This window comes from Cololabis saira, chromosome 14 (genome assembly GCF_033807715.1).
Source record: "Cololabis saira isolate AMF1-May2022 chromosome 14, fColSai1.1, whole genome shotgun sequence".
Classification (NCBI taxonomy): domain Eukaryota; kingdom Metazoa; phylum Chordata; class Actinopteri; order Beloniformes; family Belonidae; genus Cololabis; species Cololabis saira.
In genome coordinates, this window is record NC_084600.1 from 45,922,980 (window position 1) to 46,067,158 (window position 144,179).

A 144,179-nucleotide genomic window follows, 5' to 3' on the forward strand; every position below is an offset into this window, starting at 1 on the left:
TTTTTTCTCTTTTTTCCTTTTTTTGTTCCTTTTCCCTTTTTTTTCTCTTTTTTCCTTTTTTGTTCCTTTTTCCCTTTTTTATCTTTTTCTCTTCTTTTTCTTCCCTTTTTTTTCTTTTTATTTCCTTTTTTCTTTTTTTTCTTTTTAAAGTCAACTTAATTTTGATAAATAAAGATCTTAACACAATTAAGTTGACTGTACTTGCAAACTGTATTATTTACATACATAAAATTAAGTAGTTTATACAAAGACTAGTCTTTCTTGATCTACATAATAATCTCATGCAAAAAGTTGACTTATTTTTTTTAAGTAGATCAAGCACAATATTTGTATCAGTGTAGATTTTCAAATTCACAGGAATGAAGTATCAAAAAATGCCAAATATTGAGATGCTTAAACTGGTTCTCTGTTATTCCTGTTTGTGGATGTGAATAAGGTTTTAACTGCACTTGACATGACGACACTCGTCTGAACTTTTTAATGATGTCAGGATCTCGGTGATCGCTAGACCTTTGTTTCCAAACAAGAGAAAAGAAAGTTTATGATGAGCTGATGCATATGTTAGGAAATATCTTAGGAAATATCTAAATCACAGCTTTTCACCACTCAGATAAAACATTCAGGCTGGAACCCATGAGGATTAACTCATTCTTTGAGCAGACGTTGGTGGATTTAACTCTGAGATTTAGACTTGAATTCAGAAACGTTGTTGATCATGAACCTTTAACTGAACAGAATTTAGCCTAATAATTGTTTTTCTTGCTTAATTTAAAATGTAGCAAGCTTAAGTGTAAATTATACTGTATAAAAAATGTTAAGCATCCCTAAAGTTGGTGTTTTCAAATGTATTATGACATTCTTATTTAGTATTTTTCTTTGATATTTTTGTTTTTGATTATTTTTGATATTTTATTTTTTCTTTGATATTTTTCTTTGATTTCTTTGACTATTTCTTTGAAACAGAAAAAATCTGCAAGTGACCCTGAAACCTCAACACTAATAAATCCTAATTAATATTGTATGGAGACTAAATACTGATGTTTGCTTGTAAAGGTCCTTTTGTTCTAAAATGTGTCTGCTTTTATTCACATTATCTTAAAGGTATTGTGACATCATTTTTAACATGCTTTTAACACTATTAAAAGTCTTGGCCAACATCCCTCAAATGTGTCTAAAAGAGTGTAACAAGAAAAACTTCACTCTAGTACTCCATTCCTGGCTTTTTATGACAGTGTTTTTTTGCACTGTGAAAAACGCTTCCTTTTTCCCCTTTCCTGTCAATCATTGCTCAGCTCCTCCTCCAAACCTCCTCCAACCAACCGCTACACACTTCTGCCGTCTTCACACACACGCGCGCACACCAAACCACAAACACCGACACACAGCCCAGACAGGGCGACTACAGCCCGGGGATGAAGTCCCACCGGGACCAGAGGACCGGGACCGCAGCTCCCCGCGAGCAATACGCTCACAACGGCGTCGGAGAGTTAAGCCGGGAGCGACAGGCGAAGCATGCACGGAAAAGCAGCACGGCGAAGCAGTCCACCGCAAACAATCATAAAAATAAAGGCGTGCAAGCAGCAGTGTCCCCTTATCTTAAGTCCAGTCAGTGGCCGCGGGTCTTCTTAGCAGTTTTCCTCCGGTGATTAGAACAGAAGAGGCGTGTTAAGCCTCATTTATGGTTCCGCGTTAAATCGGCGCAGAGCCTACGCCGTAGGGTTCAGCGTACGTAGCGCGTCGCCGCGTAACCCTACGCCGTAGGGTCTGCGTCGGTGTAACGCGGAACCATAAATCAGCCTTTATGGTGCGTTGGAGAGGAGAGGAGGCAGGGATCTGGGTGGAGGGGGCGGTGATTTAGCGGGTCTATACGTAACGGCCCGCCACCAAACCACATGCGCCGTTTTTGCATAATTGTGTGGAAAATCCCAGAAAGCACACAATACACTGAATGTTAAAAGTTCGTTGTTTTTTGGGTGTAATTGATGTCAAGACACCCAACAAAACACAAAAAATCAAGAAAAATGTGTTTTTCATGTCACAATACCTTTAAGGTTAACTGATGTCAATTATAAAATAAATGCTTATAATCACCCGGACTGATTATTCAGTTACCTGATTAATTGGGTTAGCTTGAATTTCATCACTGTTTTTCTATTTGTATCATTATAAAAGGGCCAAAAAATAAATATACATTGATAAAACTATGAGAGATCCCTTAGACGTGTTCTACAGTACTCTGTAGTTAGTATAAATATACTATAGTCACCGTCTGTCAGGGTTTGACACTTCCCCCCCAGTTTGAGTTTCAGTTCTGTCCCTCCTGTGTCTCATCTGCCCTGATTGTGTCTGCACCTGTGTCTCGTCGTGTCTCGTTATCCCCTCAGTATATCTGGTCTTGTCATTCCTTTGTTCCCTGTCGGTCCGTACTGGTTCTTCCTCCATGTCTCCTCGTAGTTTTTCCTGATCCTGGTTTTTGTTGATCCTGCTCTGCAGCGCTTTTAGTTCTTGGTTTTCTAAATAAATCCTTGGTTTTTGCAACTCCTGGCTCCTGCTCTCCTGCATTTGGGTCCTCAGCAAACTGAACCACAACACCGTCCAATGAGAAGTCGTGCTTCAAACTGAGGTCCAGTGTGTTGCACAAGGACCAAACTTTCAGCAATGAGTCAAATATATTTGCAGCACTGAAAACCTTGCAAAAACAAATACACAAACAACCCAACCAAGTATCCAAACATTTGTACTGATCTGTTTTCAATATCTACATACAAATATAAAGTGACATATTTTTAAACAGTCAAAAGAGAGTAAAACTGTTTGTTTTCTCTAAAAGTAACACATATAATAAAAAGGAAGAAGGCTGAAAGAAAGCAATGATCAGCACATTAATCAATGGAATCACTTTTCATTTGCAGCTTTATTATTAAGGACATAAATCTGTCATGTGAACGTAAGCCTTTATTCCATCTATTTACTGGAAGGGGGACAGTAGCACAATAATAATAATAATAATAATAATAATAATAATATATATATATATATATATATATATATATATATATATATATATATATATATATATATATATATATAAATAAAATAATGGTAGAAGAGACTTTCAGCGTAGCAGCCATCTATTTAAGCTAGGTACAATGTACAGGACAATTAATACGACATTTAAAGAAATTCACTCTTTAACAGAATCCCAGTTGTACTAAAATGGAACCCCGTCTTTACAATCCAAACCATCAAAGATTGATAGCTAAAGCCAGCAGCAATCACAGACTCTAATTGTGAAATATTTAGCCCTGTTTTCCCCTCTCTTTCAAGTCTTTGCTCTTCTCTCCTCCGGTGCTGCCCAGACCTGATTTATGGGAACGGGTTCCAGGGCAGCAACTCTAAATTACACGGCCCTTAAAGCCGAGAGAGACAGAGAGGGAATCGCCGCTCCAGAGACGCTAATTGCCAGGATGAATCTAAGCAACAAGACACAAGACTGTCCTCTCTTCCCAGGCTGGACAAAAGGGACAAGATGGATAAGAGTCAAAGATGAGCATCATGGTTTATTAGCTGGAGTTAATATTCCTTCATGACCCATTATTTTAAAAAGAAAGAGTTATAAGTAACACAGAGCAAAGAAAAAGTAATGCTTGAGATAATTTACTCTAAATATATTAGTACATATATAATATACATTTGCAAATACAAAATTTATGGGATTTGAAGAGATTTAGTTTGGTAAACAGCTCAGTCCTTTCTGTCTTGAGTTGTAACAACATTGGCATTTTTGAAGGTTATAAAAGTGTTCAAGATGGAAAACCAGCTCAATAAAACCTTTTAAGAAAATATGAGTTGATTTGCATTTTGAAACACGTGTGTCTAATGTATCACATGTACAAGATATATGTATATATATGTATATATACAAGACATCTTTCCTGTGAGATTTTCTGAAGGATGTGAAGATAAGTCGGAGCTGGAGGAGGAGGTGACAGTAACATTTACCTGCATTTAACATTTACCTGCATTTAACATTTACCTGCATTTACCTGCAGGAGGTGACAGTAACATTTACCTGCAGGGCACCCATAAACCTGGAGAGAGAGAGAGAGAGAGGGAGGGAGGGAGAGAGAGAGAGGGAGACAGAGAGGGAGAGAGAGAGGGAGAGAGATTCCTTACAGGTGACTGTATCATGTGACCTCTAGATCTATAAAAGCAGGGCGACCTGTCTTCCAGAGGTTTAGTACCGACGGGCCAGAGGAGTCAGACGGAGAGAATAACTGGGCTGCTCAGCAGCAAATACCAACACTGAACAAGCTGAGAAGCTGTTCCGGAGGGTTTTGAGGAGTGCCAGCAGACTGTGCAGACCACATTTTACCAATAACATCTTCTCACTGCACTGCAACGACTGGAATTGCAGGAAGACTTTGCTCTGACTTGTCTGGTGTCCACTTTATTGACACGATGAGCTGCAGCAGCGTTGCAGGGTCAGAGTTTTCGGAGGAAGAGCTGGAGTTTGCTATCCTGGCAGAAGGTGAAGGCAAGGGAAGCTCTAACCCAAACTTCCAGGACAGCGAGAGTTCAACCAGCAGCCCCGGTGACCCCGAAGAAGGCAACGCCAAGAAGCGCAATCGACCCGTCCGCTCAAAAGCTCGAAGAATGGCTGCTAATGTCCGGGAGAGAAAGCGGATAATGGACTACAACCAAGCCTTCAACGCTCTCCGCGTCGCCCTGAATCACGACCTTAGCGGCAAACGACTTTCAAAGATCGCCACTCTTCAGAGGGCCATCAACCACATCTCTGCTCTCTCTGTGTTCCTGGGCTCTAACCCTCCAAGCAAGCCCTGCAGCCACCGGGAATGCTACCGGTCGTCCGTGGGACCGGCAGCGATGGCAGCATCCCGGCTGGAACAGACCAGGGTCGCTCTTCCTCGCCTGGACCATCAGAGCTACGTCCCCTGGCATTCCTCCGAGTCTCAACAGATGCAGCCACAGCCAGGCCCTCCGGTGCACAGGTTGTCTTCAGATCCACACGTGTACCTGGATAACTCTGCATCGTCATGCCCCCCGTCCCCGCACTATCCTTGTTATCACCCCGACGGACAGTTTTACACCTCCAACGGACACTGCAGCAGCCCCCACAATCACACGCCCAGTCCGGCGCGGCGCCTTCAGCTGGGCGAGGGTTTGGGCTATCAGCCGGGGATTTGGGGCTCCTGCACTCAGGGATACATGGACACGTTTGTGGAGCCGGCGAACGCTCTGGGGCTTCCGTGGCAGATGAGCTGCCTGCAGGAGCCCGAGCACAACGTCCCTCTGTAACCGGTCAAATCCGTCACTGTGAACCCCGAACTCTCAGGACACTGCAGAACACTCTCAGACAAGAAGTTGGTGTGAGATCTTTGTGTTTTTACCATAACTCAGTATTGCAGTAATTCTGTAACTGTAGAGTAATAGCCATATAAACAAAAATAAATTAAAGTGCACTGGTGCTCTAGACTGCGTATTGCTGCATGCAGTTTATTGGTAAAAATATAATCTTCTAATTCAAAATGTTTGGTCTAAAGAATATTTCATCTTCTAGTCCTGAGATTGCCAACTGCTTGAGACCTTAAAATGTGAGACCTTAAAAATGAAGAGACCTCGTTCACAATGAGGTCCTTTCACATGTTTTAATATGTTTTAAAATGTTCTAATGTCTTGTGCCAAAGTGCATTATTTGTTAATGTATTTATTCTGTCTGTTGCATTAAAAATACAAGCATACAAGCTGTTTATGCAACTTATAAGGAATTTGTGCATAATTTTTTCTCTTTACAAACATTGAAATTAAATGTTACAACTATTTGACTATTTGACTTGATTCGACTCATAACGCCTTGAAAAACAATTGTATACTTTGTGAGTTTTCAGAACACAAATACTTGCGTAAGTGCATGCATGTCCATGTGAGCATTCGTCCCCACAAGTGTAGGTGTGTGTGTGTATGTGTGTGTGTGTATGTGTGTGTGCATGTGTGTGTGTATGTGTGTGTGTTTGATTATAGCCCGAGGCCAGGAGTCTCTGCCATTCAGACTGTTAGATGACAGAGGTCCTTCACTCTGCTGAGAAATGTCCTTACAAGTCCATTCTTGTCATATTTTTGTGAGGAAAAGTCAAGGTGTTTTTAAGTGTATGCATGAGTAGAGAACCAAAACTCTGGCCGTGTTTCAGCCGAAAATCATTCTGCGACACATGGCTGTGTAAAATGTATCAGTGCATTTTGCGCAAAATATACATTTATAAATATATTTGAGTTAAAACAACTGTGCATCAGCAGTAGAGAGATTCCCAACACCATGAGGTCAGTGGGTCTTTTTATGACAATAAAGAGTGAATTGTAAGCACGCCTCGTCCTCCAGGCCAAAACACATCATGTTAGTCAACAATAGCTCTGCCTTCCCTGCAGAGCAGCATGTCATGGAAAACAGATTTAATATTAGAGCACAGGACAGAACCCACCGACAGATTTATGTGGGTTCAGGAAGGAAGAGTGTGCCCATCATCAGCTCGGTGAAATCCCCTTCTGGGTTGCACTGGCCCCGCAGGTGCAATTGGGAGTGTTACGACTTTTTGAACATCCTGGAGGTCTAACAGTGTCTGCCCATGTAAAACTTCTGCAGGCTCAGGGGAGAAATAACCGGTATGGTACAACAGCAATTAGCCAGCAGGAAGGAGAGGGGAGACGGACAAAGAGATGAATGGAGAGGAGGAGGGAGATAATAGGAAGAGGAGGATTTAGGTGGTGAGAAAAAGAAGAGTGACAGCACTTTGAGTCTGTTGTTCAGCCTGTGCACAGACTTGAATCACTGGGAAACTTTGACTCACTCTGGAGAGACAACTCTGGCTGACAGCGTGCATGACGGCATGTCTATTCCTCCACCCTTTTTGGCACAAAACTTCACTTGCGACCAGTGCCAATTTTTCTACCTGTATCTAGCTAAGGAGACTTGAGTGTGAAGGTGCATTTATGGTGTTATGTAATTCTTCTAAGACAGTATATAATTCTTGAATCTGTCAGTGTTTTATCTTAAATGGAGACATTCTATGCAGGTATAGCAGAAGCACAATTTATCATCAATGAATCCTGAGAGAATCATACTGAAGTTCCACAATGTGATCAATCTGTGAAAACTGCCAGTATTTTTAAAGCGTAATTTGTGTATTTGTGAAGTGCAAATGTTGGTCCAGGTTTGAATAAGTGACAAACATGTACGGTGCAATTTCTTACTCTGTCCTTTTCTTCAGAGCTGAAAACTCTAAAACAAATGTGACAATCTGTGCTTTTCCCCACATCATAATCTTGTCTTTAGGAGAAATGTGAACTAGAATCGGACTCTCGAATGTTATTCAATCCAAAAAGATTAACGTTTGATCAGCAGGCCGGTTTGGGATTGACTGTCTTTTGTTAACTTTTGGTTATTGTCGTTGTTCTAAGCAGCGATTTTTCTCTTTGTACAAATAGTCACACACTTGAAAAAAAATATCAGTCAATGTGGGGTTCACTGTTTTTCCCAGGAAAACCAGGATCTCCAGGAAAAACCAGGATCTCCAGGAAAACCAGGATCTCCAGGAAAAACCAGGATCTCCAGGAAAAACCAGGATCTCCAGGAACACCAGGATTCAAAAAAGTGACTTTCCGACTGCTTCACGTTGACACCAGGGGCTTCCCAGGGACCAATGTGAAGGTTCAAAGCTTTACACATTGATACTGTAGAGCTTTTCACTTTATTAAAACAATAAAGTTGTTCACAAATTATTCTTACTATTCCTGGAATGAAAACTCACAGTAGCATATCCCAAATTGATAGAATTGTTTTTTTCTCTAACACTTACCCCTCCTGTGTCTGGAAGACGATCTTAAACAGCTGGAACGTAAAAACAACTGGGTTATTAAAACACAGATGAAACTCTGCAGCACTGGTGCCCCATTCTTCTGGGTTTTTGTTTTTATTTTTAGATATCAAAAGTTTTTTTTTAAATACAATATTGGCCAAACATTTTGAACAAGTTTGTTATTTGTGATTGGCAGTGAAAAGCAATATAACTTAATTCTACTTTGATATGATGCTGTCATGTAATAGCACCCTGCCAAGTGTTTTCCATACCCTTTATTAATGGTTCATGAATTGGACTGACTGATTTTTTTCACCATCTTTTTTCAATTTGCTGACATTTTACACACAAAATGATTTAAAAAATAAGCATAAAATTGAACAGTGAACAACATAACACTAACCCTATCCTGTAGCTATTAATTACCCATTTGGACTCTTTGGTTGTGTCTCCTGTAGGGAATTCCCTTAAGACACTTAAGACACTCAAGGCAGAATCCTTGTGAGGTTTTTTTTGGGGGGGTTAGTTTGAACGTTTTTTTTTGTTTTATTTGGGGGGGGGGGTTAGTAGTCACTTTTGGTGTATGAAGGGCTTGGAGCTCCACACGGGTTAACACTCAGGCAGAGAGTTCCTGGCCAGCAGCTCCGTATGTCCAGGTTAATATCCAGGTTTATGTTCAGGTTTATGTCCAGGTTGTGATGAGGCTTGAGGAGTAGGGTTAGGGTTAGGGTTGGGGTTGGGGTTAGGGTTAGGTTTTTGTGGTTTGGGATACGGTGCACGAGCCTACTGTACTGAGGAAACGGGATAGAGCAGTGGGAGCACGGTCGTCTTCCACACATGTGTGGAAGACGACCGTGGTTCCAAGCAAAAATTGTATCTTTTTATTGAAAAATAATTTTTGTTGAGGGAAGAGAGGAGAAAAAGAGAAAGGAAAAGAAAAAGAGAAAGAAGAAGAAAAGGAAAAAAAAGAAAAAATAGGGAGTTGTATCTTGGATGGGCGTGCGTTTGCTCCTATTAGGACCGAGGGAATGGTACCAAGAGGGGAAAAGAAACCCAGGATTAGTACAATATATTAAAAATAAGGGAATAGAAATAAATGCTAAAAAAGGTAAGTGCTGAGGCTTGAGGAGTAGGGTTAGGGTTAGGTGTGAAGAGAATCAGCAGGAATCAGCCCTCTGGTCCTCGGCGCCCTCTGGTGGTTTCCTGCCAGGACCGCCACAGAGAAACACAACACCCCAACAGTTCCATCATCTCCCGTCTCTTATTGATCACTTATTTCTTTCTGTGGACCTGGATGTTTTTCTGGAACAGCAACGGCTTTTCTGTGTGTGAGACTTCAGTCTGTGTTCATAAATGACCATGTCGTTTACTGGCCAGTACTTGGACTCAATTCAGTTCAATTCAATTCAATTCAATTCAATTCAATTCAATTCAATTCAATTCAATTCAATTCAATTCAATTCAATTTTATTTGTATAGCGTCTATTCTAACATAGTTGTCTCCAGGATATTTCCAGAACCAGAACATGAACATAAACCCCCGAGCAATTATTACATAAACAATGGAGGTAAAAACTCCCATAGTGGGAGAAAAACCTTACGACAAACAGTGGCAAGGAAAAACTCCCCTTTAGGAGGAAGAAACCTGGACCAGGACCAGGACCAGGACCAGGAGCTGGACCTGGACCAGGACCTGGACCTGGACCTGGACCTGGACCTGGACCAGGACCTGCGGCCTCATGTACTAAGAGTGCGTGGATTTCAACTTGAATCCGTGCGTGGAATTAACAAGAACGCAAAAATTCATATGTACAAAACTGTGCGTACGCCCAAATCCACGCAGGTTTCTCTGTACATCCCAATCAGCGTGGATTTGAGCGCGCATGCGCGGGAGCACAACACTCCGCCCCGTCTCCTCCCTCAAATATAGGGAGAATATGATAATGAAGATAATTATCCATTAAAAACCGCTCATCCTAACAAGAAATGTGCAAAAACAGGTAAAACATATATAAAAAAAAATCGAGCTGGAATAAATAATTCATTTTCGAGCATTTCTTCCGATTTCAGCTGGTGTCGCACTCCAGTCCTCGAGGGCCGGTTTCCCTGCAGGTTTTAGATGTTTCCCTGCTTCATTGCACCATGATACAAGTGACTGTGTCATCAACAGAACTATCCAGACTTTGATGACAAGTTGGTGACGATGATTAATTAGAATCAGGTGTGTTAAAGCAGTGAAACATCTAAAACATGCAGGACACCGGCCCTATGGGATTCAGTTTGACACCTAGGCTACATTATGGTGTTTTTTGCTTTGCGTTGCATTGCGTTGCGTTCGGTGAAGAGTTGTGGTTTTATTACGATCGTACGGGTTTGTGAATGTTTATGGGCAGCGTTAGTGAATCATTACACTCTGCTTTTCTTGTTTGTAATTTAAGAACCGACACCAGAATTTTTGGTGGATGAAAAACGGCTCCTCGTTCCGCTTTATTGTCATGCTGACGCATTAAGACCAATGTACACGTTTATTTAGTCTTACACATTGTGGATGTCCGCGATCACCACTCTCATAAGTATAACAACGTGAACAACATGGATTTATATTTAAAACATGAAGCATCACGATCTGATTCCTCCGCTGCAGAAATAAAGACAATTTGTGCCGACGGGATTATCGAGGTGCAAACGTGAGAAATAAAGAGCAAAATTGCTTTAACTCGGAGTGTTGCATCCGCAGGAGGAGAGACTGGTCTAGATCCCGGTGTCGTGCCAAAAAGTGATTTCCTGCCAGAAACTGATTTCTCCCCTGAAAATGGGTCTTTTTACCTGCCAAATATTGATTGAAGGCCAAATACATTTAATGAAAAGTTGTTTCTGCCTAAATATGACTTGATCTCATTCTTGAGTTTCATAATCTGAAAATCTGACGTTTTAGCGCTTTCGCTCAACGGGTTGCTGTGCGCGCTCCCGCGGCCACACATCAGAAGAAATCAGATTCTGGCAGGCAATCACTTTTTGGCACAACGGTCCATCACCGGAGAAACACTTTCTGGATCCTGCAGAACCTGCAGCCGACACCATATCAGACTCTGAAAGTTGCCTAAACATTCAATAAAAACTTATTTCATCATTGCTGAATCACATCAGTTCACACATGCACATCATCACCTTTCCGTGACACCTTTTTTTTTTAAGACAACTTTAAAGAACCGGTTTTTGCTGCAAAATTAATTTTAATGTAATACGGTCGTCATGGTGACAGAGATGTCCGACCTGTCAGCAGATCCAGCTGAAGCATCATGTTGGTCTGAACCGGAGCAGCTGGTCCAGTTCAGGGCAGAGATCCAGGAGGATCCTCTTGGTACCTGAACCAGCTGATGGTTCAGTCTTAGTCCTGGACCAGCAGATCGGTGTGTGGCCTGAGGACTCGCTCCTGATCCTCCATCAGCAGGTTCCTCTAACGGAGCCAAAGCTCCATCAGGATTTGCAGGTTCCATCGTTGAGCTCCTTTAGTTGTTTGTTCAGATCATGTGGTTGATTGTGAGATTGTTGCAGCTCCACTCTTGTGTAATTTATCTGGTGATGTGGGGACTGTCATGTCCTTCACGTGGTCGTGAACTTGTTGACGTTACGTTTCCTCATATTCTGCACTTCACTGCATCACCAGTGAGTGTCGCCAACGGACCAAACCTCAGAAAAGTGCGTACACCAGCCTTAATGTGTGAGTGACGGACCGCAGCTTTCTACGTTCACGTCATTCTTTGTACATCCGACCGTGAGCGTTGAAAGTGGCGTACGCACGTTTTTTGTGCGCCGCACTCTTAGTACATAAGGCCCCTGGTCTCTAGTCCTGGTTCAGTCTCAGGGACCTGGGTTCCTAAATATATATATATATATATATTTTTTTTTTTTAATAGATTCTTTATATATATATATATATATATATATTGTATATATTCTGAACAATGTTTGTATAGTAACAGCACCATCTGCTGGTGTTCACGGGTCAGTTCAGGTCTCTGCTTTCATGACCGTTAACTGGACGTTAGTAGCAGTTTCCAACATACTGTTAACAGTAAGCCCCGATCTTTTGGTTCTCCCCAAAAAGTTTATTAACGGCATTAAAACAAATTATTTAATTCTTGTAACATACACAGTCATGTAACGGAAGTTGCTATTTCAGTGTGTTTTTCGTTTTGTTCCTGCCGTCACTTATGTTAGTTTTACTGTACTTTGTATTGAAGTCGATGCTATTTTCCCTCGTAGATCTGGAGAGCCAGTGGAGGTGCTAACCAGACATGCATAGATGTATATACATGTACATATGTCTATACATGTATACATATACATATATACATGTATGTATATGTATAGTCCTACATACACATATACATGTATGTATATGATGCTAACCAGACATACATATATGTATATACATGTACATGTACATATATACATGTACATGTACATATATACATGTACATGAATAGTCCTACATACACATATGTACAGTATGTATATGGTGCTAACTAGTCATATATACATGTATATACATGTATAGTCCTACATACACATATACATATACATATACATGTATGTACATGTATATACATGTACATGTATATACATATACATATACATGTATGTATATGGTGCTAACCAGACAAATATACATGTATATACCCATGTATAGGCCTATGCTGCAGGGGGGCACCGACATGATCCACTGGGCGGTGCCTCTCACCCTTCTTCTCCTCTCCTCTTCCCTTCCTCTCTTCTCCATTACCATTTTTATTTATTATAAATATCTCATAGCTATCATTTTTGTCCATCGCTCCTGAAGTTTCTTGTGCCGGCCCCCCTTTTTTCTCTTTTGTGCATGTTTGCAGGCCGGAGCCCCGGGAGCTGCGTTCTGGCCTGTGTTGCCGCCCCCCCCCCACCTCTTGTGTGCTGCTGACGCCCCCCCCCCCCCCCCCCCCCCCCCACCTCTGGTCATCCCGTTGCTGCTTCCACCTGCCTGCTGTGCTGCTGACGTCCCTGACTCCCCCAGTCTGGCCTTCGGCAGGAGGGTCCCCCCTTATGAGCCTGGTCCTGCTCAAGGTTTCTTCCCTCCTAAAGGGGAGTTTTTTCTTGCCACTTTTTGGCTTAAGGTTTTTCTCCCACTATGGGAGTTTTTACCTGCCATTGTTTATATAATAATTGCTCGGGGGTTTATGTTTATGTTTATGTTTATGATCTCTGGAAAGCGTCTAGAGACAACATCTGTTGTATTAGACGCTATATAAATAAAATTGAATTGAATTGAATTGAAGGTACATATAAATATACATATACATGTATGTATATGGTGCTATCTAGTCATATATACATGTATATACATGTACATGTACATATACATATGTATATGGTGCTAACTATTCATATATACATGTATATACATGTACATGTACATATATATAGGTACATGTATGTATATGCTGCTAACCACAGTGTGTGTTTTGTCGCTCATTGCAGGTAAATTGTTCTGCTGAGGACTATATTATATTTATTATTAAAATAAATATATATATATGCCTGGTTTTTACCAACTTGGTATTAACCATGAATAAAGCTGAACTCCCCACTCTGAAACACGGAGCGAGCAGGGGGTGGGGCCTGATGACATCACTGCTGGTGGACTCCACCCACCTGGAGGCGGGACCAGCTGAGGACACGCCCACCTGGAGGGGGGGTCAGCTGAGGAACCGGGTTAAGAACCGGGTTAGGAACCAGGTTAAGAACCAGAACCAGGTTAGGAACCGGGTTAAGAACCAGAACCGGGTTAGGAACCGGGTTAAGAACCGGGTTAAGAACCAGAACCGGGTTAGGAACCGGGTTAAGAACCGGGTTAAGAACCGGGTTAGGAACCAGAACCGGTTTAAGAACCGGTTTAAGAACCAGAACCGGGTTAAGAACCGGGTTAAGAACCGGGTTAGGAACCAGAACCGGGTTAAGAACCAGGTTAGGAACCAGAACCGGGTTAGGAACCGGGTTAGGAACGCGTGCGTGCGTTGTGCGTGCGTTTTTGCGTGCGTGCGTTTTGCGTGCGAGCGTGCGTTTTTTTGTGTGTTTTCGACATTTCGACTTTTTTCTCAAAATTTCAACTTTTTCATCAAAATTTCGTCTTTTTTCTCAAAATTTTGGAACCGGGTTAGGAACCGGGTTAAGAACTGGGTTAAGAACCGGGTTAGGAACCGGGTTAAGAACCGGGTTAAGAACCGGGTTAAGAACCAGAACCGGGTTAGGAACCGGGTTAAGAACCGGGTTAGGAACCGGGTTAAGAACCGGGTTAAGAACCGGGTTAAGAACCAGAACCGGGTTAGGAACCGGGTTAAGAACCAGAACCGGGTTAAGAACCAGAACCGGGTTAAGAACCGGGTTAAGAACCGGGTTAGGAACCGGGTTAAAAACCGGGTTAAAAACCGGGTTAGGAACCGGGTTAAGAACCGGGTTAAGAACCGGGTTAGATTGTTATTTTCTGATATGATTTGATGATAAGTTGAGTTTTATGTGAACAGCAAAGGCACTTTTTATAGTGTTATTGACCCAGGAATGTGGGGGAGCTTTAATTTATTTTGTTTTTTATTTTATATGTATGTTGTTCCTTTATACTTGTTTATATTTTTAATATATTCTTAAATTATTTTTGGTGTATATTGTTACTTTCGTTCCGTACCAAGAACATTTCCCACTTTGATATTGATAAAAAACCACAACAATTTCCAGATTCGATTTGTAAACTACTAGGTCGTCCTCAGACGAGCCGTCCATCGTTGTCTCCAGTCATCCCGATTCTCCATACAACTTTCCAGTTCGCTGGTACTCTGGGCCCCGGCATCCTTCTTGAGTATGTCCACATATGTTGGTGTAGGACGTCCTCTTGACCGGCGCCCGCGTGTTGGCTCCCACAGCACCAGCTTGCTGGCTGACAGTTCTTTGTGTCTTTGGCAGTGCCCTGCAAGTCTCATTCTCCTTACAGCAACCTTTTCGCTTACCCTTGGCATTCCTTCATATAGGACTTGGTTGGTTACATGTGCACTCTTGCTGATGTTTAGCACTGCACGCAACATCCTGGTGTAACACCCGTCCAGGGATTTCACTAGGGTTGGTTTGAGGGTCCAGCATATAAACGCAATGATTTTATATCTCCACTAGAGGGAGACAAGACAAATATTAAAGTAGTAATTTATGTATCCACTAGAGGGAGACATTTATTGAAACTTTTAATTATTTGTCCAACTTATTTTCTGACCCTAGATCAGTGTTTCCCAACCCTGGTCCTCGAGGCAACACTGTCCTCCATGTTTTAGATGTTTCCCAACCCTGGTCCTCCAACACTGTCCTGCATGTTTTAGATCAGTGGTTCTCAACTCCGGTCCTCGGGACCCCCTGCCCTGCATGTCTTAGATGTTTCCCTGCATCAACACACCTGATTCTAATTAACAGTCGTCACCAGCTTGTCATCAAAGTCTGGACAGTTCTGTTGATGACACAGCTCCTTGTATCACGGTGTGCTGAAGCAGGGAAACATCTAAGTCATGCAGGGCAGGGGGTCACGAGGACCGGAGTTGAGAACCACTGTTTTAGATGTTTCCTGGTTCAACACACCGTGATACAAGTGGCTGTGTCATCAACAGAACTATCCAGACCTTGATGACAAGCTAATAAGGACCATTAATTAGAATCAGGTGTGATGATGAAGGGAAACATCTAAAACGTGCAGGACAGTGGGCCTTGAGGACTGAGGTTGGGAAACACTGCTCTAAATGGACACAGACTACTTTTAATATTTACTCCTTTTTTCTCAAAGGTATTTAAAACATTTAACACACATTGCAGATTATTCTGTTTTTATACTTACTTTTTTATTTTTCAACAAGCACTTAGACCAGGGGTCAACAACCCTGGTCCTCGAGGGCCGGTGTCCTGCATGTTTTAGATGTTTCCCTGCATCAACACACCTGATTCTAATTAATCATCGTCACCAGCTTGTCATCAAAGTCATGATACTTCTGTTGATGACACAGTCACTTGTATCATGGTGCAATGAACCTGGGAAACATCTAAAACCTGCAGGGACACCGGCCCTCGAGGACCAGGGTTGGTGACCCCTGACTTAGACAGTCCTCAACTTACTTTCTTTCAGACTTTATTAATGTCTCAGATCATTTAAAACATCCCTTTCTCTTTAGCGGTACAGGTTGAAAACACACATTCAGTTCTGAGTTCTCTGGACAGAAATGGTTTGGTTTGGTTTGGTGCTGGTTTGGTTTGATGCTGGTTTGATGCTGGTTTGGTTTGATCCTGGTTTGGTGCTGGTTTGGTTTGATGCTGGTTTGATGCTGGTTTGGTTTGATCCTGGTTTGATGCTGGGCTGGTTTGATGCTGGTTTGGTGCTGGTTTGGTGCTGGTTTGGTGCTGGTTTAATGCTGGTTTGATGCTGGTTTGATGCTGGTTTGGTGCTGGTTTGGTTTGATGCTGGTTTGATGCTGGTTTGGTGCTGGTTTGGTTTGGTGCTGGTTTGGTCTCTGGACAGAAATGCTCACACATTAAATATTAGCATTTACAGGCTGGTTTGATGCTGGTTTGATGCTGGTTTGGTTTGGTGCTGGTTTGATGCTGGTTTGGTGCTGGTTTGGTTTGGTGCTGGTTTGATGCTGGTTTGGTGCTGGTTTGATGCTGGTTTGGTTTGGTGCTGGTTTGGTTTGATGCTGGTTTGATGCTGGTTTGGTTTGATGCTGGGCTGGTTTGATGCTGGTTTGGTTTGGTGCTGGTTTGGTGCTGGTTTGATGCTGGTTTGATGCTGGTTTGGTGCTAGTTTGGTGCTGGTTTGGTGCTGGTTTGGTTTGATGCTGGTTTGATGCTGGGCTGGTTTGATGCTGGTTTGGTGCTGGTTTGATGCTGGTTTGATGCTGGTTTGGTGTTGGTTTGATGCTGGTTTGATGCTGGTTTGGTGCTGGTTTGATGCTGGTTTGATGCTGGTTTGGTGTTGGTTTGGTGCTGGTTTGGTGCTGGTTTGATGCTGGTTTGGTGTTGGTTTGATGCTGGTTTGATGCTGGTTTGGTGTTGGTTTGATGCTGGTTTGATGCTGGTTTGGTTTGATGCTGGTTTGGTGCTGGTTTGGTTTGATGCTGGTTTGATGCTGGTTTGGTGCTGGTTTGGTTTGATGTTGGTTTGATGCTGGTTTGGTGCTGGTTTGGTTTGATGTTGGTTTGATGCTGGTTTGGTTTGATGCTGGTTTGATGCTGGTTTGGTGCTGGTTTGGTTTGATGTTGGTTTGGTGCTGGTTTGGTGCTGGTTTGGTTTGATGTTGGTTTGATGCTGGTTTGGTTTGATGCTGGTTTGATGCTGGTTTGGTGCTGGTTTGGTTTGATGTTGGTTTGATGCTGGTTTGGTGCTGGTTTGGTTTGATGTTGGTTTGATGCTGGTTTGGTTTGGTGCTGGTTTGGTGCTGGTTTGGTTTGATGCTGGCTTGGTTTAATGCTGGTTTGGTGCTGGTTTGGTGCTGGTTTGATGCTGGTTTGGTGTTGGTTTGATGCTGGTTTGGTTTGATGCTGGTTTGGTGCTGGTTTGGTGCTGGTTTCGTGCTGGTTTGGTGCTGGTTTGGTTTGATGTTGGTTTGATGCTGGTTTGGTTTGATGCTGGTTTGGTTTGGTGCTGGTTTGGTGCTGGTTTGCTGCTGGTTTGGTTTGATGTTGGTTTGGTGCTGGTTTGGTTTGGTGCTGGTTTGATGCTGGTTTGGTTTGATGCTGGTTTGGTGCTGGTTTGATGCTGGTTTGATGCTGGTTTGGTGCTGGTTTGATGCTGGTTTGATGCTGGTTTGGTTTGGTGCTTGTTTGATGCTGGTTTGGTGATGGTTTGGTGCTGGTTTGATGCTGGTTTGATGCTGGTTCTGGTTTGGTGCTGGTTTGGTGCTGGTTTGGTTTGATGCTGGTTCTAGTTTGGTGCTGGTTTGGTGCTGGTTTGGTGCTGGTTTGATGCTGGTTTGATGCTGGTTTGGTGCTGGTTTGGTGCTGGTTTGGTGCTCGTTTGGTGCTGGTTTGATGCTGGTTTGATGCTGGCTCTGGTTTGGTGCTGGTTTGATGCTGGTTTGGTGCTGGTTTGATGCTGGTTTGGTGCTGGTTTGATGCTGGTTTGATGCTGGTTTGATGCTGGTTTGGTGCTGGTTTGGTGCTGGTTTGATGCTGGTTTGGTGCTGGTTTGATGCTGGTTTGATGCTGGTTTGGTGCTGGTTTGGTGCTGGTTTGATGCTGGTTTGATGCTGGTTTGATGCTGGTTTGGTGCTGGTTTGATGCTGGTTTGATGCTGGCTCTGGTTTGGTGCTGGTTTGATGCTGGTTTGATGCTGGTTTGATGCTGGTTTGGTGCTGGTTTGATGCTGGTTTGATGCTGGTTTGGTGCTGGTTTGGTGCTGGTTTGGTGCTGGTTTTTTTATGCTGGTTTGGTGATGGTTTGATGCTGGTTTGGTGCTGGTTTGATGCTGGTTTGGTGCTGGTTTGATGCTGGTTTGGTGCTGGTTTGGTGCTGGTTTGATGCTGGTTTGATGCTGGTTTGGTGCTGGTTTGGTGCTGGTTTGGTTTGGTGCTGGTTTGATGCTGGTTTGGTTTGGTGCTGGTTTGGTTTGATGCTGGTTTGGTTTGGTGCTGGTTTGGTGCTGGTTTGGTTTGATGCTGGTTTGGTTTGATGCTGGTTTGATGCTGGTTTATTGCTGGTTTGATGCTGGTTTGATGCTGGTTTGATGCTGGTTTGGTGCTGGTTTGGTGCTGGTTTGGTGCTGGTTTGGTTTGGTGCTGGTTTGATGCTGGTTTGATGCTGGTTTGGTTTGATGCTGGTTTGATGCTGGTTTGGTGCTGGTTTGATGCTGGTTTGGTGCTGGTTTGGTGCTGGTTTGGTTTGATGCTGGTTTGGTGCTGGTTTGATGCTGGTTTGGTGCTGGTTTGGTGCTGGTTTGGTTTGATGCTGGTTCTGGTTTGGTGCTGGTTTGGTGCTGGTTTGGTTTGATGCTGGATCTGGTTTGGTGCTGGTTTGGTTTGATGCTGGTTCTGGTTTGGTGCTGGTTTGATGCTGGTTTGGTGCTGGTTTGGTGCAGGTTTGGTGCTGGTTTGATGCTGGTTTGATGCTGGTTTGGTGCTGGTTTGGTGCTGGTTTGGTGCTGGTTTGATGCTGGTTTGGTTTGGTGCTGGTTTGATGCTGGTTTGATGCTGGTTTGGTGCTGGTTTGATGCTGGTTTGATGCTGGTTTGGTGCTGGTTTGGTGCTGGTTTGGTGCTGGTTTGATGCTGGTTTGGTTTGGTGCTGGTTTGGTTTGATGCTGGTTTGATGCTGGTTTGGTGCTGGATTGATGCTGGTTTGATGCTGGTTTGGTGCTGGTTTGGTGCTGGTTTGGTGCTGGTTTGATGCTGGTTTGGTGCTGGTTTTTTTTATGCTGGTTTGGTGCTGGTTTGGTTTGGTGCTGGTTTGGTGCTGGTTTGATGCTGGTGGGATGCTGGTTTGATGCTGGTTTGATGCTGGTTTGGTGCTGGTTTGATGCTGGTTTGGTGCTGGTTTGGTGCTGGTTTGGTTTGATGCTGGTTTGATGCTGGTTTGGTGCTGGTTTGGTGCTGGTTTGATGCTGGTTTGGTGCTGGTTTGGTGCTGGTTTTTTTTATGCTGGTTTGGTGCTGGTTTGGTTTGGTGCTGGTTTGGTGCTGGTTTGATGCTGGTGGGATGCTGGTTTGATGCTGGTTTGATGCTGGTTTGGTGCTGGTTTGATGCTGGTTTGATGCTGGTTTGATGCTGGTTTGGTGCTGGTTTGGTTTGATGCTGGTTTGGTGCTGGTTTGATGCTGGTTTGGTGCTGGTTTGATGCTGGTTTGGTGCTGGTTTGATGCTGGTTTGGTGCTGGTTTGGTGCTGGTTTGGTTTTGGTGCTGGTTTGATGCTGGTTTGGTTTGGTGCTGGTTTGGTGCTGGTTTGGTTTGATGCTGGTTTGGTTTGGTGCTGGTTTGGTGCTGGTTTGGTTTGATGCTGGTTTGGTTTGATGCTGGTTTATTGCTGGTTTGATGCTGGTTTGATGCTGGTTTGGTGCTGGTTTGGTGCTGGTTTGGTGCTGGTTTGGTTTGGTGCTGGTTTGGTGCTGGTTTGGTTTGATGCTGGTTTGATGCTGGTTTGATGCTGGTTTGGTGCTGGTTTGATGCAGGTTTGTTGCTGGTTTGGTGCTGGTTTGGTTTGATGCTGGTTTGGTGCTGGTTTGATGCTGGTTTGGTGTTGGTTTGATGCTGGTTTGGTTTGATGCTGGTTTGGTTTGATGCTGGTTTGGTGCTGGTTTGATGCTGGTTTGGTGTTGGTTTGATGCTGGTTTGGTTTGATGCTGGTTTGGTTTGATGCTGGCTTGGTTTGATGCTGGCTTGGTTTGATGCTGGTTTGGTGCTGGTTTGGTGCTGGTTTGATGCTGGTTTGGTGTTGGTTTGATGCTGGTTTGGTTTGATGTTGGTTTGATGCTGGTTTGGTTTGATGCTGGTTTGGTGCTGGTTTGGTGCTGGTTTGGTGCTGGTTTGGTTTGATGTTGGTTTGATGCTGGTTTGGTTTGATGCTGGTTTGGTGCTGGTTTGGTTTGGTGCTGGTTTGATGCTGGTTTGGTTTGATGCTGGTTTGGTGCTGGTTTGGTTTGATGCTGGTTTGGTGCTGGTTTGGTGCTGGTTTGGTGCTGGTTTGATGCTGGTTTGATGCTGGTTTGATGCTGGTTTGGTTTGGTGCTTGTTTGATGCTGGTTTGATGCTGGTTTGGTTTGGTGCTGGTTTGGTTTGATGCTGGTTTGATGCTGGTTTGGTGCTGGTTTGGTGCTGGTTTGATGCTGGTTTGGTGCTGGTTTGGTTTGATGCTGGTTCTGGTTTGGTGCTGGTTTGGTTTGGTGCTGGTTTGGTTTGATGCTGGTTTGGTGCTGGTTTGATGCTGGTTTGGTGCTGGTTTGGTGCTGGTTTGGTGCTGGCTTGATGCTGGTTTGATGCTGGTTTGGTTTGGTGCTTGTTTGATGCTGGTTTGGTGCTGGTTTGGTGCTGGTTTGGTTTGATGCTGGTTCTGGTTTGGTGCTGGTTTGGTGCTGGTTTGGTTTGATGCTGGTTCTGGTTTGGTGCTGGTTTGATGCTGGTTTGATCCTGGCTCTGGTTTGGTGCTGGTTTGATGCTGGTTTGGTGCTGGTTTGATGCTGGTTTGGTGCTGGTTTGATGCTGGTTTGGTGCTGGTTTGGTGCTGGTTTTTTTTATGCTGGTTTGGTGCTGGTTTGATGCTGGTTTGGTGCTGGTTTGGTGCTGGTTTGGTTTGGTGCTGGTTTGGTTTGATGCTGGTTTGGTGCTGGTTTGGTTTGATGCTGGTTTGGTGCTGGTTTGGTTTGATGCTGGTTTGGTGCTGGTTTGATGCTGGTTTGATGCTGGTTTGGTGCTGGTTTGGTGCTGGTTTGGTGCTGGTTTGGTTTGGTGCTGGTTTGATGCTGGTTTGATGCTGGTTTGGTTTGATGCTGGTTTGATGCTGGTTTGGTGCTGGTTTGGTGCTGGTTTGGTGCTGGTTTGGTTTGATGCTGGTTTGATGCTGGTTTGATGCTGGTTTGATGCTGGTTTGGTGCTGGTTTGATGCTGGTTTGATGCTGGTTTGGTGCTGGTTTGGTTTGATGCTGGTTCTGGTTTGGTGCTGGTTTGGTTTGGTGCTGGTTTGATGCTGGTTTGGTGCTGGTTTGGTGCTGGTTTGGTGCTGGTTTGGTGCTGGTTTGATGCTGGTTTGATGCTGGTTTGGTGCTGGTTTGATGCTGGTTTGATGCTGGTTTGGTTTGGTGCTGGTTTGATGCTGGTTTGGTGCTGGTTTGGTTTGATGCTGGTTTGGTGCTTGTTTGATGCTGGTTTGGTTTGGTGCTGGTTTGATGCTGGTTTGGTGCTGGTTTGGTTTGATGCTGGTTTGATGCTGGTTTGGTTTGATGCTGGTTTGGTGCTGGTTTGGTTTGATGCTGGTTTGGTGCTGGTTTGGTTTGATGCTGGTTTGGTGCTGGTTTGGTTTGATGCTGGTTTGATGCTGGTTTGGTTTGATGCTGGTTTGGTGCTGGTTTGGTGCTGGTTTGATGCTGGTTTGGTGCTGGTTTGATGCTGGTTTGGTTTGGTGCTGGTTTGATGCTGGTTTGGTGCTGGTTTGGTTTGATGCTGGTTTGGTGCTTGTTTGATGCTGGTTTGGTGCTGGTTTGGTGCTGGTTTGATGCTGGTTTGGTGCTGGTTTGATGCTGGTTTGGTTTGGTGCTGGTTTGATGCTGGTTTGGTGCTGGTTTGGTTTGATGCTGGTTTGATGCTGGTTTGGTTTGATGCTGGTTTGGTGCTGGTTTGGTTTGATGCTGGTTTGGTGCTGGTTTGGTTTGATGCTGGTTTGGTGCTGGTTTGGTTTGATGTTGGTTTGGTGCTGGTTTGATGCTGGTTTGATGCTGGTTTGATGCTGGTTTGGTTTGATGCTGGTTGGATGCTGGTTTGGTGCTGGTTTGGTTTGATGCTGGTTTGGTGCTGGTTTGGTTTGATGCTGGTTTGGTGCTGGTTTGGTTTGATGCTGGTTTGGTGCTGGTTTGGTTTGATGTTGGTTTGGTGCTGGTTTGGTGCTGGTTTGGTTTGATGCTGGTTTGGTGCTGGTTTGATGCTGGTTTGGTGCTGGTTTGGTTTGATGTTGGTTTGGTATGATGCCAGTTTGGTTTGATGCTGGTTTGGTGCTGGTTTGGTTTGGTGCTGGTTTGGTTTGGTGCTGGTTTGGTTTGATGCTGGTTTGGTTTGATGCTGGTTTGGTCCTGGTTTGGTGCTGGTTTGGTGCTGGTTTGGTGCTGGTTTGTTTTGTTGCTGGTTTTGTGCTGGTTTGATGCTGGTTTGGTTTGATGCTGGTTTGGTCCTGGTTTGATGCTGGTTTCGATCTGGTTTGGCGCTGGTTTGGTGCTGGTTTGGTTTGGTGTTGGTTTGGTTTGGTGTTGGTTTGGTTTGATGCCGGTTTGGTTTGATGCTGGTTTGGTTTGGTGCTGGTTTGGTTTGATGCCGGTTTGGTTTGGTGCTGGTTTGGTTTGGTGCTGGTTTGGTGCTGGTTTGGTGCTGGTTTGGTTTGATGCTGGTTTGGTTTGGTGCTGGTTTGATGCTGGTTTGGTGTTGGTTTGGTTTGGTGCTGGTTTGGTTTGATGCTGGTTTGGTTTGATGCTGGTTTGGTTTGGTGCTGGTTTGATGCTGGTTTGGTGCTGGTTTGATGCTGGTTTGGTTTGATGCTGGTTTGGTCCTGGTTTGATGCTGGTTTGGTTTGATGCTGGTTTGGTCCTGGTTTGATGCTGGTTTGATGCTGGTTTGGTGTTGGTTTGGTGCTGGTTTGATGCTGGTTTGGTGCTGGTTTGATGCTGGTTTGGTTTGATGCTGGTTTTGTCCTGGTTTGATGCTGGTTTGGATCTGGTTTGGCGCTGGTTTGGTGCTGGTTTGGTGCTGGTTTGGTTTGGTGCTGGTTTGGTGCTGGTTTGGTTTGGTGCTGGTTTGGTTTGATGCTGGTTTGGTATGATGCCAGTTTGTTTTGATGCTGGTTTGGTGCTGGTTTGGTTTGGTGCTGGTTTGGTTTGGTGCTGGTTTGGTTTGATGCCGGTTTGGTTTGATGCTGGTTTGGTTTGGTGCTGGTTTGGTTTGATGCCGGTTTGGTTTGGTGCTGGTTTGGTTTGATGCTGGTTTGGTGCTGGTTTGATGCTGGTTTGATGCTGGTTTGGTGCTGGTTTGGTGTTGGTTTGGTGCCGGTTTGGTGCTGGTTTGATCCAGAGAGGCCAGGATGAAACAGACGCAGCGTTATTCCTGGCAGGTCAGAGCAGGACCAAAGGACGGAGAGACGGTGGCTGGAATCCAGTCGTGTCATTTCAGTTGGTCTTTTTAACTTCATGGAGCAGCACGGGTTGTTAGACTCTCTTCACGGCTGGTATCCTTCGGCTCCGCAGAGGGAACCAGACAACGCTGACAGGCGTTTTGGGGAGGACAGATTCAACCGGTTTACCTCCTCCCCGCAACCTCACACCACTCCCCCATACCCTGCTGGCTGCATGGCCTCCCCCTAGGGTCATTAAAACACATCCAAACACACCTGTATTAGGTCATTCAAAGGTCATAACCCCCCCAGAACTCAGTAAACGGCTCCTCCACCGTCTGGTACGCATCCATCATCCTCATTGAGAATCCGATTAACAGACCCCCCCCCCATTCCTACAGCAACAAGAACACTGAAAAACATGGAAATCCTCACATTTTAAACGCTACAATAAGAGATCAGAATCCATTTCAACTACCGATGAACAAGTGTTGAACATTTGTGTTGATGTGTTTTAATTCAATTCAGTTCATCTATGTTGGCTTAAACCTTTTGGGTTCTTTCTTCATATCTGATGCGTATTCAAGTGTTTTGCGCAATTTGTGGTAAAATGAGAGTGTAATCTATGTCAGTATTATAATAAATAAAATAACGAGAGCTGATGGTGAACAAGAGAATAAAAAGTGCCTTGTGATGGTCGGTGCTGCTCCTGGTACTGAGACTAATCACAGACAAACACTTATTAACCACAGTAAACTGCACAAGAGAAAAGATCCAAGTTTTACTGAAGAATTTTGACTTTCTTTGAAGTCTTAAAAATCATCATAATATCCAGATAACATTAACAATATTTATAATAATAATAATAATAATAATAAATTGTATTTATAGAGCGCATTTTCACCTGAAGAACAAGTCTCAAAGCGCAAAATATTTACTAGAACAAACTTTGAGGAACATTCATTGACCAAGTCAAGTTCATTTGTGTTTCATGAACAAACGCTGCTATTTCCACGGATCTCTTCACTCTCCATCAGTGACACGTAGAGAAACAACAAAAGAAAAACTTGGAATGAAACGGAAACATGTAATTAAAAAGAAAACACCGGGGGAGTCATGTGACTCGGTGGAGGAGACGGCTGCTTTGCTGAGCAGCTCCGCCGCGGCAGCACAGACTTTTATCTATCACTACATTCGTAGTACACTTCGGGCTGCATTAACTGCCAAAAGAATGGCATAAATTGTGCCAAAATTACACGATTAATTCAAAATGGCCGACTTCCTGTTGGGTTTCGGCAATGGCACCAACTTTTCTTTAAGTTGCGACATGATACAGGTGTGTACCGATTTTCATTCATGTACGTCAAACCGTATTGTGGGGCTTGAGGCACAACATTTTCTAGGGGGCGCTGTTGAGCCGTTAGGCCACGCCCATTAATGCAAACCATTAAATATCACATTTTTCACAAGGCCTGGCTTGGTGAAAAATTTGGTGACTTTGGGGCACGTTTAGGGGAAAAAAGACCCTCATTTAGTCGGAAAAATAAATAAAGAAAACGAAAAAAAATCCTACAGATACAATAGGGCCTTCACACTGTAAGTGCTTGGGCACTACAGTCTACATTTTGATTAACTGTTTTTTTTAACAATAATACAATAAGAATAATGACTTTTTGACTTAACATGAAATAAATGAATATATGAGGAGTTTGTAAAACTGTAATTCTGAAACTATGTACATCTTCATCTTCATCATCATCACGGTCCAGTCAGAGTTTGTCCACACAAACTGGTGCTGCTTCAGCTCTGAGGACGATCAGGACACGACTCATCCGTCCTGGACACTCTCACCATCCCCACCTGTAGAGGAAGAAGAAAGAAGAGAGCTGTCATGGTCACAGTTCATGGTTGTTTTTGCTGTGTTACTGACTCTCCTGTCATCTAGATCCTGCCACCCTCATCAGCCTCATTCCCTTCACCTGTGCTTCCCCGGCCCAGCTCCACACCTGGTTTCCCCTCATCAGTTTCCCCTTCATAAACCGGCCCATTTCCTCATACCAGTTGCCAGATTGTCATGTGTTTTTGCCTCGCCTTCCAGCCTTCATGTCCTGTTTCTGCCTGCCTGCCTGTGACCCTGCCTGATTCCTGGTTTATGGATTTTTGCCTGCCCGTTTTGGTTTTGTTTGCCTGATCTGCCTGACTACCCGGTTTGACCCCTGCCTGCCTTTGACAAGGATTAAAGCCTCTTGGACTCTGATCCTGCCTGGTGTTGTGCATTTGGGTTCTCTGTCCTGTCTGAGCCATGACAGTACAATGTGGCCAAAGGAATGAACCCAGCCAACATGGACCTACCACGTAAGGATGTGGATTTATGGGAGTTTTTTTATGGGGACCAAGTGGTGTTCTACCACCGTATGGTGAAGAGGACAGGGACATGCCGCCAGTCCCAGCCTGTTGCTGTTCCCGAGGTGGTCCCGGAACCACCCCAGTCTCTTCCCCCTTTCTGGGGAACACGCCTGGCTCTGGGTGGGCCCAGGAGCCTGCAGGCTCAGGGGAGGCAACGACGATGGCGTCAGCGCCAGCCCCAGCCCGAGCTTGCCATGCCCCTGTTCTGGCTCCCCGCATCCTGTCTGCCCCTGTTCCGGCTCCCCGCATCCTGTCTGCCCCTGTTCCGGCTCCCCGCATCCTGTCTGCCCCTGTTCCCGGCTCCCCGTATCCTGTCTGCCCCTGTTCCGGCTCCCCGCATCCTGTCTTCCCCTGTTCCGGCTCCCCGCATCCTGTCTGCCCCTGTTCCGGCTCCCCGCATCCTGTCGGCTCCGGCTCCCCGCATCCTGTCTGCCCCTGTTCCGGCTCCCCGCATCCTGTCTGCCCCTGTTCCGGCTCCCCGCATCCTGTCTGCCCCGGCTCCGGCTCCCCGCATCCTGTCTGCCCCGGCTCCGGCTCCCCGCATCCTGTCTGCCCCTATTCCGGCTCCCCGCATCCTGTCAGCCCCGACTCCGGTTCCTGAGGCGGCCTTGCCGCCAGTTTCTGTTCCTGTGGCGGCCCCGCCGCCAGTCTCTGTTCCTGAGGCGGCCCCGCCGGTCTCTGTTCCCCTTCCTGAGGCGATCCTGGATGGATCTGCCGCAGTCCCAGACCGACCCCCTGACCAGCCTGCCGCAGTCCCAGACCGACCCCCTGACCAGCCTGCAGCAGTCCCAGACCGACCCCCTGACCAGCCTGCAGCATGCCCAGACCGACCCTCTGACCAGCCTGCCAAGCCCCCAGATCGAACCCCGGATCCGCCTGCCAAGCCCCCAGACCGCCCCCCGGAACTGCCTCGCTGGTCTGCCCGGCACCGAGGACGGCCCCCGGAGCTTTGGCCATGTGTTGGCCGGGGCCCTCCTCCGGACGCCCTCCGCTCACCCTGGGTGGGGGGGTTTTGGGACATCTGGAATCTGTCCCTTGAGGAGGGGGTTCTGTCATGGTCACAGTTCATGGTTGTTTTTGCTGTGTTACTGACTCTCCTGTCGTCTGGATCCTGCCACCCTCATCAGCCTCATTCCCTTCACCTGTGCTTCCCCGGCCCAGCTCCACACCTGGTTTCCCCTCATCAGTTTCCCCTTCATAAACCGGCCCATTTCCTCATACCAGTTGCCAGATTGTCATGTGTTTTCGCCTCGCCTTCCAGCCTTCATGTCCTGTTTCTGCCTGCCTGCCTGTGACCCTGCCTGATTCCTGGTTTATGGATTTTTGCCTGCCCGTTTTGGTTTTGTTTGCCTGATCTGCCTGACTACCCAATTTGACCCCTGCCTGCCTTTGACAAGGATTAAAGCCTCTTGGACTCTGATTCTGCCTGGTGTTGTGCATTTGGGTTCTCTGTCCTGTCTGAGCCGTGACAAGAGCTGGTAAAGGAGTGTTTGCAGAGATCCCTCCATCAGCTGTAGAGGGAATAAGAAAGAAGAGAGCAGATAAAGGAGTGTTAGCAGAGATCCCTCCATCAGCTATAGAGGAAGAAGAAAGAAGAGAGCAGATAAAGGAGTGTTTGCAGAGATCCCTCCATCAGTTGTAGAGGAAGAAGAAAGAAAAGAGCAGATAAAGGAGTGTTTGCAGAGATCCCTCCATCAGTTGTAGAGGAAGAAGAAAGAAGAGAGCAGATAAAGGAGTGTTTTCAGAGATCCATCCATCAGCTGTAGAGGAAGAAGAAAGAAGAGAGCAGATAAAGGAGTGTTAGCAGAGATCCCTCCATCAGCACATCCAGGATTCAGAGTTCAGAGCTGCAGTGGAGCAGCTGTGTGTCTGAACATCCTGGAAGGCCGTCAGCTGGAATACTCCTTTATTTCTGGACACGTGAACACCAGCACAACACTGGTCTACAACAAACATCTGGACCCTCTGATTGGCCGACTGCTGTCTCTGTGTTTCTGTCCAATCCTGCAGCCTGTCATCAATCTCCTCTCACAGATTCATGAGGAAAGCAGCTGCTGAGAAGCTGCAGCTTCACTGGAAACACTGATCTTTGATACCAACTGGTTTTAGTAGAAAACTGCTGGAAGCAGCAGAACCGAGTCCAACCTCCACTGACCTGAGATCCTGCAGCTTGTAGTCTGGACTCTCCACCAGATCAGAAAGCTGCTTCACATCTGCAGCCTTCAGGTCGTTCTTGGTCAGGTCCAGATGTTTCAGATGGGAGGGGTTGGACTTCAGAGCTGAGACCAGAGAAGAACAGCTGATCTTTGACAACCTGCAGTACTGCAATCTGAATAAAGAATAAAAGATACATTACAATTCAGCATCATCTTCATCATCCTAAATGCTCCATACAGTTGAGAATTAGAAAGGTGATGGACTTTATGAAGGCTGATGTTCATATTGATGTCACACATGTGATCAATAATCTGCGTAGAGTTTGTGTTGAACCAAATACTCGTCAAAATAAGGAAACTAATTGATGCTCCAGGGTTTAATGGGTTTAACTTTGGTAGACTTTGAATTCAAATATCATTTGAAATATTTTGAAACTGAGTTTTGATGTTAAAATTTGAAATTGATAAAATGCAAAAACATTTCCATGTTTTTAAGGAGACATTTCTTCATCAATCAGTACATATTTGTCTGTTTAGGAGTTTTTTCAAACATTTTCTCTGAAAAAGTTGATTGAGTGACGACATAGTTCCAACACAAAGTTTCTGATGTTCTTGTTGGATGTTTTGTTGCTGATGAAGGAAACTCATCGTCTAGACAGCAGCTTTATTTCAGTTTACTTACTTCAACATACATGGATTTATATTTAGTTTTACACACTGAGAACCATAAAAATACATTAATTGTTGCACCTTATGTCTTGATGTCACCTGGATGAAATGATCTTAACAGATATATTAAAGAATAATATTAAAAACACAGAAAATTATGTTTTTCAATGTTTAGAGTTTCATATTTGGTAAATTTGTAATTTGTTAATATGAAATGTAATGTTATTCAAAGGAAGCCAACGTTGGTTTGACTGATTTCATCCACAGTAAGAAGTTATTTAGTAAATGAGCTCTATAACTCATATATTGGACGACTACACATTCAGTCTGTCCACTATTGTCTGTCAGACTCTCTCAGTTTATTAACATCTGGATGACATTTCTGAACGTATTAGCTGTGAAGTTAATTCATGTTGGTGAAGAGGTTTTATTCCAGGTTCAGACACATCTCTGGTTCTTCATTTGTTCCTGTCTGACACATTCACATGTTTAGTTTTATGTAATGAATCAGAAGAGGAAGTTTAAGATGAAACTAAAGCAGAGCAGAAGAACTCAGAGCAGTCAGATGGTCAGTGTGGATCAGTAGAAGATCAGCCTGATGTCTGCAGGTTAGTGTCAACACAACTTTCACATCAGATTCATCTGAACACACAACTAAAACATGTCTGACCTCAGAGTCTCCAGTCTGCAGTCTGGACTCTCCAGAAATCCACACAGATGTTTCACTCCTGAATCCTGCAGGTCGTTGTCACCCAGGACCAGAAGTTTCAGATGGGAGGGGTTGGACTTCAGAGCTGAGCCCAGAGAAGAACAGCTGATCTCTGAGAGACCGCAGCTCCACAACCTGAACAGAAAGTAAAACATGTTCCAGTCTCATCAGAGAAGAGTTTCTTCAAATATCAACTTTGTCCTCAGGTCCATGTGGGTCACCACCGTATCTGGACTTTATAAAACAGGTTTTACAGTTTTGTTACATCCATGATGTGGGTTCCTGGTTGTTCCTCTGACATGTTCACCTTTACTGAACATCCTGAGCTTTTCTGGTCCAAGTCTGACACTAGATTAAGATGAAAACACCAACATACACACCAATCCTTTTGATTAGTGTTGATGTTCAAATATTGTTCAAAGCAGCAGTTTAGAGATCAGAAGCTGATCTAGCAACAATTATTAACACCAGAATGGATCTGTGGAGAACTGCTGGACTTTATATCATGTGTCCAGTTTTATATCATTTATGCAGGATTCCTGAGGTTTTTATCATAATGATCCTTGTATGTTATAAAGAGTTAAAATGATGTTTTCTGAGAGCAGGAGATATTAAAATACTTTACTTTTAGTAATGTCTCATTTATAATTTGACTTAACTTGCAAACACCTAATAATTCTGTTACAACTGAGTTTATCATTTAATATCTTACTTTTAGTTAAAGATAAGAATGATTGAATTCTGTATATTTATCAGACTAATTCAACACATTCTGAAGTCTGTGTGAAACTAAACATCAGGTTCTGTATCGCTTGCACTTGAAAAGTCTTTGCTTGAACAACTAATGATCTGCTTGATTAAAGGACATTTCTGAATTAAACCCACACGGGAGGATCTAAGACACTTCCTGTCAGGACGATCACTTTGACGCTCCACCTGTAGCCGTCAGTCCAACCTGTCCAGGTCTGAGGCCTCGTTTACACGCAGCAACAACGCTGCTGTTTTCATGAGTTTTAGCCGTTCGTTTACACCAAAACGAAGCTCAAAGTCTCCAAAAACCATCATTCCTGAAAACTCCGGCCAAAGTGGAGATTTGCTTGTAAAGGGAGAGAAAGGGACATTTAGGCTTCAGAACGTCTCATTATGGACAGAAACGTCACCAGCGTCATGTGTAGCAGCTGTGGTTACGGTTTGTTTGGCCGCTGTGATCATGATGGAAGCTGTTAAGTGATAACTGACTTCACTACTGTCTTAATGTGGCTGTTCAGGTCTGAGTCAGAACCACTCCCTGATTTCTGGGTCGGATATTTGGTTTTTAGCTTCACTACTTGAAGCTGAATGCCCACGTTTAATCTGATTTACTTGGTTCCAATTACTTCTGTTTTGATCTTCAATTAACTGAATTAAATTGTGGCACCTCCACTTTTTAATGTGATCAATGCATTTGAATGCATTAAAAATTTGAATTTGTTCAAATGTTTTCTTCCATAAACGATGAATAAATGAACAATATTCATCATTTCCATGTTTTTAAGGAGACATTTCTTCATCAATCAGGACATATTTGTCTGTTTAGGAGTTTTTTCAAACATTTTCTCTGAAAAAGTTGATTGAGTGACGACATAGTTTCAACACAAAGTTTCTGATGTTCTTGTTGGATGTTTTGTTGCTGATGAAGGAAACTCATCGTCTAGACAGCAGCTTTATTTCACTTTACTAACTTCAACACACATGGATTTATATTTAGTTTTACACTGAAAACCATAAAAAGACATTATTTGTTGCACCTTATGTCTTGATGTCACCTGGATGAAATGATCTTAACAGATATATTAAAGAATAATATTAAAAACACAGAAAATTATGTTTTTCAATGTTTAGAGTTTCATATTTAGTAAACTTATATTTGTTAAAATTAAATGTAATGTTAGTCAAAGGAAGCCAACGTTGGTTTGACTGATTTCATCCACAGTAAGAAGTTATTTAGTAAATGAGCTCTATAACTCATATATTGGACGACTACACATTCAGTCTGTCCACTATTGTCTGTCAGACTCTCTCAGTTTATTAACATCTGGATGACATTTCTGAACGTATTAGCTGTAAAGTTAATTCATGTTGGTGAAGATGTTTTATTCCAGGTTCAGGCACATCTCTGGTTCTTCATTTGTTCCTGTCTGACACATTCACATGTTTAGTTTTATGTAATGAATCAGAAGAGGAAGTTTAAGATGAAACTAAAGCAGAGAAGAAGAACTCAGAGCAGTCAGATGGTCAGTGTGGATCAGTAGAAGATCAGCCTGATGTCTGCAGGTTAGTGTCAACACAACTTTCACATCAGATTCATCTGAACACACAACTAAAACATGTCTGACCCCAGAGTCTCCAGTCTGCAGTCTGGACTCCCCAGAAATCCACTCAGATGTTTCACTCCTGAATCCTGCAGGTTCCTGTTCCCACTCAGGTCCAGAAGTTTCAGATGGGAGGGGTTGGACTTCAGAGCTGAGACCAGAGAAGAACAGCTGATCTCTGACAGACCGCACCTCTCCAACCTGAACAGAAAGTAAAACATGTTCCAGTCTCATCAGAGAAGTGTTTCTTCAAATATCAACTTTGTCATCAGGTCCACGTGGGTCACCACCGTATCTGGACTTTATAAAACAGCTTTTACACTTTTGTTACATCCATGATGTGGGTTCCTGGTTGTTCCTCTGACATGTTCACCTTTACTGAACATCCTGAGCTTTTCTGGTCCAAGTCTGACACTAGATTAAGATGAAAACACCAACATACACACCAATCCTTTTGATTAGTGTTGATGTTCAAATATTGTTCAAAGCAGCAGTTTAGAGATCAGAAGCTGATCTAGCAACAATTATTAACACCAGAATGGATCTGTGGAGAACTGCTGGACTTTATATCATGTGTCCAGTTTTATATCATTTATGCAGGATTCCTGAGCTTTTTATCATAATGATCCTTGTATGTTATAAAGAGTTAAAAATGATGTTTTCTGAGAGCAGAACATATTAAAATAATTTACTTTTAGTAATGTGTCATTTATAATTTGACTTAACTTGCAAACGCCTAATAATTCTGTTACAACTGAGTTTATCAGTTAATATCTTACTTTCAGTTAAAGATAAGAATGATTGAATTCTGTATATTTATCAGACTAATTCAACAGATTCTGAAGTCTGTGTGAAACTAAACATCAGGTTCTGTATCGCTTGCACTTGAAAAGTCTTAGCTTGAACAACTAATGATCTGCTTGATTAAAGGACATTTCTGAATTAAACCCACACGGGAGGATCTAAGACACTTCCTGTCAGGACGATCACTTTGACGCTCCACCTGTAGCCGTCAGTCCAACCTGTCCAGGTCTGAGGCCTCGTTTACACGCAGCAACAACGCTGCTGTTTTCATGAGTTTTAGCCGTTCGTTTACACCAAAACGAAGCTCAAAGTCTCCAAAAACCATCATTCCTGAAAACTCCGGCCAAAGTGGAGATTTGCTTGTAAAGGGAGAGAAAGGGACATTTAGGCTTCAGAACGTCTCATTATGGACAGAAACGTCACCAGCGTCATGTGTAGCAGCTGTGGTTACGGTTTGTTTGGCCGCTGTGATCATGATGGAAGCTGTTAAGTGATAACGAAAGTTACGCCTGTAACTACGGTTCTATGAGTCCCGGATGACCGCCAGGCGGTGCTGTAAGCACTGGATATCTTCCCTCATGCATGCGCATGTCGAGTACAATACCAACAATGTCACGTCACCCGTGACCCCTGCATGACCCCCGGAAGGGTATATCTTCCGGCGTCAGCATGGGATCTTCTCCTAGAATCTTCTCGCGAGAGCACGAGGATTCGGAGTGACCGGCAGGCCTGGCGGTCATCCGGGACTCATAGAACCGTAGTTACAGGCGTAACTTTCGTTCTATTTCGTCCCTACTGACCGCCAGGCGGTGCTGTAGGCACTGGATGACGAATACCAACAATGTCACGTAGGATCCCGGTCACATACCTCACTGACCAGGGGCAGAAGGACCCGGGAGTAGAACCACGCCCAATGGTTGGGAGTGGCGACATTGATCCGGTAAAACCTGGAGAACGTGTCTGGCGACGTCCATGAAGTCGCGGTGCAGATGTCCTCCAGAGGCACCCCCTGCAGGGCAGCCAAGAAGCTGCAACGTTTCTGGTCGAGTGGCACCTCACCCCCACTGGTAAGGGGCGGCCACTGGCCCTGTGGGTGCGCTCGACGGTGTCCACCACCCAGTGGGACGGCGCTGTCCAGAAACAGCACGCCCCCTGTTGGGGCCACCATGGCAGAGAACAAGCTGCTCCGACCGTCGCACAGGCGCGGTAGCATAAGCAGCAAGGGCCCGTACGGGGCACAAAGGGCTTGGCCCACTCTCTGCAGGACCTAGGGCAGGAACGCCACGTTCGGCCACAACGTAGCCCCTGAGCTGACTGACAGGGCATGTAACTCATCGACTCGCCGATGTCATGGCGAGGAGAAAAGCTATCCCCCTAGAGAGCCACTTCAGGCCCACCCGGGCCAAGGGCCCAAAAGGGTGGAGAAGAGAGGGCACCTAGCACCATGGGCAGGTCCCACACTGCTCGGGGGTTTATATTCATGTTTATGTTCTGGTTCTCTGGAAAGCGTCTAGAGACATCTGTTGTATTAGACGCTATATAAATAAAATCGAATGGAATCGAAAACTGGGGCCTTTGGGCTACTCGGGGGGGGGCAGCCTCAGAGCCCCCCTGAGAAAGAGAAACCAGCCGGTGGCACCCCACGGTGGCATTCTCAACCAGGGCATGTTGCGATGAAATGACCGCCACATACACCCTTAAAGTGGACTGAGCACGGCCACCATCCAGGAGGGACCGAAAGGAACCCCAGGATCGTGGCCACGGGGCAAAGAACAGGGTCCTCTGCCCCGTCTGCACACCAGGCAGAGAATCTCCCCCCAGTCGCACTCATACCAGAGGCGGGTGGGAGGCACATGGGCATTCGAGATGCCAGCCCTGACGGGTTCAGGACAGCTTGACAACAATGGGTCGGGCGCCGCAGCGGCCAGACTCAGAGCCAAAAACGACGGGGTCGGGGTGCAAAACCTGAATCCCCGGCTGGAAAAGACGGTCCCTCTGGGGGGCGTCATGTTGTGTCGCAGCAGAGCCTCCGCGGCAGTGGAAACTATGTTTCCCCGGTCGGAAGGGGGCCACCAAGAGGAGCCCGTGAGCCCTCTGGAGGACCCTCTGCAAAGGCGGCTTGCGCCGGGAGAGGAAGTCCGTCACCCGGTTCCCGTCTCCAGGCAGGAACATCGCCCGAAGGCCGGGCAGGCGAGGAGCTGTCCACGCTAGGAGGCCCCGGGACACCTGCAGCAGCTGTGCAGAGTCGGGGCCCCCTCTGGTGGCCGATCAAGGAACAGTGGACACACTGTCCGACCGACCCAGCACGTGCCTCCCCCACAGGAGTTGCAAAAAATGTTAGTGTGAAGTGCAGAGCCCAGAGCTCCAGCACGTTGATGTGGCGCGTGCGGACCCGGGAGGACTACTGATGACAGCCTCCCGGCAGGGAGGGGACAGCACCTAAGGGCACACCCCTCAGCCGGAATATCCCGCCTTCCCAGGGTGCAAGGGTATAGACACACACCCATGAAACCCTGACCAGCCTGCGCCCGTGCCTCTTGGCATCCAGGCGAGGCTGTCCAGCCACATTGCAGGGGGCGTAGCGACAGCAGGCCCAAAGGTATAAGAGGGGCAAGGGTTGCCATCACGCACCTGGTGAAAAAAATCCTCGGTGACAGGGAGAGCCCGCACAGGAGCACCCTGAACCGACAACGGTGGCCCCGGTAGGCAAACCCCCGGAACTACCGGTGACGTGCCGCGACCGGCACGTGAAACAAGCGCCCTGTAGGTCCACAGTTGCAAACCACTTCCTCCTGACTAACGCAGAGCATCTGCTGTGGTCAAGCCTCCGGAAGGGCAGGACTTTCATGTATTCGTCGAGGTCCCTCAAGTCCAAGATTGGACGACGTCCGTCGTCTCTCTTGCTGACGAGAAAGTAGCTCAAGTAGAACCCCCAGGCCGCGGCGGGGGGTCCACCGGCATGATGGCACTCTTGGCCAGTAGGGCGGGCAACACCTGAGCCCGAGCCGGAATGTTTGCCGGGTCTCTGACGATGGTCATCTCAACCCGGCCGGAGATAGGAGGCCGGTGTCGGAACTGCAATACGTACCCCTGGGCTAGGGTGGAAACCACCCGGGCCCCAATGAGCAGGCAGCCCAGTAACCGAGCTGCTGCCGGAAAAGTAGCTGACGACCGGCTCCGTGGCCTTAGCGCCGTCTCCCCCGGGCTCCGGACGTCCCGGGGGGGCGACGGTCGGGATCAACGCCCCGACGCTGGTGGGACGGTCCGCGCACAGGGGGGCGAAAGTCACCAGCAGGCTGACTCACAGACCGCTGAAAGCCGCGCCGGCCGCCGTGGGCAGGCGGCCGGGGGCGAGGCCCGGGGGCCGGTGAAGGGCCTCCCGGTGTACTGGAAGCGGGCGCCCTCCTGTGAAGGTGCACCAGTCGCTGCCTGGTCTCATCGGCCAGGGCGGTGCGGTCCAGAGCTTCCAGGGCAGTTGCCCCAAACAGCTCCCCCGGTTCTGCCGGTGCCTGACGAAGAACCCTACGAGCAGTCTCCGTCAGGGGTGACTGCGCCAGTCAGACATGACGGCGCGTGTGCACCAGGGTGGACATCAGCCGCCCCAGTTCCCTCGTTTGGGAGGCCAAAAGCCTGTAGGGATATGTCACACATGTCCTGTGTGGAATCATCCACCTGTGCATCCTGCAGGGAGGTGGAGAGAGCCAGTAGCAGATGAAAAAGGGTGTTCCCCAGCCGGCCGATGCGTGCCGCTGTTTCATAAGCCTTACAAATATGCCCATCAGTAACCCTACTCTGGGTAGAGGGGCACTTGGGATCTGGCTTCAGAGCCTCATCAGGAGCCACTATCAGTGCTGCAATGGAGGGCTCGATGGGGGGGGCATGTGGTGGAGACCAGCCACAGCAGCGTCCTCCATCGCCGTCAGAGCACGGCCATCAGCCGGCTGTGACATCTCTCCAGCATGAGTGCAGCTCCCTCAAAAAAATCCGACGAAGACGGAATGTGAATTCCACCGGAGAAGGATTGTGCCTGTGGAAGGCGCTAGAGGCCACCTCCGCACGTGGTGCATTCGGCTGCAAGTGTGCCAGGGCAGTGCGGATAACGCTCTGCACGGAGGAACAAACCGTCCCCTCCCGAGAGCTCTGGGCAGATGAGTGCGAGGAGAACCCCGAGCGCTGTGAGGCCGGGTCCCCTGATGACACATTGAAGTGGCTCGCCGAGGCTGTAATGGATATGGCGTCCTCCGGCAGCGGCGGTGGCGACCCCAGAGCAAACTCTGGCATGGCAGGTTCCACCTGGCCAGTACCAGGTTGCAGATTGAGGAGGGGCGCCTTCATCTGCTCCATGTCGGCAGCCAAGCGATCTACCTTCGAGGAGAGCTGGCTCGTCATCCGCCGTCGTTTGGGGGCCCCCACCACTCTCTTTGCCGATCGCTTCAGAGAAGACCCCGGCTGAGATGAGGGGAGGCTGGCCAACGGCCCCGCTGCTCAGGGCCGAGGCACGACACGCTGAGGTCCTGGTCATCCGCAGGATCCAGGGCGGCCATGCACCCTGAGCATGAACGCTCCATCACAGCGACCGGTGGGAGAGGGAGCGGACACGCTGCCGTCGCCACGGATGTGCTGGCAGGAGAGAGGAGCGGACACGCTGCCGTTCACACGAATGTGTCGGTGGGAGCGGTCACGCTGCCGTCACCACGGATGTGCCGGTGGGAGAGGGGAGCGGACGCGCTGCAGTCACCACGTAGGTGTCGGTGGGAGAGGGGAGCGGAAACGCTGCCGTCACCACAGCGAGCACGCTGCCGTCACCACCAATATGCTGGCGGGAGAGGGGAGCGGCCACGCTACCGTCAGCACGGATGTGTCAGTGGGAGAGGGAGCGGACACGCTGCCGTCACCACGGATGTGCTGGTAGGAGAGACGAGCGGACACGCTGCCGTCCACACGAATGTATCGGTGGGAGCGGTCACGCTGCCGTCCACACGAATGTGTCGGTGGGAGAGGGGAGCGGTCACGCTGCCGTCACCACGGATGTGCCGGTGGGAGAGGGAGCGGACGAGCCGCCATCACCACGTAGGTGTCGGTGGGAGAGGGGAGCGGAAACGCTGCCGTCACCACAGCGAGCACGCTGCCATCACCGCCAATATACAGGCGGGAGAGGGGAGGGCCACGCTACCGTCAACACAGGTGTGTCAGTGGGAGAGGGAGCGGACACGCTGCCGTCACCACAGCTATGAGAAAAGGCGAAAATAGGCGTCTTTACTCAAAAAGAAGAGAACAATCCTCTCTCGTTTCTTTCCTTTTTTTTTTTTTTTAAAAGAAAAAAATAATCTGCAAGGAAAAAATAATGTCACATTAATAAAGTGGGAGAGGGAGCGAAACGCTGCCGTCACCACAAATGAGCCGGTGGGAGAGGGGCGTGGCCTTCACCACGGCTGTAAGAAAGACCAAAAAAGGTGTTTGTATTGTTTTTTCAAAAGAAAAAAATAATCCTTTTCTGTCTTCTTTTTTTCCTTTTTTTTTTTTTTTTTTTTTCAAAAGAAAAAAATAATCTGCAAGGAAAAAATAATGTTGTCACATTAATAAGTGGGGAGAGGAAGCGAAACGCTGTCTCCCTGCGCAGATTGTGATCAGGTGTCAGGCGCAGCTTGACAGCTTACCTTCTGTCAGCTGGGCAGGGGGGCGGGGCGGGGAGACGCCGCCGCCGCCGCAACGAACACCAATAAATACCGCGTGGCCACAGCCTCTCGGAGGACGACAGAGATCGTTACTCCTACCTTACGGCACGAAGCTGCACAGAGGCCGGCGGTTTTAGGGAGGAAAGGAAGAAGCTTTCAACCAGCCTTCTATTTCCGTCCTGTACTTCAGACGTGCGATGCGAGAAGAATAAGGAGAAGATCCCATGCTGACGCCGGAAGATATACCCTTCCGGGGGTCATGCAGGGGTCACGGGTGACGTGACATTGTTGGTATTGTACTCGACATGCGCATGCGCGAGGGAAGATATCCAGTGCTTACAGCACCGCCTGGCGGTCACTAGGGACGAAATAGAACTGACTTCACTACTGTCTTAATGTGGCTGTTCAGGTCTGAGTCAGAACCACTCCCTGATTTCTGGGTTGGATATTTGGTTTTTAGCTTCACTACTTGAAGCTGAATGCCCACGTTTAATCTGATTTACTTGGTTCCAATTACTTCTGTTTTTATCTTCAATTAACTGAATTAAATTGTGGCACCTCCACTTTTTAATGTGATCAATGCATTTGAATGCATTAAGAATTTGAATTTGTTCAAATGTTTTCTTCCATGAACGATGAATAAATGAACAATATCCATCATTTCCATGTTTTTAAGGAGACATTTCTTCATCAATCAGTACATATTTGTCTGTTTAGGAGTTTTTTCAAACATTTTCTCTGAAAAAGTTGATTGAGTGACGACATAGTTTCAACACAAAGTTTCTGATGTTCTTGTTGGATGTTTTGTTGCTGATGAAGGAAACTCATCGTCTAGACAGCAGCTTTATTTCAGTTTACTAACTTCAACACACATGGATTTATATTTAGTTTTACACACTGAAAACCATAAAAAGACATTATTTGTTGCACCTTATGTCTTGATGTCACCTGGATGAAATGATCTTAACAGATATATTAAAGAATAATATTAAAAACACAGAAAATTATGTTTTTCCATGTTTAGAGTTTCATATTTGGTAAACTTGTATTTGTTAAAAAGAAATTTAATGTTAGTCAAAGGAAGCCAACGTTGGTTTGACTGATTTCATCCACAGTAAGAAGTTATTTAGTAAATGAGCTCTATAACTCATATATTGGACGACTACACATTCAGTCTGTCCACTATTGTCTGTCAGACTCTCTCAGTTTATTAACATCTGGATGACATTTCTGAACGTATTAGCTGTAAAGTTCATTCATGTTTGTTCAGATGTTTTATTCCAGGTTCAGGCACATCTCTGGTTCTTCATTTGTTCCTGTCTGACACATTCACATGTTTAGTTTGATGTAATGAATCAGAAGAGGAAGTTTAAGATGAAACTAAAGCAGAGAAGAAGAACTCAGAGCAGTCAGATGGTCAGTGTGGATCAGTAGAAGATCAGCCTGATGTCTGCAGGTTAGTGTCAACACAACTTTCACATCAGATTCATCTGAACACACAACTAAAACATGTCTGACCCCAGAGTCTCCAGTCTGCAGTCTGGACTCCCCAGAAATCCACTCAGATGTTTCACTCCTGAATCCTGCAGGTTCTTGTTGCTGCTCAGGTTCAGATGTTTCAGATGGGAGGGGTTGGACTTCAGAGCTGAGACCAGAGAAGAACAGCTGATCTTTGACAAACTGCAGCTCCTCAACCTGAAGAGAAAGTAAAACATGTTCCAGTCTCATCAGAGAAGTGTTTCTTCAAATATCAACTTTGTCATCAGGTCCATGTGGGTCACCACCGTATCTGGACTTTATAAAACAGCTTTTACACTTTTGTTACATCCATGATGTGGGTTCCTGGTTGTTCCTCTGACATGTTCACCTTTACTGAACATCCTGAGCTTTTCTGGTCCAAGTCTGACACTAGATTAAGATGAAAACACCAACATACACACCAATCCTTTTGATTAGTGTTGATGTTCAAATACTGTTCAAAGCAGCAGTTTAGAGATCAGAAGCTGATCTAGCAACAATTATTAACACCAGAATGGATCTGTGGAGAACTGCTGGACTTTATATCATGTGTCCAGTTTTATATCATTTATGCAGGATTCCTGAGCTTTTTATCATAATGATCCTTGTATGTTATAAAGAGTTAAAATGATGTTTTCTGAGAGCAGAACATATTAAAATAATTTACTTTTAGTAATGTGTCATTTATAATTTGACTTAACTTGCAAACGCCTAATAATTCTGTTACAACTGAGTTTATCAGTTAATATCTTACTTTCAGTTAAAGATAAGAATGATTGAATTCTGTATATTTATCAGACTAATTCACTCACTCACTCACTCATCTTCTCCCGCTTTATCCGTTACCGGGTCGCGGGGGCAGCAGCCTCAGCAGGGATGCCCAGACTTCCCTCACCCCAGACACTTCCTCCATCTCTTCCTCCAGCTCCTCCGGGGGGAGTCCGAGGCGTTCCCAGGCCAGCCGAGAGACATAGTCTCTCCAGCGTGTCCTGGGTCTTCCCCGGGGTCTCCTCCCGGTGGGACATGCCTGGAACTCCTCCCTAGGGAGGTGGGACATGCCTGGAACACCTCCCTAGGGAGGATCCAGGAGGCATCCGGTACAGATGCCCAAGCCACCTCAGCTGACTCCTCTCAATGTGGAGGAGCAGCGGCTCGACTCCGAGCTCCTCCCGGGTGACCGAACTCCTCACCCTATCTCTAAGGGAGGAAACTCATCTCTAAGGGAGGAAACTCATCTCTAAGGGAGCGTCCAGCCACCCTGCGGAGTAAACTCATCTCTAAGGGAGCGTCCAGCCGCCCTGCGGAGGAAACTCATCTCTAAGGGAGCGTCCAGCCACCCTGCGGAGGAAACTCATCTCGGCCGCTTGTATCCGCGATCTTGTCCTTTCGGTCACTACCCAAAGTTCATGACCATAGGTGAGGGTAGGAGCGTAGATTGACCGGTAAATCGAGAGCTTCGCCTTTCGACTCAGCTCCCTCTTTACCACGGCGGTCCAGTACATCGACCGCATTACTGCGGACGCTGCACCGATCCGTCTGTCAATCTCCCGCTCCATCGGTCCCTCACTCGTGAACAAGATCCCGAGATACTTGAACTCCTCCACCTGAGGCAGGACTTCTCCACCCACCCGGAGAAGGCATGCCACCCTTTTCCGATGGAGAACCATGGCCTCGGTCTTGGAGGTGCTGATTCTCATCCCTGCCGCGTCGCACTCGGCCGCAAACCGCCCCAGCACATGCTGGAGGTCCCGGTCTGATGAAGCCAACAGGACAACATCATCTGCAAAAAGCAGAGATGAAATCCTGAGGTTCCCAAACCGGATCCCCTCCGGCCCCTGGCTGCGCCTAGAAATCCTGTCCATAAAAATTATGAACAGGACCGGTGACAAAGGGCAGCCCTGCCGGAGTCCAACATGCACCGGGAACAAGTCTGACTTACTGCCGGCAATGCGAACCAGACTCCTGCTCTGATCATACAGAGACCGGACAGCCCTTAGTAGAGGGCCCCGGACTCCATACTCACTCAGCACCCCCCACAGAATGGCACGAGGGACACGGTCAAATGCCTTCTCCAGATCCACAAAACACATGTAGACTGGTTGGGCAAATTCCCATGAACCCTCGAGCACCCTGCGGAGGGTATAGAGCTGGTCCAGTGTTCCACGACCGGGACGAAAACCGCATTGTTCCTCCTGAATCCGAGGTTCGACTATCGGCCGTAATCTCCTCTCCAGTACCCTGGCGTAGACTTTCCCCGGGAGGCTGAGAAGTGTGATCCCCCTGTAGTTGGAACACACTCTCCGGTCACCCTTTTTAAACAGAGGGACCACCACCCCGGTTTGCCACCCCAGCGGTACTGTCCCCTTCCTCCATGCAATGACGCACAGGCGTGTCAGCCACGACAGCCCTACGACATCCAGAGACTTGAGGTACTCAGGGCGAATCTCATCCACCCCCGGTGCCCAGCCACCGAGGAGCTTACGAACCACCTCGGTGACCTCAGCTTGGGTGATGGATGAGCACGCCTCCGAGCCCCAACCCTCTGCTTCCTCAGTGGAAGGCATGTCAGTCGGGTTAAGGAGATCCTCAAAGTATTCCTTCCACCGTCCGACAATGTCCCCAGTCGAGGTCAACAGCTCCCCACCAGCACCATAAACGGTGCCGGCAGAGTACTGCTTCCCCCTTCTGAGGCGCCGAACGGTCCTCCAGAATTTCCTCGAGGCCGACCGAAAGTCCTCCCCCATGGCCTCCCCGAACTCCTCCCAGACCCGAGTTTTTGCCTCCAAGACTGCCCGAGCCGCGGCCCGCTTGGCCTGCCGGTACCTATCTACTGCTTCAGGAGTCCCACCGGCCAACATAGCCCGGTAGGACTCCTTCTTCAGTCTGACGGCATCCTGTACTTCCGGTGTCCACCACCGGGTTCTAGGATTGCTGCCACGACAGGCACCGGAGACCTTGCGTCCACAGCTCCGAGCCGCCGCGTTGACAATGGAGGCAGAGAACATGGTCCACTCGGACTCAATGTCCCCCGCTTCCCCCGGGATCCGAGAGAAGCTCTCCCGGAGGTGGGAGTTGAAGATGTCCCTGACAGAGGGCTCAGCCAGACGTTCCCAACAGACCCTCACAATCCGTTTGGGTCTGCCCGGTCTGTCCAACCTCCTCCTCCGCCAGCGCATCCAACTCACCACCAGGTGGTGATCAGTTGACAGCCCAGCCCCTCTCTTCACCCGAGTGTCCAAGACATGCGGCCGAAGGTCAGATGAAACGACAACAAAGTCGATCATTGACCTCCGGCCTAGGGTGTCCTGGTGCCACGTGCACTGATGGACACCCTTATGCCTGAACATGGTGTTCGTGATGGACAAACTGTGACTCGCACAGAAGTCCAACAACAAAACACCGCTCGGGTTCAGATCGGGGAGGCCGTTCCTCCCAATCACGCCTCTCCAGGTATCACTGTCATTGCCCACGTGAGCGTTGAAGTCCCCCAGTAGAACAATGGAGTCCCCAGTTGGAGCACTATCAAGTACTCCTCCCAGGGACTCCAAGAAGGCCGGGTACTCCCCACTGCTGTTCGGCCCATAGGCACAAACAACAGTGAGAGACCTATCCCCGACCCGAAGGCGCAGGGAAGCGACCCTCTCGTTCACCGGGGTGAACTCCAACACATGGCGGCTGAGCTGGGGGGCTATAACCAAGCCCACACCAGCCCGCCGCCTCTCACCCTGGGCAACTCCAGAGTAGTGGAGGGTCCAGCCCCCTTCAAGGAGCTGGGTTCCAGAGCCCAAGCTATGTGTGGAGGTGAGCCCGACTATCTCTAGCCGGTATCTCTCAACCTCACGCACAAGCTCCGGCTCCTTCCCCCCCAGCGAGGTGACATTCCATGTCCCCACTGTGAGGGTTGATGTCCAGGGATTGGGTCGTCGAGGCACCCCGCCACGACTGCTACCCAGCCCACAATGCACCGGCCTGCCATGGTCCTGGGCAGGACCATGACTAATTCAACAAATTCTGAAGTCTGTGTGAAACTAAACATCAGGTTCTGTATCGCTTGCACTTGAAAAGTCTTTGCTTGAACAACTAATGATCTGCTTGATTAAACGACATTTCTGAATTAAACCCACGGGAGGATCTAAGACACTTCCTGTCAGGACGATCACTTTGACGCTCCACCTGTAGCCGTCAGTCCAACCTGTCCAGGTCTGAGGCCTCGTTTACACGCAGCAACAACGCTGCTGTTTTCATGAGTTTTAGCCGTTCGTTTACACCAAAACGAAGCTCAAAGTCTCCAAAAACCATCATTCCTGAAAACTCCGGCCAAAGTGGAGATTTGCTTGTAAAGGGAGAGAAAGGGACATTTAGGCTTCAGAACGTCTCATTATGGACAGAAACGTCACCAGCGTCATGTGTAGCAGCTGTGGTTACGGTTTGTTTGGCCGCTGTGATCATGATGGAAGCTGTTAAGTGATAACTGACTTCACTACTGTCTTAATGTGGCTGTTCAGGTCTGAGTCAGAACCACTCCCTGATTTCTGGGTTGGATATTTGGTTTTTAGCTTCACTACTTGAAGCTGAATGCCCACGTTTAATCTGATTTACTTGGTTCCAATTACTTCTGTTTTTATCTTCAATTAACTGAATTAAATTGTGGCACCTCCACTTTTTAACGTGATCAATGCATTTGAATGCATTAAAAATTTGAATTTGTTAAATGTTTTCTTCCATAAATGATGAATAAATGAACAATATTCATCATTTCCATGTTTTTAAGGAGACATTTCTTCATCAATCAGTACATATTTGTCTGTTTAGGAGTTTTTTCAAACATTTTCTCTGAAAAAGTTGATTGAGTGACGACATAGTTTCAACACAAAGTTTCTGATGTTCTTGTTGGATGTTTTGTTGCTGATGAAGGAAACTCATCGTCTAGACAGCAGCTTTATTTCACTTTACTAACTTCAACACACATGGATTTATATTTAGTTTCACACACTGAAAACCATAAAAAGACATTATTTGTTGCACCTTATGTCTTGATGTCACCTGGATGAAATGATCTTAACAGATATATTAAAGAATAATATTAAAAACACAGAAAATTATGTTTTTCCATGTTTAGAGTTTCATATTTAGTAAACTTGTATTTGTTAAAATTAAATGTAATGTTAGTCAAAGGAAGCCAACGTTGGTTTGACTGATTTCATCCACAGTAAGAAGTTATTTAGTAAATGAGCTCTATAACTCATATATTGGACGACTACACATTCAGTCTGTCCACTATTGTCTGTCAGACTCTCTCAGTTTATTAACATCTGGATGACATTTCTGAACGTATTAGCTGTAAAGTTAATTCATGTTTGTTCAGATGTTTTATTCCAGGTTCAGACACATCTCTGGTTCTTCATTTGTTCCTGTCTGATACATTCACATGTTTAGTTTTATGTAATGAATCAGAAGAGGAAGTTTAAGATGAAACTAAAGCAGAGAAGAAGAACTCAGAGCAGTCAGATGGTCAGTGTGGATCAGTAGAAGATCAGCCTGATGTCTGCAGGTTAGTGTCAACACAACTTTCACATCAGATTCATCTGAACACACAACTAAAACATGTCTGACCTCAGAGTCTCCAGTCTGCAGTCTGGACTCTCCAGAAATCCACTCAGATGTTTCATTCCTGAATCCTGCAGGTTGTTGTAACTCAGGTCCAGATGTTCCAGATGGGAGGGGTTGGACTTCAGAGCTGAGACCAGAGAAGAACAGCTGATCTTTGACAGACCGCAGCTCCTCAACCTGAACAGAAAGTAAAACATGTTCCAGTCTCATCAGAGAAGTGTTTCTTCAAATATCAACTTTGTCATCAGGTCCATGTGGGTCACCACCGTATCTGGACTTTATAAAACAGCTTTTACACTTTTGTTACATCCATGATGTGGGTTCCTGGTTGTTCCTCTGACATGTTCACCTTTACTGAACATCCTGAGCTTTTCTGGTCCAAGTCTGACACTAGATTAAGATGAAAACACCAACACACACACCAATCCTTTTGATTAGTGTTGATGTTCAAATATTGTTCAAAGCAGCAGTTTAGAGATCAGAAGCTGATCTAGCAACAATTATTAACACCAGAATGGATCTGTGGAGAACTGCTGGACTTTATATCATGTGTCCAGTTTTATATCATTTATGCAGGATTCCTGAGCTTTTTATCATAATGATCCTTGTATGTTATAAAGAGTTAAAATGATGTTTTCTGAGAGCAGAACATATTAAAATAATTTACTTTTAGTAATGTGTCATTTATAATTTGACTTAACTTGCAAACGCCTAATAATTCTGTTACAACTGAGTTTATCAGTTAATATCTTACTTTCAGTTAAAGATAAGAATGATTGAATTCTGTATATTTATCAGACTAATTCAACACATTCTGAAGTCTGTGTGAAACTAAACATCAGGTTCTGTATCGCTTGCACTTGAAAAGTCTTAGCTTGAACAACTAATGATCTGCTTGATTAAAGGACATTTCTGAATTAAACCCACACGGGAGGATCTTAGACACTTCCTGTCAGGACGATCACTTTGACGCTCCACCTGTAGCCGTCAGTCCAACCTGTCCAGGTCTGAGGCCTCGTTTACACGCAGCAACAACGCTGCTGTTTTCATGAGTTTTAGCCGTTCGTTTACACCAAAACGAAGCTCAAAGTCTCCAAAAACCATCATTCCTGAAAACTCCGGCCAAAGTGGAGATTTGCTTGTAAAGGGAGAGAAACGGACATTTAGGCTTCAGAACGTCTCATTATGGACAGAAACGTCACCAGCGTCATGTGTAGCAGCTGTGGTTACGGTTTGTTTGGCCGCTGTGATCATGATGGAAGCTGTTAAGAGATAACTGACTTCACTACTGTCTTAATGTGGCTGTTCAGGTCTGAGTCAGAACCACTCCCTGATTTCTGGCTTGGATATTTGGTTTTTAGCTTCACTACTTGAAGCTGAATGCCCACGTTTAATCTGATTTACTTGGTTCCAATTATTTCTGTTTTTATCTTCAATTAACTGAATTAAATTGTGGAACCTCCACTTTTTAATATGATCAATGCATTTGAATGCATTCAAAATTTGAATTTGTTCAAATGTTTTCTTCCATAAACGATGAATAAATGAACAATATTCATCATTTCCATGTTTTTAAGGAGACATTTCTTCATCAATCAGTACATATTTGTCTGTTTAGGAGTTTTTTCAAACATTTTCTCTGAAAAAGTTGATTGAGTGACGACATAGTTTCAACACAAAGTTTCTGATGTTCTTGTTGGATGTTTTGTTGCTGATGAAGGAAACTCATCGTCTAGACAGCAGCTTTATTTCACTTTACTAACTTCAACACACATGGATTTATATTTAGTTTTACACACTGAAAACCATAAAAAGACATTAATTGTTGCACCTTATGTCTTGATGTCACCTGGATGAAATGATCTTAACAGATATATTAAAGAATAATATTAAAAACACAGAAAATTATGTTTTTCAATGTTTAGAGTTTCATATTTGGTAAACTTGTATTTGTTAAAATGAAATTTAATGGTAGTCAAAGGAAGCCAACGTTGGTTTGACTGATTTCATCCACAGTAAGAAGTTATTTAGTAAATGAGCTCTATAACTCATATATTGGACGACTACACATTCAGTCTGTCCACTATTGTCTGTCAGACTCTCTCAGTTTATTAACATCTGGATGACATTTCTGAACGTATTAGCTGTAAAGTTAATTCATGTTTGTTCAGATGTTTTATTCCAGGTTCAGACACATCTCTGGTTCTTCATTTGTTCCTGTCTGACACATTCACATGTTTAGTTTTATGTAATGAATCAGAAGAGGAAGTTTAAGATGAAACTAAAGCAGAGAAGAAGAACTCAGAGCAGTCAGATGGTCAGTGTGGATCAGTAGAAGATCAGACTGATGTCTGCAGGTTAGTGTCAACACAACTTTCACATCAGATTCATCTGAACACACAACTAAAACATGTCTGACCTCAGAGTCTCCAGTCTGCAGTCTGGACTCTCCAGAAATCCACTCAGATGTTCCACTCCTGAATCCTGCAGGTTCTCGTTGTAACTCAGGTCCAGAAGTTTCAGATGGGAGGGGTTGGACTTCAGAGCTGAGACCAGAGAAGAACAGCTGATCTCTGACAACCTGCAGCTCTCCAACCTGAATAAAGGATAAAAGATGTGAGCTGAACCACCAGGATGCAGGTTCCAACAGTCCAACAGAACCAGTGAAAAAGATCTTCATCAATATTCATGACATCATGCTGCTGCTCCAATAAAGACGTAGTGACTTCAGCTCTGCAGCTCCACCAGTGGATACATCCATACAAACGCATGTTGTGCAGCCAAATGATTCAAGTTTCCACACAAACAAACATGTCAGGAGGAATTCTGGGACAAATGTCAACTCATTCATTTGTATGAAAAGAAAATGAAGCATTTGTTTGAATGTCAGATACACACAAACATAAAGAACTGGGGCTTAATTTATAAAGCTTGCTTACACACAAAACAGGGCTTGAAAGATGAGACGCCCCCTTCTACACAAAGCTTGGGATTTAAAAAAAAAAACTAACCGAAAAATGTGTGTATCTCTACACCAACCCTGACCCTCGCGCACAAACATTTTGAAGATATGGGGAACTTGCGACGCAGGTGGTGAGGTGGTGAAATGAAGCCAAATTCATGTCATACTTTTGATGTCATCACATATCAGACTCATAGATCTATGTACAACCAAGCCGGGGTTCTGCCGAGGTGTCCTACCTCGGCAGAAAATACTACCATACAATCCCCACTTCTTTTATCTCAGTTTCTTTTTTTTCAAAGGCTTTTTCATGAAAATAGACGATTTAACAGCAGGAAGTCAGAAAGTGCTTCCACATAGATCTATGTGCACGACGCTTCGGCGGAAGAAAAAAACCTGTCAAATCACGCTTCCACATAGATATTGGCAGGTAGGATGATTTGACAGATGAAAATACCCTGTCAGATCACACTTCCACTTCACTTCCTTCATAGATAAATGTTGATGTCTATGTGGAAGCGTGGTCTACGGGAAGCGTGATCTGACGGGGTATTTTCACCTGTCAAGTCATCCTACCTGCACGGTGTGTCTGCGGTGCAGGACACACCGTGCCGGTGTTGTGCCAAAAAGTGATTGCCTGCCAGAATCTGATTTCTCCGCCGAAAGTGGGTCTTTTTACCTTCCAAAAATGGATTGAAGGCCAAATACAGTTAATTAAAGGTTGTTTCTACCTATATATGATTTGATCTCATTCTTGAGCTTCATAATCTGAAAATCTGACGTTTCAGAGCTATCGCTCAATGGGCTGCTGTGCACGCTCCCGCGGCCACAAATCAGATTCTGGCAGGTAACTCACTCACTATATTTTTGTTAGTGATGCCACTACTGTGACCACCAAATAATGTTGTTTTCCTGGCCTCCACTTCATCCACAACATCTCCATCTCAGTCTATGTGAAATTTCGCTTTCTGGTCTTCCCTGCCATGACTTTTGAGTGTAAAACACCGTTGATCAGCAGGTTAATTTATCTGCAAATACAATCGCCAGGTGCTTTGCATTGCCCATTTATGGTAAAAAGTGGGCATGTAGAGGGCGGGATATGAGGCGAATTCACCTGTGCAACCTTCCATCTGGAATGTGATTTATAAAGCGAAAATTGCGTGCAAGTGTGCATGCACACGGTTTTATAAATCCAGGTTTTTTTTTGCGCACGCCATTTTCAGCTTTTGAGTGCACGTGCACTTTTAGTATGGATCCTACGCACTCTTTTATAAATGAGCCCCTGATGTCTAATACCTCATGTAGTACCAAATTTTGCAGACCATTAGGTACACCGGGTTATAAGGCACATGATAAAACATATACAAAGCGAAACCAAACATTCTGGTAAGTTGAACTTTATTCAACTCATCCACAGTAACTCAGAATATCGTTCAGTTGTATCTAATACAGAAAAATACTCTCCCATTTTAAATCATTCGTCTTCCACGAATCCGGCAAAAAAAAAGTGGCAGAGGTGAGCATCTTACTACGTCCTGTTCCCTGATAGTTTAATTGTTGCCAGTGATAGCAGACACCTGAAGTTAGTGTGAGGTTCGCACAACGTTGTATTCCAACATTCTATTATTATTATTACCGGATTATGATGTAGATTTGAAAATTTGGTTTACTCTAAAAACCCAACGTTACGTCCTGTAATAGTAACGTAACATGGAGTAGATGTTGGATGATGGTTATTTACCAGCACTACATAAGTTATCTAACGTCTGACGTTGCAACCCGTATCCAACCAAGGATCGACTTTAATGTGTCAAGTCGATGGTCCGACAATCAATCCAGCGGAGCGGCTTCTAATTTTCCAAAGTCGCACCAAAACATTTTGACAGATTTTTGAGCGCACTGTACCACATAAAACGAAGAGTTACGACTGTAACTACGGTTCTATGAGTCCCGGATGACCGCCAGGCGGTGCTGTAAGCACTGGATATCTCCCCTCGCGCATGCGCATGTCGAGTACTAATACCAACAATGTCACGTCACCCGTGACCCCTGCATGACCCCCGGAAGGGTATAACTTCCGGCGTCAGCATGGGATCGACTCCTAGAATCTTCTCACGAGAGCACGAGGATTCGGAGTGACCGGCAGGCCTGGCGGTCATCCGGGACTCATAGAACCGTAGTTACAGGCGTAACTTTCATTCTATTTAATCCCTACTGACCGCCAGGCGGTGCTGTAAGCACTGGATGACGAATACCAACAATGTCACGCAGAATCCCGGTCACCTACCTCACTGATCAGGGGCAGAAGGACCTGAGAGCAGAACCACGCCCAAAGGTTGGGGAGTGGCGACGTTGATCCTGTAGAATCTGGAGAACGTGTCCGGCGATGTCCATGAAGTCGCGGTGCAGATGTCCTCCAGAGGCACCCCCTTCAGGGCAGCCAAAGAATCTGAGACACTTCTGGTCGAGTGGCACCTTACCCCCATAGGCAAGGGGCGGCCACTGGCCCTGTAGGCGTGCTCGATGGTGTCCACCACCCAGTGAGACAGGCATTGTCTAGAAATAGCACGCCCCCTGTTAGGGCCACCATGACAGATAAAAAGCTGCTCCGACCGTCGCACAGGCGCGGTGGCAGCAACATAAGCAGCGAGGGCTCGTACGGGGCACAAAGGGCTCGGCCCACCCTCTGCGGGCTTGGGGTCGAACCGGCCAAGCTGGATAGGCCGATTAGCATGATCGTGCGGCAGGACCTTGGGCAGGAACACCACTCTCGGCCACAACGTAACCCCTGAGCCATCCGGGTTCCGCCTCAGGCAGGACCCCCTGACTGACAGGGCATGTAACTCACTGACTCGCTTTGCCAACGTCATAGCGAGGAGAAAAGCTGTCTCCATAGAGAGCCACTTCAGGTCCACCTGGGCCAAGGGCTCAAAAGGTGGAGAAGAGAGGGCACCTAGCACCATGGACAGGTCCCACACTGGGGCCTTTGGGCTCCTCGGGGGGCGTGGCCTCAGAGCCCCCCTGAGAAAAAGAGAAACCAGCCGGTGGCACCCCACGGTGGCATTCTCAACCAGGGCATATTGCGATGAAATGGCCGCTATGTACACCCTTAAAGTGGACTGAGCGCGGCCATCATCCAGGAGGGACTGAAGGAACTCCAGGATCGTGGCCACAGGGCAAAGCATAGGGTCCTCTGCCCTGTCCGCACACCAGGCAGAGAATCTCCTACACTTGCACTCACACTGGAGGCGGGTGGAGGGCGCACGGGCATTCAAGATGGTAGCCCTGACGGGCTCAGTACAGCTTGACACTAACGGGTCGGGCCTTGCAGTGGCCAGATCCAGAGTCGAAGGCGACGGGGGTCGGGATGCCAAATCTGACCCCCCAGCTGGGACAGAAGGTCCCTCCGGTCGGGGAGGCGCCATGGCGTGCCGCAGCAGAGCCTCCGGAGTAGTGGGAACCACGGTTTCCCCGGCCAGAAGGGGGCCACCAAGAGGAGCCTGTGACCTCTCTGGAGGACCCTCTGCAACGTCGGCAGGATCAAAGGTAGTGGGGGGAACGCGTATAGGAGCCAGTTGGGCCACTCGTTACCTAGGGCATCCTGACCCAGAGGACTGGTCTCCTCTGTCCAGGAGAACCAGAGGGGGCAGTGAGCCGAGATGCCCGAGGTGAAGAGGTCCACCACCGCTCTGCCGAAGAGGACCCAAATCATCCCCACTACCTCCGGATGAAGCCGCCACTCTCCCGGGGGAGGCTTGCGTCGGGACAGGAAGTCCGCCACCTGATTCCTGTCCCCTGGCAGGTACATTGCCCGCAGGCTAAGGAGGCGAGGAGAGGCCCATGTCAGAAGGCCCCGGGACACCCGCAGCAGCTGTGCAGACCTGGTGCCCCCCTGGTGGTTGATCTGGAAGACAGCGGACACATTGTCCGACCGAACCAGTACGTGCCTCCCCCACAGGTGAGGTAAAAAGTGCTTGAGTGCGAGGTGTACAGCACGGAGCTCCAGCACATTGATGTGGCGTGTGCGGTCCCGCGCAGACCACTGCCCTCTGCAGTGTTAGCGTCGCTCCATTGGTTACCCGTAAAATTCAGAATCCAATTTAAAATTTTATTACTTGCGTATAAAGCCCAAAACGGCTTAGCTCCGCATTATTTGCAAGACCTGATAGTGCCTTATGTTCCTGTCAGAGCTCTCCGCTCCCAGGTGCAGGTTTACTCGTAGTTCCTAGAGTATCTAAATGTAGATTTGGAGGGCGGGCGTTCTGCTATCAGGCACCATTACTATGGAACCAACTTCCAATCTGGGTTAAGGAGGCTGACACCACCTCCACCTTTAAAACTAAACTTAAAACCTTTCTGTTTAGTAAAGCCTATAGTTAGTGTTTAGTAAACCTCTAGCTGGTGTTGGTAAATCTCTAGGTAGTGTAAACTTTAGTGTGTCAGAGTCGTTCCTGTAGTTTCTTGTGCTGCCCCCCCCCCCCTTCTCCTCCCTTTTCTCTCTTTTGTCCATGTTGCAGCATCTTTTGCCGGACACCGGAACCTGCAGCGTGGGAGTGAGGGGGGCAGGGTAACGGCCCGGGCAGGCGGGGGAGAAGGTTCGTCCCTCAAGACTCCTATCCCTGGCCCTGCCCCTTTTCAACCTTTCCCTGACCCTGCACCCCAACCTGGGACTTGCTGATTGGGCCGGAGCTTCGGGAGCTGCGTGCTGGCCTGCGGTCCTCACCCCTGGTCATCCCGCTGCTGCTTCCACCTGCCTGCTGTGCTGTTGCCGTCCCTGACCCCCAGTCTGGCCCTCGGCAGGAGGGTCCCCCCTTATGAGCCTGGTCCTGCTCAAGGTTTCTTCCCTCCTAAAGGGGAGTTTTTCCTTGCCACTGTTTGGCTTAAGGCTTTTCTCCCACTAGAGGAGTTTTTACCTGCCATTGTTTATGTAATAACTGCTCGGGGGTCATGTTCTGGGTATGGGTCTCTGGAAAGCGTCTAGAGAAAACTTTTGTTGTATTAGACGCTATATTCAAAAAATTGGAATCGCTGGTGCCGTGCCGCAATCGGCATGTGAAAATAAGCGTCCTGTAGGTCCACCGTCGTAAACCACTCCCCCTGACCGACCGCACGCAGAACATCTGCTGTGGTCAGCATCCGGAAGGGCAGGGCCTTCATGTACCTGTTGAGGCCTCTCAGGTCCAAGATGGGACGAAGGCCGCCGTCTTTCTTGCTGACAAGAAAGTAGGTTGAGTAGAACCCCCGGGGCTGCAGCAGGGGGTCTACCGGCACAATGGCGCCCTTGGCCAGTAGGACGGATAACTCCTGAGCCAGAGCCAGAATGTTCGCCGGGTCTCTGATGACGGTCATCTTGACCCGGCCGGAGGTAGGAGGCCGGTGTCGGAACTGCAGTACCCCTGGGTTAAGGTGGAAATTACCCAGGGGTCCGACCAGCAGGTGGATGTTGACACTCAGCTGGTACCTACACTGTGGAATGCATCAAAGTAGAAAAAATCTGTAGATATTGAGTTTAGATAGTTTGTCATAGTATAATCGTGTGTAACCTGCTTGTCTTTTCAGTCAGCTGTGACAGACTCCTCCGCCCAGACGCCCACCACCCCACCTGTGCTGGAGGTTTTGCTGCAGACTTAATGTTTTTGTTTGTGGATATGGTGTACAGGGTTTCCCCCAGTGATCTACAGGGGCCTGTAAGGCTTTTCCTGCTTTGTCCCCACCAGACCAACCGTGGCTGAAAAATATTCCCCGCTAGGCCTGTTACAATAATTCATAAATTAATGTCCATACAACCTACCGCCTTGTCCACACACACACACACACACACACACACACACACACACACACACACACACACACACACACACACACACACACACACACACACACACACACACACACACACACACACACACACACTCATAGGTCTGTTTGTGTCACGTTGATCGTACTTACTCCAACTAGACGACCTTGACTATAAGACGACCCTCTTTTTCAAGATTCAAGTTTGGGGACTACAGGACTACAGGCGGAAATTAGCAATTGTTGCTATAACCTGGCTCAAAGCATCTCTTCTTGTTTTACAAGATTAATGTTTTTTTTGTGCATTGTCCCTGTTTTAAATAAATAAATTCAATCAATCAATCAATCAAAGACACTTTTTGAACACCAACAATTATTTTTTTTTACAGAAAATAATTACAGCTCATCTGAAAAAAAAAGATAATATATTTGCGAGAAAAATGTTATTTTGCCTAATTCAAATCATTTGCGTCATAACATCCTCAGCTGCCAGTTTACCTGCTGATCTTCCACCCACTTTTTTCCAGATTGTCGCTAAGTTTCTCCATTTTCTCTTATCTCCTTATTTTCTCGTTTCTTTCTTACCGCTATTTTTATTTTGTGCTACCGCTATTTTTATTCTTCGTGAAAGGGGTTGGCTTTGGCTTTGAACTGGGGAGTTAAGTTCAGCATTTGCTTTAAAGATATCTGGCGCCATCTAGCGTTGTGAATGGGGATAATATCTAGACCCCGAATGGAAGACGACCCCCACTTTTTCAGTCTTATTTCAATGCAAAAAACGTCCTATATTCGAGCCAATGCGGTATTCCAGTAGGGTGTTAAATGTAATCAATTTCAGATTGACCAGTTTTTCAAAGTTTTGAGTAGTTTTTGTGTGTAAGTGATCATTTTTCAGACATCGATGAAAGCTCTGTCGGCCCAGATGTTTCCCCTTTTACCTGAGCCAAAGGTTAGGCTTTATATATATAATTGTTATATGAATCTGTGTGAGGAAAAATGCATAGTTTTGCATGCTTTCACCTGGTATTTATTCATTTTATTTTTCTTGTAGGTGTTGAAGCTCCAGGTCTGTCCTTCACCTGGCTGGGTAATTTTAAAATAACTAACTTTTTTCAGTTTAAGTGTATCAAATCATGCTGAACAATGTTCATAAAGTTTTTACATTTGCAGTGATGGTTTGATGTTTATATAGCCGACCTGGCAGGTAAGTGCACACTGGACCAGAATTTTCTAGATTCACAAGTAGGAATAATGAGAAGGGAATGGACACCACAATGAGTAAAAGGAACACAGAGGTAAGTTTTAGCAAATCCACTGTATTAAACATGCAAAGAAAATCGTTTGCCGGTGTTGGGCCTCGCCCATATGCTCATGTGAACTCTGAACTTATAAATGTATGAACATTTTGTGAATGTGTATATTCAACTTTGAAACTGCTCAGCTGAAAATCGGCTGTAATGTGCCTCCAAAAATGGCCGCCTTGCCATGAACTACAACCCCCAGCATGCCTTGCGTGGGGGGGCGGCGCCTATCGCATCCAATCGCAACGAGGCACCGATGACGTCACCGCAGCCGCGCGTAGGATCAAAACGCAGCGCTGCTCCTTCTTCGCTCTCTTTTTCCTTCATCAACCAGTGGGTCAGTTGTCCATCTTTTGGCTCCGGGCCAAAGGGACCACGACCTTCCCCCCCCAAAGGGGGGGTAAGAGGAGAGATCTGCGGCGCGCTCCAGCCGGTCCGGCCGGAGGATCAGCGAGGATCCACGGCGCGGACTGCGGCGCTGCGTCCCTCTCTCCCTTTTTCTCTCTTCTCCACTTCATCTCATCCGAGCTGGATCTTTTGGCTCCGGGCAAAGATCCCATCTCCTTTTCTCCCCCCGGCTGGGGGGAGGTGTAAGGCCCGCATCGGATCGGGCCGGTCCGTTGGACCTGCAGCCCGTTGAAGCCGCGGTCCGCGGAGCCGCTCCCATTAACTCTTGGTCTCAACTTTTCATCCGGAGCTCCGACTCCCACTGCACGTGTCCCCGGTCCCTGGGAGCTGAAAAGAGGGGAAGAGCCGCTTCGAAGCTCGGGCCCTGGCCCAGGGTGAGACCCGTTCCTCTTTCCTAACCTCTCTCTCTGCTCTCGAGTTTCTCCTGGAAGGACCTGTGGCCAGCCTGCCCAGCGCAGAGCCGAGACGCATCCCGCCGCCCGTCCCGGGGCCACGCACTCATCAGCCCGACGGGCACCCGCACGTCCCAGAAGTGGACCGGCCCGGCGCGCACCCGAGACGACGTGATAGCCTCCGGACTGGGGGGGGAGCGCCGGCTGCTTCACGCTGCACCACCGTCCTCTTTTGATTCCAGAGTCAGGAGGAGGAGCGGTAGAGGCAGGAGACCTCTTGGATTGGGGACTCCAACCAAAGAGCCGGCAGGAACCCCTGATCGGCACCCGGACACCCGAGGAGGCGTGAGGTTTTGAGACCTGGGTGTATTAGTTTAACTGGGAGTGTTTCAGAGCTAAATCTGTGTTCCGAACTGAGATTACTGCATACATCATCATCATCATTGTTATCATTATCGTGTTTGATTATTTGGTAGTCGTTGTTTTCTGCCGTAGTCAAGTTTTAAATGCTGCGTTTGCCATCCGGTCTGATCGCACGTGGCTCAAAGGGCGCGTCCATCTTTAAATACCAGAGTCCTGCCGTCTTTAAACACCGCAGCCATCTTTGTGCAGCCACAATGTTTTAAACCACAGATGTTCTTTATCATCTTTGTTATTGCTTTGATTCTTTTTTCCATTCCATGCATTTAACTTTCATTTCATTTCTATTGATTGTTGTTTTTCTAGTTAATTAATGGTTTTATAATAATGTAGTGTGCCATCAGGATTTTTGTGGGTTGTTACGTTACCATCTTTTGACACCTATATGTAAATAAATTCTGATTGATATTTAATAAGTGGTTGTTGTTTCATACAGATTTTGGTCATATTTGATTGTTTGAGCAGAGCCAGTGCTCGGATCTCACTCCTTCAATTAATAACTGGGTATAGTAATTACTTTGAGACTGATATTCTGCTGTTAAGTTATCATTTTCCCTGGACTAAGGCCCCAGGGTGGTGCCCCGAGGATTTTAATTATCAGAATCAGAATCAGAAAGGGGTTTATTGCCAAGTTTTCACACGAGGAATTTGTTATGGGGATTGGTGCAACACAATACAAATATAAAAACAAATATATAAGAGATAAAATAAAATAGAATGAAATGTATACACAATAAAAAGTATAGACAGTAAAATAAAATGTAGACCGGAAATGTACAAAATGAGGTTTTAAAGTGCCGGGTGAGTCTGTACAAGTGACTTAGAAACTTAGGATAGGTAAAAAGTATAGACAGAAATGTACAATGAGGTTTGTAAAGTGCCGGATATGAGTCTGTGCAAAAGTTACAGGATTGGAGTTTTTACGTTAATGTAACGTAGAGTGGGATGGGGGGGCAGTCCGTGGTAGTCGGGGGGGGGAGGACGGGGGACCGGGGCCTCGTTGATGAGGAAGGCTGCAGAGGGGAAAAAACTGTTCTTGTGGCGTGAGGTTTTGGTCCTGATGGACCGCAGCTCCTGCCAGAGGGAAGAGACTGGAACAGTTTGTGTCCGGGGTGAGAGGGATCTGCTGCAATCTTTCCTGCACGCTTCAGGGTCCTGGAGGCTCCAGGTCCTGCACAGATGGAAGATTGCAGCCAATCACCTTCTCTGCCGAGCGGATGATACGCTGCAGCCTGCTCCTGTCTTTCACAGTGGCAGCAGCGTACCAGATGGTGATGGAGGAGGTGAGGATGGACTCAATGATGGCCGTGTAAAACTGCACCATCATTGTCTTTGGCAGGTTGAATTTCTTCAGCTGCCGCAGGAAGTACATCCTCTGCTGTGCTTTTTTGGTGAGGGAGGTGATGTTCAGCTCCCACTTGAGGTCCTGATGATGGTCCAGGAAGATGAGGGAGGTGATGTTCAGCTCCACTTGAGGTCCTGGGATATGATGGTCCAGGAAGATGAGGGAGGTGATGTTCAGCTCCCACTTGAGGTCCTGGGATATGATGGTCCCCAGGAAGATGAGGGACTCCACAGAGTCTGCTGGGGAGTCACACAGGGTGAGGGGGGCCGGTGGGGCTGCGTTCCTCCGGTAGTCCACTATCATCTCCACTGTCTTTAGAGCGTTGAGCTCTAGGTTGTTCTGACCGCACCAGGTCACCAGCTGGTCCACCTCCCACCTGTAGGCGGACTCATCACCATCAGAGATGAGTCCAATGAGGGTGGTGTCGTCCGCAAACTTCAGGAGCTTGACGGACTGATGACTGGAGGTGCAGCTGTTGGTGTACAGGGAGAAGAGCAGAGGAGAGAGAACACAGCCTTGAGGGGATCCGGTACTGATGGTCCGAGGGTCAGAGACATGTTTCCCCAGCTTCACCCACTGCTTCCTGTCAGACAGGAATTCAGTGATCCACCTGCAGGTGGAGTCAGGCACGTTCAGCTGGGAGAGCTTGTTCTGGAGCAGAGATGGGATGATCGTATTAAAGGCAGAGCTGAAGTCCACGAACAGGATCCTGGCGTAGGTTCCTGTGGAGTCCAGGTGCTGGAGGATGAAGTGCAGGGCCATATTTACAGCATCGTCTACAGACCTGTTGGCTCTGTAGGAACTGCAGGGGATCCAGTAGTGGGTCGGTTATGTTCTTGAGGTGTTTACAGCATCATCTACAGAACTGTTGGCTCTGTAGGAACTGCAGGGGATCCAGTAGTGGGCCGGTGATGTTTTTGAGGTGTGGCAGCACAAGGTGCTCAAAAGACTTCATGACCACAGAGGTCAGGGCGACGGGTCTGTAGTCGTTAAGTCCTGTGGTCCTTGGTTTTTTGGGGACAGGTATGATGGTGGAGGTTTTGAAGCAGGCTGGCACATGGCATGTCTCCAGGGAGGTGTTAAAGATGTCCGTGAACACCGGAGACAGCTGATCGGCACAGTGCTTCAGGGTGGATGGGGAGACAGAGTCCGGTCCTGCTGCTTTGCGGGGGTTCAGTTTTTTTAATATTTTATTAACGTCCCTCTCCAGGATAGAGAGGGGCGTCGCAGTGGTGTGGGGGGTGGAGGATGGGGCCTCTGGGGTGTGAAGTGGTGAAGACGCTCCAGCCCCTGCTGGGGAGGGGGGGGGGGGGCTGTTGGAGGAATGGAACTGGGGAATGTGAATGCAGTCCGGGGGGATGGTATCAGGACTGTCCCTTTGTCCTTCAAAGCGACAGTAGAACTCATTCAGGTCGTTGGCTAGGCGTCGGTCGTTGATGGAGGGGGGGGCTCTGGGTTTGTAGTTTGTTATCTGTCTCAGTCCTTTCCAAACTGAGCTCACATCGTTATCTGAGAAGTGTTGGCGTAGTTTCTCAGAGTACAGACGTTTAGCTGCTCTCACCTCCTTGCTAAATGTGTACTTAGCCTTTTTGAGCCTGTCCTTGTCGCCACTCCTGAACGCTTCCTCCTTCTGCAGCCGCAACCTTCTGAGCTTAGAAGGAAACCAGGGTTTGTCATTGTTATAAACAACCCTGGTTCGTGTTGGAATACAACTGTCCTCACAGAAGCTGATGTAAGATGTAACAGCCTCTGTGAGCTCGTCTAGACTGCTGGTAGATGTCCTGAAAACATCCCAATCAGTAGAGTCCAAACATGCCTGAAGATCCTCCGTAGCTTTCCTGGTCCACTGCTTTGAGGTCCTCACAGCAGGTTTGCAGAGCTTTAATTTCTGCTTATATGCTGGAATCAGGTGGACCATGAGGTGGTCTGAGTGTCCCAGTGCAGCTCGGGGGACGGCATGATAGGCTCTGCTCACTGTAGAGTAACAGTGATCCAAAATGTTTCCCTCTCTGGTCGGGCATTTAATTAGCTGTCTATATTTAAGGAGTTCGTGGCTGAGGTTACCTTTGTTAAAGTCGCCGAGGACAGTAACTAAGGAGTCCGGGTTTGTCCGCTCCACGTTCAGTATCTGGTCGGCGAGCACGCGCTGAGCATCCTGCACGTGGGCCTGCGGTGTGATGTAAACGCCGACCAGGATGAATGAGCTGAACTCACGGGGAGAGTAGAAGGGTTTGCAGTTTATAATAAAAAATTCCAGATCGGGAGAACAGTGTTGCTGGATCACTGTCACATCTTTGCACCAGCAGTTGTTGATGTAAAAGCAGATTCCTCCACCTTTCTTTTTTCCGGAGAGCTGCGCGTCTCTGTCGGCTCTGAAGAGCTGGAAGCCTGCCAGCTGCAGCGCAGAGTCCGGGATGAGACCACACAGCCACGTCTCCGTGAAGCAGAGAACGGAGGATGACGAGAGGTCTCTGTTCTTCCCCACTAGTAGTTGAAGTTCATCCATTTTATTGCAAAGTGATCGCACATTGGAGAGAAATATGCCAGGTAAAGGTGTGCGGCGTCCGCGCCGGCGGAGACGCACAAGCGCGCCTGCCCGTTTACCTCTCCTCCTGCGCTTCACCGCGTGAACAAAGGTGATCACACCTTTGACTAGAATGTCCAATAATTCCACTGATGGAAGGAGAAAAGTGGGAAATAAATCCGCTGGAGTTGTTCTTCTGATGTTCATCAGCTCTTCTCTGGTGAAAGAGCATCGGGAGTCGTAGCAGAAAGCTGCATTATTAAATAAAAAGAGACAAAGTAACACGCACCAAATCACCGCGGCTGCCATCCTCTCCGGCGCCGGAAGTCTAAGATCATATTGGTCATTCAATTTGATAAATATTCGACTTTATTAATTATTAATAATTCTTGAATAAAATTATTAATAAGCCTTCGATAACTGATCAGCTTAGCTACCTGAGTTGCACAACAATGCCGTCACCATGGCTGCAAAGACAGGCCAAAAAAGGTGGCTGTTTTTTTTGTTTTTTTTTTAGAAGAAGAAAAAATAATCCTTTTCTGTCTTTTTTTTTTCTTAAATAAAAATAAAATGTCACATTAATAAGTGGGAGAGGGAGCGAACGCTGACGTCACCACGAATGTGCCGGTGGGAGAGGGGAGCGGACACGGTGGTGTCACCACGGCTGTAAAGAAAGGCCAAAAAGATGTTTATTTTCTCTTAAGAAAAAAACAATCCTTTCCTTTCTGATTTTTCCTCTTTTTCCTCTGCACAGATTGTTCAGGTGTCAGGCGCAGCTGACAGCTTACCTTCTGTCAGCTGGGCTGGGGGGCGGGGCGGGGAGACGCCGCCACAACCGGACACCAATACCACGCCGGCCACAGCTTCTCGGAGGACGAAAAAAAATCGTTACTCCTACCTGAATGGCACGAAGCTGCACCGGGCCAGCGGTTCAGGGAGGCAAGGAAGAAGCTTAACCAAGCTTCTATTTCCGTCCTGTACTTCAGACGCGCGAAGCGAAAAAGAATAAGGAGTCGATCCCATGCTGACGCCGGAAGTTATACCCCTTCCGGGGTTCATGCAAGGGTCACAGGTGACGTGACATTGTTGGTATTAGTACTCGACATGCGCATGCACGAGGGGAGATATCCAGTGCTTACAGCACCGCCTGGCGGTCAGTAGGGACGAAATAGAACTGGTTCGAGGTCAGTAAGCACAACAACCTTCATACATAAGGTGCACCTGATTATTATAGGGCTAGGGATTTTGAGAAATGTTTGGGATTTTAAGTGCACCTTATAGTGCGGAAAATACGGTAAAACTAGATTCAAGAGTTAAACAAGCAGATAAACAATTTGTAATTGTAACACGTGTTTGAATATCTCAGTCAGTACAAACCTTAGAATTGTAGTGTTTGGAATCAGATAAAATATCTTTTGATTCCAGAACAAATGACGGATGAAGATATTTGTAGACGATGCTGCATGATCTCTGCACTCAACAAACATTGTCTTCTTTGTTTAGGGAATATTGTACACCTATATACACTTGTGCTCAAATGATCGAAAAGCAGCTTGCAGACTCTTGAACTAGTTTTTACTTATGACACCAAGATGGTTCAGGGCAGGTCAGGTGTTTGTGGCTGCAGGACTCACAACTTTTCCAACTTTAGTCAGAGAACAAACCTCAGAGTCTCCAGTCTGCAGTCTGGACTCTCCAGAAACCCACACAGCTGCTTCACATCTGAATCCTCCAGGTCGTTGTTACTCAGGTCCAGAAGTTTCAGATCAGAGGGGTCGGACTCCAGCGCTGAGACCAGAGAAGAACAGCTGATCTCTGACAAAGTGTAGCGCTCTGACCTGAAGAAAGAATAAAACACAGATAAAATCTAGATGAGCGTTTTCTCAGTTGTGTGGGTGGTAAACACTGGATCATCACAGTAAGAAGGTTTGTGGTTCAAATCCCGGCTCGGTTCTTTCTGGCTGGAGTTTTTTATGTTCTTCCCTCATTTCAGAAACTCCACAGTTCAGTAACACATCTGTCAGGATTCTTGATGCTTCCACATTAAACGCAGGACTGAGTGAGATACCTAATCATCTATTTGACTTACTATGGAACCAACTTCCAATCTGGGTTAAGGAGGCTGACACCACCTCTACCTTTAAAACTAAACTTAAAACCTTTCTGTTTAGTAAAGCCTATAGTTAGTGTTTAGTAAACCTCTAGCTGGTGTTGGTAAATCTCTAGGTAGTGTAAACTCTAGTGTGTTAGAGTCAGTAGTCATAGTTGCAGCTATAGAACAAGACTATAATAGTTAGTCTCAAATATAGCTTGGTGGTAGATATGCTGCTATAGGCCTATGCTGCAGGGGGCACCGACATGATCCGCTGGGCGGTGCCTCTCACCCTTCTTCTCCTCTCCTCTTCCCTTCCTCTCTTCTCCATTACCATTTTTATTTATTATAGATATCTCATAGCTATCATTTTTGTCCATCGCTCCTGCAGTTTCTTGTGCCGGCCCCCTTTTTTTTTCTCTCTTTTGTGCATGTTTGCAGGCCGGAGCCTCGGGAGCTGCGTTCTGTTCTGGCCTGCGGTACCTGGTCCAGGTCCAGGTCCAGGTTTCTTCCCTCCTAAAGGGGAGTTTTTCTTGCCACTGTTTGGCTTAAGGCTTTTCTCTCACTATGGGAGTTTTTACCTGCCATTGTTTATGTAATGATTGCTCAGGGGTTTATGTTTATGTTCATGTTCATGTTCTGGATCTCTGGAAAGCGTCTAGAGACATCTGTTGTATTAGACGCTATATAAATAAAATTGAATTGAATTGAATTGTCCGTTATGTGTGACGCTGCTGCAGCTACAACATAGCAATGGGTTACCATGGTTACAGATTAACTGAAAGTAACGATTACTAGTAAGACACAACGAAGAGGGAGCACGTCTGTACACAGTACACAGTGGGCCAAAGAGCAGCTCAGGTAGCTTCCAACATGGGGGCTCCACCAGGTGATGACGTCAAGACGACCAAGCCCTATTGTTCACTGTTTCTTTCAGCTCTCTCCTCTGATGAATTATGTTGAGGGTTTCTGGTGTTATCCATTCCTTGTGTTTTTGGGATCTTCTCCCCAAGACCTCGTCACAAGTTGAGCTCCAAGCAGCTTTTAAGTGATCCCACTCCTCATCTATTGTCATTCCTTCCTTCATTCCTAACTGTAGCTCTATGTTTTTCTTTGAGAGGGCATCCTTGAACTGCTCTGTCACTTGAGCATTGCTGAGAAATTCTGTGTTGTATTTTGCTCTTTGACTTTTAGACCTTTGATATCTTTACAATCTTAACTTGAATTTCCCTACCAGGAGATGGTGATCTGAGGCTGCATCTGCCCCTCTTCTTGTCCTAACATCCTCCATGGCTCTTCTGAACATTTTGCTGATACAGATGTGATCAATTTGGTTTTCTGTGACATGGTCTAGTGCCACCCAGGTTGTTTTATGGATTGTTCTGTGGGGGAATACACTACCTCCAATTACTAGATTATTGTTTACACAGGTCTCTGCAAACATCTCACAATTTTCATTAATTTGCCCTACTCCATGCTTTCCCATCAATGCTTCACTTAGCTTTGACATAACAGTGACGACTAAAATGTTTAGTTTTGAGTGCTCTGAAAAACTACTGACTATTTTCAGTCATGTGCCACTTAAAATGCAGCAAGATAATTTTAAAAGATGAATATATCACTCCATTTTGACAGTCAGAAAAAACACAATGTGGCACATTTAAAAAAGATTTACTTCCCTGAGTGATGTGTTTGGTTCTGTCTGGACCTTGAGCTGTTTCATGACATCAGGAAACACACATGTTGTATGATGGTGATGTGTGTGTGGTTCCAACAAGGGTTAGAACAAGGAGCTTTGGACAATTAACACCTGAAATACCTTCATCTGAATTGATGGTGTCTTTGTTTGAGGTGAACAAACTCTCCAACAAAATTCCAAAAGCCCCAGTCAGTAAACTGACCTGAGAGTCTGCAGGTTGTAGCCTGGATTCTCCACCAGATCAGACAGCTTCTTCACATCAGAATTTTGCAGCTTGTAGTTGAATCTCAGGTCCAGATGTGTCAGATGGGAGGGGTTGGTCTTCAGAGCTGAGACCAGAGAAGAACAGCTGATCTCTGACAGACTGCAGCTCTGCAAACTGAACAAGGAAACTAGTGAAGAAGAACTCAGAGCAGTCAGATGGTCAGTGTGGATCAGTAGAAGATCAGCCTGATATCTGCAGGTTAGTGTCAACACAACTTTCACATCAGATTCATCTGAACACACAACTAAAACATGTCTGACCTCAGAGTCTCCAGTCTGCAGTCTGGACCCTCCAGAAATCCACTCAGATGTTTCACTCCTGAATCCTGCAGGTTCTGGTTCTTACTCAGGTCCAGAAGTTTCAGATGGGAGGGGTTGGTCTTCAGAGCTGAGACCAGAGAAGAACAGCTGATCTCTGACAGACCGCAGCTCTTAAATCTGAATAAAGAAACAAGAAAATAAAAATCTATTGTATGGTTGTTTTTAATATCAGTCCAGCTGACATGAAGACGTGGTTTCTGACGGAGACGTTACAACATTTAGGTTCATTTACCAGCCGCTGACTGGATGTTACCTCATTTATTCATCATCTCATATTCCGTCTGCTTTTTCATCAATTAACTTATGTTGATCAATTTTAATGCTTTGTCAGCAGTTTATGAAAATTGTCCCGTCCTTCCTGAAAATCCAGTGAACTTTTTAAAGTTCTAGAAACTTCCTGCCTTTATTTTCGTTGTGCCCTGTATAATGACAATAAAAAGTCTGAATCTGTATCTGAAAAGAGATGAAAGTTCATGAAGGCATCTTGTCCTTGAACCACGTCCTCTTCTTTGTCCTCGTCTGAACGTCTCCGTCCTCGTCTGAACGTCTCCGTCCTCGTCTGAACGTCTCCGTCCTCGACTTAACGTCTCCGTCCTCAGCTGAACGTCTCCGTCCTCGTCTGAACGTCTCCGTCCTCGTCTCCGTCCTCGACTGAACGTCTTCGTCCTCAGTGTCAGGTAAAACGGCCTGGCAGATCAGTATCACCTCTTCACGGACGTTTTGGTTCTTCTTCTCAGGCACCCCGTAGAGTCGCAGGTTCCATCGCCGTGAATAGCTTTCGAGCTCAGCCAGCCGCTGCTGGTTGTGTGCTGCTGACGACTTTTCTCCAGTGCATCAATTCTGGTGTTAAACATCACTGATATTTGCTGCACAATATCTGTGTTATCTCCGTCTGTTGCATGAGGATGCTTACTTTTCTTCAGTGGCGGTGGCTTTGTCGGTGAGATGGGCAGGGGAGGAAGGTCCGCCTCCGCAACAGCCAGGACGGGCTGGTTTAGCAAGCAGTAGTCATGCATGTTGGTCACAAGCGCGTTCTCCGGTGCACACTTCGGTTCCATGCCGCTAATGTGGCTAATAAACGTTGTTCTAATATTTGCCAACAGAAAAAGCTCAATATAGTCGTGTTTCACTCGTTTTATACGGATTGAGGTGGACAGCTCCCGAAAATGCAAGCGCTCACGTCGCCATCTTGGATCCGACCTATCCAGCTGTTCCAGCTGTTCCAACTGATCCTGATCCAGCTGATCCAGCTGATCCAGCTGTTCCAGGTGTTCCAGCTGATCCAGCTGTTCCAGGTGTTCCAGCTGATCCAGCTGTTCCAGCTGTCCCAGCTGATCCAGCTGTTCCAGCTGATCCAGGTGTTCCTGATCCAGCTGTTCCTGGTCCAGCTGATCCAGCTGTTCCAGCTGATCCAGCTGTTCCTGGTCCAGCTGATCCAGCTGTTCCAGCTGATCCAGCTGTTCCTGGTCCAGCTGATCCAGCTGATCCAGCTGATCCAGCTGTTCCTGGTCCAGCTGATCAAGCTGTCTCAGCTGATCCAGCTGTTCCAGCTGTTCCAGCTGTTCCAGCTGTTCCAGCTGATCCAGCTGTTCCAGCTGGAACAGCTGTTGAAACTACCGATTGAGATCTCACACAAGCCCAGAAAAGTCTGTAAGAAAATCACATTTGAGCTGATTCATCTTTATGTCTGATCTAAACTGGTTTCTCTTCCTGTTTACAACCCGAGAAGAGTTAGAATTAAAAACTTACAAAAACATAGTAAAATAAACTGATTCTTCTGAGGGATTTTTAATGAATTCTTCAGATGTTCAGCAAGAATATTTACAAAATAAACTAAATATAAGACATTTTTTATGTAATTTTTTTTTTTTTAAATGTTTGTGATTCAAATTATTTTGTTACATCTTTGGAGGATTACAACTGGATGAATGTAGAAACTTCTCCATGAACTGACCTGAGAGTCTCCAGTCTACAGTTTGGACTCTTCAGTCCATCACACAGAATCTTCACTCCTGAATCCTCCAGTTTGCTCCCACTCAGGTCCAGTTCTGTCAGAGGGGAGGGTTTGGACTTCAGAGCAGACCCAACGACTTTATAGTGAGTCTTTGAGAGTTCACAATCAACAAACCTGTGATGAGAGAAAATATGATGTCAGTTCTAATAAAATCTGTTATAAACAAACTGATGACAAAACAGACACGTCTCATCTGCAGATGAAGGAACACGGCGATACATTCAGTCATCTGATCCCCCAGTCACAATGAAAACATCTGATTCAGGAAAAAACAACTTTAACATACAATATTTAGATGAAGAATGAAATATTTGTAAAGTGCAGTAAAGATGTTAGAGGGCTGCACGTGTACAATTTTTTTAATGCATGATTAACGCGCAGGATAAAAAAAAAAAAAAAACGCGCATTATATAATTTCTGGTGGTCAGCAGCACCCGTGGCTTGAGGGAAAGTATGGTGGATTACTGCGTGAACTTTTTAGAAAAGCGAGGAAAGATGGAGAATGAAAAGGGACTTTTGAACGGAAAGTTCCACTTCAAAAAGATGCAGATGGTTCGCTGGACAAGACTGAAGTTATTTACATCTCGATTTGAAATGAATTACCATCGAAGTACGTCGAGTCTCAAATACCATTAGCAGCCAAACACACGGCCGATGCAGAGAGCGGCCCCCCCGCCGATCCCCCCCTGCCCCACCGATCCCCTCTCGTCAAAAGCAGACAACGTTGGATAGCAGCTTGCAAAAAAGGCGCCTGGACAATTTATTTTTTGAGCCGCATAAAAAAACAAGGAATCTTAAGTTAGTCTTTACAAGTGTAAAGTTGGGGATGGCATTGTGTTTCTATTTATGAAGGAATGTTACATTCAGGTCAGAAGCTTTTTTTGTGGAAAGTTGAATAAACAATCACATAAAGCAGCATTTGTCGCTTTTCATGTTGGTAAAAGCATTAAAAACATAAAAAAGCAAAAAAAACTTGTGAATAAATGTGCGATTAATCACGATAAAAAAAATGTATTGTTTGACAGCTCTAATATATATATTTCTACACACACACCCACACACACACACACACACACACACACACACACACACACACACACACACACACAAACACACACACACACACACCTAAGTGCTTAACTTGTCAAAGAGAAGCCTCACATGACTTTGGGGCTTTTACTACACGAGTATTTGGAATATAAACCTCTGGTTGAGTTGACTTGAGCTGACCCAGAATAAACAAACACATCTGACTATAAAAGTTCTCATTTGACGACAGAAACAATATTAAAGGAACTAAACAGTTAATGTACACAGACTGATTGTGTTATTGATCACATCGGGACTCACCGAACTTCTCTGCGGCCCTTCATAGCTGAGATCAGTCTCTGTTTAACCCCTTCTGTTGAGTCGTGCTCCTCCATGCCCAAGTCAACCAGAACATACTCTGGAAATATCAATAATAACAATAAAAACACTAATGAAAGTGACCCGAACAATTAATAATAATATGACTGTTGGGACGTATTAAACTAAAGTGTGACCTGTAATTAACATCAGAAGTGTCTTCAATCTTTAATCAGTCAGTCTGAATGTTTAAAGGGTTAAAAGTGTTGATTGCTGTTTGATGTCATGGTGTTCAAACACTGAACATGAGCAGACATTTAATTTATATACTGTATATTCACACACGCAGAAATCCATATGATTAAATAAATCCATATGAAATCCGTATGATTAAGTCAATGCCAAATGTATTGATCTTGACGATGTCCCGTCTTCTCGCAGTCGATTGACGACACAGACTCGACTCGTTTCAGAATTGCAACCACAGAAACAAAAAGACCAACTGAGGAAGACGGTTCAGAAACAGAGATGGTTTTAGAAATGAATGAGAGAAAAGAAAAGTTTAACTGAGAAAAATGATTGAAAGGCAGGAAAGTACGAGCGCGACCAACCTAACGACATCACTAACAAACATCTGGAACTTATTGCTCTGGACAACCAGCCTTTTACAGCTGTTACAGATGTTGGGTTTTACAGATCTGTGAACTACATTGAGCCTCACAAAACAATTCCCAGTTGGTGTTTCCAGACGTGGCGTTACCTGCGAGTTATAATCTGTAATAACATAGATGGACTCCAGGTTTTTGAAATGATCACTTTCAATAAGTTACTGCAAGACTGTGTGAATCAGAGGAAGCCCACTAACTTGGAATTAATTACTAGTAATGAAGACTATTTGTGCTCTTTAAGATTAAAAACAAATACAGCTGACATGGTGAGAGCATCTCAATTCTACTACGTTAGATTTAATGTCAGTATCAAGTATTGCAGTAGAAGTTTAGCTGCATATATCAGTACTAGTATCAACTCGACTTGTTATTGCTCTGCCTATCATCTTAAATTGCTTCCTCAGGTACCGAGGTTGCTGAGGATGGGTGGGGGGAGTAGCAAGTTGGGGTTGCAGGGGGAAGTTAAGTGTACATTTGTTTTTTTTTTCCTTTTGATCTTTTGAATAATTTAATTTGTTTATATTTTGTATTTTAGGAGCGGGTGTTGGAGTGCCGGTGATCCCTTTGGGACCCCGACTTTATGGGGGGGGGTGTGACGACCCTGTCTAATTGTGGGCATGCCTGACTTTCTCTCTGTTTTGTTTTGAGGAGTCTGGAGTGAGCTGAGCTGATTGGGCTGATTTGGAGCACCTAGGCCCAGTGTTCCAGGCTATAAAACCTCCCTGCCTTCAGTGTTCTCTCTCTTCCCTGCCAGCCCCATTCATTTGTTTGGTTGACTCTATTTTTCTTAAACAACACGCACCACACATTTTCCACATTCACACACACTGACACTACTGATGCTGACCTCCACACCTCACAAGTTGGTTTGTTTTGCATTTGCAGTGTTTTTCTTTAAAATAAATAGCATATTTTTAGTTGCACTGTGTTGTTGTCCATTTTTGTCATGGCCTCCGGGCCAGGTTATGACAAGTCTTAACTTGATTTAAAGTACCAGCATATCAGATATCAGCAAATATTCAACATCCTGCATCCTTTGTATTTACACAATCAAATCATGAAACAATATCTTTACTTCTTTCTGTTTTTTTCCTCCTCCTCCTTTCTTTCCTCCTTTTCCTGTATTCCTGCACCCTTTTCCTGTATTTGTAACCAACGACTCCAGAAACCAAGACGACCATCAGCAGCAAACCCACCACCACTCCTACAATAACTCTGGTCCAGTCTGCAACAGAAAAATACAAGAATTAAAATGACAGTTTCTGTGTTTTTGATGTCAGTGATTTGAACCCGAGTCTCAACAGATCACAGCACACATGAACCTTCACAACTCTCTGTTGCTGTTTGTAGCTGCAGTTTCTTAAATCTGTTATATTGAGTTATGACCAGTTCTTGAGCTAAAGTCAGTGACACAGGAGTTATTTGAATGTTTCCACTATTTACTAAAACAAATAATTCAGAATAATTTAGCAACATTAAAAGTCTCCATCTATAGCAGGAAATGGGTGCAGTTGTGTGACTCACGGTCAAAGACTGTTGCTCTGACGATCTACGTCACCGACAATTTACTGCTGCAGCAGACTGAAGTCATGCAGATGTTCATACCATCAGTTACACTTTTGACATGAACATAACCAAACAGGCAGAACTCTTTCCTTTTAAACATTCAAATTAAACATGAGACATGACCAAAACTAAACTCTTAATAACTTATTTTGGCTCTAACACTTTTAACAGTCTTACCTTTTGGTATGTGAAGAAAGGTGTATTTCACGTATGTTTCCTCTTCATCCCTGAGTTCACATTTGTATGTTCCTGTCTGGTCTGAAGTTAAATGCTTCAGAGTGAGACTTCCTGTCCTTGAGACAGTCATCACATGCTGCTTCCACCTCTCTGTAGTTATGTAGTGGGCTACATCTCCGCTCTGTGTCAGGATGATCTCTTCGTGATTAAATGTCCAGGTGAGATACCTTATTGGATAATTGGCGGTTGAGCAGGAGATGAATGTTTCAGTGTTTGATCCACTTATAACAGCTGAAATGACAGTAAACATGACATGGAATGATGGAAACCCAAAACGAAAGAAAACTAAACATCAGTTGTAAAGGACAAAAGCTTTCGTAGACGACATGAACATCTCATTAAGGTCTTCGTGGCACTGAGAGCCACCACATAAACATTTAAATGTAATTTTTACCTGGTTGAAGCAAAGTGGATCTCCTGCTGTTTGCTGGAGTGCTGACGGTGCAGATGTAGTCCAGGTCAGTATCTCCATCTGAAAGTACCAGAGAGCTGCTGATGCTGTAAAGCTGCTGTTCAGTCTGCTGGACTGTTGGTGGATTCTGCAGGTTCATGCTGGATGGAGGACTGGTGGTCCAGGTGAGTCCAGGTTCAGGATAGATCCCCTCTGAGCTGCAGGTGATTTTATTTTGTACCTGTTCTATGTTGACGTGCTGGACTGGAGCTGGAGGACAAATATGCAGTTGTTAATGTTCATGTCACTGAAACCCTGTTTACTTCACACGCTTCAATCTCGGTTGAAAACAGACTTTTCTGGTCATTCTTTCAAAGTTAAGGTCAAATGTATTTATATTAAAAACAACCAAGGTTTACCAAACTGCTTTTACAGCTAAAATAAAATAATATCCTGTAAATAATCCACCTCAAACTACATCAGTTAAAGCACAACTAAAGATGATATATAAAGACAAGAGGTCTAAAACTCAACTTGAATTTAATGACAGCGAGTAGAAATGAGTTTTCAGCAGAAATTTAAATACAACAACAGTTTGAGTTGTTCTAATTCACAAAAAGGGAAATTGTTCCAGGAAATGGGACCATCTTCCAAAGAGACCCGGTCGCCTCTGAGTCTGGATCTGGAACATCTGCAAGGACCATCTGATTGGATGTTATGCCCTGAGATATAAAGATGAAAATAGTACCAGCGCATTTAAAGCCTTAAAATCTAGCAATAAAATCTTAAAATCTATTCTAAAATGGACAGGAAGTCAGTGGAGGGATGTCAGAACCGGAGTAATATGCTCACATTTTCTGGTTCCAGTTTAGAGCTGCAGCGTTCTGGATTTACTGAAGATGAAAGATTAACTGATCTTAACCAGCATACAGGAATCACAGCCATCTGGAAGTGTAGCTATAAAAGCATGTATGACTCTTCCAACATCATTATAAACATAAATATGGCAGTCGTAACTGGAAGAAGCGAGTTTCAAGTCTGAAACCATCATCTGCATCCCATCACTTCACTGCTGATGTCTGCAGTAAAGTGGACTTTGTTCTGGTCTGTAGCACTAAAGAAAGAGTGGAGTCACATGAGAGGGGTCTGCAGAACTGTTCCCGGCCCGTTTCCTGACCCTACGCTGGTACGAGGTCTGGATGGAGGGAACGTCAGCACAGATTACTGGTTCAACTAACAGGAAGCTGTGGAGAGTCAGAGGTTTCACACCAGTAAAACTGACCTTCTCTGCAGCCGCCCGGGGGACCTACTGGTCTCCAAAACTAACATAGATTTATACGCTCTATTGTGGGCCTATTGTGGGTCTCTCCTAAGGAGATCTGGACGAGAGCAGACCGTTGTGTTCAGCGGGAGACGCGTTGCTCCAGGACGCTCAAGGAGACGCTCTTGTTGTCACTTACCTGGAGAGCGCTGGAGAACAGTGAGACCATGTTTATTTACTTGTTTTCTTCTTTTTGGGCATGGCACTACGTGAAGATCTGTACTTTCTGTTGTGGTTCGAGTAATTCTTCTGTTGATTAAGATTTGGGAGCATGATTGGAGGACTGGTGCATGTTTGACTTATATTTAGGAATGCTGGGACATTTGGGGTGGTTCCATTTGTCATTGGATGACTTTCGTTTCGTCGTTGAGAGGGTTTCTTTTGTTGGTTCAGTGAAGATGAGTGGAAAATTATGCTCTCGTGTGAACTGCTTGAATAACAATTGGAGCACAGTATGCCCACCTTTTCATAGTATTATTACTTTTTTCTTATTTCTGAGTGTTTCAGTTAAAAAGACCTCTTGGGTGTGTGTAGTCATCTATATTTAGAGGCCAAAAAAGATTAAGAGATTCCAAAAGCCAAATCAATCCAGTTCCTGACAGGTCTCACCTTGAGTTGCAAAAAAATGTCCCTCTGCAGTCTGTTGTCAAATCTTTGCAGGTGTTTTTTTCCACCCAAAACTCTGTTTCCGTGTAAACGAGAGGCCAGGACACAACATAATGTTTGCGTTTTACCGTCTCAGCATCGTCCAGTAAACAGGCCTTAAATATCGAAAAGTAAAACCTGTACTGGAAACACTTGAAATTAAAACCTTTTTACGCTTTTCACAAGGTGGTTATTCAGACGTATAGATAATCCAGTTTATCGTAAAAGTCTGGTGGAAACACTTTTTTTGCATTTCCATGTGTCCTGCATTACTGAGGGTGATGTAGTTGGTCAAATTAAAGTCATCAAAATCTAGTTTCCAGCTGTTTTTTGCCTCATTTAGACGATGTAGTTGTGCTGTAACACTACTTAATCACTATGCATTACTGCATTACATCAGGGCTTTAGCTCTGAATAATCATTTGAATGATCCGTTGCCTTCTTGTTCTTCTGTTGACTGTTTTCACAACAGCGATGGTGGCAGTTACAATTATTTGTACAAAACTAAAGAGATTTTTGTTCCTATTCTTCAATGTTGGAAGAGAAGTCTTGCAGGATGAGATACGGAGATTTACGGATGTGGAGAGAGAACTAGGAGAGTTACGCTCATAATAAGAAACGCCAACGGAAACATCCACCCCCCCCCGCAGCAGTTCCCTAATTTTGCTTTTCTTTTGAAAAAGTGTAAATGCGACTAATAGACGATGGTTCTAGCCCTAAAAGTCCTGTCTGGAGTCTAGAATTGACTTAATGGATGTTTCTGCCATCAACATCGACAGCGTTTACGTTTCAGGATGAAAGTAAGTCTTTCTAGAGACACATTGGCTGTACAGTTGACGTATCTTTGATTGCATGATTACATCAATACCCCAGGAGCTGCTGATCACCTTCTACACCACCATCATCCAGTCTGTGCTCTTCCATCACAGTCTGGTTTGGATCGGCCACCAAACAGGACCGGTACAGATTGCAACCGACAGCAAGGTCTGCAAAGTAAATGATCAGGGCCGACCTTCCCTCCATCCAGGACCTGTACCGGTCCAGGGTCAGGAAAACAGCTAGGAACATCTCTGCCGATCCCTCACATCCAGTACGCAAACTTTTCAAACATCTGGTAGGAGCTGCAGATCACTGCTCACCAAAACCTCCGTCACCGAGACACTTTCTTCCCTCAGACCGTCACTCTGCTGAACTTTCAGTGGCCAGTCTCAGATATTTGTGCAATTTCTTCATTTCTGTACATATTGTTTCTGTCTTGTATATAGTGTACATATGTTTGATTGATGTGGCTTTTTATTTTTATTTATATTTTATAAGACCATCCTACTTTACAAACAAGGGAAGTAAATGTCAGTCACAGACGTGTCAAGAATATACAACTGGAAGTTGAGGTACTAAGTTACGAGATTAACAACCACTTTAGCAGCTATTTTAACTTTGTCTCAGCTATTTTATGTCTGAGACAAACTCAGTGAGTTCATGATGATCCTTTACAATATGTTAATAAGGAAGAACTGCTAAACTGTGTTTCATTGTTCCTGCAACAGTGAGTATCTGTTCTATTCTGTTTATTACAAAAAACCAACATGAACAACGGATTGAAACATTTTAATCTGCTGAGATTTTTATTCTCCACATACCGGTCACATTCAGGTTGATGAAGTTCTCCTCATTTCCAGTGATGTAACACAGATATCTGCCCTGGTCCTGAACCTTCACTCCTCTCAGCAGCAGGGAAGCGTTTCCTCTGGAGATCTGGTCCTTAAACAGAGATGTTCTTCCTCTGAACCTCTGGTGCTGCTCTCCCAGTTGGTCTTGTTTGCGATAGTAGGAGTGAACCCGGGACTCTGGTGGAGTCTCTTCAATCCAGTGGATGATAACGTCATCATGAGCTGTGAAACTGCAGGGTAAGATACAAGTCTTGCTGACCTGACAGGAGACCTGTGTATCTGCAGAAACATCAGAGGAAGACTCAGAAGAAGACATTAACAGGAAACTCAGCCACTTTGAGGAACATGCAGTTGTGTTATGTCTTCATTAAATATCTGCATATAAAAAAGCTGATAGAATAAAAATGACCGGTCGTAATTATGAACTTTAATGGGGTTTTATTTTACCTACATAAAATATTGTCATGCAGTTATAAACACGACTATTTGTCCAACTGATAAAATCAAATATTCTGTTTTTCTTTCTACACTTGTTTCCATCCATCCCTGAGAGAAATCATTTATCCATCAGACAGTGAGAATATATTTCCAGTCTGAACAAACACGATTTCCATGTGAAACGTTTTCACTGTGACTTCAGAATATCCAGATGTGTAACGTAAAAACAAGCCACACAGGAACAAATGTGATCCAGAAGTTAAAACAGCATCATCACTGACATAGATGAAGAGATCAAAACATTCAAACAACAAGAGAACGTCCGAGTAAATCCTCCTGACTACCAAACATGAACTCAACATAAAATATCACTGATTTCTGTTAAGATCCTTCTCTTCAGGCCGGTGAGTTCAGGCGTCTCTGGTGACTGAAGACATGTTTAAAAATATAGAAACAGAAAAACACATTTGTTATTTGAAGGTTGGACCACTCCAGTTCTTATTAAATGTTTGTCCTAACATAACTTTTAACAGCCTCCAGTTAATGTAAATTACTGCAGCCAGAGTTGTGATGATCAGCAGAGACTTCATATTTCATCAACCATCTTCCCTTTGGTGGTTTCCTTTAAATAATGATAAACATTTTCTTCTTCCATATAAAACCTTTAAGAGCCGACCTCCTTCTGACTTTAAAGACTTAATCCTTCCATATTTTAATTATTAACGCAACACTTTGCTCTCATAGATTTTCTGAAGAAGACTTTGACAACAGTCTGGCAATTGGAGTTAATTATTAATTCTGAAGGGAAATAAATAACAAAAATTTTATCTGTTAACGTAACTTTATTAGGGCCCGAGCACCTTCAGTGCGAAGGCCCTATTGTATCTGTAGGAATTTTTTTTTTTCTTTTTAGGGCCCGAGCACCTTCAGTGCGAAGGCCCTATTGTATTTGCAGGAATTTTTATTATTAGGGCCCGAGCACTTGCAGTGCGAAGGCCCTATTGTATTTGCAGGAATTTTTATTATTAGGGCCCGAGCACTTGCAGTGCGAAGGCCCTATTGTATTTGCAGGAATTTTTATTATTATTATTTTTTTTTTTCTTCTGACAAAGTGATGGCCTTTTTGCCCCCCTTAACATGCCCAAAAAGTCACCAAATTTTGCACCCTAGTCAGGCCTGGCGAAAAATTTGATATTTAAAGGTTTGCATTAATGGGCGTGGCAAAATGGCTCAACAGCGCCCCCTTGAAAACTTTGTGCCTCAAGCCCCACGATACGGTTTGACGTACATGCACGAAAATCGGTACACACCTGTATCATGGGACAACTTAAAGAAAAGTCTCTTGGGGTCATGCCCGAAACCGAACAGGATGTCGGCCATTTTGAATTAGTCATGTCATTTTGGCGAAATTTATGCCATTCCTTCGAAAGTTAATTCAGCCCGAACCGTAACGTGCACCCAGGTGTGTTATACATAAAAATGTGCGTCTCCATCCTCCGACACCACGCATTACTTTTCTCTTTCAAAAGCGTTACCGTGGCGACGCTAGACGCCAAAAAGCGCGCCCACCCTTCATCTGATTCTTTCAGACAGAAAAAACTTTGCGCCTCAAGCCCCATAATACGGTTTGACGTACATGAACGAAAATCGGTACACACCTGTATCATGTCGCAACTTAAAGAAAAGTCTCTTGGCGCCATGGCCGAAACCGAACAGGAAGTCGGCCATTTTGAACATTCTGAATTAATTGCGTAATTTTGGAGCAATATATGCCATTCCTTCGAGAGTTAATTCAGCCCGAACCGTTTCGTAAACCCAGATGTGTTATACATCAAAATGTGCGTCTCCATCCTGCGACTACACGCATTACTTTTCTCTTTCAAAAGTGTTACCGTGGCGACGCTAGACGCCAACAAGCGCACCCCCCCTTCATCTGATTGGTCCATATTTGATAGTTCCCCAAAAGGCACCAAATTTGGCATGCAAGCCAGGCCTGGCGATAAATTTGATATTTCATGGTTTGCATTAATGGGCGTGGCAAAATGGCTCGACAGCGCCCCCCGGAAAACTTTGTGCCTCAAGCCCCACAATACCGTTTGACGTACATGCACGAAAATCGGTACACACCTGTATCATGGCAGAACTTAAAGAAAAGTCTCTTGGAGCCATGGCCGAAACCGAACAGGATGTCGGCCATTTTGAATAAATTGTGTCATTTTGGCGAAATTTATGCCATTCCTTCGGCAGTTAATTCAGCCCGAACCGTAATGTGCACCCAGGTGTGTTATACATCAAAATGTGCGTCTACATCCTGCGACACCACGCATTACTTTTCTCTTTCAAAAGTGTTACCGTGGCGACGCTAGACGCCAAAAGGCGCGCCCACCCTTCATGTGATTGGTCCATATTTGATAGTTCTCCAAAAGGCACCAAATTTTGCATGCAAGCCAGGCCTGGTGATAAATTTGATATTACATGGTTTGCATTAATGGGCGTGGCAAAATGGCTCAACAGCGCCCCCTAGAATACTTTTCTCTGCCATAACTTTTGAATGGTTTGACATAGGAAGTTGTGGGTGGTGTCATGGGACTCTGTAATGAGTCCTTAAGCTTCGTTGGCCTTAATTAGCCCCGCCCCTTCTTCTGATTGGTTGTCCCGATTTTGTGCTATAACTTTGGAATGGTTTGACATAGAGAGTCGTGGGTGGGGTCATCAGATTCTTTATGGAGTCCTTGACCTTCATTGGCCTGAAGTAGCCCCGCCCCTTCTTCTGATTGGTTGTCCCTTTTTTCTGCTATAACTTTTGAATGGTTTGACATAGAGACTCGTGGGTGGTGTCATTTCTGATATGCTTATGGGGGGCGGTGGCCGTGAGTGCGAGGGCCCGTTCATCGCTGCTTGCAGCTTTAATTAGGGCCCGAGCACTTGCAGTGCGAAGGCCCTATTGTATTTGCAGGAATTTTTATTATTATTATTATTATTTTCCTGACAAAAGGAAGGCCTTTTTGCCCCCCTAAACGTGCCCAAAAAGTCACCAAATTTTGCACCCAAGTCAGGCCTGGCGAAAAATTTGATATTTAATGGTTTGCATTAATGGGCGTGGTAAAATGGCTCAACAGCGCCCCCTTGAAAACTTTGTGCCTCAATTACCACAATACGGTTTAACGTACATGCACGAAAATCGGTACACACCTGTATCATGGGGCAACTTAAAGAAAAGTCTCCTGGTGCCATGGCCGAAACCGAACAGGATGTCGGCCATTTTGAATTAATCGTGTCATTTTGGCGAAATTTATGCCATTCCTTCGAAAGTTAATTCAGCCCGAACCGTAATGTGCACCCAGGTGTATTATACATCAAAATGTGCGTCTCCATCCTGCGACAACACGCATTACTTTTCTCTTTCGAAAGCGTTACCGTGGCGACGCTAGACGCCAAAAGGCGCGCCCACCCTTCATCTGATTGGTTCGACAGAAAAAACTTTGTGCCTCAAGCCCCATAATACGGTTTGACGTACATGAACGAAAATCGGTACACTCCTGTATCATGTCGCAACTAAAAGAAAAGTCTCTTGGCGCCATGGCCGAAACCGAACAGGAAGTCGGCCATTTTGAACATTCTGAATTAATTGCGTAATTTTGGAGCAATATATGCCATTCCTTCGAGAGTTAATTCAGCCCGAACCGTATCGTGAACCCAGATGTGTTATACATCAAAATGTGCGTCTCCATCCTGCGACTACACGCATTACTTTTCTCTTTGAAAAGTGTTACAGTGGCGACGCTAGACGCCAACAAGCGCACCCCCCCTTCATCTGATTGGTCCATATCTGATAGTTCACCAAAAGGCACCAAATTTGGCATGCAAGCCAGGCCTGGCGATACATTTGATGTTTAATGGTTTGCATTAATGGGCGTGGCAAAATGGCTCAACAGCGCCCCCCGGAAAACTTTGTGCCTCAAGCCCCACAATACGGTTTGATGTACATGCACGAGAATCGCTACACACCAGTATCATGGCACAACTTAAAGAAAAGTCTCTTGGAGCCATGGCCGAAACCGAACAGGATGTCGGCCATTTTGAATAAATTGTGTCATTTTGGCGAAATTTATGCCATTCCTTCGGCAGTTAATTCAGCCCGAACCGTAACGTGCACCCAAGTGTGTTATACATCAAAATGTGCGTCTACATCCTGCGACACCACGCATTACTTTTCTCTTTCAAAAGTGTTACCGTGGCGACGCTAAACGCCAAAAGGCGCGCCCCCCCTTCATGTGATTGGTCCATATTTGATAGTTCTCCAAAAGTCACCAAATTTTGCATGCAAGCCAGACTTGGCGATAAATTTGATATTTCATGGTTCGCATTAATGGGCGTTGCCTAACGGCTCAACAGCGCCCCCTAGAATACTTTTATCTGCCATAACTTTTGAATGGTTTGACATAGGAAGTTGTGGGTGGTGTCATGGGACTCTGTAATGAGTCCTTAAGCTTTGTTGGCCTTAATTAGCCCCGTCCCTTCTTCTGATTGGTTGTCCCGATTTTCTGCTATAACTTTGGAGTGGTTTGACATAGAGAATCGTGGGTGGTGTCATCAGATTCTGTATGGAGTCCTTGACCTTCATTGGCCTGAATTAGCCCCGCCCCTTCTTCTGATTGGTTGTCCTGATTTTCTGCTATAACTTTTGAATGGTTTGACATAGGAAGTCGTGGGTGGTGTCTTTTCTGATATGCTTATGGGGGGCGGTGGCCGTGAGTGCGAGGGCCCGTTCATCGCTGCTTGCAGCTTTAATTATTATTTTTTTTTTTCTTCTGACAAAGTGATGGCCTTTTTGCCCCCCTTAACATGCCCAAAAAGTCACCAAATTTTGCACCCAAGTCAGGCCTGGCGAAAAATTTGATATTTAATGGTTTGCATTAATGGGCGTGGCAAAATGGCTCAACAGCGCCCCCTTGAAAACTTTGTGCCTCAAGCCCCACGATACGGTTTGACGTACATGCACGAAAATCGGTACACACCTGTATCATGGGACAACTTAAAGAAAAGTCTCTTGGCGTCATGCCCGAAACCGAACAGGAAGTCGGCCATTTTGAATTAATCGTGTCACTTTGGCGCAATTTATGCCATTCCTTCGGCAGTTAATTCAGCCCGAACCGTAACGTGCACCGAGGTGTGTTATACATCAAAATGTTCGTCTCCATCCTCCGACACCACGCATTACTTTTCTCTTTCAAAAGCGTTACCGTGGCGACGCTAGACGCCAAAAAGCGCGCCCACCCTTCATCTGGTTGGTTCAGACAGAAAACACTTTGCGCCTCAAGCCCCATAATACGGTTTGACGTACATGAACAAAAATCGGTACACTCCTGTATCATGTCGCAACTAAAAGAAAAGTCTCTTGGCGCCATGGCCGAAACCGAACAGGAAGTCGGCCATTTTGAACATTCTGAATTAATTGCGTAATTTTGGAGCAATATATGCCATTCCTTCGAGAGTTAATTCAGCCCGAACCGTATTGTGAACCCAGATGTGTTATACATGAAAATGTGTGTCTCCATCCTGCGACTACACGCATTACTTTTCTCTTTGAAAAGTGTTACCGTGGCGACGCTAGTCGCCAACAAGCGCACCCCCCCTTCATCTGATTGGTCCATATTTGATAGTTCCCCAAAAGGCACCAAATTTGGCATGTAAGACAGGCCTGGCGATAAATTTGATATTTCATGGTTTGCATTAATGGGCGTGGCAAAATGGCTCAACAGCGCCCCCCGGAAAACTTTGTGCCTCAAGCCCCACAATACGGTTTGACGTACATGCACGAAAATCGCTACACACCTGTATTATGGAACAACTTAAAGAAAAGTCTCTTGGAGCCATGGCCGAAACCGAACAGGATGTCGGCCATTTTGAATAAATTGTGTCATTTTGGCGAAATTTATGCCATTCCTTCGGCAGTTAATTCAGCCCGAACCGTAACGTGCACCCAGATGTGTTATACATCAAAATGTGCGTCTACATCCTGCGACACCACGCATTACTTTTCTCCTTCAAAAGTGTTACCGTGGCGACGCTAGACGCCAAAAGGCGCGCCCCCCCTTCATGTGATTGGTCCATATTTGATAGGTCTCCAAAAGTCACCAAATTTTGCATGCAAGCCAGACGTGGCGATAAATTTGATATTTCATGGTTTGCATTAATGGGCGTTGCCTAACGGCTCAACAGCGCCCCCTAGAATACTTTTATCTGCCATAACTTTTGAATGGTTTGACATAGGAAGTTGTGGGTGGTGTGATGGGACTCTGTAATGAGTCCTTAAGCTTCGTTGGCCTTAATTAGCCCCGCCCCTTCTTCTGATTGGTTGTCCCGATTTTCTGCTATAACATTGGAATGGTTTGACATAGAGAGTCCTGGGTGGTGTCATCAGATTCTGTATGGAGTCCTTGACCTTCATTGGCCTGAATTAGCCCCGCCCCTTCTTCTGATTGGTTGTCCCTTTTTTCTGCTATAACTTCTGAATGGTTTGACATAGGAAGTCGTGGGTGGTGTCTTTTCTGATATGCTTATGGAGGGCGGTGGCCGTGAGTGCGAGGGCCCGTTCATCGCTGCTTGCAGCTTTAATTATTATTATTATTTTTCTTCTGACAAAGTGATGGCCTTTTTGCCCCCCTTAACATGCCCAAAAAGTCACCAAATTTTGCACCCAAGGCAGGCCTGGCGAAAAATTTGATATTTAATGGTTTGCATTAATGGGCGTGGTAAAATGGCTCAACAGCGCCCCCTTGAAAACTTTGTGCCTCAAGCCCCACGATACGGTTTGACGTACATGCACGAAAATCGGTACACACCTGTATCATGGGGCAACTTAAAGAAAAGTCTCTTGGCGTCATGCCCGAAACCGAACAGGAAGTCGGCCATTTTGAATTAGTCGTGTCATTCTGGCGAAATTTATGCCATTCCTTCGAAAGTTAATTCAGCCCGAACCGTAACGTGCCCCCAAGTGTGTTATACATCAAAATGTGCGTCTCCATCCTGCGACAACACGCATTACTTTTCTCTTTGAAAAGCGTTACCGTGGCGGCGCTAGAGACCAAAAAGCGCGCCCACCCTTCATCTGATTGCTTCGACAGAAAAAAATTTGTGCCTCAAGCCCCATAATACGGTTTGACGTACATGAACGAAAATCGGTACACTCCTGTATCATGTCGCAACTAAAAGAAAAGTCTCTTGGCGCCATGGCCGAAACCGAACAGGAAGTCGGCCATTTTGAACATTCTGAATTAATTGCGTAATTTTGGAGCAATATATGCCATTCCTTCGAGAGTTAATTCAGCCCGAACCGTATCGTGAACCCAGATGTGTTATACATCAAAATGTGCGTCTCCATCCTGCGACTACATGCATTACTTTTCTCTTTGAAAAGTGTTACCGTGGCGACGCTAGACGCCAACAAGCGCACCCCCCCTTCATCTGATTGGTCCATATTTGATAGTTCCCCAAAAGGCACCAAATTTGGCATGCAAGCCAGGCCTGGAGATAAATTTGATATTTCATGGTTTCTATTAATGGGCGTGGCAAAATGGCTCAACAGCGCCCCCCGGAAAACTTTGTGCCTCAAGCCCCACAATACGGTTTGACGTACATGCACGAAAATCGCTACACACCTGTATCATGGCACAACTTAAAGAAAAGTCTCTTGGAGCCATGGCCGAAACCGAACAGGATGTCGGCCATTTTGAATAAATTGTGTCATTTTGGCGAAATTTATGCCATTCCTTCAGCAGTTAATTCAGCCCGAACCGTAACGTGCACCCAGGTGTGTTATACATCAAAATGTGCGTGTACATCCTGCGACACCACGCATTACTTTCCTCTTTCAAAAGTGTTACCGTGGCGACGCTAAACGCCAAAAGGCGCGCCCCCCCTTCATGTGATTGGTCCATATTTGATAGTTCTCCAAAAGTCACCAAATTTTGCATGCAAGCCAGACTTGGCGATAAATTTGATATTTCATGGTTTGCATTAATGGGCGTGGCCTAACGGCTCAACAGCGCCCCCTAGAATACTTTTATCTGCCATAACTTTTGAATGGTTTGACATAGGAAGACGTGGGTGGTGTCATGGGACTCTGTAATGAGTGCTTAAGCTTCGTTGGCCTTAATTAGCCCCGCCCCTTCTTCTGATTGGTTGTCCCGATTTTCTGCTATAACTTTGGAACGGTTTTACATAGAGAGTCGTTGGTGGTGTCATCAGATTCTGTACGGAGTCCTTGACCTTCATTGGCCTGAATTAGCCCCGCCCCTTCTTCTGATTGGTTGTCCCGATTTTCTGCTATAACTTTGGAATGGTTTGACATAGAGAGTCATGGGTGGTGTCATCAGATTCTGTATGGAGTCCTTGACCTTCATTGGCCTGAATTAGCCCCGCCCCTTCTTCTGATTGGTTGTCCCTTTTTTCTGCTATAACTTTTTAATGGTTTGACATAGGAAGTCGTGGGTGGTGTCATTTCTGATATGCTTATGGGGGGCGGTGGCCGTGAGTGCGAGGGCCCGTTCATCGCTGCTTGCAGCTTTAATTAGGGCCCGAGCACCTTCAGTGCGAAGGCTCTATTGTATCTGTAGGAATTATTTGTATTTTTTTTATTATTATTAGGGCCCGAGCACCTTCAGTGCGAAGGCCCTATTGTATCTGTAGGAATTATTTGTATTTTTATGGGCATGCCAAGTAATGGCATGACCATATTGCAATCGTCCAGAATGGCCCAAAGGGCAATGTTGCTAGCATTTTGCTAACAAGCTAAAGTCGCAAAAGTCCCACGTCACACCAGCGGGTGTACAGCATGACCCCGCACTGATGTGGAAAAAAAAAAATCCCCAAAAACTAAAACACGTCCGAAAAAATGAGGAAAAACATGAAAATGAAGGCGATATATTGGTATACAGAAAAGTTTCCCTTTTCTTATTATTCTTATTATTCCGCACTTTTTTTCGTCCGTTAATACGGCCCGAACCGCAACGTGCACCCATGCATGGCATACATCGTTGGATGCGTGTCCATCGTGATTCGATGGGTATTACTTTTCTCAGTAATAGGGGTTACCGTGGCAACGCTAGTTGCCAAAAAGCAAAAAAAAAGGCGAAAATTCCCGCGCTTATTGCTTGGCCGAACTTTTTCGTAGAGACATCGTTCAAACTTTGAAACACTCGGCCCGATAGTCTTTAAAGGACCATACAACTACATCATTCTAGTTATTACGGTTTTTGCGATATTTAACTTTCAATTTAAAAAAAAAATCTCTTTTATTTTGGACGTTTGTTGCTAGGCAACGGTTTATCGTACAGACATCATTACAACATTGACAAACCCGGGACGCTTTGTACTGCAACATATTTTAGTCTCGTCAAGCTAGCTATTACGGTTTTTGAGATATTCCACGTTGCTCATTTTGACGCTAACGGAATTTTGGACGCTTGTTGCGCGGCAACGCGATATCGTAGAGACTTTGATTCAACGTTAAAATACTCAGCTTGATGTGGACTACAACATACTGAGGTCTCATTACGCTGTCGTTTACAGCTTTTGAGATATTGAAGCAAAATTGTCCCATTCTATCCTATGGGGCTTGTTACTATGGCAAAAAAAACCAATGCATTTGTATGGGGGACCATGTGAATAAACAATCTGTTAATGCTGTCCGAACCGGAACGTGCACCCATGCATGGCATACATCGTTGGATGCGTCTCCATCGTGCCTCGATGAGCATTACTTTTCTCAGTCAAAAGTGTTACCGTGGCAACGCTAGACGCCAAAAAGCAAAAAAAAAGGCGAAAATTCAGACGCTTATTGCTCGGTCGAACTTTATCGTAGAGACATCGTTCAAACTTTCAAACACTCGGCCCGATTGGCACTAACGGACCCTACAAGCTCATTATGCCAATTATTAAAATTTTTGCGATATTGACCTTTCATTTTTCTTTTTTATTTCCATTTGACTTTGGACGCTTGTTGCTAGGCAACAGATTATCGTAGAGACATCGTACAAATGTCCCCTGACTCGGCACGCTGTGGACTTCAACATACTCAAATCTCATGAAGCTGGTATTTAAGGAAATTTTATGTCAAAATCCAGGCCAAATGGCCCCATTCATTCGGATGGGGTTTTGTACCATGGTGAAAAAAAAAACCTATCCGTTAACGTAGCCTGAACCAGAACGTGCACTCATGCATGGCATACATCGTTACATGCGTCTCCATCTTGCCTCGATGGGCATTACTATTCTCAGTCAAAAGCGTTACCATGGCAATGCTAGATGCCAAAAAGCGCGCCCCATTAATAACTATTGGGAGCACAGGAATGAATGAGATACAAGCGTAAAAACACCTCAAGCTGACATAGAACCACCCCGAACACAACCACTACAGCCCCAAACCAAAGCAGCGAGAGGGGACGAATGGTGGGTAGGGCATGCCCATATCAAAATTTCCAGAAATTTTCTAGTTTTTATTATTATTATTATTATTATTATTATTATTATTTTTCTGACGAAAGGAGGGCCTTTTTGCCCCCCTAAACGTGCCCAAAAAGTCACCAAATTTTGCACCCAAGCCAGGCCTGGTGAAAAATTTGATATTTAATGGTTTGCATTAATGGGCGTGGCAAAATGGCTCAACAGCGCCCCCTTGAAAACTTTGTGCCTCAAGCCCCACGATACGGTTTGACGTACATGCACGGAAATCGGTACACGCCTGTATCATGACCTAACTTAAGACCTAACTTAAAGAAAAGTCTCTTGGCGTCATGCCCGAAACCGAACAGGATGTCGGCCATTTTGAATTAGTCGTGTCATTTTGGCGAAATTTATGCCATTCCTTCGGCAGTTAATACGGCCCGAACCGTAACGAGCACCCAGGTGTGTTATACATCAAAATGTGCGTCTCCATCCTCCGACACCACGCATTACTTTTCTCTCTCAAAAGCATTACCGTGGCGACGCTAGACGCCAAAAAGCGCGCCCACCCTTCATCTGATTGGTTCAGACAGAAAAAACTTTGCGCCTCAAGCCCCATAATACGGTTTGACGTACATGAACGAAAGTCGGTACACACTTGTATCATGTTGCAACTTACAGAAAAGTCTCTTGGCACCATGGTCGAAACCGAACAGGAAGTCGGCCATTTTGAACATTCTGAATGAATCACGTAATTTTGGAGCAATATATGCCATTCCTTCGAGAATTAATACGGCCCGAACTGTATCATGAACCCAGATGTGTTATACATCAAAATGTGCGTCTCTATCCTGCGACTACGCGCATTACTTTTCTCTTTCAAAAGTGTTACCGTGGCGACGCTAGACGCCAAAAAGCGCGCCACCCTTCATTTGATTGGTCCATATTTGATAGTTCCCCAAAAGTCACCAAATTTTGCATGCAAGGCAGGCCTGGCGATAAATTTATATTTCATGGTTTGTATTAATGGGCGTGGCAAAATGGCTCAACAGCGCCCCCTTGAAAACTTTGTGCCTCAAGCCCCACGATACGGTTTGACGTACATGCACCAAAATCGGTACACACCTGTATCATGGCGCAACTTAAAGAAAAGTCTCTTGGCGCCATGGCCGAAACCGAACAGGAAGTCGGCCATTTTGAAATCTGATTGGTCCATATTTGATAGTTCTCCAAAAGGCACCAAATTTTGCATGCAAGCCAGGCCTGGCGATACATTTGATATTTCATGGTTTGCATTAATGGGCGTGGCCTAACGGCTCAACAGCGCCCCCTAGAAAACTTTTCTCTGCCATAACTTTTGAATGGTTTGACATAGGAAGTTGTGGGTGGTGTCATGGGACTCTGTAATGAGTCCTTAAGCTTTGTTGGCCTTAATTAGCCCCGCCCCTTCTTCTGATTGGTTGTCCCGATTTTCTGCTATAACTTTGGAATGGTTTGACACAGAGAGTCGTGGGTGGTGTCATCAGATTCTTTATGGAGTCCTTGACCTTCATTGACCTGAATTAGCCCCGCCCCTTCTTCTGATTGGTTGTCCCTTTTTTCTGCTATAACCTTTGAATGGGTTGACATAAGAAGTCGTGGGTTGTGTCATGGGACTCTGTAATGAGTTCTTAAGCTTCGTTGGCCTGAATTAGCCCCGCCCCTTCTTCTGATTGGTTGTCCATATTTTCTGACTATAACTTTTGAATGGTTTGACATATTTGAAATATGCTGGTAATGTGTCAGCCAACCACAAAAATCTCTGGAATTTTGGTGGAATCATTTATTTTTTGTCCTTGCCCGGTGCAAATGACATAAATAAAGTGCGTGGTTTGGTTGTGAAAAAATAAAAGTAATGTTACGTGAACAATAAATCAAACGCTCCCTTCCATGCAGTGTGTGTGTCTAGGAAGTAAAGACTGGAACATGCTATTCACAAAAGAACAAATAGTGGGGTTTTACTAATATTTATATCTTACAAATATTTTAAAAATTACGAAAAAACAATTCGGGACTCAGACCACATCGCTATGTTGGTATCTCCTAAGTCAGTCAGTCAGAAAATGGCCAAGCTGATTTGTGGCTCAGCGGTAATGTCACCGTCTTTCGTGTGGGAGATCGTGGCATCGATCCCAGCTCAATGCAAAGATTATTGTCAGCAATTTGTGTGGTTTTTTTTACATCAACATGTGCGTCTCCTTCCTGCGACGACGCGCATTACTTTTCTCATTCAAAAGCGTTAACGTGGCAACACTCGACGCCAAAAAGTGCGCCCCCTTCATCTGATTGGTCCATATTTGATAGTTCTCCAAAAGTCACCAAATTTTGCACCAAGCCAGGCCTGGGGATAAATTTGATATTTCATGGTTTGCATGAATGGGCGTTGCCTAATGGCTCAACAGCGCCCCCTAGAATACTTTTTTCTGCTATAACTTTTGAATGGTTTGACATAGAGAGTCGTGGGTGGTGTCATCGGACTCGGTATTGAGTCCTTGACCATAATTGGTGCAAATTAGCCCCTCCCCTTCTTCTGATTGGTTGTCCCGATTTTCTGCTATAACTTTGGAATGGTTTACATAGAGAGTCATGGGTGGTGTCATAAGATTCTTTAAGGAGTCCTTGACCTTCATTGGCCTGAATTAGCCCCGCCCCTTCTTCTGATTGGTTGTCCCTTTTTTCTGCTATAACTTTTTAATGGTTTGACATAGGAAGTCGTGGGTGGTGTCATGGGACTCTGTAATGAGTCCTTAAGCTTCGTTAGCCTTAATTAGCCCCGCCCCTTCTTCTGATTGGTTGTCCCGATTTTCTGCTATAACTTTGGAATAGTTTGACATAGAGAGTCGTGGGTGGTGTCATAAAATTCTGTATGGAGTCCTTGACCTTCATTGGCCTGAATTAGCCCCGCCCCTTCTTCTGATTGGTTGTCCCTATTTCCTGCTATAACTTTTGAATGTTTTGACATAGAGAGTAGTGGGTGGTGTCATCAGATTCTGTATGGAGTCCTTGACCTTCATTGGCCTGAACTAGCCCCGCCCCTTCTTCTGATTGGTTGTCCCTTTTTTCTGCTATAACTTTTGAATGGTTTGACATAGGAAGTCGTGGGTGCTGTCATTTCTGATATGCTTATGGGGGGCGGTGGACGTGAGTGCGAGGGCCCGTTCATCGCTGCTTGCAGCTTTAATTATTCTTATTATTTTTCTGACGAAAGGAGGGCCTTTTTGCCCCCCTAAACGTGCCCAAAAAGTCACCAAATTTTGCACCCAAGCCAGGCCTGGCGAAAAATTTGATATTTAATGGTTTGCATTAATGGGCGTGGCAAAATGGCTCAACAGCGCCCCCTTGAAAACTTTGTGCCTCAAGCCCCACGATACGGTTTGACGTACATGCACGAAAATCGGTACACACCTGTATCATGACGTAACTTAAAGAAAAGTTTCTTGGCGTCATGCCCGAAACCAAACAGGATGTCGGCCATTTTGAATTAGTCGTGTCATTTTGGCGAAATTTATGCCATTCCTTCGGCAGTTAATACGGCCCAAACCGTAACGAGCACCCAGGTGTGTTATACATCAAAATGTGCGTCTCCATCCTCCGACACCACGCATTACTTTTCTCTCTCAAAAGCGTTACCGTGGCGACGCTAGACGCCAAAAAGCGCGCCCACCCTTCATCTGATTGGTTCAGACAGAAAAAACTTTGCGCCTCAAGCCCCATAATACGGTTTGACGTACATGAACGAAAGTCGGTACACTTCTTTATCATGTAGCAACTTAAAGAAAAGTCTCTTGGCACCATGGTCGAAACCGAACAGGAAGTCGGCCATTTTGAACATTCTGAATGAATCACGTAATTTTGGAGCAATATATGCCATTCCTTTGAGAATTAATACGGCCCGAACCGTATCATGAACCCAGATGTGTTATACATCAAAATGTGCGTCTCTATCCTGCGACTACGCGCATTACTTTTCTCTTTCAAAAGTGTTACCGTGGCGACGCTAGACGCCAACAAGCGTGCCCCCCCTTCATCTGATTGGTCCATATTTGATAGTTCCCCAAAAGGCACCAAATTTGGCATGCAAGCAGGGCCTGGCGATAAATTTGATATTTCATGGTTTGCATTAATGGGCGTGGCAAAATGGCTGAACAGCGCCCCCCGGAAAACTTTGTGCCTCAAGCCCCACGATACGGTTTGACGTACATGCACGAAAATCGCTACACACGTGTAGCATGGCACAACTTAAAGAAAAGTCTCTAGGAGCCATGGCCGAAACCGAACAGGAAGTCGGCCATTTTGAATTAATTGTGTAATTTTGGCTAAATTTATGCCATTCCTTCGGCAATTAATACGGCCCGAACCGTAACGTGCATCCAGGAGTGTTATACATCAAAATGTGCGTCTCCGTCCTGCGACACCACGCATTACTTTTCTCTCTCAAAAGTGTTACCATGGCGACGCTAGACGCCAAAAGGCGCGCCCCCCCTTCATCTGATTGGTCCATATTTGATAGTCACCAAATTTTGCATGCAAGCCAGGCCTGGCGATACATTTGATATTTCATGGTTTGCATTAATGGGCGTGGCCTAACGGCTCAACAGCGCCCCCTAGAATACTTTTCTCTGCCATAACTTTTGAATGGTTTGACATAGGAAGTCGTGGGTGGTGTCATGGGACTCTGTAATGAGTTCTTAAGCTTCGTTGGCCTTAATTAGCCCCGCCCCTTCTTCTGATTGGTTGTCCCGATTTTCTGCTATAACTTTGGAATGGTTTGACATAGAGAGTCGTGGGTGGTGTCATCAGAGTCTTTATGGAGTCCTTGACCTTCATTTGGCCAGAATTAGCCCCGCCTCTTCTTCTGATTGGTTGTCCCTTTTTTCTGCTATAACTTTTGAATGGTTTGACATAGGAAGTCGTGGGTGGTGTCGTTTCTGATATGCTTATGGGGGGCGGTGGCCGTGAGTGCGAGGGCCCGTTCATTGCTGCTTGCAGCTTTAATTATGGGCATGCCAAGTAGTGGCATGACCATATTGCAATCGTCCAGAATGGCCCAAAGGGCAATGCTGCTAGCATGCTAAAGTCGCAAAAGTCCCACTGCGCACCAGCGGGTGTACAGCATGACCCCGCACTGATGTGGAAAAAAAAAATCCCCAAAAAGTAAAAAACGGCCGAAAAAATGAGGAAAAACATGAAAATGAAGGCGTAAATTAGTACCCAGAAAAGGTTTCCCTTTTCTTATTATTATTATGGGCATGCCAAGTAGTGGCATGACCATATTGCAATCGTCCAGAATGGCCCAAAGGGCAATGCTGCTAGCATGCTAAAGTCGCAAAAGTCCCACTGCGCACCAGCGGGTGTACAGCATGACCCCGCACTGATGTGGAAAAAAAAAATCCCCAAAAACTAAAACACGTCCGAAAAAATGAGGAAAAACATGAAAATGAAGGCGATATATTGGTATACAGAAAAGTTTCCCTTTTCTTATTATTCTTATTATTCCGCACTTTTTTTCGTCCGTTAATACGGCCCGAACCGCAACGTGCACCCATGCATGGCATACATCGTTGGATGCGTGTCCATCGTGATTCGATGGGTATTACTTTTCTCAGTAATAGGGGTTACCGTGGCAACGCTAGTTGCCAAAAAGCAAAAAAAAAGGCGAAAATTCCCGCGCTTATTGCTCGGCCGAACTTTATCGTAGAGACATCGTTCAAACTTTGAAACACTCGGCCCGATAGTCTTTAAAGGACCATACAACTACATCATTCTAGTTATTACGGTTTTTGCGATATTTAACTTTCAATTTAAAAAAAAAATCTCTTTTATTTTGGACGTTTGTTGCTAGGCAACGGTTTATCGTACAGACATCATTACAACATTGACAAACCCGGGACGCTTTGTACTGCAACATATTTTAGTCTCGTCAAGCTAGCTATTACAGTTTTTGAGATATTCCACGTTGCTCATTTTGACGCTAACGGAATTTTGGACGCTTGTTGCGCGGCAACGCGATAATGTAGAGACTTTGATTCAACGTTAAAATACTCAGCTTGATGTGGACTACAACATACTGAGGTCTCATTACGCTGTCGTTTACAGCTTTTGAGATATTGAAGCCAAATTGTCCCATTCTATCCTATGGGGCTTGTTACTATGGCAAAAAAAACCAATGCATTTGTATGGGGGACCATGTGAATAAACAATCTGTTAATGCTGTCCGAACCGGAACGTGCACCCATGCATGGCATACATCGTTGGATGCGTCTCCATCGTGCCTCGATGAGCATTACTTTTCTCAGTCAAAAGTGTTACCGTGGCAACGCTAGACGCCAAAAAGAAAAAAAAAAAGGCGAAAATTCAGACGCTTATTGCTCGGTCGAACTTTATCGTAGAGACATCGTTCAAACTTTCAAACACTCGGCCCGATTGGCACTAACGGACCCTACAAGCTCATTGTGCCAATTATTAAAATTTTTGCGATATTGACCTTTAATTTTTCTTTTTTATTTCCATTTGACTTTGGACGCTTGTTGCTAGGCAACAGATTATCGTAGAGACATCGTACAAATGTCCCCTGACTCGGCACGCTGTGGACTTCAACATACTCAAATCTCATGAAGCTGGTATTTAAGGAAATTTTATGTCAAAATCCAGGCCAAATGGCCCCATTCATTCGGATGGGGTTTTGTACCATGGTGAAAAAAAAAACCTATCCGTTAACGTAGCCTGAACCAGAACGTGCACTCATGCATGGCATACATCGTTACATGCGTCTCCATCTTGCCTCGATGGGCATTACTATTCTCAGTCAAAAGCGTTACCATGGCAATGCTAGATGCCAAAAAGCGCGCCCCATTAATAACTATTGGGAGCACAGGAATGAATGAAATACAAGCGTAAAAACACCTCAAGCTGACATAGAACCACCCCGAACACAACCACTACAGCCCCAAACCAAAGCAGCGAGAGGGGGCGAATGGGCGGTAGGGCATGCCCATATCAAAATTTCCAGAAATTTTCTAGTTATTAGTGCCACGGCTGCGCCACGTGGCACGCCTCCTCCATTGAGCTGCGCAAGCTCAATGGAGGAGGAGTGCCTCGTGCGCAGCACGAGGCACTCATACTATTGCTCAGGCTTATTAGTGCCACGGCTGCGCCACGTGGCACGCCTCCTCCATTGAGCTGCGCAAGCTCAATGGAGGAGGAGTGCCTCGTGCGCAGCACGAGGCACTCATACTATTGCTCAGGCTTATTTATTATTTATTATATATTCTTCCGTAAAAACTTTGTCCGGCTACTCCTCCTACAGCTTTGAGAAAACGCGAAAAGTAAAAACGTAGAAACGTGCGCCTTAATCGGGAATCGATGGGTATGACTTTTATTAGCGATTGGCGTGCACGTTTTTGCGCAACGTGCACAAACGTGCGCTTTTTGCCCCATCCGGAACGCATTGCGTGAACTTTGGGGCCTCACCACTCGCACACCGTTACTCGAAAAATTCTGAACCGATTTAGAAAGTTGTAGGCCCTGAATTTAACTACAGTCCTGTGGATTTTCAGAACGATGGCACGAATAGTTTTTGCACGAAGTGCAAAAACATTTCCAAATTTCCAAACTAATGGGGAGCTCATTTTCCCTATGTATTCCTATGGCGCCATTCAAAGCGGATGGGAAAATGTCGAGAAAAAAGACAAAATTCACCTTTTTTCTGAGTCACGTATCTTTCTCATACTTGCACGTAGAAACGTCATTCAAACTTCAAAACGGAGGAAAACTTCTCTTCTCTCTCCAAACCCGAAACAGTTTTTTCCTAAAATGTACACTTTTCAAGATATGAGCCCTCAAGCGAGGACTGGAAATCACTTTTTTTCAAATCTAGAGCACGGGAGTCAGTTTGCTAGAGTGTAGTTACACTGAAAAAAAAACATGATTTCTTATTTGTAACTCGAGGTCACGGCCAAACCGTAAAAGGTAGACAGATAATTTTTGGTCAGAATATAGACATAGGTGTTGTGATTTATAAAATGTGACTTTGACAGGCGTGGTGTGCACAAAATTTTAACGGGGGAGCCAACAGACACGCCAGTTCCTGTCTCTCTCTTCATTGACTCCCATGTTAAATGAAGTTTTCTTAAAAAAAATCTCATTTTTGTTTTCGAATTGCCGTTACTAACACATTTTAAGGAATATCTGTATGAAAATAACATTTAGATAATCTGGTAGGTTCTCTGTTTCTCAAAATGTTTTCGTTTTTCTGCTAAGAGCTACGGTTTGAGCGCAAAGTGGAGTGATTTCAGGTTTGTCACAACCAAAAATCCAGCTGAGTCATTCCCGCTCCCTCTGTATCAGGTTCTTGTTGCCCCTAGCAACCAGAGCTCAGCTGTTGACTGATTAGACTGACCCAGAACTGGTCACATGACTCACTCAGTACAGACTTCATAGTATAACCTGGAAAATGGAGAAATCTGAACCCTGACCTTTTAACCTTAGATGAACACACACACACACACACACACACACACACACACACACACACACACACACACACACACACGATAGGTGTTATTATGGGATGGCAGGTGTTTTTATAGGATGTTAGTGTTATTATGGGATGTCAGGTGTTTTTATAGGATGTTAGTGTTATTATGGGATGTCAGGTGTTTTTATAGGATGTTAGTGTTATTATGGGATGGCAGGTGTTTTTATAGGATGTTAGTGTTATTATGGGATGGCAGGTGTTTTTATAGGATGTTAGTGTTATTATGGGATGTTAGTGTTATTATGGGATGGTAGGTGTTTATTATGGGATGGTAGTGTTATTGGTGTTAGCGGTCCCGTTAGCGGTTCTGTTAGCGGTCCTGTTAGCGATCCCGTTAGCGGTCCCGTTAGCGGTCCAGTTAGCGATCCCGTTAGCGGTCCAGTTAGCGACCCTGTTAGCGGTCCCGTTAGCAATCCCGTTAGCGGTTGTTAGCGGTCCCGTTAGCGATCCGTTAGCGGCTTGGTTAGCGATCCCGTTAGCGGCTCGGTCAGCGGTCCCGTTAGCGGTTCAGTTAGCGATTCCGTTAGCGATCCCGTTAGCGGTCCCGTTAGCGGTCCCGTTAGCGGTCCAGTTAGCGATCCCGTTAGCGGTCCCGTTAGCGACCCCGTTAGCGGTTGTTAGCGATCCCGTTAGCGATCCCGTTAGCGGCTTGGTTAGCGATCCCGTTAGCGGCTCGGTTAGCGGTCCCGTTAGCGGTTCAGTTAGCGATTCCGTTAGCGATCCGTTAGCGGTCCCGTTAGCGGCCCCGTTAGCGATCCCGTTAGCGGTCCAGTTAGCGACCCCGTTAGCGGTCCCGTTAGCGGTTCTGTTAGCGGTCCTGTTAGCGATCCCGCTAGCGGTCCCGTTAGCGGTCCAGTTAGCGATCCCGTTAGCGGTCCAGTTAGCGACCCCGTTAGCGGTCCCGTTAGCAATCCCGTTAGCGGTCCCATTAGCGGTTGTTAGCGATCCCGTTAGCGATCCCGTTAGCGGCTTGGTTAGCGATCCCGTTAGCGGCTCGGTTAGCGGTCCCGTTAGCGGTTCAGTTAGCGATTCCGTTAGCGATCCCGTTAGCGGTACCGTTAGCGGTCCAGTTAGCGATCCCGTTAGCGGTCCAGTTAGCGACCCCGTTAGCGGTCCCGTTAGCAATCCCATTAGCGGTCCCGTTAGCGGTTCCGCTAGCGGTTGTTAGCGATCCCGTTAGCGGTTCTGTTAGCGGTTCTGTTAGCGGTCCCGTTAGCGGTTCTGTTAGCGGTTGTTAGCGGTCCCGTTAGCGATCCCGTTAGCGATCCCGTTAGCGATCCCGTTAGCGGTCCCGTTAGCGGTCCCGTTAGCGGTCCCGTTAGCGGTTCCGTTAGCGATCCCATTAGCGGTCCCGTTAGCGGTTCCGTTAGCGGTTGTTAGCGGCTCGGTTAGCGATCCCGTTAGCGGCTCGGTTAGCGGTCCCGTTAGCGGTCCCGTTAGCGATCCCGTTAGCGATCCCGTTAGCGGTTCAGTTAGCGGTTCTATATTTTCTGTAATAACTTTTGAATGGTTTGACATAGAGAGTCATGGGCGGTGTCATTGGAATCTGTATCGAGTCCTTGACCTTCATGGGTGCAAATAAGCCCCGCGATCATCCGGCAGTAGTCCGTGGCACTTCAAAATTTCCCGGGAATTTTGTCTAGTTATTAGTGCCACGGCTGCGCCACGTGGCACGCCTCCTCCATTGAGCTGCGCAAGCTCAATGGAGGAGGAGTGCCTCGTGCGCAGCACGAGGCACTCATACTATTGCTCAGGCTTATTTATTATTTATTATATATTCTTCCGTAAAAACTTTGTCCGGCTACTCCTCCTACAGCTTTGAGAAAACGCGAAAAGTAAAAACGTAGAAACGTGCGCCTTAATCGGGAATCGATGGGTATGACTTTTATTAGCGATTGGCGTGCACGTTTTTGCGCAACGTTCACAAACGTGCGCTTTTTGCCCCATCCGGAACGCATTGCGTGAACTTTGGGGCCTCACCACTCGCACACCGTTACTCGAAAAATTATGAACCGATTTAGAAAGTTGTAGGCCCTGAATTTAACTACAGTCCTGTGGATTTTCAGAACGATGGCACGAATAGTTTTTGCACGAAGTGCAAAAACATTTCCAAATTTCCAAACTAATGGGGAGCTCATTTTCCCTATGTATTCCTATGGCGCCATTCAAAGCGGATGGGAAAATGTCGAGAAAAAAGACAAAATTCACCTTTTTTCTGAGTCACGTATCTTTCTCATACTTGCACGTAGAAACGTCATTCAAACTTCAAAACGGAGGAAAACTTCTCTTCTCTCTCCAAACCCGAAACAGTTTTTTCCTAAAATGTACACTTTTCAAGATATGAGCCCTCAAGCGAGGACTGGAAATCACTTTTTTTCAAATCTAGAGCACGGGAGTCAGTTTGCTAGAGTGTAGTTACACTGAAAAAAAAACATGATTTCTTATTTGTAACTCGAGGTCACGGCCAAACCGTAAAAGGTAGACAGATAATTTTTGGTCAGAATATAGACATAGGTGTTGTGATTTATAAAATGTGACTTTGACAGGCGTGGTGTGCACAAAATTTTAACGGGGGAGCCAACAGACACGCCAGTTCCTGTCTCTCTCTTCATTGACTCCCATGTTAAATGAAGTTTTCTTAAAAAAAATCTCATTTTTGTTTTCGAATTGCCGTTACTAACACATTTTAAGGAATATCTGTATGAAAATAACATTTAGATAATCTGGTAGGTTCTCTGTTTCTCAAAATGTTTTCGTTTTTCTGCTAAGAGCTACGGTTTGAGCGCAAAGTGGAGTGATTTCAGGTTTGTCACAACCAAAAATCCAGCTGAGTCATTCCCGCTCCCTCTGTATCAGGTTCTTGTTGCCCCTAGCAACCAGAGCTCAGCTGTTGACTGATTAGACTGACCCAGAACTGGTCACATGACTCACTCAGTACAGACTTCATAGTATAACCTGGAAAATGGAGAAATCTGAACCCTGACCTTTTAACCTTAGATGAACACACACACACACACACACACACACACACACACACACACACACACACACACACACACACACACACACACACACACGATAGGTGTTATTATGGGATGTCAGGTGTTTTTATAGGATGTTAGTGTTATTATGGGATGTCAGGTGTTTTTATAGGATGTTAGTGTTATTATGGGATGACAGGTGTTTTTATAGGATGTTAGTGTTATTATGGGATGGCAGGTGTTTTTATAGGATGTTAGTGTTATTATGGGATGGCAGGTGTTTTTATAGGATGTTAGTGTTATTATGGGATGTTAGTGTTATTATGGGATGGTAGGTGTTTATTATGGGATGGTAGTGTTATTGGTGTTAGCGGTCCCGTTAGCGGTTCTGTTAGCGGTCCTGTTAGCGATCCCGTTAGCGGTCCCGTTAGCGGTCCAGTTAGCGATCCCGTTAGCGGTCCAGTTAGCGATCCCGTTAGCGGCTTGGTTAGCGATCCCGTTAGCGGCTCGGTTAGCGGTCCCGTTAGCGGTTCAGTTAGCGATTCCGTTAGCGATCCCGTTAGCGGTCCCGTTAGCGGTCCCGTTAGCGGTCCAGTTAGCGATCCCGTTAGCGGTCCAGTTAGCGACCCCGTTAGCGGTCCCGTTAGCGGTTCCGCTAGCGGTTGTTAGCGATCCCGTTAGCGGTCCCGTTAGCGGTTCAGTTAGCGATTCCGTTAGCGATCCCGTTAGCGGTCCCGTTAGCGGTCCAGTTAGCGATCCCGTTAGCGGTCCAGTTAGCGACCCCGTTAGCGGTTCCGCTAGCGGTTCCGCTAGCGGTTGTTAGCGATCCCGTTAGCGGTCCCGTTAGCGGTTCTGTTAGCGGTTCTGTTAGCGGTCCTGTTAGCGGTTCCGTTAGCGGTTGTTAGCGGTCCCGTTAGCGATCCCATTAGCGGCTCGGTTAGCAATCCCGTTAGCGGCTCGGTTAGCGGTCCCGTTAGCGGTTCAGTTAGTGATTCCGTTAGCGATCCCGTTAGCGGTACCGTTAGCAGTCCAGTTAGCGATCCCGTTAGCGGTCCAGTTAGCGACCCCGTTAGCGGTCCCGTTAGCAATCCCATTAGCGGTCCCGTTAGCGGTTCCGCTAGCGGTTGTTAGCGATCCCGTTAGCGGTTCTGTTAGCGGTTCTGTTAGCGGTCCCGTTAGCGGTTCTGTTAGCGGTTGTTAGCGGTCCCGTTAGCGATCCCATTAGCGGCTCGGTTAGCGGTCCCGTTAGCGATCCCGTTAGCGATCCCGTTAGCGATCCCGTTAGCGGTCCCGTTAGCGGTTCCGTTAGCGGTCCCGTTAGCGGTCCCGTTAGCGGTTCCGTTAGCGGTTGTTAGCGGCTCGGTTAGCGATCCCGTTAGCGGCTCGGTTAGCGGTCCCGTTAGCGGTCCCGTTAGCGATCCCGTTAGCGATCCCGTTAGCGGTTCAGTTAGCGGTTCTATATTTTCTGTAATAACTTTTGAATGGTTTGACATAGAGAGTCATGGGTGGTGTCATTGGAATCTGTATCGAGTCCTTGACCTTCATGGGTGCAAATAAGCCCCGCGATCATCCGGCAGTAGTCCGTGGCACTTCAAAATTTCCCGGGAATTTTGTCTAGTTTATTCCATATTCTTCCGTAAAAACTTTGTCCGGTAACTAGTCCCGCAGCTTTGAGAAAACGCGAAAAGTAAAAACGTAGAAACGTGCGCCTTAATCGGGAATCGATGGGTATGACTTTTATAAGCAATTGGCGTGCACGTTTTTGCGCAACGTGCACAAACGTGCGCTTTTTGCCCCATCCGGAACGCATTGCGTGAACTTTGGGGCCTCACCACTCGCACACCGTTACTCGAAAAATTCCGAACCGATTTAGAAAGTTGTAGGCCCTGAATTTAACTACAGTCCTGTGGATTTTCAGAACGATGGCACGAATAGTTTTTGCACGAAGTGCAAAAACATTTCCAAATTTCCAAACTAATGGGGAAGATTTTCCCATGCATTTCAATGGCGCCATTCAAAGCGGATGGGAAAATGTTGAGAAAAAAAAGACAAAATTCACCTTTTTTCCGAGTCACGTATCTTTCTCATACTTGCACGTAGAAACGTCATTCAAACTTCAAAACGGAGGAAAACTTCTCTTCTCTCTCCAAACCCGAAACTGTTTTTTCCTAAAATGTACACTTTTCAAGATATGAGCCCTCAAGCGAGGACTGGAAATCACTTTTTTTCAAATCTAGAGCACGGGAGTCAGTTTGCTAGAGTGTAGTTACACTGAAAAAAAAACATGATTTCTTATTTGTAACTCGAGGTCACGGCCAAACCGTAAAAGGTAGACAGATAATTTTTGGTCAGAATATAGACATAGGTTTTGTGATTCATAAAATGTGACTTTGACAGGCGTGGTGTGCACAAAATTTTAACGGGGGAGCCAACAGACACGCCAGTTCCTGTCTCTCTCTTCATTGACTCCCATGTTAAATGAAGTTTTCTTAAAAAAAATCTCATTTTTGTTTTCGAATTGCCGTTACTAACACATTTTAAGGAATATCTGTATGAAAATAACATTTAGATAATCTGGTAGGTTCTCCGTTTCTCAAAATGTTTTCGTTTTTCTGCTAAGAGCTACGGTTTGAGCGCAAAGTGGAGTGATTTCAGGTTTGTCACAACCAAAAATCCAGCTGAGTCATTCCCGCTCCCTCTGTATCAGGTTCTTGTTGCCCCTAGCAACCAGAGCTCAGCTGTACTGATTAGACTGACCCAGAACTGGTCACATGACTCACTCAGTACAGAATTCATAGTATAACCTGGAAAATGGAGAAATCTGAACCCTGACCTTTTAACCTTAGATGAACACACACACACACACACACACACACACACACACACACACACACACACACACACACACACACACACACACGATAGGTGTTATTATGGGATGGCAGGTGTTTTTATAGGATATTAGTGTTATTATGGGATGTCAGGTGTTTTTATAGGATGTTAGTCCTATTATGGGATGTCAGGTGTTTTTATAGGATGTTAGTGTTATTATGGGATGTCAGGTGTTTTTATATGATGTTAGTGTTATTATGGGATGGCAGGTGTTTTTATAGGATGTTAGTGTTATTATGGGATGTCAGGTGTTTTTATAGGATGTTAGTGTTATTATGGGATGTTAGTGTTATTATGGGATGGTAGGTGTTTATTATGGGATGGTAGTGTTATTGGTGTTAGCGGTCCCATTAGCGGTTCTGTTAGCGGTCCTGTTAGCGATCCCGTTAGCGGTCCCGTTAGCGGTCCAGTTAGCAATCCCGTTAGCGGTCCAGTTAGCGACCCCGTTAGCGGTCCCGTTAGCAATCCCGTTAGCGGTCCCGTTAGCGGTTGTTAGCGATCCTGTTAGCGATCCCGTTAGCGGCTCAGTTAGCGATCCCGTTAGCGGTTCGGTTAGCGGTCCCGTTAGCGGTTCAGTTAGCGATTCCGTTAGCGATCCCGTTAGCGGTCCCGTTAGCGATCCCGTTAGCGGTCCAGTTAGCGACCCCGTTAGCGGTCCCGTTAGCAATCCCATTAGCGGTCCCGTTAGCGGTCCCGTTAGCGACCCCATTAGCGGCTCGGTTAGCGGTCCCATTAGCGATCCCGTTAGCGATCCCGTTAGCGATCCCGTTAGCGGTCCCGTTAGCGGTCCCATTAGCGGTCTCGTTAGCGGTTCCGTTAGCGGTTGTTAGCGGCTCGGTTAGCGATTCCGTTAGCGGCTCGGTTAGCGATCCCGTTAGCGATCCTGTTAGCGGTCCCGTTAGCGGTTCCGTTAGCGATCCCATTAGCGGTCCCATTAGCGGTCCCGTTAGCGGTTCCGTTAGCGGTTGTTAGCGGCTCGGTTAGCGATTCCGTTAGCGGCTCGGTTAGCAGTCCCGTTAGCGGTCCCGTTAGCGATCCCTTTAGCGATCCCGTTAGCGGTCCCGTTAGCGGTCCAGTTAGCGATCCCGTTAGCGGTCCAGTTAGCGACCCCGTTAGCGGTCCCGTTAGCAATCCCGTTAGCGGTCCCGTTAGCGGTTGTTAGCGATCCCGTTAGCGATCCCGTTAGCGGCTCAGTTAGCGATCCCGTTAGCGGTTCGGTTAGCGGTCCCGTTAGCGGTTCAGTTAGCGATTCCGTTAGCGATCCCGTTAGCGGTCCCGTTAGCGATCCCGTTAGCGGTCCAGTTAGCGACCCCGTTAGCGGTCCCGTTAGCAATCCCATTAGCGGTCCCGTTAGCGGTTCCGCTAGCGGTTGTTAGCGGTTCTGTTAGCGGTCCCGTTAGCGGTTCCGTTAGCGGTTGTTAGCGGTCCCGTTAGCGACCCCATTAGCGGCTCGGTTAGCGGTCCCATTAGCGATCCCGTTAGCGATCCCGTTAGCGGTCCCGTTAGCGGTCCCATTAGCGGTCTCGTTAGCGGTTCCGTTAGCGGTTGTTAGCGGCTCGGTTAGCGATTCCGTTAGCGGCTCGGTTAGCGATCCCGTTAGCGATCCTGTTAGCGGTCCCGTTAGCGGTTCCGTTAGCGATCCCATTAGCGGTCCCATTAGCGGTCCCGTTAGCGGTTCCGTTAGCGGTTGTTAGCGGCTCGGTTAGCGATTCCGTTAGCGGCTCGGTTAGCAGTCCCGTTAGCGATCCCGTTACCGATCCCTTTAGCGATCCCGTTAGCGGTTCAGTTAGCGATACTGTTAGAGGTTCCGTTAGCGGTTCTGTTAGCTATCCCGTTAGCGGTCCCGTTAGCGGTCTTGTTAGCGGTTCTATTAGCCTATTACATATTTTCTGTAATAACTTTTGAATGGTTTGACATAGAGAGTCATGGGTGGTGTCAAATGACTAAGTATCGAGTCCTTGACCTTCATGGGTGCAAATAAGCCCCGCGATCATCCGGCAGTAGTCCGTGGCACTTCAAAATTTCCCGGGAATTTTGTCTAGTTATTATTCTTATTCCGCACTTTTTTTCGTCCGTTAATACGGCCCGAACCGCAACGTGCACCCATGCATGGCATACATCGTTGGATGCGTCTCCATCGTGATTCGATGGGCATTACTTTTCTCCGTAATAGGGGTTACCGTGGCAACGCTAGTTGCCAAAAAGCAAAAAAAAAGGCGAAAATTCCCACGCTTATTGCTCGGCCGAACTTTATCGTAGAGACATCGTTCAAACTTTCAAACACTCGGCCCGATAGTCACTAAAGGACCATAAAACTTCATCATGCTACTTATTACGGTTTTTGCGATATTTAACTTTCAATTTAAAAAAAAAATCTATTTTATTTTGGACGCTTGTTGCTAGGCAACGGTTTATCGTACAGACATCATTACAACATTGACAAACCCGGGACGCTTTGTACTGCAACATATTTTAGTCTCGTCATGCTTGCTATTACGGTTTTTGAGATATTCCACATTGTTCATTTTGATGCTAACGGAACTTCGGATGCTTGTTGCGCGGCAACGCGGTATCGCAGAGACTTTGTTCCAACGTTAAAAGACTCAGCTTGATGTGGACTACAACATACTGAGGTCTCATTACGCTCTCGTTTACAGCTTTTGAGATATTAAAGCCAAATTGTCCCATTCTATCCTATGGGGCTTGTTACCATGGCAACAAAAACCTATGCATTTGTATGGGAGAGCATGTGAATAAACAATCTGTTAATACTGCTCGGACCGCAATGTGCACCCATGCATGGCATATATCGTTGGATGCGTCTCCATCGTGCCTCGATGGGCATTACTTTTTTCAGTCAAAAGTGCTACCGTGGCAACGCTAGATGCCAAAAAGCCAAAAAAAAGGCGAAAATTCAGACGCTTATTGCTCGGCCGGACTTTATCGTAGAGACATAGTTCAAACTTTCAAACACTCGGCCCGATTGGCACTAACGGAGCCTAGAACCTCATTATGCCATTTTTTTAAGTTTTTGTGATATTGACCTTTCATTTTTTTTTTAATTTCCGTTTGACTTTGGACGCTTGTTGCTAGGCAACAGATTATCGTAGAGACATCATACAAATGTTCCCTGACTCGGCACGCTGTGACCTTCAACGTATTAAAATTTCATGAAGCTGTGATTTAAGGAAAGTTTAATGTAAAATCCATGCCAAATGGCCCCATTCATTCGGATGGGTTTTTTTAAACCACGGTGGAAAAAAAACCTATCCGTTAACGTAGCCTGAACCGGAACGTGCACCCATGCATGGCATACATCGTTGGATGCGTCTCCATCGTGCCTCGATGGGCATTGCTTTTCTCAGTCAAAAGCGTTACCGTGGGGACGCTAGACGGCAAAAAGCGCGCCCCATTAATAGCTATTGGGAGCACAGGAATGAATGAAATACAACCGTAAACACCTCAAACTGACATAAAACCGCCCCGAACACAAACACTGCAGCCCCAAACCAGAGCAGCGAGAGGGCTCGAATGGGCGGTAGGGCATGCCCATATCAAAATTTCCAGAAATTTTCTAGTTCTTTTTCTTTTTCTTTTTCTTCTGACGAAAGGAGGGCCTTTTTGCCCCCCTAAACGTGCCCAAAAAGTCACCAAATTTTGCATGCAAGTCAGGCCTGGCGAAAAATTTGATATTTAATGGTTTACATTAATGGGCGTGGCAAAATGGCTCAACAGCGCCCCCCGGAAAACTTTGTGACTCAAGCCCCACAACACGGTTTGACGTACATGCACGAAAATCTCTACACACCTGTATCAGTACACAACTTAAAGAAAAGTCTCTTGGCGACATGGCCGAAACCGAACAAGAAGTCAGCCATTTTGAATTAATCGTGTAACTTTGGCGCAATTTATGCCATTCCTTCGGCAGTTAATACGGCCCGAACCGTAACGTTCCCCCAAGTGTGTTATACATCAAAATGTGCGTCTCCATCCTGCGACAACACGCATTACTTTTCTCTTTCAAAATCGTTACCGTGGCGATGCTAGACGCCAAAAAGCACGCCCACCCTTCATCTGGTTGGTTCAGACCGAAAAAACTTTGCGCCTCAAGCCCCAGAATACGGTGTGACGTACATGAACGAAAATCGGTACACACCTGTATCATGTCGCTGCTTAAAGAAAAGTCTCTTGGCGCCATGGCCGAAACCGAACAGGAAGTCGGCCATTTTAAACATTCTTAATTAATCGCGTAATTTTGGAGCAATATATGCCATTCCTTCGAGAATTAATACGGCCCGAACCGTATCGTGAACCCAGATGTGTTATACATCAAAATGTGCGTCTCCATCCTGCGACTACGCGCATTACTTTTCTCTTTCAAAAGTGTTACCGTGGCGACGCTAGACGCCAACAAGCGCGCCACCCTTCATCTGATTGGTCCATATTTGATAGTTCTCCAAAAGTCACCAATTTTTGCATGCAAGGCAGGCCTGGCGATACATTTGATATTTCATGGTTTGCATTAATGGGCGTGGCAAAATGGCTCAACAGCGCCCCCCGGAAAACTTTGTGCCTCAAGCCCCATAATACGGTTTGACGTACATGCACAAAAATCGGTACACACCTGTATCATGTCGCAACTTAAAGAAAAGTCTCTTGGAGCCATGGCCGAAACCGAACAGGAAGTCAGCCATTTTGAAATAATTGTGTAAATTTGGCGCAATTTATGCCATTCCTTCGGCAATTAATACGGCCCGAACCGTAACGTGCACCCAGGTGTGTTATACATCAAAATGTGCGTCTCCATCTTTCGACTAGGCGCATTACTTTTCTCTTTCAAAAGTGTTACCGTGGCGACGCTAGACGCCAACAAGCGCGCCACCCTTCATCTGATTGGTCCATATTTGATAGTTCTCCAAAAGTCACCAATTTTTGCATGCAAGGCAGGCCTGGCGATACATTTGATATTTCATGGTTTGCATTAATGGGCGTGGCAAAATGGCTCAACAGCGCCCCCCGGAAAACTTTGTGCCTCAAGCCCCATAATACGGTTTGACGTACATGCACAAAAATCGGTACACACCTGTATCATGTCGCAACTTAAAGAAAAGGCTCTTGGAGCCATGGCCGAAACCGAACAGGAAGTCAGCCATTTTGAAATAATTGTGTAAATTTGGCGCAATTTATGCCATTCCTTCGGCAATTAATACGGCCCGAACCGTAACGTGCACCCAGGTGTGTTATACATCAAAATGTGCGTCTCCATCTTTCGACTAGGCGCATTACTTTTCTCTTTCAAAAGTGTTACCGTGGCGACGCTAGACGCCAACAAGCGCGCCACCCTTCATCTGATTGGTCCATATTTGATAGTTCTCCAAAAGTCACCAATTTTTGCATGCAAGGCAGGCCTGGCGATACATTTGATATTTCATGGTTTGCATTAATGGGCGTGGCAAAATGGCTCAACAGCGCCCCCCGGAAAACTTTGTGCCTCAAGCCCCATAATACGGTTTGACGTACATGCACAAAAATCGGTACACACCTGTATCATGTCGCAACTTAAAGAAAAGTCTCTTGGAGCCATGGCCGAAACCGAACAGGAAGTCAGCCATTTTGAAATAATTGTGTAAATTTGGCGCAATTTATGCCATTCCTTCGGCAATTAATACGGCCCGAACCGTAACGTGCACCCAGGTGTGTTATACATCAAAATGTGCGTCTCCATCTTTCGACTAGGCGCATTACTTTTCTCATTCAAAAGTGTTACCGTGACGAGGCTAGATGCCAAAAAGCGCGCCTCCCCTTCATCTGATTGGTCCATATTTGATAGTTCTCCAAAAGTCACCAAATTTTGCATGCAAGCCAGACTTGGCGATAAATTTGATATTTCATGGTTTGCATTAATGGGAGTGGCCTAACGGCTCAACAGCGCCCCCTAGAATACTTTTCTCTGCCATAACTTTTGAATGGTTTGACATAGGAAGTCGTGGGTGGTGTCATGGGACTCTGTAATGAGTCCTTAAGCTTCGTTGGCCTTAATTAGCCCCGCCCCTTCTTCTGATTGGTTGTCCCGATTTTCTGCTATAACTTTGGAAGGGTTTGACATAGAGAGTCGTGGGTGGTGTCATGGGACTCGGTAATGAGTCCTTAAGCTTCTTTGACCTTAATTAGCCCCGCCCCTTCTTCTGATTGGTTGTCCCGATTTTCTGCTATAACTTTTGAATGGTTTAACATAGAGAGTCGTGGGTGGTGTCATCAGATTCTGTATGGAGTCCTTGACCTTCATTGGCCTGAATTATCCCCGCCCCTTCTTCTGATTGGTTGTCCCTTTTTTCTGCTATAACTTTTCAATGGTTTGACATAGGAAGTCGTGGGTGGTGTCATTTCTAATATACTTATGGGGGGCGGTGGCCGTGAGTGCGAGGGCCCGTTCATCGCTGCTTGCAGCTTTAATTGTAATTGTTTTTCTTGACAGTTATAGTTATTAGGGCCCGAGCACCTTCAGTGCGAAGGCCCTATTGTATCTGTAGGAATTTTTTTTCTTTTTCTTTTTCTTTTTCTTCTGACGAAAGGACGGCCTTTTTGCCCCCCTAAACGTGCCCAAAAAGTCACCAAATTTTGCATGCAAGTCAGGCCTGGTGAAAAATTTTATATTTAACGGTTTGCATTAATGGGCGTGGCAAAATGGCTCAACAGCGCCCCCCGGAAAACTTTGTGGCTCAAGCCCCACAATACGGTTTGACGTACATGCACGAAAATCGCTACACACCTGTATCAGTACACAACTTAAAGAAAAGTCTCTTGGCGACATGGCCGAAACCGAACAGGAAGTCAGCCATTTTGAATTAATCGTGTCACTTTGGCGCAATTTATGCCATTTCTTCGGCAGTTAATACGGCCTGAACCGTAACGTGCCCCCAAGTGTGTTGTACATCAAAATGTGCGTCTCCATCCTCCGACACCACGCATTACTTTTCTCTTTCAAAAGCGTTACCGTGGCGACGCTAGATGCCAAAAAGCGCGCCCACCCTTCATCTGATTGGTTCAGACCGAAAAAAATTTGCGCCTCAAGCCCCAGAATACGGTTTGACGTACATGAACGAAAATCGGTACACACCTGTATCATGTCGCAACTAAAAGAAAAGTCTCTTGGCGCCATGGCCGAAACCGAACAGGAAGTCGGCCATTTTAAACATTCTGAATTAATCGTGTCATTTTGGCGCAATTTATGCCATTCCTTCGAGAATTAATACGGCCCGAACCGTAACGTGCACCCAGGTGTGTTATACATCAAAATATGCGTCTTCATCTTGCGACTACGCGCATTACTTTTCTCTTTCAAAAGTGTTAACGTGGCGACGCTAGACGCCAAAAAGCGCGCCACCCTTCATCTGATTGGTCCATATTTGATAGTTCCCCAAAAGTCACCAAAATTTGCATGCGAGGCAGGCCTGGTGAAAAATGTGATATTTAATGGTTTACATTAATGGGCATGGCCTAACGGCTCAACAGTGCCCCCCGGAAAACTTTGTGCCTCAAGCCCCACAATACGGTTTGACGTACATGCATGAAAATCGGTACACACCTGCATCATGTCGCAACTTAAAGAAAAGTCTTTTGGCGCCATGGCCGAAACCAAACAGGAAGTCGGCCATTTTTAATTTATTGTGTAATTTTGGCGCAATTTATGCTATTCCTTTGGCAATTAATACGGCCCGAACCGTAACGTGCACCCAAGGTGTTTTATACCTCAAAATGTGCGTCTTCATCTTGCGACTACGCGCATTACTTTTCTCTTTCAAAAGTGTTACCGTGGCGACGCTAGACGTGAAAAAGCGTGCCTCCCATTCATCTGATTGGTCCATATTTGATAGTTCTCCAAAAGTCACCAAATTTTACATGCAAGCCAGGCCTGGCGATAAATTTGATATTTAATGGTTTGCATTAATGGGCGTGGCCTAACGGCTCAACAGCGCCCCCTAGAATACTTTTCTCTGCCATAACTTTTGAATGGTTTGACATAGAGAGTTGTGGGTGGTGTCATGGGGCTCGGAATAGAGTCCTTGACCATAATTGGTGAAAATTAGCCCCGCCCCTTCTTCTGATTGGTTGTCCCTATTTCCTGCTTTAACTTTTGAATGGTTTGACATAGAGAGTTTTGGGTTGTGTCATTTCTGATATGCTTATGGGGGGCGGTGTCCGTGAGTGCGAGGGCCCGTTCATCGCTGCTTGCAGCTTTAATTATTATTATTATTACTTTATATTTCCCATCCCATCCCATTTTTGTCCAATTTGGACTTGCCAATAAATAAATAAGCGATGAGCAGGATTCGTATTTTTCCTGTAAAGGTATAATGACATATGATGATAATTTTTTCCGACCAAACTGAAACAAATCTACATTCAAACCTCGTTACAAACAAGCTCCATGTTGACGTCTTCACCGCCACCTTGTGGTTAAAACTAAACACTACATCAGTAAAACAACATGAAGGACTTCTGATCAAAACACTGATAAAAATACTTAAATACATAAAAAGGTACATTTTAGTATTATTTTTGTTAGTACTATGTTTTTTTTTGTAATTTGTATTGTTGATTTTTATGCCCATGTTTTTGCTAAATTGTTTAAAATAACCAACCAACATCGTCGTATATGTAGGTTATTTTGGACTTTGATTCAGGTCCAGAGAAGCTTCTTCCTCCTGCTGTCGACGGTTGAAGAATCCCGTCACTAAAGTTTCAACTTACTTGCACCGTAGACACATTTATGGATTTAACTGATGTTTACCCGTATTTTATATTCAAACTGACAATTGTTGGATATTAGACGTTTTTATATGTTAGTCCTTTAAAAAATATTATAGTTAACTGCTTACTCACCGTCATTAGAGAAAACCGAGGAGCACAAAAACAGACCATAGAGCATAAAACTGATGATTCTGTTCATGTTCTTAATCTCTCTGCTTCAGTTGGACGATTCATTCTGGACAAAAGTATTTCTGATTATTGCCTGCTTGATCACTAAGTTCCCACTCCTGACGGACGGATTTTGTCTCTATCGTTATCATTGTGGACTTTGAGCGGTGGGTGTGTCCGTTGCCATGGCGACTCATCAGATTGAGCCTCACCTGAGATGTGCTGTTGCCGCCGTAAGAGACTCCAGAGGTAATTATACTAGGGGAGGGTCATGATCAGCCGGACAGTTAACTAGTGTTCTAATTGATTGGCGTCGGTCACTTCAGTTCACGCATCTGAAAAACCGAGAGATCAGTTGGACTGTCAGTTGAGGTTTGAAGAAAGTCCATTATCTGATCACAGTGGATCATGACAACCTGTGGGACCTTCTGGGCAGCCAAGTCGGTTAGTAATAATGTCAGTTCAGCATTAATTTATAATAAAGTTGGCCGGTTGTCATGTCTTTGTTTGTTTCAGGTGCAACCCAGAGATCCCAGAGCACCAGCACAGATGCCACGTAACCTAACCCTAACCCTAGGCCGACCTCTCCAGAGGAGGAGACCTTGAGCTGGGGCCTCATGTACAAAACGTGCGGTGCACAAAAAGCATGCGTACGCCACTTTCTACGCTCACGGTCGGATATACAAAAATGGATTTGAACGTAGAAAGTTGCGGTCTTTCACGCACACACCAAGGCTGGCGTACGCACTTTTCTGAGGTTTTGTCCGTTGGCGACGCCCACTGGTGATGCAGTGAAGTCCAGAATATGACGAAACGTGACATCATCAATAAGTTCACGACCCAAATCACCAGATAAGTTACACACAAGTGGAACTGCTACAATCTCACAATCAACCACAGAAACATATGAAGGTGGGAACCTGTCAATCACAACGATGGAACCTGTCAAGCAAAACGGCACCCTTGGTTCTGTTAGGGGACGCTGCTGATGCAGGATCAGGAGGCAGCGAGTCTTCAGGGACCACACTGCTGGTCCAGGATCTGGATCTTCAGGAACCACACTGCTGGTCCAGGATCTGGATCTTCAGGAACCACACTTCTGGTCCAGGATCTGGATCATCAGGGACCACACTGCTGGTCCAGGATCTGGACCTTCAGGGACCACACTGCTGGTCCAGGATCTGGATCTTCAGGAACCACACTTCTGGTCCAGGATCTGGATCATCAGGGACCACACTGCTGGTCCAGGATCTGGACCTTCAGGGACCAGACTGCTGGTCCAGGATCTGGATCTTCAGGGACCACACTGCTGGTCCAGGATCTGGACCTTCAGGGACCACACTGCTGGTCCAGGATCTGGATACTAAGGAGTGATTTTTTTCTTCCAATGTCTCTTTCTAATCTCTTGGACCCGCAGGGTTCAGGTCATGTGTTCCATAAGTTTTATATTTTCTATCATTGATATGAATAGCTTCAGTGTCAACATTCTGTTATGGCCTTTTTGACTGATGCCACAAAAATCTCCAAGAGGTAAACATCATCCACAGTCGGCTCATCTTGGAAAAGTCTGAGGTATGACAGGGTGAAGGAGCAACTTGGGATTTTGACGTTTGTTACATCATCCCACAAAGGCAGAGTGAGTGGGCAAGACCAGAATATGTGTCCATGGTCTGCAGAGGCTTCCCCACATTCTCCACAGCAGGGTCGGGGTCAGGGGGGCATGAAGAACCTGGACCTCTATTCAGGGTCAGGGTTAGGGGGCCATGAAGAACCTGGACCTCTGTTCAGGGTCAGGGTTAAGGGGCCATGCAGAACCTGGATCTCTGTTCAGGGTCAGGGTTAGGGGGCCATGCAGAAATTGGATCTCTGTTCAGGGTTAGGGGGGCATGCAGAAACTGGATCTCTGTTCAGGGTCAGGGTCAGGGGGCCATGCAGAACCTGGATCTCTGTTCAGGGTTAGGGTTAGGGGGCCATGCAGAACCTGGATCTCTGTTCAGGGTCAGGGTCAGGGGGCCATGCAGAACCTGGATCTCTGTTCAGGATCAGGGTTAGGGGGCCATGCAGAACCTGGATCTCTGTTCAGGGTCAGGGTCAGGGGGCCATGCAGAACCTGGATCTCTGTTCAGGGCCAGGGTTAGGGGGCCATGCAGAACCTGGATCTCTGTTCAGGGTCAGGTTTAGGGGGCCATGCAGAACCTGGAACTCTGTTCAGGGTTAGGGGGCCATGCAGAACCTGGAACTCTGTTCAGGGTTAGGGGGCCATGCAGAACCTGGAACTCTGTTCAGGGTCAGGGTTAGGGGGGCCATGCAGAACCTGGATCTCTGTTCAGGGTTAGGGGGCCATGCAGAACCTGGATCTCTGTTCAGGGTTAGGGTTAGGGGGCCATGCAGAACCTGGATCTCTGTTCAGGTTCAGGGGGCCATGCAGAACCTGGACATCTGTTCAGGGTCAGGGTTAGGGGGGCATGCATAACCTGGATCTCTGTTCAGGGTTAGGGGGCCATGCAGAACCTGGATCTCTGTTCAGGGTTAGGGGGCCATGCAGAACCTGGACCTCTGTTCAGGGTCAGGGTTAGGGGGCCATGCAGAACCTGGATCTCTGTTCAGGGTTAGGGGGCCATGCAGAACCTGGATCTCTGTTCAGGGTCAGGGTTAGGGGCCATGCAGAACCAGGATCTCTGTTCAGGGTCAGGGTTAGGGGGGCATGCAGAACCTGGATCTCTGTTCAGGGTTAGGGGGCCATGCAGAACCTGCATCTCTGTTCAGGGTCAGGGTCAGGGGGTCATGCAGAACCTGGATCTCTGTTCAGGGTCAGGGTTAGGGGGCCATGCAGAACCTGGATCTCTGTTCAGGGACAGGGGGCCATGCAGAACCTGGATCTCTGTTCAGGGTCAGGGGGCCATGCAGAACCTGGATCTCTGTTCAGGGTCAGGGGGCATGCAGAACCTGGATCTCTGTTCAGGGTTAGGGTTAGGGGGTCATGCAGAACCTGGATCTCTGTTCAGGGTCAGGGTTAGGGGGCCATGCAGAACCTGGATCTCTGTTCAGGGTTAGGGTTAAGGGGCCATGCAGAACCTGGACCTCTGTTCAGGGTCAGGGTTAGGGGGTCATGCAGAACCTGGATTTCTGTTCAGGGTTAGGGTTAGGGGGCCATGCAGAACCTGGATCTCTGTTCAGGGTCAGGGTTAGGGGGGCCATGCAGAACCTGGATCTCTGTTCAGGAGTTATGAAGAATCAGATGAGTGTCTTCCAGCAGAACTCCCTCCAGGTGCTGGAGTTGGTGGATCAAAACCCCCCAAACCTTTGTCCACCTGTCCTCAGTTATAACAATGTCCAGTTATTTTTCCCACTTGTGCTTCATATAAATAGTTGAATGGGTTTTAAATGTTATCAAACTGTGATATAGTTTACCATTAAGGCTTTTGAGACTTAATGACTTGTAAGCGCTGATGAAAATAGCTGGCAAGTATCAAAACAAATCTTGTAAGATTATACTTTTTACATACATTACTGAATGACATTAGGTGTGATTTTTCATACATTGTACAGCAGTAAGGCCATATAATGTCCACTGGCTGAATCTGCATCATGTGCGGCAGGAAGGACATTGCGATCTGGCCGTCTAAGAACTTTAACTTGTTCCTGAATCTGCATCATGTGAGGGAGGAAGGATGTCGGGATCTGGCCGTCTAAGAACTTTAACTTGTTCCTGAATCTGCATCATGTGAGGCAGGAAGGACGTCGGGATCTGGTCGTCTAAGAACTTTAACTTGTTCCTGAATCTGCATCATGTGAGGCAGGAAGGACGTCGGGATCTGGCCGTCTAAGAACTTTAACTTGTTCCTGAATCTGCATCATGTGAGGCAGGAAGGACGTCGGGATCTGGCCGTCTAAGAACTTTAACTTGTTCCTGAATCTGCATCATGTGAGGCAGGAAGGACGTCGGGATCTGGTCGTCTAAGAACTTTAACTTGTGAACTTGTGAAAACCCTAACTTTTGAATCTCTGACTTCCAGGTTTTAAATGCCAGGTTGACCCACTTAGTATTTGTCAAAGGTTGCCTCATACTGATGCACCTTTCACTTTTTTTTAATTGTATATATATTAATAAGAGCCACATTTGTTTATTTACTGTTTGCTACTATTTAAATCTGGGTACAGTGAGCAAAATAAATGGACTCAAATTCCATGTCTGGCAGGTTCAAACATGGGCACTAAGGCACATACACATTTATATATATATGTTTATTTATATATATATATATATATATATATATATATATATATATATATATATATATATATATATATATATATATATATATATATATATATATATATATATATAAATAAATTAAGATATCAAGTGTTAAAGTATGAAATTCTTTGTTTTGTTGTTTTGTTTTCTTATCTTCTCTTGAATTGTTGTTTTTTACATGTACAAAATAAATCAATTCAAATCAAATCAATCAAGTATATATCAGAAGAAATGCCTGGATTTGTCCTAAAAAATAAAGTTTTAACTTTATATTCACTCCTCTCGCCTCCTAAATTACTTTCCCTTGTTGCCATCTGAAGTTTACATATGACTCCTCTTGATGCATCCTCCATAAAATGAGCAGAACCATCTGTCATGGTTTTGGTGTTTTGTTCCTGTTTTATTTTGAAAGTCTGTGTCCTTGTGTTTCAGTTCTGTCTTGACTTCCCTTGTTCCATCTGCCCTGATTGTCGTCACCTGTGTCTCATCAGGCCTTCTGTGTATATCTGGTCTGGTCTTTCCCTTGTCTTTCCTTTGATTCCTGCTGGTCTGTACTGTTCCTTCCTCCAGGTTTCAGGTCTGGGTTTTGGATTTTGTCATGTTCTGGTTTTTGAAATCCTGCTCAGCAGTGCTTTTTGTAGAAGTTAGAGATAAACATGTATCTTTGGAAGTCCTACCTCCTGGTCTCATCTGCATCTGGACCCAGGAGCGTTCAGGCTCAGTACAGTGAGAGACGGTGGCGGCGGTAAGCATTACAGTCATTCCTGTTAGTTTAGCCATCTTTCTAAAGATTCACACAGTTAAGCAGAGTTCGTTTTTGCCCCAGAAGGGTCTTGTGTACAAATTTTTTATTAAAATGATAAAAGCAAATGTGCCTGGGCTGTTTCAGGGGTTTCCATGAGAATCGACTTTGATCAGGTTGAGGGAGCCCGTCCTAAAGACAAGATTACTGCAGATGTTTGTGCTGCACTTGAAGATGTTGTTCTGGGGACTGATGGTGGAGAATATACAGGTAGTGCATCAAAGTTCCACGTTCCCTTGAATGAGTTTAAATGTTTGCATTTATTAGGCTGTCCATCTGCATTTTTATGGCAAAAAGGGTTACATTTAACAATAAAGGACTCCCTCAATGTTAACGTGAACAAATTAGTACATTTATTTGTATGTTTTGCACGCCAAGATATGGTCGTTTCCTTTTCAACATGTGAATTAGCAGTAGTTTTGCTGACTGTAGGTGATGGTGTGTGATGTGATGCTGTCTTTGAGTTTTGCGATGCCTTAACTTGCCATGAGAAGCCTAATAAATAAAATGTTTTAAATACTGTAGCTTAATTCTAGATATTGTAGGTGCAGCCTGAATGGGGAAAATTATCTGATTAAAAATTGCATTGGGTTTATCATTTCAAATGCATTTATTTTACTCATTTCATTTAAATTTGAACTGGTGCGTAGACCTGTATTTAAGCATTTCAAACACGCTGGAATAATTCATATTAAAACAGACTGGTTCTTAAGCATTTGAAACAAATTGGGTGTAATGACAAATGTCATTTTGTACTTAAAACATTGAGTTTATGGGTATTACATAAAGCTCATGTTTCATTTACGTTCAAATGATAAATATGTACCACATTGAGTTTATTAGCCTGTTTATGATGAACTTATGTAATCCAAATGGAAGGAAATTTTATATGCACTTGAAATGCATGAATCCAATAAATTGGTCCTAAATATTTCTGAGTGTAGGTTATTCTGTTTGCACAACCCCTTTGCCCCCTTTAATCAATGTTCAATTCTCTCTCTATTCTCCAGTGCTGGTGATGGAGGACTTTAAGAAGTTCCAACTTGGATCCAGGAAGGGAACAATACACGGTCACCGCGGACAGCAGCAGCTCTGATCAATATTCAGCTTCACATGATGGCGGCAGTCGCTCCAGTAAGCCGGAGAACAAGCTTCTCTTCCTGGCCACTGTGGACAGGCTGTGGGCGTAAGAGTCCTGGAGAGATCAGAATATTGCTGCTTACATGTTCACAGCTACTAACCTTCCCCTGTTTATAGGTATCAGAATATTGCTGCTTACATGTTCACAGCTACTAACCTTCCCCTGTTTATAGGTATCAGAATATTGTTGCTTACATGTTCACAGCTACTAACCATCTCCTGTTTATAGGTATCAGAATATTGCTGCTTACATGTTCACAGCTACTAACCTTCCCCTGTTTATAGGTATCAGAATATTGCTGCTTACATGTTCACAGCTACTAACCGTCTCCTGTTTATAGGTATCAGAATATTGCTGCTTACGTGTCCACAACTACTAACATCTCCTGTTTATAGGTATCCGGAATATCTAGTCTGATGGCTTTGCAGCTACCAGCATAAAAACCTGCTGATCAACTCTTTTTTTTTTTTTTTTGAGATGTTGTGATGAGGCAGCTGTCAGTCTGCTCATCACCCCTCTGCTCTACCTGTTAGCCACGCCCCCTCGACCAGGCCACGCCTCTTCGCCAGGCCACGCCCCCTCATCAGACCAACCTCCCACACCTGTGACGGCAGCAGAGGGTCCGGCGCAGAAAGACTGTTAGTCTCGGAGGGGTTTGGAGCCAAATTTCAGGAAACATCAGAAATTCAACAAGGAATGATTTACCTCCATTTTTATTACATTTAATTTAGAATGGATAAATAGACTGAGCCCCCGTGTTGCGCATGCGTCCGGAGTGTGTGAGCAGCCGGTGGAGATGCTGCTGGATGTTGGAGGCTCTGTGTTGCTGGATGAGAGTCTGCCGACAGCCAAGCAGCTTTCCAGGCGGCCGGAGTGTGAAATGAAGCCAGAGAAGATCCACATTACCCGTTGGTAGGTGTACAGGTGTGAAATAAAGCCAGAGAAGATCCACATTACCTGTTGGTAGATGTACAGGTGTGAAATAAATCCAGAGAAGATCCACATTACCTGTTGGTAGATGTACAGGTGTGAAATAAAGCCAGAGAATATCCACATTACCTGTTGGTAGGTGTACAGGTCACTCAGACGTCCAGCACGTCCCACTGCACATACATCCTGCAGGTCCAGCCAGGACCCACTCGGTTCCACTGCGTACTCGGACTCCTGGTCCGGCCTGCTGGATCCAGCCTCCACCAGAGACCCATGACCAGCCTCCTCTCACCGGACCAGGTACCAGCAGAGACCCAGGACGAGCCTTCTCTCACTGGACCAGGTACCAGCAGAGACCCAGGACGAGCCTCCTCTCACCGGTACCAGCAGAGACCGAGGACGAGCCTCCTCTCACTGGACCAGGTACCAGCAGAGACCCAGGACGAGCCTCCTCTCACCGGACCAGGTACCAGCAGAGACCCAGGACGAGCCTCCTCTCACCGGTACCAGCAGAGACCGAGGACGAGCCTCCTCTCACCGGACCAGGTACCAGCACGTCCCGCTGCACTAAACCCTCCAGCCTGGAGGGACTTGGGATTTCCCATCATCACCTCCAGACACGCTCAAAAATAATGTCCACTTTGCTTGAGATGGTTGTCGACAATTTCCAAAAAAAAGTTGTTCAGTAAGTTCAAATCAAAATACCTTAGTTCTCTGAAAAATTCACTTTATTTCCAATAGAAAACAACTTGTGTGTGAAATACGTTTTTTTTAGAGGACACAGCTGTTTTGGTGAGTGCAAAACCTTTTTTTCCACATTTAATGTTTATTTTGTTCATATCAAATCCATAATTCCGAACTAGTGCTTAAGTGTTTCTAACTTCTCCTCAGTCCTGGTGTGATGAATACTGCATAATGAAAGGTAATTATTGACTAAGTTGGACATCACTGAAGGCCTGAGTGTGAAATACACCCCCCGCCACTGGGTGTTTTACTTTGAAAGTTACAGTTAAGAATACCAACAGCCTTAACATGCATTTATTTCCATTCACTTGTGATGTTTTGTGTGGACCCCAGGAGGAATCGGTGAGGTATGTCAGTACCAGCTAATGGTGATCCTGATAACAATTAAATAAATCTGTGGCTGCATGACTGAGAAGAGGGCTCACTCCCGTCATTTTATTTTAAATGCATCCGGCACCGGTGGTGCTGATGCAGGAGTGAGACCTCTTCACATGAATCCACCTATCATTACCTGGAAACTCATCCTAACATCTGATTGGTCCGCTGCACCTGTCCCCGTCCCCCATCCTAGCATCACTCTGAACTCCTGGTCGAGGTGAGCAGACCTACTTTATTCTTTTCTTTCTGTTTCATCCAACTGTCATCTGAAAATGGTTTGGTATAAACGTACCGTTGGTTTCTGAGGTTTCATCGACTTTTGGTGATTTTAATCGGCAAAATTAAACAAAGCAGTCAATGTTTAGTCCACCACTTGAAACAGCCTAACTTAAGTTTTTTGTTTATTTCATGATTTTTCCCTCTTATTCATCCCTGCTGCTCCTGTCACCAGTACTTTTGTGCTGATGATGTCGTCAGTACTTTTGTACTGCTCCCGTCATCACCTGGGCCTCATGTACAAAGAGTGCGTGGATTTCAACGTGAATCCGTGCGTGGAATTGTGTACGCAAAAAGAAATTCAGATGTTCAAAACTGGGCGTTTGCCCAAATCCATGTACAGTTTCATTAAATATCACAATCAACGTGGAATTGAGCGACATGCGAGAGCACAACACTCCACCCGTCTCCGCCCTCAAGTAGAAATATTTGAATATGATAATGGGGATAAATATCCAGTAAAAACCACTCAGCCTGACAAGGAACTTGGAAGAACAAGTAAAACAAACTTATAAAGAAACATCAGTCGACTCTCCTGCCAGAAGTTGAGGCTGGAAAATGTATTTGGCGCCTTTTCTTCTGATTTAAGCTGTAAGAGAAAATGGTAACGTGCTGAAGTTGTGTTGGCTGCATTGCATTATGGGTATCATTATGGGAGTTCTTTGCTTTGTGTTGTGTTCCATGAAGAGTTGTGGGTTATGTTTGTACTGTGCATCATTACACACCGGTCCAGGTCTCGGCCTCCGTCACCGGGAGGAAAGACCCATTTAGGTTTTGGCCTCCGTCACCGGGAGGAGAGACCCATTTTTCTCGGCCTCAGTCACCGGTCTCGGTGTCCGTCACCGGGAGGAGAGACCCATTGTGGTCTCGGCCTCCGTCACTGGGAGGAGAGACCGGTTTAGGTCTTGGCCTCCGTCACCGGTCCAGGCCTCGGCCTCCGTCACCGGGAGGGAAAAACCCGTTTAGGTCTCGGCCTCCGTCACCGGGAGGGAAAAACCCGTCCAGGTCTCGGCCTCCGTCACCGGGAGGAGAGACCCGTTCTGGTTTCTGCCTCCGTCACCGGGAGGAGAGACCGGTCCAGGTCTCGGCCTCCGTCACCGGGAGGAGAGACCCGTTGTGGTTTCGGCCTCCGTCACCGGGAGGGAAAAACCCGTTTAGGTCTCGGCCTCCGTCACCGGGAGGGAAAAACCCGTTTAGGTCTCGGCCTCCGTCACCGGGAGGGAAAAACCCGTTTAGGTCTCGGCCTCCGTCACTGGGAGGGAAAAACCCGTTTAGGTCTTGGCCTCCGTCACCGGGAGGGAAAAACCCGTTTAGGTCTTGGCCTCCGTCACCGGGAGGGAAAAACCCGTTTAGGTCTCGGCCTCCGTCTCCGGGAGGAGAGACCCGTTTAGGTCTCGGCCTCCGTCACCGGGAGGAGAGACCCGTTTAGGTCTCGGCCTCCGTCACCGGGAGGAGAGACCCGTTTAGGTCTCGGCCTCCGTCACCGGGAGGAGAGACCCGTTGTGGTTTCGGCCTCCGTCACTGGGAGGAAAAACCCGTCCAGGTCTCGGCCTCCGTCACCGGGAGGGAAAGACCCGTTTAGGTCTCGGCCTCCGTCACCGGGAGAAGAGACCCGTTGTGGTTTCGGCCTCCGTCACCGGGAGGAGAGACCGGTCCAGGTCTCGGCCTCCGTCACCGGGAGGAGAGACTCGTTTAGGTCTTGGCCTCCGTCACTGGGAGGAAAAAACCCGACCAGGTCTCGGCCTCCGTCACCGGGAGGACAGACCCGTTGTGGTTTCGGCCTCCGTCACCGGGAGGAGAGACCGGTCCGGGTCTCGGCCTCCGTCACCGGGAGGAAAAACCTATTTAGTCTCAGCCTCCATCAACGGGAGGAGAGACCTGTCCAGGTCTCGGCCTCCGTCACTGGGAGGAAAAACCCGTCCAGGTCTCGGCCTCCGTCACCGGGAGGAGAGACCGGTCCAGGTCTCGGCCTCCGTCACCGGGAGGAGAGACCCGTTTAGGTCTCGGCCTCCGTCACCGGGAGGAGAGACCGGTCCAGGTCTCGGCCTCCGTCACTGGGAGGAAAAACCCGTCCAGGTCTCGGCCTCCGTCACCGGGAGGAGAGACCGGTCCAGGTCTCGGCCTCCGTCACCGGGAGGAGAGACCGGTCCAGGTCTTGGCCTCCGTCACCGGGAGGAGAGACCGGTCCAGGTCTTGGCCTCCGTCACCGGGGGGAGAGACCGGTCCAGGTCTTGGCCTCCGTCACCGGGGGGAGAGACCCGTTTAGTCTCGGCCTCCGTCACCGGGGGGAGAGACCCGTTTAGTCTCGGCCTCCGTCACCGGGGGGAGAGACCCGTTTAGTCTCGGCCTCCGTCACCGGGGGGAGAGACCCGTTGTGGTTTCGGCCTCTGTCACCGGGAAGAAAAACCTGTTTAGTCTCGGCCTCTGTCACCGGGAGGAGAGACTGGTCCATGTCTCGGCCTCCGTCACCGGGAGGAGAGACCCGTTGTGGTTTCGGCCTCCGTTACCGGGAGGAGAGACCGGTCCAGGTCCTTTTCTTTTTTTGTATAATTTAACAAATAAAAAAAAAAATGCTTCATACAATGATGAGAACTTGCTCATAGGCTTCTGGCCTGTTATTGCAGGTATATCTGAGTGTTAAAAGAGGGGGGAAAAAGACAGGTCCCACGGTGGTGATTGACAGGTTCCTACCTTCATATGTTCCTGTGGTTGATTGTGAGATTGCTGCAGTTCCACTCATGTGGAACATATCTGGTGATGTAGGCACTGTCGTGTCGTGAACTTATTTATGACGTCATGTTTCCTCATATTCTGGACTTCACTGCATCACCAGTGGGCATCGCGAACGCCAGCCTTGATGTGTGAACGGCCGCAACTTTTCACGTTCAAGTTATTTTTTAAACATCCGACCGTGAGCGTAGAAAGTGGCGTAAGCACGTTTAGTGTGCCGCACTCTTTGTACATGATGCCCCTGGTGTAGAAAAATCCCTCTAGAAAAGTGCAGACAATTGTACATAACTTACACTTCATGTACACGTGGTTACATTCACAAATGTATGGCTATATGTAAACGACAAAAATCTGAAACTACACAAAATGATTGCATTATTACTACTGGAATGAAAATGAGTCATTGTGTACGGACATCACGAATTCACAACAAACTTAAATCGTCATGTAAGCTGTAAAAGCATAACTTTTTATAGTGGAGGATTTTGTCAAATTGGAATCTCTACTTAGCAAAATGTTCCAAGTAATTGGCTTTTCAAAATTAACTATTTATATCGTGCATCCTTTTACAGCTTGACACTGATATTTGGTTTCCAGAGTTTATGCTGCAAACTTTGATCGAGAGACCCAACCCTGAGGATTTATATTCATCTTTTCACCACATTGACAGGTAACATCACCTCACTGCCTTCATTCATTCTTTAACACTAACACACCACTGACAACTTTGATTCAGCAGAAAGGTAGGTCACATTTCTGGCTGTTTCTGCCTTTTCGTGGTCTCTTTTTTCCAGCAAGCTGGGACCTGTCAGGATGCCTCGTAAGGGACGGTGGGCTGAGGCTGCCAAGAGGAAGGTGGATGTTGACACTCAGCTGGTACCTACTCAGTGGAATGTATCAAGGTAGAAAAAATATCTGTAGATATTACTTTCAGTTTTAGATGGTTTGTCATAGTATTATTGTGTAACCTGCTTGTCTTTTCAGTCACCTGTGACAGACTCCTCCGCCCAGACGCCCACCACCCCACCTGTGCTGGAGGATAAATCATGCTGAACAATGTTCATAAAGTTTCACATTTGCAGTGATGGTTCAATGTTTGACCTTTTATGTAACTGACCTGGCAGGTATGTGGGCACTGGACCAGAACTTTCTTGATTCACAAGTAGGAGTAATGAGAAGGGATTGGACACCACAATGAGTAAAAAGAACATGCAGGTAAGTTTTTTTTTTTTTTTTTTTTTTTTTTTTTTTTTTTCCTTTTTAAGAAAATCCACTGTATTAAACACAGAAAATAGCTTGTCTGCATTCAGTTTTGTTATCTTAACATGTCTTTTAAACTGGGTGCACCCTAAATAAAATGTCTTCCCCAAAAATAAAGAAACTTCAATGGTCCTTGGAAGTCCTTGGCCAATGTCCTACCACACTGTAAGGATGGTAGCTGAAGAATGGAAAGGCCCCTCCTCAATCCAGACCCTCACATGGGTGGCTCGCCATCCCCCTCGTCAGGGAAAGAATCGACTCCAAATCCAGAATCCCAGGGAATCTAAAAAACCCAGCCTGTATAACATAATATACCAATATAGTGCCAAGTTTCTCTGTTCGTGCTTGTGGAGTTCTTTGAATATTTTGTCTTATGATCCAATGTGAACCCAGTTTGTTCTTCATCTATTAAATCTCCTACAAAGGTATTTATTATTTTGGAGATGATGTATACAATTTTTGTAATATATATTTATTGAGATAGGCCTAGACCTTTAACATATTTCCATATCTTTGCCTGGTTTTGGTATGATTAAAATAATTGCTTCTGCCCACGTTGGTGGAATCAGATTTTCTGCAAGAGGCCTGAAGTACCGGTAACACCTTGTACCATTCCGCAGGATAGCCATTGCTCCCTGGAGATTTATTATTTTTCAATGATTTTATTGCTTTGATAATCTCCTTCCTTGTAATTTCTGCCGTCAGTCTTTCATTTTGCGAAACGTCAATTGATGATAAATCTTTGATTTAAAAAAAAAACTACTACTACTACTTCCTCATTTGCAGCAAGTGGTTGTGTATGAATTTTCATAGAACTTCTGAAATATTTTCTCTATACAATCTGGTTCATGTATTATCTGATGGGTATGTGGATCCCTAATTTTCTGTATGGTACTTATTACTTGCTGTTTTTGTTTACGTGTTGTTGCTCTGGAGCCAATGTCATGGTAATTTTGTTTCAAATGTTTCTGGTCTGCTGATCTGAAGGCAAGTGGAATGTGCTGGTTCTTTCTCCTCTTGGTCAGATAAAATCTTGAATTTGATGGCAGTCTGGGGTTTGTAAGAGGCCTGATTGGCAAAGCTCGGGGCAGCAGCTTGGATACCACTTTGTATGGGGGGGCTGAATTTCCACAGGATCTTCACTGATCTCAAGTGGGGTCTCTGTACGGTGTCGTTTATTCATCCAATAATATCTCTTATCTTAATTTTTGTGTCCTTAATTTGTTCATATACTATTTGTTTGTCCTCTGGTATTGTTGCTCTAATTCTCTCAGTATTGCAGAGTGGTTCAGATATGCTTATGTTTTTAAATAGTCTGATCTTGGCTATTACCTTTCTTCAAACAGCTTTCAAGGCGTCCCAAGAGGATGGAGACTCCTCCATGTCTATCATTTCTTATGAGGATATCTTTACAAATTTTGATATGTTTTATTTTCCTTGGTATGATTGAAATAATGGCTTCTGCCCACATTGGTGGCATATGATTTCTTTTCTTTAAGATGCCTGAAGTACGGGTAACAACTCTTAAACACCTTGTACCATTCCGCAGGATAGCCATTGCTCCCTGGAGATTTATTATTTTTCAATTAATTTATTGTTTTGATCTCCTCCCTTGTAATTTCTGCTGTCAGTCTTTCGTTTTGCGATACACCAATTGATGGTAAATCTAATTGATTTAAAAAAAGTTCTAACTACTTATTTGGTGTGTGTACATTTTCATAGAATTTCTGAAATATTTTCTCTATACCATCCGGTTCACATATCTCATTACTATGTGGATCCCTAATTTTCTGCATGGTACTTATTACTTGCTGTTTTCGTATATGTTTTGCTAAGTTTTTTTGCTCTGGGGCCCATCTCATAGTAATTTTGTTTCAAATGTTTCTGGCGTGCCGAGTTGATCTGAAGGCAAGTGGACGTGCTGGTTCTTTCTCCTCTTGACCAGAGAGAATCTTGACTTTGATGGCAGTCTGGGGTTTGTAAGAGGCCTGATTGGCAAAGCTCGGGGCAGCAGGTTGGATACCACTTTGTGTATGGGGTGGCTGAATTTCCACAGGATCTTCACTGATCTCAAGTGGGGTCTCTGTACGGTGTCTTTTTATTCATCCAATAATATCTCATTCATTTGTGTGTCCTTAATTTGTTCATATACTATTTGTTTGTCCTCTGGTATTGTTGCTCTAATTCTTGCAATATTTCAGAGTGGTTCAGATATGCTTATGTTTTTAAATAGTGTGATCTTAGCCATTACCTTTCCTCGAACAGCTTTCAAGACATCCCATACAATATGCAGATCAACTTCTCCATTATTCTCATGTATTGCCCGATCTCTTTTTAATTCTTCCACAAAACCTTTATATTGAGTATCCCCACATTTAGTCTACAGATTGTCTGTCTTGTTTTTCCTGGCATTCAGATGTATTTTTAAAAACTAGGTATTATGATCTCATATCCATCCCTCCAATCTTACAATCGATCACTATCTTTCCCCCATATGTTAAAAGTCTATTCTAGAGTCAATTTGCCATATACTGTGTAGTCCTTCTCAAGAGGGTGGAGACTCCTCCATATGTCTATCATTCCCATTTCTTCTAAGGATATCTTTACACATTTTGATTTTTTTTTTTCCCTTGATTTGAAATAATGGCTTCTGCCCACATTGGTTGTATCTGATTTTACTTTAAGAGGCCTGAAGTACCGTAACAACTCTTCCTTAAACACCTTGTATCATTCCGCAGGACAGCCATTGCTCCCTGGAGATTTATCATTTTTCAATGAATTTATTGCTTTGATAATTGCCTCCTTTTGTAATTTCTGCTGTCAGCCTTTCATTTTGCGATACACCAATTGATGGTAAATGTAATTGATTTAAAGAAGTTCTCACTACTGTGTGTGTGTGTGTGTGTGTGTGTGTGTGTAAATCTTCATGTAACTTCTGAAATATTTTCTCTATACCATCCGGTTCACATATTACCTCACTGCTGTGGATTCCAGATTTTCTGTATGGTACTTATTACTTGCGGTTTTCGTGTACATTTTGTTGCTCTGGAATGTCCTGGTTCTTTCTCCTCTTGGCCAGAGAAAATCTTGACTTCGATGTCAGTCTGGGGTTTGTAAGAGGCCTGACTGGCAAAGCTCGGGGCAGCAGCTTGGATACCACTTTGTGTATGGGGTGACTGAATTTCCACAGGATCTTCACTGATCTCAAGTGGGGTCTCTGTACGGTGTCTTTTTATTCATCCAATAATATCTCATTCATTTGTGTGTCCTTAATTTGTTCATATACTATTTGTTGTCCTCTGGTATTGTTGCTCTAATTCTCTCAGTATTGCAGAGTGGTTCAGATATGCTTATGTTTTTAAATAGTGTGATCTTGGCTATTACCTTTCCTCGAACAGCTTTCAAGGCGTCCCATACAATATGCAGATCAACTTCTCCATTATTTTCTTTTGTATTGCCCAATCTCCTTTTTAATTATTCTACAAAACCTTTTATTAGGTCTCCCGATTGTCTGTCTTTTTCCTGGCATTCAGACGTATTTTTAAAAACAAGGTTTTATGATCTGATATATCCAGCCCATCCAATATTCCACTCAGTCACTCTGTCTATCCCCCATATATAAAAAGTCTATTCTAGAGTCACTTTGCTGTATACTGTGTAGTCCTCAAGAGGGTGGAGAGTCCTCCATATGTATCATTCCCATTCTTTCTAAGGATATCTTTACAAATTTTTATAAGTTTTATTTCCCTTGGCATGATTGAAATAATGGCTTCTGCCCACATTGGTGGCATCTGATTTTTCTTTAAGAGGCCTGACGTACCGTAACAACTCTTCCATAAACAACTTGTACCATTCTGCAGGATAGCCATTGCTCCCTGGAGATTTATTGCTTTGATAATGTCCTCCATTGTAATTTCTGCTGTCAGTCTTTCATTTTGCAATACATCAATTGATGGTGAATCTAATTAATTTTAAAGAAGTTCTCACTACTTGTGTGTGTAAATTTTCATAGAACTTCTGAAATATTTTCTCTATACCATCCGGTTCATGTATTATCTCGTTGCTATGTGGATCCCTAATTTTCTGTATGGTACTTATTACTTGCTGTTTTGTTGCTCTGGGGCCAATCTCATAGTAATTTTGTTTCAAATATTTCTGGTGTGCTGAGTTGATCTGAAGGCAAGTGGAATGTGCTGGTTCTTTCTCCTCTTGGTCAGAAAGTCTTGACTGTCGTCTTGAGTCCTCCATATGTCTTTCATTCCCATTTCTTCTAAGGATATCTTTACAAATTTTGATATGTTTTATTTTCCTTGGTATGATTGAAATAAGGGCTTCTGCCCACATTGGTGGTATCTGATTTTTCTTTAAGAGGCCTAAAGTACCGGTAACAACTCTTCCTTAACACCTTGTACCATTCCGCATGATAACCATTGCTCCCTCGAGGTTTATTACTTTTTAATGAATTTATTGCTTTGATCTCCTCACTTGTAATTTCTGCTGTCAGTCTTTCATTTTGTGATACACCAATTGATTGTGTGTGTGCGCATTCATAGAACTTCTGAAATATTTTCTTTATACCATCCGGTTCATGAATTATCTCATTGCTATGTGGATCTCTAATTTTCTGTATGGTACTTATTACTTGCTGTTTTCGTATATATTTTGTTGCTCGGGGGCCAATCTCATGCATTCTGCTTTAAATGTTTCTGGTGTGCTGATTTGATCTGAAGGCAAGTGGAACGTGCTGGTTCTTTCTCCTATTGGCAAAGCTTGGGGCAGCAGCTTGGATACCACTTTGTGTATGGGGGGGCTGAATTTTCACAGAATCTTCACTGATCTCAAGTGGGGTCTCTGTACGGTGTCTTTTATTCATCCAATAATATCTCTTATCTTTTTGTGTCCTTAATTTGTTTATATATTTGTCCTCTGGTATTGCTCTAATTCTCGCAGAGTTGTTCAGATATACTTATGTTTTTAAATAGTGGGATCTTGGCTATTACCTTTCCTCGAACAGCTTTCAAGGCGTCCATACAATATGCAGATCAACTTCTCCATTGTTGTTCTTATATATTGCCCGATCTCTTTAATTCTTCTACAAAACCTTTGAGTATCCCCACATTTAGTCTCCCGATTGTCTGTTTTTTTTCCTGGCATTCAGAAGTATTTTTTCCAATCTTATTCTGTATCTATCTATCTATCTATAATGGTCTATTCTGGAGCGTACTTTGTGTTGCCGAATGTGTGTAGTCCTTCTCAAGAGGGTGGAGACGCCTCCATATGTCTGTCATTCCCATTTCTTCTAAGGATATCTTTACAAATTTTGATATGTTTTATTTTCCTTAAGCTGGTTGTATCCATTTTATCATTTATTTTGTTAATATCAAATCCATAATAACAAACTAAAATGACCAATATACTGAAAATTGAACTATTTTGGCCTTCTGCAGTGTAAGTTAATCTGGCGCATTGGCGCAGCAGTGTGGTCGTACTGAAGGCAACAGGTCACAGGTTTTTTTTTTTCTTTTTTTTTTTTTTTTTAAATTCACCAGATAATAGAACCTTTTGTACACAACTGTGATGATGCAATGCCTAGTAGTGCTTAAGTGTGTTTCTAACTTCTCTCCAGCCCTGGTGTGATGAATGCTGCATCATGAAAGGTATTTATTGACTGAGTTGGACATCACTGAAGGCCTGAGTGTGAAATACACTGCCCGCTACTGGGTGTTTTACTTTGAAAGTTACAGTTAAGAATACCAACAGCCTTAACATGCATTTATTTCCATTCACTTGTGATGTTTTGTGTGGACCCCAGGAGGAATTGGTGAGGTATGTCAGTACCAGATAATGGTGATCCTGATAACAATTATTAAATCTGTGGCTGCATGACTGAGAAGAGGGCTCACTCCCGTCATTTTATTTTAAATGCATCCGGCACCGGTGGTGTTGATGCAGGAGTGAGACTTCATCACATGAATCCACCAATCATTACCTGGAAACTCATCCTGACATCTGATTGGTCCGCTGCACCTGTCCCTGTCCCCCATCCTAGCATCACTCTGAACTCCCGGTCGAGGTGAGCAGACCTACTTTATTCTGTTAAGTTTATTTCTTATTGTTTTATCCTGTAAAACTGTCACCTGAAAATGGTTCGGTATAACCGTACCGTTTGGTTTCTGAGGTTTCATCAACTTTTGGTGATTTTAATCGGCTGTGTTCAACAGGAAGTAGCTAGCTTTAGCTACTTCACCTAGTGTCATATTTTATGGTTGTTTCGGTTCAAAAAACTGTCTATAACCCCAATTCCAACAGTCAGGTGGTGCTATAGGAGGTTATCTAGACTGTGTACGTTGTTGTTTTACACCATCCGCATAGTTTGAGGCTGATAGACTAAATATCTGACATATAATTATCCACAATGAACAGCTAACCCAGTTAGCACCAGTCCTAATTAATCCTGATTAATATTAATTAATTCAGAGTCGGAATGTTTGTGAAATATGTATATTAGTCAGTACCCAAACACAGATTAGATAACACTAAAAATAATTAAATTATTTATATTTTAGTATTTTGTAAATTTTTGTATGTGTATGTTTGTAAAATGTTTCTGCATTAAAATTATTTTTAAGACAATTTTTTGGCAAATGTATCAAAATTAAACAAACCAGTCAAGGTTTTAATCCACCACTTGAAACAGCCTTACTTAGGGGTTTAGTTCATGATTTTCCCTCTTACTCACCTGGGCCTCATGTACAAAGAGTGCGTGGATTTCAACGTGAATCCGTGCGTAAAGTTCTTTTGTACGCAAAGAGAAATTCAGATGTTCGAAACTGTGCGTTCGCCCAAATCCATGTACATTTGTTTAAATATCACAATAAACTTGGAATCGAGCCACATGCGGGAGCACAACACTCCACCCATCTCTGCCCTCAAGTAGAAATATTTGAATATGATAATGAAGATAAACATCCAGTAAAAACTGCTCATCCTGACAAGGAACTTGGAAAAACAAGTAAAACAAATTTAAAGAAACATCAGTCGTCAGCTGGAAACACTCCTGTCAGAAGTTGAGGCTGGAAAAATTTATTTGGTACGTTTTCTTCTGGTTTCGACCTCCGTCACCGGGAGGAGAGACCCGTTTAGGTCTCGGCCTCCGTCACCGGGAGGAGAGACCCGTTTAGGTCTCGGCCTCCGTCGCCGGGGGGAGAGACCGCTCCGGGTCTCGGCCTCCGTCGCCGGGGGGAGAGACCGCTCCGGGTCTCGGCCTCCGTCGCCGGGGGGAGAGACCGCTCCGGGTCTCGGCCTCCGTCGCCGGGGGGAGAGACCGCTCCGGGTCTCGGCCTCCGTCGCCGGGGGGAGAGACCGCTCCGGGTCTCGGCCTCCGTCGCCGGGGGGAGAGACCCGTCCGGGTCTCGGCCTCCGTCGCCGGGGGGAGAGACCCGTCCGGGTCTCGGCCTCCGTCGCCGGGGGGAGAGACCCGTCCGGGTCTCGGCCTCCGTCGCCGGGGGGAGAGACCCGTCCGGGTCTCGGCCTCCGTCGCCGGGGGGAGAGACCCGTCCGGGTCTCGGCCTCCGTCGCCGGGGGGAGAGACCCGTCCGGGTCTCGGCCTCCGTCGCCGGGGGGAGAGACCCGTCCGGGTCTCGGCCTCCGTCGCCGGGGGGAGAGACCCGTCCGGGTCTCGGCCTCCGTCGCCGGGGGGAGAGACCCGTCCGGGTCTCGGCCTCCGTCGCCGGGGGGAGAGACCCGTCCGGGTCTCGGCCTCCGTCGCCGGGGGGAGAGACCCGTCCGGGTCTCGGCCTCCGTCGCCGGGGGGAGAGACCCGTCCGGGTCCTGGCCTCCGTCGCCGGGGGGAGAGACCCGTCCGGGTCCCGGCCTCCGACGCCGGGGGGAGAGACCCGTCCGGGTCCCGGCCTCCGACGCCGGGGGGAGAGACCCGTCCGGGTCCCGGCCTCCGACGCCGGGGGGAGAGACCCGTCCGGGTCCCGGCCTCCGACGCCGGGAGGAGAGATCGGTCCAGGTCCTTTTTTTTTTCTTTTTTTTTGTATAATTAAAAAAAAATTAAATGCTTCATACAATGATGAGAAAACTGGCTCATTGGCTTCTGGCCTGTTATTGCTGGAACCTCTGAGTGTGAAAAGAGGGGGAAAAAAAGGTTCCTACCTTCATATGTTCCTGTGGTTGATTGATTGTGAGATTTACAGTTCCACTCGTGTGTAACTTATCTGTGGATGTGGGCACTGTCGTGTCGTGAACTTATTTATGACGTCACGTTTCCTCATATTCTGGACTTCACTGCATCACCAGTGGGCGTCGCCAACGGACCAAACCTCAAATATGCGAACGCCAGCGTTGATGTGTGAACGGCCGCAACTTTTCACGTTCAAGTCACTTTTTGAACATCCGACTGAGCATAGAAAGTGGTGTCCGGACGTTTTTATTGCGCCGCCCTCTTTGTACATGATGCCCCTGGTGTAGAAAAATCCCTCTAGAAAAGTGCAGACAATTGTACATAACTTACACTTCATGTACACGTGGTTACATTCACAAATTTATGGCTATATGTAAATAACAAAAATCTGAAACTACACAAAATGATTGCATTATTACTACTGGAATGAAAATTTGTCATTGTGTACGGATGTGACGAATTCACAACAAACTTAAATCGTCATGTAAGCTATAAAAGCATAACTTTTTATACTTGAGGATTTTGTCAAATTGGAATGTCTACTTTATTAGCAAAATGTTCAAAGTAATTGTCTTTTCAAAATTAACTATTTATATTGTATATACTTTTACAGCTTGACACTGAGATTTGGTTTCCAGAGTTTTCCTGCAAACTTTGATCCAGAGAGAGACCCGACCCTGAGGACTTATATTCATCTGTTCACCACATTGACAGGTAACGTCACCTCACTGCCTTCATTCATTCATTAACACTAACACACCACTGACAACTTTGATTCAGCAGAAAGGTAGGTCATATTTCTGTCTTTTCTTGGTCTTTTTTCCAGCAAGCTGGGACCTGCAAGGATGACTCGTAAGGGACGGGCGTGCTGAGGCTGCCAAGAGGAGGAAGGTGGATCTGTCCGTGGATGTTGACACTCAGCTGGTAATTACACGGTGAAATTCAGTGGAATGTATCAAGGTAGAAAAAATATCTGTAGATATTACATTCAGTTTTAGATGGTTTGTCCTATTGTGTGTAACATGCTTGTCTTTTCATTCACCTGTGACAGACTCCTCCGCCCAGACGCCTACCACCCCACCTGTGCTGGAGGATAAATCATGCTGAACAATGTTGATAAAAAGTTTCACATTTGCAGTGATTGTTCAATGTTTGATCTTTTATGTAACCGACCTGGCAGGTAAGTGCACACTGGACCAGAACTTTCTTGATTCACAAGTAGGAGTAATGAGAAGGGATTGGACACCACAATGAGTAAAAAGAACATGCAGGTAAGTTTTAGAAAATCCACTATTAAACACAGAAAATAAACAGTTTGCCGTCATTCAGTTTTGTTCTCTTAACGTGTCCTTTAAACTGGGTGCACCCTAAATAAATTGTCTTCCCCAAAAATAAAATCAACTTCAATGGTCCTTGTGCCAATGCCCAACCACACTGTAAGGATGGTAGATGAAGAATGGAAAGTCCTACCACACTGTAAGGATGGTAGATGAAGAATGGAAAGTCCTACCACACTGTAAGGATGGCCTAGACCTTTAACATATTTCCATATCTTTGCCTGGTTTTGGTATGATTCAAATAATTGCTTCTGCCCACGTTGGTGGTATCTTTTTCTGCAAGAGTCCAAACAAGAGGCCTGAAGTACCGGTAACAACTCTTCCTTATACCACCTTGTACCATTCCGCAGGATAGCCATTGCTCCCTGGAGATTTATTATTTTTCAATGACTTTGTTACTTTGATAATCTCCTTCTTTGTAATTTCTGCCGTCAGTCTTTCATTTTGCGAAACGCCAATTGATGATAAATCTTTGATTTAAAAAAAAAAAAAAAGTTCTCACTACTTCCTTATTTGCAGCAAGTGGTTGTGTGTATACAGTTTCATAGAACTTCTGAAATATTTTCTCCATAACATCTGGTTCATGTATTATCTCATTGGTATGTGGATCCCTGATTTTCTGTATGGTACTTATTACTTGCTGTTTTCGTATACGTTTTGCTAAGAGTTTTGTTGCTCTGGGGCCAATCTCAATAATTTTGTCTCAAATACGCATCTTTCCCTATTCATCCAATATCTATCTTATTCATCCAATAATATCATTTATCTTCATTTACTATTTGCTTATTGCAGAGAGGTTCAGATATGCTTCTTATATTTTTAAGTAGTGTGATCTTAGCTTTTAACTTTCCTGGAACAACCTCAACCCCCCCGCACAAATTAAAATACCAACTTTCTCTGCTGCTATAACATTAAACAAAGTTTTAAAGTGTATCACCTTCTGGGGGTGAGTAGACATTTATCAACACAAAAGATTCATTTTCCAATTTTCCTCTCAATATGCATCTTCCCTCTTTATCGCTTATTTCCTTTTCACAAACAAATTTAGTTGAATTTGGAATTCATTTGATGATCCCCTACATCCTTGTGTGTAAGTACTATAATATTAATTTCTAAAATCAAGCTTTTTAAATATTTATGCTCTGACCGAGACAGGTGGGTCTACTATTAAATGACATGTTTTTTTTATTTCATAACCGTTCCCCTCTTGTTAGGCGCATTTAAACCATTCAACAACACTATTATCAGGCCATTAGATACCATATTGCTTCACTGTTTACATTTGTTTTCCCAAGCAGCTCGGAAGGACATGAACAAAAACATAGACAACATCCTGAACTAAATGGAACTTCCATTTGGGGTTTGTCCTTTTCTCCCCTAATTCCCTGTCGGTTGGTCGATGGGAAATCCTACCCTGTAAGGGCCCGTCCCTAGACCCAGGGGTAGACCCGTTAAACGGTGTCAAACCCCATCTAGACATGTCCAACATTTGACTCACCCAGCTGGTAGTATCACATGAACTAAAAAAAATGAAGCCTTAGTGTATTTATAAACTCAAAGGGTTGAGGTTTCATTTTCATAGTCTGATTAATCCAGAATGAGTCGATATATTTCAATGTAATCTTTTATCCTTTTTACCTCCTTGATGATAAGATATTAAGTGTCCAGCGTGCTTTGGTATCCTTGTAACTTATCCTTCCCTCGTTCTGCCGCTGCTTCATACCTTGATCTGCCACTCGCTGCCATCCCACGGCACCGTGGATCCTCTCCTCTTCTAGCTCTGCGTCTTTGCTTGGTTCATCAATGGTTAATCCCCTTGTTTTCATATAGTGGGTAGCGTCCATGTTATCATAGCTCTTACCGCCGTCACTCGAGTGCATCTATATTTTTGTGTATGGGCTCTGAAAACAAATCACTTTCTCTTTTTAGTGTCTTCTTGGTATCAAGGTATGTGTTAGGTTTTTGGACAATTTCAGTGGGACAGTCTTGGTCAAATTGGATTTTCCTGTTCCCGACCTGTATCGCCCTCTTCTGCCAGACTTTTTGTAAGACCATTGGTTTCAAACTTGTGAAAATTCACTATTGATCTGGGAGCACCACTTTGGCCTGGTTTTCTTAGAGCTCTGTGGGTGCGTTGGATGTATGAATCAGCTCCTTCAGTTAACTCCAGCTCCGCTTTTAAGAAGTTGGTCCAGGTAGCCTGTAATGGAGCCTCCCTTTGTGTCCTTGGGCATTATCTATCCAGAACCTCGATTGAAGGTCAGTTAATTTATTCTGCATCTGATGTGTCTGTTTAGTTAAGTTCACGAGCAGTTTGCTGTCCTTTTGTTACTTTCTATGAGTTTGTGGTCAATATCTTGCCACAGGGTACCGGCCTCCTTAACTGTCTGGGGTTAAGTCTGGGGTTAAGTCTGGGGTTAAGTCTGGGGTTAAGTCTGGGGTTAAGTCTGGGGTTAAGTCTGGGGTTAAGTCTGGGGTTAAGTCTGGGGTTAAGTCTGGGGTTAAGTCTGGGGTTAAGTCTGGGGTTAAGTCTGGGGTTAAGTCTGGGGTTAAGTCTGGGGTTAAGTCTGGGGTTAAGTCTGGGGTTAAGTCTGGGGTTAAGTCTGGGGTTAAGTCTGGGGTTAAGTCTGGGGTTAAGTCTGGGGTTAAGTCTGGGGTTAAGTCTGGGGTTAAGTCTGGGGTTAAGTCTGGGGTTAAGTCTGGGGTTAAGTCTGGGGTTAAGTCTGGGGTTAAGTCTGGGGTTAAGTCTGGGGTTAAGTCTGGGGTTAAGTCTGGGGTTAAGTCTGGGGTTAAGTCTGGGGTTAAGTCTGGGGTTAAGTCTGGGGTTAAGTCTGGGGTTAAGTCTGGGGTTAAGTCTGGGGTTAAGTCTGGGGTTAAGTCTGGGGTTAAGTCTGGGGTTAAGTCTGGGGTTAAGTCTGGGGTTAAGTCTGGGGTTAAGTCTGGGGTTAAGTCTGGGGTTAAGTCTGGGGTTAAGTCTGGGGTTAAGTCTGGGGTTAAGTCTGGGGTTAAGTCTGGGGTTAAGTCTGGGGTTAAGTCTGGGGTTAAGTCTGGGGTTAAGTCTGGGGTTAAGTCTGGGGTTAAGTCTGGGGTTAAGTCTGGGGTTAAGTCTGGGGTTAAGTCTGGGGTTAAGTCTGGGGTTAAGTCTGGGGTTAAGTCTGGGGTTAAGTCTGGGGTTAAGTCTGGGGTTAAGTCTGGGGTTAAGTCTGGGGTTAAGTCTGGGGTTAAGTCTGGGGTTAAGTCTGGGGTTAAGTCTGGGGTTAAGTCTGGGGTTAAGTCTGGGGTTAAGTCTGGGGTTAAGTCTGGGGTTAAGTCTGGGGTTAAGTCTGGGGTTAAGTCTGGGGTTAAGTCTGGGGTTAAGTCTGGGGTTAAGTCTGGGGTTAAGTCTGGGGTTAAGTCTGGGGTTAAGTCTGGGGTTAAGTCTGGGGTTAAGTCTGGGGTTAAGTCTGGGGTTAAGTCTGGGGTTAAGTCTGGGGTTAAGTCTGGGGTTAAGTCTGGGGTTAAGTCTGGGGTTAAGTCTGGGGTTAAGTCTGGGGTTAAGTCTGGGGTTAAGTCTGGGGTTAAGTCTGGGGTTAAGTCTGGGGTTAAGTCTGGGGTTAAGTCTGGGGTTAAGTCTGGGGTTAAGTCTGGGGTTAAGTCTGGGGTTAAGTCTGGGGTTAAGTCTGGGGTTAAGTCTGGGGTTAAGTCTGGGGTTAAGTCTGGGGTTAAGTCTGGGGTTAAGTCTGGGGTTAAGTCTGGGGTTAAGTCTGGGGTTAAGTCTGGGGTTAAGTCTGGGGTTAAGTCTGGGGTTAAGTCTGGGGTTAAGTCTGGGGTTAAGTCTGGGGTTAAGTCTGGGGTTAAGTCTGGGGTTAAGTCTGGGGTTAAGTCTGGGGTTAAGTCTGGGGTTAAGTCTGGGGTTAAGTCTGGGGTTAAGTCTGGGGTTAAGTCTGGGGTTAAGTCTGGGGTTAAGTCTGGGGTTAAGTCTGGGGTTAAGTCTGGGGTTAAGTCTGGGGTTAAGTCTGGGGTTAAGTCTGGGGTTAAGTCTGGGGTTAAGTCTGGGGTTAAGTCTGGGGTTAAGTCTGGGGTTAAGTCTGGGGTTAAGTCTGGGGTTAAGTCTGGGGTTAAGTCTGGGGTTAAGTCTGGGGTTAAGTCTGGGGTTAAGTCTGGGGTTAAGTCTGGGGTTAAGTCTGGGGTTAAGTCTGGGGTTAAGTCTGGGGTTAAGTCTGGGGTTAAGTCTGGGGTTAAGTCTGGGGTTAAGTCTGGGGTTAAGTCTGGGGTTAAGTCTGGGGTTAAGTCTGGGGTTAAGTCTGGGGTTAAGTCTGGGGTTAAGTCTGGGGTTAAGTCTGGGGTTAAGTCTGGGGTTAAGTCTGGGGTTAAGTCTGGGGTTAAGTCTGGGGTTAAGTCTGGGGTTAAGTCTGGGGTTAAGTCTGGGGTTAAGTCTGGGGTTAAGTCTGGGGTTAAGTCTGGGGTTAAGTCTGGGGTTAAGTCTGGGGTTAAGTCTGGGGTTAAGTCTGGGGTTAAGTCTGGGGTTAAGTCTGGGGTTAAGTCTGGGGTTAAGTCTGGGGTTAAGTCTGGGGTTAAGTCTGGGGTTAAGTCTGGGGTTAAGTCTGGGGTTAAGTCTGGGGTTAAGTCTGGGGTTAAGTCTGGGGTTAAGTCTGGGGTTAAGTCTGGGGTTAAGTCTGGGGTTAAGTCTGGGGTTAAGTCTGGGGTTAAGTCTGGGGTTAAGTCTGGGGTTAAGTCTGGGGTTAAGTCTGGGGTTAAGTCTGGGGTTAAGTCTGGGGTTAAGTCTGGGGTTAAGTCTGGGGTTAAGTCTGGGGTTAAGTCTGGGGTTAAGTCTGGGGTTAAGTCTGGGGTTAAGTCTGGGGTTAAGTCTGGGGTTAAGTCTGGGGTTAAGTCTGGGGTTAAGTCTGGGGTTAAGTCTGGGGTTAAGTCTGGGGTTAAGTCTGGGGTTAAGTCTGGGGTTAAGTCTGGGGTTAAGTCTGGGGTTAAGTCTGGGGTTAAGTCTGGGGTTAAGTCTGGGGTTAAGTCTGGGGTTAAGTCTGGGGTTAAGTCTGGGGTTAAGTCTGGGGTTAAGTCTGGGGTTAAGTCTGGGGTTAAGTCTGGGGTTAAGTCTGGGGTTAAGTCTGGGGTTAAGTCTGGGGTTAAGTCTGGGGTTAAGTCTGGGGTTAAGTCTGGGGTTAAGTCTGGGGTTAAGTCTGGGGTTAAGTCTGGGGTTAAGTCTGGGGTTAAGTCTGGGGTTAAGTCTGGGGTTAAGTCTGGGGTTAAGTCTGGGGTTAAGTCTGGGGTTAAGTCTGGGGTTAAGTCTGGGGTTAAGTCTGGGGTTAAGTCTGGGGTTAAGTCTGGGGTTAAGTCTGGGGTTAAGTCTGGGGTTAAGTCTGGGGTTAAGTCTGGGGTTAAGTCTGGGGTTAAGTCTGGGGTTAAGTCTGGGGTTAAGTCTGGGGTTAAGTCTGGGGTTAAGTCTGGGGTTAAGTCTGGGGTTAAGTCTGGGGTTAAGTCTGGGGTTAAGTCTGGGGTTAAGTCTGGGGTTAAGTCTGGGGTTAAGTCTGGGGTTAAGTCTGGGGTTAAGTCTGGGGTTAAGTCTGGGGTTAAGTCTGGGGTTAAGTCTGGGGTTAAGTCTGGGGTTAAGTCTGGGGTTAAGTCTGGGGTTAAGTCTGGGGTTAAGTCTGGGGTTAAGTCTGGGGTTAAGTCTGGGGTTAAGTCTGGGGTTAAGTCTGGGGTTAAGTCTGGGGTTAAGTCTGGGGTTAAGTCTGGGGTTAAGTCTGGGGTTAAGTCTGGGGTTAAGTCTGGGGTTAAGTCTGGGGTTAAGTCTGGGGTTAAGTCTGGGGTTAAGTCTGGGGTTAAGTCTGGGGTTAAGTCTGGGGTTAAGTCTGGGGTTAAGTCTGGGGTTAAGTCTGGGGTTAAGTCTGGGGTTAAGTCTGGGGTTAAGTCTGGGGTTAAGTCTGGGGTTAAGTCTGGGGTTAAGTCTGGGGTTAAGTCTGGGGTTAAGTCTGGGGTTAAGTCTGGGGTTAAGTCTGGGGTTAAGTCTGGGGTTAAGTCTGGGGTTAAGTCTGGGGTTAAGTCTGGGGTTAAGTCTGGGGTTAAGTCTGGGGTTAAGTCTGGGGTTAAGTCTGGGGTTAAGTCTGGGGTTAGGGTTAGGATAGGGGCTGAGTGCCACTTTGGAATCTTTGATTTGACCCCCTAAACAGTGGATCATTTGCTCTACACTTCGGCTACCCCCCCATTTTCGGGTACCCTGATTCCAGTTATACTAATGAGGAAGGGGTGGGACCTTGTCTTCTCGTCCAATCAGCGAAAAGCAAGTTCAAAGGTCTGTAACTTTTGCTAGGAGTGGATCATTTGCTCATGGATGGTACCGTTGGAAAGCTCGTGGTCGTATTATGTTCGACGGAAGCAGTTTCCAAGTCTCTACGACCTTCCGTTCGGAAGTTATGACCGGAAATGTGTATCGCATTGAAAATGAATGGAGCGAAAATTTCCTGAAATTTGACTAAGTGTTTTGGTGAAAAAGGTTCACCCAGAAAGTAGTTAGGAGCACGTTTCAGGCAATTTGGAGTCAATGGGTACCTATTTTAAACAAACTTTTTTTGGGAAAAATACTTGTAAATTTTCTAAGATTTTCACTAAGTCAACTGTTTGAGTTCAGGCAAGTCCCCAGGAGATGGGTTAGGGTTAGGGTTAGGGTTTAGGGTTAGGGTTAGGGTTAGGGTTAGGGTTTAGGGTTAGGGTTAGGGTTAGGGTTAGGGTTAGGGTTAGGGTTAGGGTTAGGGTTGGGTTAGGGTTAGGGTTAGGGTTAGGGTTAGGGTTAGGGTTAGGGTTAGATTTTTCAGGTTTCTCGATGATCCCCCCACCTCGTCCGTCGACTCGGTGGTTTACAGGGACCAAAGGTAATGCACAGGCCGGCGCACGTCGTCATAGCTCTCTTGACCGTACTATCCACCTAAAGTTAGATTAATAGTGGAGACAACAGGTCAATGAACAAGTTTAAGTTTGATTAGTAGTAGAGACAACAGGTCAGTTACAGATTTGGGTGAGAGGGGTCAGGACCAGGAAGAGTTGCCTTATAGGGGCAGGTCTCTTCCCCGCCTTGACGGGCCGTTATCCTGCCCCTCTCACACTCCCACGCAGAGCGAGGGAGTAAAAGAAGGAGGAGGTGATGGGTGGAGTCATGAATGTCCTCGTAGATCCAGGCTGGGATGGGATCAGGTCCAGGGTGGGGATGAGGGAGCTCCACATCTGGTTGAGAGAGTTCCACATCTGGTTGAGAGGGGTCAGGACCAGGGAGAGTTGCCTTATAGGGGCAGGTCTCTCCCCCGCCTTGACGGGCCGTTATCCTGCCCCCTCTCGCTCCCACGCAGTACGAGGGAAAGAAAGAAGGAGGAGGGTGGTGGGTGGAGTCGTGAATGTCTTCGTAGATCCAGGCTGGGATGTGGTTGGGATAAGGGTTAGGGTCAGGGGTTAGGGTTAGAGTTAAGGGTTAAGGTTAGGGGTCAGGGGTTAGGTTTATGATTAAGGGTTAGGGTTTGGGGTTAGGGCAAGGGTTCGGGGTTAAGGTTAGGGTTAGAGGTCAAGGGTTAGGGTTAGGGGTTGGGGTTAGGGGTTAAGGTTAGGGGTCAGGGGTTAGGGTAATGATTAGGGTTTAGGGTTAAGGTTAGGGTTGGGGTTAGGGTTATGGTTAGTTGTTGAGGTTCCCTCGAAGAATCCCCTCCTTCATCCGACGACTGGGCAGCTCCACGGCTCTTCTGATCCATTTCTTCACCATCCATTTCAAAAATAAAGTTCATACAAAAGTGGAAATTCTGGAAAAAATCCTTGTAAAAATGTGAGAATGTTTTGGAGAAAAAAGTTTCATGTGTGTTTGTAAAATCGTGTGAACCTCCCTCCAGGTTCTGGACATAATATGTGTTTGTAGAAATGTGGGAACCTCACTTAGAGTTCTGGAAATAATGTGTTTGCAAAGATGTGGAGACTTATAATATGTGTTTGTAAAAATTGTGGGAACATCCTTTAGAGTTCTGGAAATAATGTGTATATGTGTTTGTAAAAAAGTGGGAATCACCATTAGGTTAGGGTTAGGGTTAGGGTTAGGGTTAGGGTTAGGGTTAGGGTTAGGGTTAGGGTTAGGGTTAGGGTTAGGGTTAGGGTTAGGGTTAGGGTTAGGGTTTGTGTTCAACGGCTCCCTGCGGGAAACCAATACGCTACTGCCTCCTAACGCTCGTAGGCGTTACCAGAGTTCGCAGAAGGTAGTGTTGCACTCTCACATCGTACATCCAGTTGAGATCCGTATGCACTAAAGTACTTTTGTCAGTAGCGTATGGTGCGAGACCTCTGAATAGTTTCAGAGTTTTGATGTGAGATGTGCTGTATGGTGAATCAAGGTCACTAGGTACCCCTTATGCGTGCAGTCGGATTGTGGAGGATCCGGTGTCTTCGTCTGTGGCTAGTGGGTGTAATATGAGAGGACAGTTGTGAGTTTTGGAAGGGGAGAAGAAGGGGGGGGGGGAATTTGGTTGGTGGGTTGATAGTTCAGAGAGGAGAGGTGAGGGGGGGTTTTTTTTTTTTTTTTTTTTTTTTTTTTTTTTTTTTTTTTTTTTTTTTTTTTTTTGGAGCGGTTTTTAGGATTTGGGGTTCGGGTTAGAGTTTGTTTGTGTAGCTTAAGATTAGGGTTAAGGTTAGGGTTTAGTTTAAGTTTAGGGTTTTGCTTTAAGGTTAAGGTTGAAATTAGGATTTGGGTTAGGGTTAAGGTTAGGGTTTTGGGTTAGGGTTAGGGTTATGGTTTGGGTTAGGTTTAAGTTTATGGTTGGGGTTGGGGCCAGGGTTAGGGTTAGGGTTAGGGTCAGGGTTAGGGTTAGGGTTAGGGTTTTGGGTTAGGGTTAGGGTTATGGTTTGGGTTAGGTTTAAGTTTATGGTTGGGGTTGGGGCCAGGGTTAGGGTTAGGGTTAGGGTTAGGGTTAGGTGGCTGAAATGTTTATAAGATGAATGTGATGAGATCCGAAGATCTCTTGTGGCTGAAATGTTTTATAAGATGAATGTACTGAGATCCGGAGATCTCTTGTGGCTGAAATGTTTTATAAGATGAATGTAATGAGATCCGAAGATCTCTTGTGGCTGAAATGTTTTATAAGATGAATGTAATGAGATCCGAAGATCTCTTGTGGCTGAAATGTTTATAAGATGAATGTACTGAGATCCGAAGATCTCTTGTGGCTGAAATGTTTTATAAGATGAATGTAATGAGATCCGAAGATCTCTTGTGGCTGAAATGTTTTATAAGATGAATGTACTGAGATCCGAAGATCTCTTGTGGCTGAAATGTTTTATAAGATGAATGTAATGAGATCCGAAGATCTCTTGTGGCTGAAATGTTTTATAAGATGAATGTAATGAGATCCGTAGATCAGTAGATTTGAATTAATTAGAGGGTGACCCTGTTTGTTTGGAGGTCGGTTTTAGGTGTATTATTCCTAGTTTAGAATAACCTTCATTATTATCCCTCCTGGAGGCCCGGGAGGAGATAGTAATTATTGGTACCTAATATGAATTTCTGGACTTTCGTCAGTGGTATCTAGCGGATCAACAGGCGTTTCGGCCGTGGGAATACCAGACGCCCTCCGGTTAGGGTTAGGGTTAGGGTTAGGGTTAGGGTTAGGGTTAGGGTTAGGGTTAGGGTTAGGGTTAGGGTTAGGGTTAGGGTTTAGGGTTAGGGTTAGGGTTAGGGTTAGGGTTAGGGTTAGGGTTAGGGTTAGGGTTAGGGTTAGGGTTAGGGTTAGGGTTAGGGTTAGGGTTGGGGTTGGGGTTGGGGTTGGGGTTAGGGGTTAGGGGTTAGGGGTTAGGGTTAGGGTTAGGGTTAGGGTTAGGGTTAGGGTTAGGATAGGGGCTGAGTGCCACTTTGGAATCTTTGATTTGACCCCCTAAACAGTGGATCATTTGCTCTACACTTCGGCTACCCCCCCATTTTCGGGTACCCTGATTCCAGTTATACTAATGAGGAAGGGGTGGGACCTTGTCTTCTCGTCCAATCAGCGAAAAGCAAGTTCAAAGGTCTGTAACTTTTGCTAGGAGTGGATCATTTGCTCATGGATGGTACCGTTGGAAAGCTCGTGGTCGTATTATGTTCGACGGAAGCAGTTTCCAAGTCTCTACGACCTTCCGTTCGGAAGTTATGACCGGAAATGTGTATCGCATTGAAAATGAATGGAGCGAAAATTTCCTGAAATTTGACTAAGTGTTTTGGTGAAAAAGGTTCACCCAGAAAGTAGTTAGGAGCACGTTTCAGGCAATTTGGAGTCAATGGGTACCTATTTTAAACAAACTTTTTTTGGGAAAAATACTTGTAAATTTTCTAAGATTTTCACTAAGTCAACTGTTTGAGTTCAGGCAAGTCCCCAGGAGATGGGTTAGGGTTAGGGTTAGGGTTTAGGGTTAGGGTTAGGGTTAGGGTTAGGGTTTAGGGTTAGGGTTAGGGTTAGGGTTAGGGTTAGGGTTAGGGTTAGGGTTAGGGTTGGGTTAGGGTTAGGGTTAGGGTTAGGGTTAGGGTTAGGGTTAGGGTTAGATTTTTCAGGTTTCTCGATGATCCCCCCACCTCGTCCGTCGACTCGGTGGTTTACAGGGACCAAAGGTAATGCACAGGCCGGCGCACGTCGTCATAGCTCTCTTGACCGTACTATCCACCTAAAGTTAGATTAATAGTGGAGACAACAGGTCAATGAACAAGTTTAAGTTTGATTAGTAGTAGAGACAACAGGTCAGTTACAGATTTGGGTGAGAGGGGTCAGGACCAGGAAGAGTTGCCTTATAGGGGCAGGTCTCTTCCCCGCCTTGACGGGCCGTTATCCTGCCCCTCTCACACTCCCACGCAGAGCGAGGGAGTAAAAGAAGGAGGAGGTGATGGGTGGAGTCATGAATGTCCTCGTAGATCCAGGCTGGGATGGGATCAGGTCCAGGGTGGGGATGAGGGAGCTCCACATCTGGTTGAGAGAGTTCCACATCTGGTTGAGAGGGGTCAGGACCAGGGAGAGTTGCCTTATAGGGGCAGGTCTCTCCCCCGCCTTGACGGGCCGTTATCCTGCCCCCTCTCGCTCCCACGCAGTACGAGGGAAAGAAAGAAGGAGGAGGGTGGTGGGTGGAGTCGTGAATGTCTTCGTAGATCCAGGCTGGGATGTGGTTGGGATAAGGGTTAGGGTCAGGGGTTAGGGTTAGAGTTAAGGGTTAAGGTTAGGGGTCAGGGGTTAGGTTTATGATTAAGGGTTAGGGTTTGGGGTTAGGGCAAGGGTTCGGGGTTAAGGTTAGGGTTAGAGGTCAAGGGTTAGGGTTAGGGGTTGGGGTTAGGGGTTAAGGTTAGGGGTCAGGGGTTAGGGTAATGATTAGGGTTTAGGGTTAAGGTTAGGGTTGGGGTTAGGGTTATGGTTAGTTGTTGAGGTTCCCTCGAAGAATCCCCTCCTTCATCCGACGACTGGGCAGCTCCACGGCTCTTCTGATCCATTTCTTCACCATCCATTTCAAAAATAAAGTTCATACAAAAGTGGAAATTCTGGAAAAAATCCTTGTAAAAATGTGAGAATGTTTTGGAGAAAAAAGTTTCATGTGTGTTTGTAAAATCGTGTGAACCTCCCTCCAGGTTCTGGACATAATATGTGTTTGTAGAAATGTGGGAACCTCACTTAGAGTTCTGGAAATAATGTGTTTGCAAAGATGTGGAGACTTATAATATGTGTTTGTAAAAATTGTGGGAACATCCTTTAGAGTTCTGGAAATAATGTGTATATGTGTTTGTAAAAAAGTGGGAATCACCATTAGGTTAGGGTTAGGGTTAGGGTTAGGGTTAGGGTTAGGGTTAGGGTTAGGGTTAGGGTTAGGGTTAGGGTTAGGGTTAGGGTTAGGGTTAGGGTTAGGGTTAGGGTTTGTGTTCAACGGCTCCCTGCGGGAAACCAATACGCTACTGCCTCCTAACGCTCGTAGGCGTTACCAGAGTTCGCAGAAGGTAGTGTTGCACTCTCACATCGTACATCCAGTTGAGATCCGTATGCACTAAAGTACTTTTGTCAGTAGCGTATGGTGCGAGACCTCTGAATAGTTTCAGAGTTTTGATGTGAGATGTGCTGTATGGTGAATCAAGGTCACTAGGTACCCCTTATGCGTGCAGTCGGATTGTGGAGGATCCGGTGTCTTCGTCTGTGGCTAGTGGGTGTAATATGAGAGGACAGTTGTGAGTTTTGGAAGGGGAGAAGAAGGGGGGGGGGGAATTTGGTTGGTGGGTTGATAGTTCAGAGAGGAGAGGTGAGGGGGGGTTTTTTTTTTTTTTTTTTTTTTTTTTTTTTTTTTTTTTTTTTTTTTTTTTTTTTTTTTTTTTTTTTTTTTTTTTTTTTTGGAGCGGTTTTTAGGATTTGGGGTTCGGGTTAGAGTTTGTTTGTGTAGCTTAAGATTAGGGTTAAGGTTAGGGTTTAGTTTAAGTTTAGGGTTTTGCTTTAAGGTTAAGGTTGAAATTAGGATTTGGGTTAGGGTTAAGGTTAGGGTTTTGGGTTAGGGTTAGGGTTATGGTTTGGGTTAGGTTTAAGTTTATGGTTGGGGTTGGGGCCAGGGTTAGGGTTAGGGTTAGGGTCAGGGTTAGGGTTAGGGTTAGGGTTTTGGGTTAGGGTTAGGGTTATGGTTTGGGTTAGGTTTAAGTTTATGGTTGGGGTTGGGGCCAGGGTTAGGGTTAGGGTTAGGGTTAGGGTTAGGTGGCTGAAATGTTTATAAGATGAATGTGATGAGATCCGAAGATCTCTTGTGGCTGAAATGTTTTATAAGATGAATGTACTGAGATCCGGAGATCTCTTGTGGCTGAAATGTTTTATAAGATGAATGTAATGAGATCCGAAGATCTCTTGTGGCTGAAATGTTTTATAAGATGAATGTAATGAGATCCGAAGATCT

The 144,179-nt window shown here is 45.5% G+C and overlaps 2 protein-coding genes across 5 annotated transcripts; one reads left to right on the forward strand and one right to left on the reverse strand.

The window, feature by feature from the left end:
• The first annotated feature begins 4,350 nt into the window (after nt 1-4,350).
• Nucleotides 4,351-5,630, forward strand: bhlha9 (basic helix-loop-helix family, member a9). The gene has a single exon (XM_061740677.1). It carries the CDS (start codon nt 4,462-4,464, stop codon nt 5,317-5,319), a length of 858 nt encoding a protein of 285 aa, XP_061596661.1. The 5' UTR covers nt 4,351-4,461; the 3' UTR covers nt 5,320-5,630.
• An 18,876-nt stretch (nt 5,631-24,506) lies between these two features.
• LOC133460119 (ribonuclease inhibitor-like) lies at nt 24,507-109,361 on the reverse strand. Of its 4 annotated transcripts, XM_061740657.1 has the most exons (17): nt 109,215-109,361; nt 74,970-75,278; nt 71,367-71,633; nt 70,913-71,203; nt 70,245-70,394; nt 68,505-68,601; nt 67,095-67,268; nt 65,081-65,257; nt 64,758-64,934; nt 62,429-62,602; nt 48,036-48,212; nt 45,620-45,793; nt 40,007-40,183; nt 32,034-32,210; nt 29,620-29,793; nt 28,280-28,453; nt 24,507-25,578 (listed from the first exon to the last, which is right to left on the reverse strand). In XM_061740657.1, the coding sequence occupies exons 1-17, from the start codon at nt 109,279-109,281 to the stop codon at nt 25,566-25,568; spliced, it is 2,949 nt and encodes a 982-aa protein (XP_061596641.1). In that variant the 5' UTR covers nt 109,282-109,361; the 3' UTR covers nt 24,507-25,565. The 4 variants fall into 4 exon arrangements, with proteins under 4 accessions (XP_061596641.1, XP_061596642.1, XP_061596643.1 ...); XM_061740658.1 differs by lacking the exon at nt 40,007-40,183; XM_061740659.1 differs by lacking the exons at nt 45,620-45,793; nt 48,036-48,212 and having other exon boundaries at nt 24,508-25,578.
• Between the last annotated feature and the right edge of the window lie 34,818 nt (nt 109,362-144,179).

Bases quoted from the DNA above. Each gene is read 5' to 3' on its own strand.
- bhlha9 (XM_061740677.1), top strand. From the start codon at position 4,462: ATGAGCTGCAGCAGCGTTGCAGGGTCAGAGTTTTCGGAGGAAGAGCTG.
- LOC133460119 (XM_061740657.1), bottom strand. From the start codon at position 109,281: ATGAACAGAATCATCAGTTTTATGCTCTATGGTCTGTTTTTGTGCTCC. The intron at 75,279-109,214 runs GTGAGTAAGCAG...ATGTTTCTGCAG, and splicing joins CTCGGTTTTCTCTAATGACG to ATACACAGGTCTCCTGTCAG. The intron at 28,454-29,619 runs GTCAGACATGTT...TTCTTTATTCAG, and splicing joins TGCAGACTGGAGACTCTGAG to ATTGCAGTACTGCAGGTTGT.